This window comes from Paroedura picta, chromosome 5 (genome assembly GCF_049243985.1).
Source record: "Paroedura picta isolate Pp20150507F chromosome 5, Ppicta_v3.0, whole genome shotgun sequence".
In the NCBI taxonomy this organism is placed as follows: Eukaryota; Metazoa; Chordata; class Lepidosauria; order Squamata; family Gekkonidae; genus Paroedura; species Paroedura picta.
In genome coordinates, this window is record NC_135373.1 from 67,281,732 (window position 1) to 67,425,910 (window position 144,179).

A 144,179-nucleotide genomic window follows, 5' to 3' on the forward strand; every position below is an offset into this window, starting at 1 on the left:
ACAGCACAGTGATCACAACCATCTTGATATAGCAGCCACTGACACAAAAAACACTCTCTACTTGAAGAACATGATGTTTACACGGGATCCTTTGATTCTCTAAAATGAATTGGAAGTAGACAGACTAAGGGGCAATAGTATTCAAAATGTCATCCATGTACAAAGGTTCACTCCTTCCATTAAGAACAAGATACTTTAAACTTAGAGGTCAGATCTACTATAAATATTAAGAAAAGCTTTCTGTTACAAGATTATAGCAATAGGAAAACCTGCCCAAGAAAGTAATGAATCTAATTCTTTGAGAACTTTCATTAAAAAGTTGCATAGACATCAAATTGACATGCCTTATGTAAAGAAATCTCTTCTTAGTGAATAGAGTTCTGAGTGGTTAGGGGGAATTTGAAGGCTTAGAAAACAAATGTAATCCCCATTCCCACCAGAAGGTGGAGTGTCAATAACGCCTCTTATTGCAACTGACTGACTGCACTTGCCTGTTTTTTTTACAAACATTTGTAATCTTGCTAGCCCATGTTTCTGTCTCTCAGATCTAAAACAACAAACTGTTATTCTGACAGCTAGGGGCTTTCTTCTGCCATAGAAGTCCATATAGGAGAGTATTAACCATTTTTGTGTGTGCGAACTATCTCCTGACAGTCACCCCAAACATGCAGATGGCATTAAAATGAGTAAAATGTAACAATTAGTATGGTGAAGAACTAGCAATTTTCTGTTTCCTTAAAAATATCAACTTCAAAAGTATATTCTTCCCAGCTATGTTTCTTAGCACCAAAAACAAAAGAGGAATCCTGCAGGAGGGAGAAGAAAGATTGTAGTCCTCTTATCTCACTGTAGGACAGGGTAGGAAGAACTGAGATACATATAGCTGTTTAGGGGATTAATGGTTCAATCAAATTTTCAGTTTTTGAATCCTGAAATTTCCTGTGGGTAGCCCTTCTGTGCACAAGATCCAGTTTAGAAATGGTTGGAGAAATGGTTTGTGGCTTGTGCTGTGAATATGTTCAGCAGGCAAACATCCTTTCTGGCAGCTGTAATCATTCTTGATCCAGCCCTTCAAGCTCCTTGCCGCACAAGTATCATCTGATGCAGACGGCTGTCAAACAGCTTTGTGGCTGTGCAGTAGCTGTGGTGGAAGAGTCTCGTTTCTCAAGCTGTTTTTGCATCTGCCCAGCAGGTGAAATTGGTTCTCCAACAGAGGCACGGATGGCGGTTAAGAGTAATTAAATCATGTGTGGGAGGCTACTATGTCTTCCTTGAAGCTAAGTGACAAAGCTCCTCTATGAGATAACCTCAGTGATAACATGGACCTCAGCACCAAACAATTTAAAAATCTGGAGCATTTATTTATAAGCACTGACTGATTGGCTTGCACAATTTAACTAATTTAACTGATAGGCTGCTAAACAGAGTTGTATGACATTGGGTGTAGGGGAGAGCTAGACCCCCATTGTTTTGTGCATATCTGAATACTGTCAAATATCCTGTACAGTTTGAATACCCCATCAAGCTGGCTCCAGCTGCAAAAAAAAAAAAAAAGCCTTGCCTCCCACAGGCAAGCAGAACATAAGCCAAAGTAGCAGGTGTCTGTACATCCCTCTTTGAAACAATGTGAGTGGCAGCTCATAGTTGGTAAAGCTCAAAATGTTCTAAAAATATTTATTTTATTTAAAACATCTCTATGCCAATACAGTCCCCCAAGGTGGCAAACAGTCCCCAACACTTAAAAGGTATAAGAAGGTAGAACTTTGCAAAGTCTGTGAAAGAAAATGAGAAAAGTCACAATGCAGCCAATGTTAGCCATTTTAAAATAACATTTAAACCAACAAGGGACAATGTTACAGGCATTTTAAACTCTCCCGTCTGAATGCTCTGCCAAAACATACTTACTCAGTATATCCTACCAGGCAAGGATGCACAGAATTGTAGCTTTAGAGGTGATCTCGTCCTCACTGTTAATTACTGCATTGCTTTTATAGCTGTTACTCCACTAATGCAACACTTCTAAGATATATTTTCATAATCTGTATGACCATTTTTCAACAAGCTGAGTCTTGCTACATTGCGTGAAAAACATGTGGCCTTACTGTAGTATGCTGCATGCCTTTTGCCCTCATTATAATGCACTAAAGTACCAATGGGACTTATTTCTGCATAGTGGGTTTACAATAAAATTCAAGTTCAGTAGCCCTTTAAAGACCAACAAAAATGTCCAGGACATAAAATTTCATGAATCAAAGCTCTCTTAATTAGATAAAAATATGAATGGAGATCCATCAGCCCTTATATCCAGGTCAGAAGATAGGAGAGGTGGTACTAATAAATTGTAGTCAGGATTCAGAGGTACAATGCCAAAGTACAACCAGCTAGATTAGAGCTGGGAGATATTCATAGAGGAAGCAAATGTAGAAAACTGGCTGACTAATTTGATAGGAATCCTATGTCTGTGTTCAGCTCTGGGATGATCCATTGCGTTGAGAATTGGGTGTATATTTCCATGGTAATAATTAGCTTTTTGTGGAAATGACTCCACTTGTCTGTTTCTAACTTTGACTTCTCTTTCAAACTTCTTCTCAAGAGTTAGATTGTGGAATTTATTGAGAATTAATGGGAAGTAAGATCAATGATGATCTCAGGCACCTTTTAAAAGTCATTCTTGACCTTTAGTCACATTAGAAAATTCTTGACACAGGATAAGCTCTGTGAATTTTGAGATATTTTTTTTTTCATTTGCTCACTGGATTTACAGTGGAGAATTTGATTTTTAAAATACAGTTTGAAAGCTTGCCTTTTATTCCCAAATTAAAAAAAAAATCCTAGTAGTTCTTTTGAGGTCTTGTGTCTCATTCACTGTGACAAAAGAGGAAACAAAGCAGTTTGTTGTTGAATCCATCAACAGTCTTCCTTCAGAACCAAAGCAGAAAGTATCATTGCATTTCAGCTCCCTGAATGACTGCTAATAATGATACCACCTCTATCTGAACAGCCCTTCAGAGCTCACATAGGGTTAGTGATGCCTGCTGACCTGAGAATGCCCTGTAAGTTTTCAGTAGGTGGTGAAATGACCATCTGATTGCTTCACTGCACCTCAGGATTCCCATGCGTGAGAAGCTCTGTGTGAAATGTCACCGAGCTCATCACTATGTCCTTGCCAAGGATCTGGGCACATTGCAGAATTGCGGACTAAAAGTTCAGACCTGTGATCTATGAATCATCCCTCAAACAACAGCCTCAGCAGGAAGCAGATTCTGGAGGCCCATACAGCTTTCTGGAGAGCAGCTGACACTTTAGAAGAAATCAGAACAAGTATCATTGTGTGACCTGCAAACCTAAACATACTTTAAGGAAATAGTCTCACTGCTTCTGAACATCAGATTGGAGCCCTAAGTGATCTCTGCCCAACAAACCAAAGGGCACGTTGAACACAAACAGCCCTTTCCCATGGTGTGTGTGTGTGGGGGGGGGTGAGTTCCAGGATGTCTGGAGCAACACTGCAATGATGTACCTGCAGGAGCCAAAGCTATCTGTTAGGAACCTGAGCAAAGAATTGCCATTCCATTAGAAGGCAGCATCAGTTCTAAAAGACCCGTATCCTCAGCCTCTGTTGATGTGGCTGGATAGTACCTGGAAGCTTCTCATGTACAAGTCCAGTAGCACCTTCAGTGTTTAAAGGCCCACTCAGTTATAAGATATCTAAGAACTACTCAAAATAGGCCAGTGCATAGCTCCGATTCCAGTTTCCTTTCATTGTCCTGACACTTTTTTGTCCTATGGTTACTAGAGTTCATTGTCGATAACATACTATTACCTGTTATGAAAGCAACAGCATGAATGAAAGCCCTACTTGTTCAGAGCTCTGCAAGTCTTAAAAGAGGAAAAGAAAATGAAGTGACAATTTGCCAAGAGGTGGTTCCCTGCTGCCTCCTTCTGTGTCCCAGCCACACCTCTCATTTTAGCACATGTGAGCCATGCTCTTTAATCTCACATCCTATGTGGTGGAGATTTGTTTCAGAGGCAGCCCAGACAGAAGTTTCTGCTCTTGACTTAGCAGTCAACACCAGATCTACTCCTTATGGGGATTTTCCTGCTGGTTGGCCAAAATAGTCCATAAAACTACCTCTTTGAATTGCTACTCTTTGAACTCCAGACTGGATGGACTCCTCCGTGACTGGTGGTATGTTGTTTTACTCTCTCTTTCTCTCTAGCAAAGTGAATTTAATCCGAGTTCCAGTATCTCTCCTAGCTGTGATTTTTTTATTATATGTATAAGATATAGCAAAATTATTATCTGCCCACATGGGAGCCACCAGGAAAAGGGCAGATCCTACTTGAGTTAATGCAATTCAAGCACTGCTTCAGAGTATTATGTTCTCAGTCACTCTTTGTGACCTTTATGGGATGCTTCCATTCAAAAACTATTGTGTGTGAACATGAAGAGCTGCAGATGCTGGTAGAAGATGTAAGAAGCAGCAGTCCTTTTTTTTGGTACAGAAAAGAAGTGCCCATACTTGTATACAAGGTAGCTCCAATTTCCATCAATTTATCCGCTCCCTCTAGATCTCTCAGAGGCTGTTCCTCTTTTTCTTTGGCTGCCTGGGGCAGGCTGGTACATGGCGGTCAGAACATTGGAGAGCGCCAGTGACTACCATCGACAAAAACACCCTGGTTAAAAATGTGTAATTTTTCCTTAAGTAGTTCAGTACGACCATGCAAAAATGGATCTAGCAAATGGGAAATACAGGATGGGAAAAGATGGAGCAAACTCAGTCTTTCAAACTGCAAGCTTCTCAAACTGAAACAAGTCTGTATTTCTAGTTCAGGTAGAGTGGGCACAGTCAGTATGAACCAAGGTTTTTCCAGTATTGCATATGCTGACACTTGTCATCCATTCCTTATAAGATTCTCCCCATCAGAGGCCAGGGCAGTTTAAAAGAAGCTTTAGTATGCAAGTGAGGAAACTAGAATGCAATTTGATATTGCAGTCCCTAGCATATATAATATGAATTAAGCTATGAAATCAATATGTCTTAATTCCAGATAGTTGGTAAGCATTGAAGTACTCTTGTCAGTCTTCTCAGTTATACGTCAGGGCCAAAATACACATTATGTGTGACACAAGCCAGGTCATGGGATCCAGATCTAACTCGCCACCACTGGGACTAACATTTAAAACAGATGCATGCAGCTCCAGGGGCTACAAGTGAGAAAGAAGGGCTTCAGGTTTCCTTCCAACAAAATGTTCCCCATGTTAATAGCTGCAGAGTCAGCCTGTTAACCTTTCTTCAGACTCCGTGTGCCCTGGGATGGACTACTGAGAAAGGGGCAAACAGGCCTCCCTACTGCCCACAACTGTTGCTGCTGGCAAAAACAGCCCAGCAGGGAAGCCTGAACCACTCCTTCTCCATTGAAGCAACTGAAGCCCATTGAGTGAGAGGCTTTTAAAGGTTAGTTTTGGCATGAGCATGTGACTAAGAGTTGGGTTGGATGCCCATGACATGACTCATTAATGCATAATTGGTATTTTGGCCCTTACACCATCTTAACACAGCTAGAGATAGTTTAAGAAGTAGGAAATATCCATTTTCTTCCTCATATGGATTCTACTCAATGGCATAGTTAGAGTATGCCAACCAGCTCACATCTTGTGTGCTGTACATGGTAGGATGCATTAAGCCCCCGTGGGAGATAGGAGCTGTGCACCCTGACCAAGCGTTACTTAGTGACACCAGCCCCACCCCTTGTACCTTCACAGAATCCCTAAGATTCCATTAAACATTAAATGAACAGTATCCCCAATATCAACAATTATAAAGATGGCGGTATAGACTCAACAATCTTTCCCCCAATCCAATTTAGCTAATCCCAAGTAGGACCAATACCATTGCCCCACTTTATAACAACTGTTATTCCTGCTCATTATACTTACATTGTCTGTTCTTCCAAATCCCTTTTAATTCTGCTTATCTTTTTGCCACAGAAGCCCATATAGAAGAGTGTGAACTTTCTTGTGTGGGCAGAGTATCTTCTGAATGTAATATGTGATGGTTTTCAACCCTAAAGGAGCAAATACCAAATGTAAAGTTGTATCCATACAAATACAATACTTTGTTGTTGTTGTTATGTGCGAAGTCGTGTCCAACCCATCGCGACCCCATGGACAATGATCCTCCAGGCCTTCCTGTCCTCTACCATTCCCCGGAGTCCATTTAAGTTTGCACCTACTGCTTCAGTGACTCCATCCATCCACCTCATTCTCTGTCGTCCCCTTCTTCTTTTGCCCTCGATCGCTCCCAGCATTAGGCTCTTCTCCAGGGAGTCCTTCCTTCTCATGAGGTGGCCAAAGTATTTGAGTTTCATCTTCAGGATCTGGCCTTCTAAAGAGCAGTCAGGGCTGATCTCCTCTAGGACTGACCGGTTTGTTCGCCTTGCAGTCCAAGGCAGTGGTCCCCAACCTTTCCGAGGCTGGGGACCGGCAGGGCATCGGGCCGCGCCCCCGGGGACCGCGCCCGCGCGGGCCATGCCCGCGGATCGGGCCGCACCCGAGCCGCGCCCACGGGCCGCGCCCGCGCCGCGCCCGTGGATCGGGCCGCGCCCGATCCGCGGGCCGCGCCCGCGCCGCGCCTGCTGATCGGGCCGCACCCGAGCCGCGCCCGCGGATCGGGCCGCGCCCACGTGCCGCGCCCGCGGATCGGGCCGAGCGGGCATGGCCCGCACGGGAGCGGCCTGCACGGGCGCGGCGCGGCCCTGATTCCCTCTCCCCGCCTCCCGCAGTAAGAAGATTTCCGGGCCGCAAGCTTGCGGCCTGGGAAGTTTTTTACTGCGGGGGCGGGGCGGGGCGGGGAGAGGGAGCCGCGGCCCGGCGCCATGGCCTTTGCGGCCCGTCACCGGGCCGCGGCCCGCAGGTTGGGGACCACTGGTCCAAGGGACTCGCAAGAGTCTTCTCCAGCACCAAAGTTCAAAACCCTCAATTCTTTGACGCTCGGCCTTTCTTATGTTCCAACTTTCGCAGCCATACATTGCAACTGGGAATACCATAGCCTTAACTAAATGCACTTTTGTTGGCAGGGTGATGTCTCTGCTTTTTAGGATGCTGTCTAGATTTGCCATAGCTTTCCTCCCCAGGAGCAAGCGTCTTTTAATTTCTTTGCTGCAGTCCCCATCTGCAGTGATCTTGGAGCCCAGGAAAATAAAATCTGTCACTATCTCAATTTCTTCCCCATCTATTTGCCAGGAATTGAGAGGGCCAGATGCCATGATCTTTGTTTTCTTGATGTTGAGTTTCAAGCCAACTTTTGTACTCTCCTCCTTCACCCGCAACAATACTACAGGGATCAAGAAATAGGGCTTCTTTCAAATGTTATGCTGAAATCCAAAATGTTATTCAAAAGTCGGATGGCATTTGGGTTTCACAGCAGTGGATTTCACAGCAGTGGCATGGAAGCTTACCCATGATTCTGTATCCTTAGTTTCAATGTCACGTTGAGTTTAAACTTGGTGTAGTGGTTAGATTAGCCATCTGGCAGAACAAGGTACAAATCTCCACTCTACTGTGAAAGTCACAGAATGACCTATGGCCAAATCATGCTCTCAGTAAACTTACTTGAAAAAGGATTTGTAAAGGAAGAATGAGATATCTTCCTCGGAAAATAGCTGGGACAGAAATTAACTTTCTTAGTTTTTCCTGGTTAACTTAAGGTGACTGCTGCAACATTTGTAGTATATTGTCACATAAGTGTAGACAATTCTATGGATTCTTATCACCCTTTTTTTAACATGCAGTTCCAGATGATCAGTGATTGGGTAGTAAGAACTTCTGCAATTGGCTCCATGCTACAGAGACAGCCCTTAAAAGCCAGCTTGGTGTAGACATTAAGAAAAGTGGCCTTTCATCTGGACAATTAGGTTTGATTTCTCAGTACCCCCACATGCAGCCAGCTGGGTGATTTGGGGTCAGTCGCAGTTCTCAGAGCTCTCTCAGCCTCACCTAATTCATGGGTTTCTGTTGTGAGGAGAAGAAGGGGAGATAATTGTAAGAGACTTTGAGGCTCCTTCAGGTAGTAGAAGTGGGTATAAGAAAACAATTCTTGTTTAAATCTTAAAGCACTGTCATAGAATTTCATCCATACCATGGTAGTTATATTAAAAAGGCACCTATTTTCCTCAGATAGATGTTCATTACAAGCAACGCATTTAGAATATCTTGTTTGAGCCACTATCTGGCTCTTGGCTGTGGTACTACTGAAAGTACACTTCACCTAGCTAATCCCTAAACCCCAGTAAAATTGCCACTCTTTGATCCTGAATCCTTGGTCCCCTATGCATTGATGTCATATTGAAGTGAATGCGAATTGACCTCCTCAAATGAAAACAGGAATTTGCTAGAAATGAAAATATAATCAATTATGCTAATAGTACTTCAGCTTCAGCGGGGGTCTGTCCTTCCCCTTTTTGCTCACTGTAGAGCTTAGAGTCTATTGCTCAGAAATCAACAAGGGATACAGAACAGGTCAGAGACATGCATAAGTACCTTTTATGCTTCTTCGCCCAGGGAAAAGCTGTTTATTTGTTTGGAAAATAAAGGTCATAAGGTTTAAATTGTGGTATTTCAATCATCCCCACAGCAACAGACTCTAACATGCAAGACCTGAATGCAGACTCAAAGCAATATTCTTTTAAAAATAAGTATTAAGAACATTTCATTATGGTATTATGCAGTTCCTCTTTCTAAACCTGCTTATTGCTGTAACTCTTAGCTGCCAGATCTGGGCTCCAGTCCCAAACTCCTGTAGCCAATGGAGCTTAGAGAAGAGATCAACGTGTTTTGACAATTGTGGCCCAAACTAGCATTGTGCAGCATAATGCTGACATATTTGGGACTATATGTGTGAATATTACTAGGATCCTGCAATTGCTATAGAAAGGGACTGCACATTTCTTCTAGGGCAGGGGTGGTCAACCTGTGGTCCTCCAGATGTTCATGGACTACAATTCCCACAAGCCCCTGCCAGCAAATACTTTCAGGGGCTCATGGGAATAGTAGTCTATGAACATCTGGAGGACCACAGGTTGACTACCCCTGTTCTAGGGTACCAATTTAACTAGTAAGTTCAGCTTTTTTTTTCTATATGTGAAATATCAAACAGGAAGTACCACAAGTAGGTTATTAAAAAAACCCTTGGCTTTAAAGGGTATTACAGTTAGATAAAGTGAAAATTATAGTCCTAGAGGTTTCATAGTATGAAAGGCTTCTCCCCAGCTGATGAGAAGGAACACGATCAAACGTTGATGCTTACAGATGCATAGGCGCCTTAATTACTACACCTAATGGTAAAGGGATAGTCCCTATGACAATCGTGAAAGTAGCAAAAACTAGGCTAACCATAATAAATGCATGGAGGTAATACACTACAGAGAGAACAAAGTCCACACATTGTGGCCGCACTATCCCAGATTATCAGCCAACACAGGCTCTCTGCTGGGTTGCCAAGGTGCAGCTACATGTGATCAAGTTAAGCATGGTTCCGTCCCCTGCTGGGACAGGGCATCTTTCCAGGGTGAGATGGCCCACCCCCCATATTCCCATGTGTAGGTGGCATGGCTGCCACAATATCTGGTGGTTAGAAGGGCAATTGCCAACAAAACTGGACTGATACTGAGAAGGCCCTGCCATATAGGCTGGCGGTGAAGAATATGAATGTTGCTCTTGCCACTGCTACCTCCTGTTGCCATGCCTTTTCCCCCGTGGCCATGAAATGGATGTCTACCCTGGGGCATGCCATTTAGACTCTGCAACACTGGAATGATTGCTATGGTCCTGCTTCAAAGTATATCCAAGCCCTCCTGGCCAATGGTTCTCCTTATGAGAGAGTAGTGGAAGTAGATCTCCCAGGAGCAGAGGCTGTCATGCAGACAGTGGCTGGTGGTCACCACACTGAGGTCCTATCTGATGACTGTCAGATCACTGCTACCACCTGGCTGCAGCTGTAGAGGTGAAGTCTTGCCTCCCACTGCTCTAACTGCTCCCATTGTTCAGACCGGTGTCCCTCCACCCAGTAGGCAACTTGCAGGGTGGTTGTACTACCATGGGCCTGTTCTCCATGGTTGGTGAGGAGGTCTAAGGAGGCAGTAGCAGCCATAGCAGTTGGATCCTGATCCTTACCCACATGGAGAAGGGTGACTCTACCATAGTTATGTCTCCATCTCCGCATCTTGGGTGCTCCTATGATTTCCCTGCGACCTCTTGCCAAGTATTTTGCCTTTTTGTGTCTAGTGAGGAGAATATGGAGCTGAACAATGGGGAAGTAGACCATGGTGGCCAGGCTCCCAGATCGGGATCCAAGGGAGGTGAGGTGCCCCCTGGGGTGTATGTGCAAGGATTTGGCACCATCCTGGGAGTTGCCATGAATAACTGTTGTATTTCCCCTCATGCTTTGCTGTACACTAGAGCAGACAATGAGCAAGGCACACTCTCATTTTCACATTTTTGACCATCACCCTCTGGGGCCCTGCATGCTCTGTGTGCAGAGTGTTACTATAGGGTGCCTGAAGGGCTAACCCCTCCCCATTGAAAGATGACTTGGGCTTGTAACTCCTCGACTTACGACCCTCATTGGTCCTGCCACTCTGCCTCTCGGCAATGCCAGAATGGGTCACCAGAGAAACTGCAGCAGCAGTGCCCAGCAACACTGTGGGTTCCCATTTGGCCACTGCATAAGTACCCCCTTGGGGAGCACAGCACAGTCACAACACACAATTACTATGACTGCTTCTTAACTTTTCCTCAGAAGGTGTTGCCCATCCTCCTTTGTCTATTTGTTGCCTTAGACACAAATTAGGTATTGATCTAGCTACAGCTATTGTCACTAGGAAGTAATCTAATCTCTATAACTGCCAAAAACAAATGTGACTACACTTCAAGGCCTGCAGACAGGTTGGCTAATAATTACAACCTATTAGCCAACTTCTTGACACAATATCTATAAGAGCTGAGGAATGGAGTTCGGGCTGACAGTACTTTTGTCATCTGACTGACTTTCAACCAGTCTAACAGAATTTCCCGTCAATTTTTAAAGATTTATCTGAAAACTAGACCTAAAAGATCACATCCCGAGGTCTACACATTAAAATACATGCCTATGGGAAGAACAAAAACTACAGGAATAAAGACCAAAATTCTAAAAATTTAGAGCTAAACTGGCCAAATGAACAAAAGCAAGTGGATCCCAAGATGCTAAAATGTCACCCTCACCTGAGGTCTTAAATCTTTTGCTTCATCAGAAGCATTACCAGGATTGTTCCCATACCTATAGGATGGAGAAAGAGATGTGGACATGTAATTTCCCATTTATTTATTTATTTATTTATTTATTTATTTATTTATTTATTTATTTATTTATTTATTTATTTATTTATTTATTTATTTATTTATTTATTTATTTATTTATTTAGTAAGCACCTGAGGGACCAAATGTCCCTTTCCCATAACATCTTTGCAGCATCCCAAAAACAGTATTCCAATCTGAGCTCTTAATGGTCATGAGAGTGGCCTTCTTTCAGAGTTGCAGATATATCTGTGAGGCAATCAGCCATACATTCTGGGCTTTCAGTGCAGATTTTCCAGTCTGGAATCAAGAAAGGTATGCCTGTAAAGTAGGGGTTCCCAAAGTGGGTGGTGTGCTCCCTCTGGAGCAGTGAAAGGATCAAGGGAGGCGGTGAGAAATTTGGGAGCAGTAGGGAGGCAGCAGGCTGTCACTTCCTGCTTTGGCTGCGTTTTCCTAGCAAGAGATGTTCCAAGGTGGTTTGCCATTGCCTGGGTAGTAGCAACACTGGACTTCATTGCTGGTCTCCCATCCCATTTCTGACCAGGGCTAAAACTGCTTAGCTTCCTGAAAAAAAAAACTACTTCAGAAGGTGGGCTAGATGGGACCATATTCCTGCTGAGTGCATTCCCCTCCTCAGACTCTTGTCCTTCCCAGGCTCTGCCCCAGATCTCCAGGAATATCTGAACCCAGCATTGGCAATCCTTCCCCCAAAGTCTCCACCTTTGGGAGGCTGGAAAAGCCTTCTCCTGCTTGCTCCTGGCCATGGGATTTTCTATTGCATGCTTCTCTCTCTTTCCCTGCCTTTCATTCTCCACAGTGAGGACCCAAAGTGTTATTGCAAAGAATTTATATATTTTCCAGACTAAAAAATAACCACTGCACAACAACCAAAATTGGCAATATGGTGTGTTTTGAATTTGCAGTAGACCTAACACCAGGAAAGGTGTATGTGTTCATATGGGGGGGGGGGTGAACTGGGGATGTGGCCCGGGAGCCAAGAGGGTGGAAGCCTGAAAAGATTTGGGTACCACTGCTGTAAAGCATGTTGACAAACAAGTCAAGGGTGTTCCTTCAGATGGATGGGACATGATTCTGCATCGTTGGGGAACAGGCAGTGTCACTTCTCACATTTCAGGGGTATCTGGGATTTCTTCTTCCCAGGATTTAACAGCAGAGAGATACACTTGCTCCCTCAGTCCATTCATATCCCTACCATATAGGTAGAGTGCTAATATCCTTAATTTGTTAGGCCTCTGGTTCTTCCCCCACTTGAGCTTGCCAAAATTATAGCTTCTAGCAGTATCATTGAATGATCAGTTCCAGGTTCTAAGTCTTGCTAAGCCTTTTCCTCGTTGTGTCTTGTCAAGCTGCTGGTCATCTTCAGTCATTCTTCACTTGTTCCTCTCTCTCAGCCAGGTCAGGTCAGACATTTACAAAGGCCCGCATGACTTTCCCCAGAGGAGTTCTTGTACCTAACATTCCTGGGGAGGAGACCACAAACATGCTTTAAAAATGGGCCTGGCCTGGGAACATTTGTTGACTGCTTAGAAGTTAAAGCTGCTGTCTTGCACCTGTAGGGACAGCCTAGACAGTCCTTGTTGATTGACCAGTGTTAACATCAACTGTTTCTGAACCTTGGATCCTCAGTCTGGGAGTAGAACTAAGAACTTGAAAGAAACCATTTATTCAAAGATGGAGAGTGTACCTGATTATACTCTCCTCCGCAAACTCTACCCTTCCCAAGCTCCACCTCCAAATCTTCAGGAATTTCCCAACCTGAAGTTGGCAACCTTATCTGCACCTTTTCCAGCTAAGCAATATTTTTGAGATACAATCTTATCTTTTCATATGTGTTTTTTCTCTTTAATTTGCTTCCTCATATGTGATGAGCAAAGGAAAACAAAAAACAAAAAAAACCCTGGTTCACCAGTTTCCAAGTACTGTAAATTCAGCCAAATCCATGTTTCTATGCAGATTTAAAATAATCAGGTAGGCAGAAAATATGGTTGCATATAATTTCATATATGGAAAGCACAAAAATACTAAAATAAAGAGATGCTTTGAGTTCCCATTGTCCTTCCGTACATTTTTAGGTCTCTTGAAAATGCCATTTATGTGCCACGTATCTTATTGTCTCTTTCTTTTCCCTGCAGGGTCCTCTTCTCTTTTTCCTTTGCACACTAGACATTGCCTATTCCAGCATGTATATCTTACCCATTCACTCCAAGACAAACAAACAGTGGGAAGGAAATCATGAGTCACTCATGTCTCCCTTCTTGCCACTCTTTGTGTGACAGCGTCTTGAGAACTGGAGAGGTGATCCCTGAAGTCATTTACATCTTTGTTTTGTAGGTTCAAAAGATAAATCAAAGACTGTGCAGCTTCTAGGAATATTATAAGATTCCAAGTGATCTTTTTCATCATAGGATAACGAGAAGCAGGATATTTATATCTGGTGGATAGAGCTCACAATCAATGTAGGCCAGAACCAGATTTAATGCTCTATTTATTTACTTATTACTTGTTTCCCCCTGGTTTCTTCAGGGCCCTCAGAGTGGCATACATCAGTCTTTGTGTTTTCCTGCTTTATTTACTTCCTTCCTTGACTCAGCCTACTGTAGTTTTTCCAAGTATTCAAGTCTTTAAGCTTGACCTCAAATTTTGTGCCTTCTTTACATACCATTTTTGTCCCTCTAGTGCAGGGGTAGTCAAACTGCGGCCCTCCAGATGTATGGTGTACATACATCCTGCTCTAGTGTATGGATTCTGCGGCTACAACAACAAAAAAGTATTTTTCTTAATTGGGGTGGGAACATCCCTCATGACGTGAGAGAGGTGGTGTCCAATTTTTAAAAATGTATGCTGTTGCCTATCGCAGCTGTGCAGTAGCAATGAACAAGCACCTTCCATTCAAATCCTTATGGTTCAGTCTTTGTGCATACATTTTAGTATTAGTCCATTGAATGGAAGGGAATATAAACAAACAAAGGCAAAGGGGGTGGGTGAGAAATCATCTTGAAACTGATCAGACTATTTTTTTTTTACCACTGACAAGAGCAGCTGTGAAGCCCCCTTTTCTATATTGTCAAGCACTGGGGGATTTTCTGGAGATCAGTTATAATTCTAGATTCCACCTTCTGGTTGTAGGGATTCCAGACCACATCCCACCCCGGTTAAGGCAGGGGTCCCCAGCTTTCAGTCTGCACTGCACCAAATTACCTCCTCCCCCAAAAGAGGAATGCCAGAAATTAAAGCAACATGCCTATGTTACCCAGAAGTGATGTAGGCGTGTTGTGGAGGTTGGGGTTGGGCAAAATGCTATGGTAGAAGAGACTCAAGACACCTTTATTGGCATAACGCTGTGGTAGAAGCTAGAGCACCATCCCCAACATCCCCAACTTGCCTACATTACTTCTGGGTCATATGGGCACATTGCATTAATTTCTGGCATTCCTCTGCGCTCCTGGTAAGTGAGCTCCCCATCCCCTGCCGACAGTTCCAAGTCACCTGGCAACAGATCTGGTTGGTAACCTTAGGGATGCTGACTCTGAGTTGGAAAATTCCTGGAGGCTTGTGAGCCGGAGCCTGGGGAAGCTGGGATTTGGAGAGAGACACAACATCAGTTGGATGTCATACCATAAGGTCCACTAGCCTCTGTTGTCTGGAGATCAGTTGTAATTCACAGATATCACCCTGTATCACCTGGAGGTTGGCTGCCCTTGCCATCATGTTGGGAAATAATACAAGATGCTGCTAATCGGGAATGTCCTAAGGGTATTCTTAGGTAAACAGAGTATGATTTTATTCTGAATCTAAACAGAGTGAAACAAAGAAAAGAGGCCTTCCAGATTCCTTGATGGCAGATCCAGCTTATCTAAAGTAAAAGTAAAGCAAAAGATGGCTTGGAACTCCTTCAGTTTCTGGTACCTTCAAATATGTTTAACATACGATGAGCTTCTGTGGATTACAAACATGACTTGCCCAGTACAGCCTTTTAAGATAACCAGCAAGAGGTTGTGGTTGTAGATGTGGAGCTGTAACTACACACCAACAGAATTCAAGCACTGTATCAATCCTGAAGGGCAAAATTCTGATTCCTGATTATGCAAATAAGTGTTTAAATGTGCAAGGAGGCAACATATTAACCACTGCACCATTTAGGCATATATTGTTAGAAAATGAGAGCAAACTGGATGAATAGTTATTTCCTTCCCCCAGTTCCAAAGATCTCTGGAAATTGTCATCATTTTTAGCAGTCATCCTAGTCATCTTAAAGAATAGGGATTCTCTTTATTTTTTGATAATTTCAAAATGAACTTCCCTAATTATAATTACCTATAAGGCTGCTTTATTCCTATTTATTGCTTTGAGCTGCAGTTCTGTCTCATTGGATTTCTTTTCTCATGGCCAGTCACTGAAACACATAACCATGGGGTGCATAACTGCCTCCAACGCCATAGGCTGTAGGGATGTGGGGATCATCTGGCTCTTCCTCTTGTAGCAATTGTGATACAAGGTTTATGAAGGGAGGTGCTTCAGGAGAGAGAGATGCCATGCTAGATGCCATATGAAAACAGTAGAAGTGTGGGTCTCTCATTTCTTTTGAAGGCATTAAACAAAACTGAAAGGACTTTCATCCTATGGAGAGGCAGGAGACATTTGAGCCCTGTGTGCAATTGATGGGTGATAAAATCATTCTCATGACTTGGCAGGATAATACAGTAAGCTGCAATTCTCATCAACCCTAGCAGGAAGTCTGAGTAATTTACTGAAAATAGAGATCCTGGTTATTTACATAGTATGTTTGTACCCAGCCTTTCTTCCAAGAAACTCAGGGTGCCACAAAGATTCACTCTGCTCAATCCCCAGGGGTTAAGCAGGAGATGGCTGTGTGCTAGCACAGCTGGGAGGTTGACTTTAGAATACAGTCCACACAAGGCTTGTTGGTTTAAGAAATGAATGGATGTTCTTTGTTATTAAAGTAACCCATACTGTGAGAGGCTAGGCAATAATATAAGCAGCTAGGTAGCTATGGAAATAGATTCAGGTGGGTAGCCATGTTGGGTCCGAAGCAATAGAACAAAGCTTGAGTCCGGTGGCACCTTTGAGACCAACAAAGCTTGGTATAAACTTTGTTTCATACAATGGAAACAGATTCTGAGAGCACATGTTGCTCTTATGAAGATAAAAGAGAAAGAGAAGCATAAAGGAAGAGAAGGAGGCAGCTGGAAGAAAGGAAAACTCCGAGGGGCTTTTCGCACGCCTTCAAAATCGCACAATGGTTGCTAATTGAAAACGCTACTGATTTGCCGTTATGCACAACGTCGTTGACAATCTGCCACACACCTGAAACCGATCTGCAAAAAGCGCTTCCTTGTAGCGCTTTCAGGGAAATCCCCAAAAGTGGATTCACCCTCCGGAAAGCGATACACTCCTGCAACCAATCTGCAACACTAGCGAAAAAGACCTGTGTGTTAACATTGTTGCGGTTTCTACGAAGTCCCTCCCCCTGGCTCTCTCCTCTGATCTTCCGGCGAAGCAATCGCCATTTTTTTTTTCTCAGAGCGAGCGGGGATAAACGCACCAGCGAGCCTCTTTCTGTTTAGAGGCTTCCCTGGCTTCAGTCCCTCCACAGAGTCACTAAGCACAAACAACAGAAAAGCCCGTTTGCTGATGTATTTTCCCTTTATTTTTTACACATTCATTCAGCCGAAAATCGGGCCCGTGAGAGGGGGGGGGGATTTTTTTTTTTCTCTCGGAGGGAGCGTGGCAACGATCAAACGACAGCTCAAACACACCAGGCAGCTGGATGGGTCTCTCCGTTGCAACGAATCAACACAGATTTGTTGCAATGGGTCTGGTTTTTTTTTTTTTTAAACCTTTCTTAAAGGGAAAGGGGCTGTTTGGGAGCATGCTAACGGCTGCCCATTGGCTGCTTGATGGCCAAGGGCAGGACGAGCTCGGCAATAGCGCTTCCTTTCTAGCGATTTTTGCCGAGACCGGAAGCCTGTGGGAAACGCTACAAAACGCAACTGGATTCCACTACAAAGGCAGGTATGCATAACGACGAATTGCACTATTTTAAATGGCGATTTTTCATTCAGCAACCAATTTGCTACAAAGATCCCGGTGCGGAAAGCCCCTGAGATTAGCATTCTGGTTGAACACAGAGGATGGCTATGCCTGGCCACTGGAAAGAGCTTTGGGGGAAGAGGCATGGGAAGAGCTCACAGCATCTGTGCAATGACCTCACTTCTGGGAAAAGTGATGTCATAGAAGTCCCAGCGATTCCCAGAGATATCAGGCATCACTTCCAGATTTTCCTTTGAAGTGGTGCGGTGGTGCAGATGACACCAATACTTCCTCCCCTTCCTGCCCCTCCTGTTCTTGCTTGGAGCATCAGTGGACAATGAGGGTTCCTGGTGGGAGGCTGGCAGGCCTAGCAATAGTGCAGCAGACAAAAGGACGGATACAGAAGCATCTAACCTTTTCACCGTAGCAGCTTTGCGGACCCCTCTGGAGTTATTAGTGTGCTTGGTACAAAGAAATACTGCATGGCCCTTCACTTCAACACACAGCTGGTTCCTTCCCCACTTCATGAAAGTTAGATTTGTGATTTACAGGAGAACTGGCTGGAAGAGGCTCAGGCATCTGTGTGTATGCACAAGCATGTATTTTGCATGTTCCCCATTGAATGCCAATTAAACATTTTCAAGTGTTTGATGGGGGTGTTTGCAAAAATACACCAAGGGGAGCATTTCTTGCCACCTGTAAGGACTCATTCTTTTCTATACAAGAATATATTACATTTTTAAAAATGCAAATGGGGCCATTTAGTATTGTTGTTTATGTTTATTATTGCTGGGGGAAACATCCAGATATAATATGGTCTTTCCTTGGGCAAACACTCTTCTTTGCTAACCCAGAAGCAGTTCTGGGTAATTGCTACTGACACAGTCTGAATGACAAATTTGGGTTGAGCAGTATGCAAACAGACTTGCATAGTTTAAGTGTCTAGTGTTAGGCAACAAATACCTGAAGTTCAGTAGCCACAACAGTAGCCACAAAATGTGATCCTGACATTTGTGAATCATGAAATATTAGTATGTCTAATATCTGATTCACTTCAATGATCATGGCCAAATCTGCAACTTGCATACCACCCCTCAAGTAGAAGTATTGCAAATAATTTAACCACTGTCCAGTGGCAATAAATATATTTCTATTTAAAAGTCACATATATAGCAAACATTTTGCTCTCTGCTTCCAAGCATTTGTGGCAAGTGAGATGTCAATAACAATAATATTTGTAACCTGCCCTTCCAACACTGAGGGTGGGTAAAAAGGTAAAGGTATCCCCTGTGCAAGCACATGTCTGACCCTTGGGGTGACACCCTCTAGCATTTTCATGGCAGACTCAATACGGGGTGGTTTGCCAGTGCCTTCCCCAGTCATTACTGTTTACCCCCCAGCAAGCTGGGTACTCATTTTACCGACCCCGGAAGGATGGAAGGCTGAGTCAACCTTGAGCAGGCTGCTGGGATTGAATTCCCAGCCTCACGGGCAAAGTTTTCAGATGGCTGCCTTACCACTCTGTGCCACAAGAGGCTCTTGAGGGTGGGTACCATCAGTGAAAACAACATACTGTATAAAAACTGTAAGCAGTTAGAACACCCAGTCACCCCCTCTAAAAATACCCAGACAGGGGATCTCTAGAAGGGAGCCAATCTTCTAGTTTCTCCTTCTTCTAGTAGTGAGGCTAGCTATTCAGTGGATGTTATTATTATAGGCCTCAACAATAAGCCTAGTGGAACAGCTCCATCTTGCAGGCCCTTTGGAATTGATTAAAGTCCTGCAGGGCCTTGATTTGCCCCTGAGCTCGTTCCACCAGACTGGGGCCAGGGCTGAAATGGCCTTGGCCATGGTTGAGGCTAATTTCACCTCTCTTGGGCCAGGGACTCTGAGCAGGTCCTGATCTGAAGATCGTAGTGCTCATGGGGGATTATAAAGAAAAAGGCATTCCCACAGATATTCAGGTCCTGGAGCATATAGGGCTATAAAGGTCAATACCAATACCAAATGCAACTACCACATTTTGTGAGTAAACCATATCTGGAACATTATGTCTTGGTGCAGCTTCTGTATTTCTGTCATACTAGAAGAGAGTAAACACCTCAAAAAGTTTGTTTATTTTGATCAACATGCAGATAGCCCTGCAGGGACGGATCTATTCCCCTAACTGTAGGCAAGAATTTAAGAATGACAACTTCAGAATGATTTTGCTGATTTATAAATCAGTTGTCATTCCAGATTTCTAGGCCCCAACATGAAGTTGGCAGCCCTAGGGATTTAGACCTTAACATAGCTATTTTGAGTAGGATTAAATTTGCTGAGAGTTCTCTCAAGAAATAATAATCTTGATTTCATTTAGCTGCAGTTAACTTTGCTGTTTTGCATTAACATAACTTTTATTTGGAAGGCTTCTTTCTTCCTCTGTTATGGCTGCCATAAAATCCAGGAAAACTCCTTGACTAACAACACAGATCTCTACCAGAGCCATTAACACATCATTGATTAATCTACAAGTGCTTTAGAGTTAATTTAAGAGTCCTAATGTGCACCGAAATGCATTTTCATTGGAAACAGGTGGGCCTATGGTTTTCTTTCTCTGCTTTGCAAAAAAGGCTCTGGTATGGCATCCCAGTTTTGACTGCTCTAAAATGAGCACATACACTGTGTGTTTTATCCAGTTTGCCATTTTAATTAACACTTCAGTTGCAATCATTAGTGCAATAAGACTCACCTTCTGTTGTAATGTTATGGCATCAATGCCGCTTCATATCTGAAACATTTCATTTGAACAGACATTGATATGGCCTAATCTAAACACTTGTACACTGGACTATTAACTTTAGAATTTTGTTCAATCATTCTGTTTCCCATCCAATGTTCCGGTGAACTCCACAGGTAAAATCATTATATTTTTAATTAGCTGTATTATGAAGCACATTATGATAAAATCATAGAATAATGGAAGGTACCTCCTGGGACATCTAGTCCAACCCACTGCACTTTGCAAGACACTCACAACCCTATCGCTCATCCACTGTAACCTGCCACCACCTTGAACCTTCACAGAATCAACTTCTCTGTCTGATGGTTATCCAGCCTCAGTTTAAGAATTTCCAAAGATGGAGAACGCACCACCTCCCGAGGAAGCCTGTTCCACTGAGAAACCGCTCTGTCAAGAACTTCTTCTGGGTGTTTAGAGAGAATTTCTTTTGCATTTATTTCAGTCCATTGGTTCTGGTCCATCCCTCCGGAACAAGAGAGATCAACTCTGATCTATCCTCTACATGGCAGCCTTTTAAATACTTGAAGATGGTTATCAGATCCCCTCAGTTGTCTCCTGGCTAAACAGACCAAGCTCCCCCTAAACTTTCCTCATATGTCTTCGTCTCCAAACCCCTCACCATCTTAGTTGCCCTCCTATAGACACACTCCAGTTTGTGTACATCCTTCTTCAACTGTGGTGCCCAAAACTGAACACAGTAATCCATGTGAGGCCAAACCAGAGAAGAGTAAAGCAGTACCATCAGCTCCTATGATCTGGACGCAACCTTCCTCACAGGGTGTCTGTTGTGAGGAAAGGAAGGCAAGGCAATTGTAAGCTGCTTTTTCATTCCTTTGGGTAGTGATAAATGGGATATTTTCCTGGGCTCCAAGATCACTGCAGATGGGGACTGCAGCAAAGAAATTAAAAGACGCTTGCTCCTGGGGAGAAAAGCTATGGCAAATCTAGACAGCATCCTAAAAAGCAGAGACATCACCCTGCCAACAAAAGTGCATTTAGTCAAGGCTATGGTATTCCCAGTTGCCATGTATGGCTGCAAAAGTTGGACCATAAGGAAGGCCGAGCGTCAAAGAATTGAGGCTTTTGAACTCTGGTGCTGGAGAAGACTCTTGCGAGTCCCTTGGACTGCAAGGCGAACAAACCGGTCAGTCCTAGAGGAGATCAACCCTGACTGCTCTTTAGAAGGCCAGATCCTGAAGATGAAACTCAAATACTTTGGCCACCTCATGAGAAGGAAGGACTCCCTGGAGAAGAGCCTAATGCTGGGAGCGATCGAGGGCAAAACAAGAAGGGGACGACAGAGAATGAGGTGGATGGATGGAGTCACTGAAGCAGTAGGTGCAAACTTAAATGGACTCCGGGGAATGGTAGAGGACAGGAAGGCCTGGAGGATCATTGTCCATGGGGTCACAATGGGTCGGACACGACTTCGCATATAACAACAACAACATCTTATTGCATGGTACCAGTTTTTTTTTTATATAACACCTTTCCAAAAACTTATTGTTTTATTAAAATTACTTTGTATTTAGAGTTGTCAAATGGTGATTTAGACAGATGTGTATGTGCCATATTGTCCATGGGGTCGCGATGGGTCGGACACGACTTCGCACATAACAACAACAAATGGGATATAAAAAAGCAGCTCTTCTAATCTAATATACCACATTTGTTTTATCTCTTTTCCCCTTATTAATGGATAGCTGGCATTGTAAAGGCATTTAATGTCTTTGAGACATGGGGCTGCAGAGACTGATGTTCACTCCACCAACTGGATGAACTGGATAAACTGCAGGGTTGGCAACATTAGGCTGGGAAGTCATATTTGGCCAAGGCTTACCCTGCTGGCTGCATATGACACAGTGTGTGCAAGTGTTTCTGAGGGAAAACTAAATGAGCTGGCTATTGCTATGTACCCCTAGTCTAGACAGTCTTTCGGAGATTTATGAATGTCACATCTAGAATTATTGCCTGAAGATGAAATCTCAAATAGTAGAGCCAAAGAGCCATGGTTCATCAGATGTGATTTGGCACATCTTGAGCTTGCAATTTTTTCTGCATGTGGGACCATGAAATATTCAAATTTGCTGAGGAGAACTAGCTGTGGTTGCCATCTGGCCTGTTTTAAACCAGCTTTAAACTGGCCCAACTGTCTATTTTCTTATAACTGCAACTTAAAAAATATATATGCAAATAACAAAAGGCCGTTACAATTTGTCTCTGGGAGAAGAAAAAGCCACATCTGTACCCCACCCCTTTACAATATGAAAAAAAATTACTTCAGGAATTGGGAAGAGGAATAAAATCCTCTCAGATCTTCTGTCTTAAGGCTGCTGCTGAGCTGCCTTGATTAAAACTACACAATAAATCAACTGGATGCCTCTGACTATATAGGGACAATTTCAAACCAGGCAGATAAAGTTTAGAGTACCTTTATATAGCAATATCATAATTAGGTGAGTTCAGAAGAAAGGTATTTCTAGTCTATCCCTCTGGTTCCAAAAGCAGCTTTTCAGGTTTGCCTGGGTAGGTTCACAGTTGGAGTTGGAAGAACAATTCAGTGTTTGGTCATTGTAGGAGCCAGTTAGAGAAATTGGGAACCACATGTTTAAATCTCAGACCAGCCATGAAGCCTACTGGGTGACTTTGACCCAGCTACTTTTTCTCAACCCACCTCACAAAATTGTTGAGAGGACAAAATGTCAGGGATGAACCATGTCTGTTGACCTGAGTTCCTTGGAGAAAGGTGAAGATAAGAATTGATAGGTCAAAATATGGAGATTTTGTTTCCTGCTGTCACAGCTCCTCCCTGTCCCCATTAAGTTGTAGCTGACTTCAGATGACCCCATAGGAGTTTCAAGGCAAGATATGCTCATAATAGGATTGTGGCCTTCCATACTGCCTGATTTTATATAAAAAACACCACCCTACCTTATATGAAGACCAGATGGTTCAAAATATACATCTGGTTTCCTATATTGCAGCCATGGAACCCTACCCTAAACAAACCTTTGCATACAGAGACTGTAATGGCAACCTCTGTAATTAAATATACCAAGAGAATTCCTGATTAGATCACTTTATCATTACCTAAAACACACTTCAGTGAACCCTTCCAAGATTTAAGGGCGGCTCTACAGATACTTGCTCTGTTTGACCAAGCCCTATTATTAATTGAATCTCTACCACTTAAATATAATTTATACAGCAATAAAGATCAAGAGGGAAGATATGAAACCTGTATTTTCTAGCTGCTTCAATTTACTGCAGAGCCAGAAGAGGTCAGATTAACCATCAGAGCATTAAGTGATAAATTCTGTCAACTGCTGGAGGCACATGTATAACATTACTCTACCTCTAGGACCCAAAATGAAGCATTGCTCTGTCACATGTGAAGATCAGATAGTCTCCAGGATATGCACAGCAGAGCCAATATGCAAACTCTTTAAGCATCTCTGTTTTGTACATTTCTCCTTTAAGATGTTTTCCCCCTCTGTTTCTCCACAAATTATCTAATTACAAAGAGACCTTTCTGGGGTTCAAACAACCAAAGCACAGTACAAAACTCCTCCATTCATTTTCCTTTCCATTTTGACATTTATATTTATTTTATTTATAATTTAATTTACAACCCGCCACTCCCATTGACCGGCTTGTGGTGGCTAACAATAATATAAACCAGGGGTAGTCAAACTGCGGCCCTCCAGATGTCCATGGACTACAATTCCCAGGAGCCCCCTGCCAGCATTCGCTGGCAGGGGGCTCCTGGGAATTGTAGTCCATGGACATCTGGAGGGCCGCAGTTTGACTACCCCGATATAAACCAACACTAACCCCCCCCATAAAAACACAAGACCATAGAAAACCAGTACCACACATCAGCAATAGACTAAAACCCCACCCCTGCTCACAGAAGACACATAATGCCTAAATCAATAAAGCTGTATCAAAATTGAAGAGATGTACCATTAAATGTATACATGGCAACAGCAATTAAAACAACCCTGCAGGGTAAAACAAAGTGCTTAAAGGTGCTACTGGACTCTGATTTTATTATGCTACTTCAGACCAACACAGCTACTTGTTTGAATCTAGGGTAAAATAAGGACAGTGTGATTTAATCACAGTCCCTGATATGCATATGCAAGAATTTTGCCTCAATGCCACCTTGTTTGCCCAACAGCTTCAATTGGTACAGACAGGCCATTAGACGTTTCATATCCCCAGCCTAATAGGAATCTAACTTTAGAAACAAATCTTGGGAGTAGGGTGCGTGTTTAGTGCTGCAACGTAGGTTTTATTCTTGACAATTTCCACTCGCTAGAGACTAGTCATGATTTCTAAAAATTATTTTGACCTCAAGGGACTTTTTCTGGTCATATCTTCCCTGCCAGTGGTTCATAGCACGGACAGCTAGCATGAGAAAGGACACAGGACAGGAATGATGTGTTATAACTTAAGTGTCCCATGTCCCATGCTGGTCCACATCAGATGCTATATGCATGCTAGCTGGGAGCGCGCTTCCCTCATGTAACAAGAGCATGCTGTCCCTGCACACGTGCCATTTTGTGTGAATTTGACACATGTGGATTTTCCATGCATGTAAAGCTTTGCACATGTGAAATTTGCATGTGGTTGCTTCAATACTGACTGGATTACCATATCTCCACTCAGTTTTAACGTGAAATCCACATGGCATGATTGGCAACCCAGCCTAGTGTTCCGCCCTCTTCATCACTTTCTAGATCTAATTTGTGGCAATTTTAAAAAGCTTTTTAAATGTTTGAATCCAAACTTGCAACACTTTGTCAACAGCAGAGGGTCCTGAAATAAAGGAACAGGACTTAAAACACAGTCCCAGACTATACAGTGTATTGACTGAGCTTAATATACGTCCTATTGATATTTCTCGTGGCTAATGTTCTTTTAAATCTTCTCCTTTCGTTAATTAATTCTTGATATATCCACATGCAAGTTGTTCTACTTTTGAATAACTGTTTATTTAAAACACTTTAACGTTGTCTTTCCACCCAGTTTAGGGTGTGCGATAAGTTGTGAGAGCAGAATGAAAGCTAGGGTTTCACACAACATTTCATCATACTATTAAAGGTAAAGGTATCCCCTGTGCATGTCTGACCCTTGGGGTGATGCCCTCTAGCGTTTTCATGGCAGACTCAATACGGGGTGGTTTGCCAGTGTCTTCCCCAGTCATTACCGTTTACCCCCCAGCAAGCTGGGTACTTATTTTACCGACCTCGGAAGGATGGAAGGCTGAGTCAACCTTGAGCCAGCTGCTGGGATTGAACTCCCAGCCTCATGGGCAGACAGCTTCAGACAGCATGTCGCTGCCTTACCACTCTGCACCACAAGAGGCTCTTATCATACTATTACCTCCCATTAAAATGCATCCTGAAGGATGCAGCAAAACAAATCCAATTGTAAATTATTAGGTCTTTATTTGAGGTGGTGGAGTGCTTCTTACTTCCCCATCGGCGGAAGCTACTGCTTATTATTTTTCTAATGCTTATGATCACTGTTTCAGAATCTTCAAATTACAATCATAATGAAATTGTAAAGATGACCAGCAGCATCAGTTTAGAAACCGAGGCAGAAGCAGTACACTTCCAAACAGATAATCGACACTTTTTTATGAATGTTGACAGAGAGACAGTCAGTTGTGAGTGATCAGGAAGCAATTAATTAGGCTGACATCAAAGGATGGAAAGAAATTGCAGAGAGAAGCAGAACCTTTGCTGACTGTGGCTAATTTGGAGCAGTACCATACTAAGTGTCATACGGAACTCCATCTTCTGGAGAAGCTGGTTGCAGAATCCCTTGAAATCTTCATCAGTGCAAAACAACTTTGATGTGCATAGTCCCATGGTCAGAGGAAATCTTGAGGATTTTTCTAGTTTAATTTTTTAAACGTAGCTTTTAAAAAAAGAAGACGCTGTGTAATTATAAGGGAAGGCAGAACTGCAAAGCATCTCCAGACTAGATTGGCAGCTCACATCAGCCACCATTTACAAAGACTTGTCATTAAGTACATTCCTGAGCAGCTTGTAGGACAAGTATCCAACCTAAGACTGGGTTTCTGTTTCTATTACATAATGATTATAAGAATGGTGATTAAAGTATATTTCAAAATACAATGCTGAAACTGCTGAATCCACAAGCAAGAGTATGGGGCAGGAAGGAGGCATAACTATAGTTGCTACATCAGTATTGTAGTTCCATTACTGGTGGGGGCAGATCTGCTTCTTGCATCTCACCATTGCATCAGTTCCCACAGGACAATGGGATTAAGGAAAGTTTTTATGTTGCTTTGTTCTGTTAAAAATGGAGTTATAATATGGATTTGAATACATCTGGAGCGATATACATAATGTAAATGTTATGACTTCTGTCTGTGATAAATGTCTTCTTTGTTTTATTTTTAATGTGATATAAAATCTATAGTATTGCATGCAAAGCAATGTCACTTCTGCTAAGATAATAGCTCTAGGAATTTCCAAAACCTATGGTTTTATGATAGAGTTTACAGTGATTCCTAGAGGTACCTATATTATTTCTAGTCCTCCCCCCCCCCATGGAAGTGACATGGCGCAGCAACCAGCATCACAGCTTTCCATATCACCATCTACGGTTCTCCTGCCAGCTGTCAGGTACTTCCTAGCAACTAGTCAGGATATTTTTATTGAAATCGTCCTAATAAGGCATGATCAAAATCTTGTATCAGAAGTGAATACTCTGGTTTCTTATGGAGATGTTCAAAGGTTGCACAGTCTGATATGCTCAATGCATATTCATGAACACAGAGAATACAGTGTGAAAATATATTTTTACAGTCAAATCTTGTCATGTCTAAAGGACTCATCAGAAGTCACAGTCATATGCCAGGAGGCCAGAAATTGCATGGAAATTACCAGGCATGCATGGCTGCCATGTTGTTTGGGAGGGACAACAGTTCAGCTGGGATACTTGCAAACTAGAACCCCAAAGACCAAGAGTTCGGTGTAGCATGTACAGAGGCTATACGCACAAGCAAAATCCACATATTGTCTCCTACAGAAAATATATCAACTCATCAGGATGAACGGGAGCAGCATGCACTTCTGAGATATGTATTTAGCAAGCTTTACATATATCTGTAATGTCTCACAAGGGCTTTAAAACAGGAATCCCCAATATGACACAAGCTGAAACCTTTCCCAGAATCTACCTTGTGTTTTTGGGAAGTGGGTGGAACCAGATGGGATCTTGCCCAACAGGGCTTCCTACTTGTGTGCTTGCTTAATTTATACCCCGACTTTCTCCCCAGTGGGGACCCTAAGCAAGGGAAAGTTAAGGTTCCATCTGCATAGCTTTAAAATATGAAGAGTTGTTTTTATACCCCACTTTTCACTACATGAAGGAAACTCAAAGCAGCTTACAATTGCCTTTCCTTCCTCTCCCCACCACAAGCACCCTGTGAGGTATTATTATTATTATTATTATTATTATTATTATTATTATTATTATTATTATTATTAAAGCTGAGAGCTCTAACAGAACTGTTCTATGAGAACAGCCCTAAGAGAACTGCCAATTATCACCCGCTCTTAACCACTGCATCACACTCACTCTCATTCCTTGCAGAATTCCACAAACAGCTTTCTGGCTGACAGCAAGCAAGTTGTGTTATGCACAGTGGGCCAATCAGCACTCAGGCCTGTGTTAGAATCACTGGTGATCTGATCCCTGGTGATCTGATTCTGCAAATCATCCCCCCTACCATGCACTCTTGTTGTACACTAAAGGCAGGTACACTTTTGCATGATATGGTTCATTTGAAGTGCAGGGGGCCGTTTCAATTATTGCAAGAGGGAAGATTGGGAATAATAAAACCCCTTGACCCTCCCTGCATGGCCCAGATCCAAAACAGAGGTATGTGGAACTGTAATTAGCCATTGACAGACTTATGAAGATCTTTGGTTATATCATGTTTTCCTTACAGGGCAGGTATTGTGTGATGTTGGGCTTTACTCTTAGAAGTGAAGTGCCGATCCTTTTCATCTCGTATTTGTCAGCAAGAGTACAAGCTCTAGCAGAGTTAGCAAATGATTTTGTTGGCCATACCAACTGAACAGGCTTATTAATCGGATTAAATAACTTTTTAAACATTTCCTACAGCTTTGTACTCATAGCAGTCAGTTCTCTTCTTAAAGGTATGGACAGTGTTGTAAGTTCACCTGTACAAAAGAAAATTACATCAGCAGCTCTAACTGGCAAGGAGTCAGGCACCTGGGTCAGAGAGGTTGCAAGTTTCCTGTGTAATTAAAATCAGGATTAACTGGCAGGCTGCTCCAAACTTTGATGACTAAAGAAAAGTTGATTATGCAATGCATTGCATTGCATTGCAAAAGGAACAAAGCTGTTCCTAAGTAGATTATCAGGCCAAGGAATTTAGTTCCTCAGATAAGCCTATACACACAGTTTAATATAATTTCTGATTAACAGAAATAGTTTGAACAGGCAATTAAACAATTGTGTCACATTATTGCCTACGTAGATATGAATTGCATTTAGGAAATCTGTCAACATGAAGCAGTCCAAACTAAAAATATATAACTGCTGTTCCCATGCTTATGTAAAGTTCAGTCAATCTCAGAGTAAGACAAAAAAGTGTACTTGCAATCTAGGAATAACATTCAACTTTTAAAGTTCTTCATATACATTGAAAGAAATGGTACTTAGAAAATTGCAGCACACTCTGGATCTATTCTAACCTCCTGCTATTAAAAGTCAAGCTGGGGCTTTTATCTAACAGATACATGCACATCATGGGGAGATGTTGGCTGATGAAGCATGGATGCCCCTACAGTGTGCTTCATGCATAGCTGGCAAAACCCACTTAAGCTACAATCAAGTGCAGTAGCCTCTGACAAGCATATCTTGACATGAGAGGCAGCTAAAATTTAGTGTTGCTTCTTCTTCCTGTCTTTTTTTTTTATGGAAAAGGGAGAGACACTGTACCTATACAAGATGCGGAATCAGAATGCACTTTTTAATATGTTGTACGTGCTGTTCCATGTGTTGTGAGCAATTCCAGAGAGTGCACCGTGTGACTAATACATTCTATAAATAAATCAATAGGTGAAACTTTTCTCAGTGTGGAGATGCAATAATGGGGAAAGCTTCCTCAGTTGATTTGTTGCTTTCTAGGTAACTGTTCTAGGCAAGGAGTGTCATATTTGTAAAAAAAATATGACTCTACAGCTAGAGAATCCTAATTGCCTGTACCTGAAAGAAGTTTGTCACTTTGTGCTTGGACAGAAGAGAAGATCTTGTGGGAGGGGATGTGGCTCAGAGGGAGAGCATCTGCTCATCATGCAGACGGTCCCAGATTCAATCCCTGGTATCTCCAGGTGAAAGATCTGGCAGTAGGTGATGTGAAAGACCCCTGCCTGTGACCATGGAGACCTGATGCCATTTTGAGTAGACAATTCTGACTTTGATAGATCATGGGTCTGATTTAGCATAAGGCAGTTTCATACTTTCCCCCCTAGCTGTCTCTACTAACAGCAAATATCTGCAATCTTAGATTTCTGTTTCAGTTGCTATTTTTTATTTTGTTTTATTCTTGTATTCTGACCTTCCCCAGAGGCTCAGAATGGATTCCATATAATTAAAACACAATAAAATATATATATAAAAGAGATCTAAACATTATAAGTTGAAATTTTCATTCCCGGCCCTGGCCTAGTGGAATGAGCTCCCGGAAAGGCTTCCTGATGGAGCAATCAGTGAGTTCTGATGTTACAATTAAGTGTGTTCCACCAGGCCAGGGCTCTGGTTGAGTCCAGGTTAATCTCTTTAGGGCCAGCAATCCTCAACTGATTTTGGTCACTAGATCTCAGTGTCCTTTGTGGGACATAGTGGGACAGGTGGTTACAAAAAACAAAACATTGAACTTGTTTCTCTCCTCAATTTGGAGCCAGTGCAACTGGGAGACCAGAGTAACCACCATGCAGCTGCATTCCGGACCAGGTGAAGTTTCCAAAGCAACTCAAAGGCAGCCCTGGATGGAGAGAATTACACTAGTTTAGCCTGTAGATGACCTTTGCATGGATCACAGTGGCTAGGTTGAACAGGTAAAGTGCTAATTGTTATGCCTGGTGAAGATGGTAGAACACCTGGCAATTGACATTTGTGAGATGAACCTCCACTGATAGGGAGGTATCCAATGTCACACCCAGATTCTTGATGGTTGCTGAAGGTGTCATTTGGACCTCATGAAAGGTTGGGAGTTTCAGTGACTCACCTGGGCATATTGGCCCAGCCAGAGGACCTCCATCTTAGCTTGATTTAACTTCAGCTGACTCCAATCCACCAATTCACCACAGTCTCCAAATACCTGGCCAAGAATCTGGGAGTGCAGTTAGGTGATCATCCATCAACCAATATAGCTGGGTATCACCAGCATAGTTTTGGCACCCCAACTCCAAACTCTGGACCACCTGGGTGAGGGAACATGTATAGATGTTGGAAAGAATGGGACAGAAGCAGCAAAAAACATTAAAGAGGATGAGGGTGAAATTAGAAAGTACAAAAGGAGATGATAGGATACTGCATGGATGTGTGGCTTTTTTGTGAAATGTGGATTGTATTTTTGTTTTTCTGTGAAACATTCTTGATCTCTACTTGCCTGTCCTGGTATCAGCACTATATCTTTATTTGGTAGCAATAATCGCATGACCGCAGAAACACTGGGGTTACCTCAGAGGTCATTTTCAGCTCTTGACACAAGGTACAACGGATGATATCCGGCGCCAGCTGGATCGGGGCGGCTCCGCCATTCTCGTGCTTCTAGACCTGTCGGCCGCATTTGATGTGGTCGACCACGAGTTATTGGTACACCGCCTCGCCGGAGCTGGAATAAGGGGGACTGCGCTTCAATGGCTGGTCTCCTTCCTCCAGAACCGGACGCAGAGGGTTGCGATGGGGGAGAGTATGTCGAGCCCTTGTGAGCTCCCTTGTGGGGTTCCGCAGGGGGCGATACTCTCTCCCACACTTTTTAACATCTATATGCGCCCTCTAGCCCAGCTGGTCCGGGGCTATGGGCTGGGTTGCCACCAATATGCGGATGACACCCAGCTCTACTTCCTAATGGACGGCCGGCCAGACTCCACCCCGGATACATTTGCCAGCTGTTTGGAAGCGGTAGCTGGATAGCTCAGGCAGAGTCGCCTGAAACTCAACCCCTCCAAGACGGAGGTCCTGTGGCTGGGCAGAAGAGGGCAGGACCAGGAAGCGCGCCTCCCATGCCTGAACGGGGTGCAATTAACACCTGCACCAGTTGCCAGGAATTTGGGAGTGACATTTGATGCCTCCCTCTCTATGGAGGCTCAGGTCACCAATGTAGCTCGGACGGCATTTTTCCATCTTCGCCAAGCCCGGCTACTAGCGCCCTACCTGTCCTCGGAACACCTGGCCACAGTGATCCATGCAATGGTCACTTCCAGATTAGACTTCTGTAACTCGCTCTACGCGGGCCTTCCCTTGTCTTTGACTCGGAAGTTACAGCTGGTCCAAAATGCGGCTGCCAAGGTCCTCACTAGAACACCTTTGAGAGCCCACATTCAGCCGGTGCTTCGTCATCTGCACTGGTTACCAGTCTGTTTCCGAATCAGATTCAAGGTATTGGTATTGACCTTTAAGGCTATACGCGGCCTGCGGGACCGCTTGGTTGCTTATGCCCCCCGCAGGGCACTCTGCTCTGCGGGTATTAATTTACTGGTTGTCCCGGGCCCACGGGATGTTCGCCTGGCCTCGACCCGGGCCAGTGCCTTTTCAGTCCTGGCCCCAACCTGGTGGAACGAGCTCCCAGAAGAGCTAAGGGCCCTGCAGGATCTACCAGCTTTCCGCAGGGCCTGTAAGACGGAGCTCTTCCGCCAGGCATATGGTTGAGGCCAGGGCAGCTCTCCCACTAATCCATCAGAGGATCCCCTCCAATATTGAGATCTCTAACATCGAGATCATTGTTAGATCTATTGTATTGGTGCCACCCTCTTCTGAATATTATTCTCTCCACCAGGCTGAACTAAGATCAGAATTGTGACCACCGCCGCTATATGTTATGTGATATGTTATATGTAACTTTTAATTGGGGTTTTTATGGGGATTTTATTGTGTTTTAACTATTTATGTTGTAAACCGCCCCGAGACCTATTGGGAGAAGGGCGGTCTAAAAATTAAATAATAATAATAATAAAAAAATAATAATAACAGTGACCTCTGCAGACATTTGTGCTCAGGAATTAACACTTGCCTCTAGTACTACGAGACTAAAGCAGTTGTATTTTTTTCCTGCCCAGATTGAAAGTGCCCATAGGGGAGGGGATTTTCAGTTGGGTGTAGTGGATAGGAGTACAGACTTCTAATCTGGCATGCCAGGTTCGATTCTGCACTTCCCCACATGCAGCCAGCTGGCTCACGACAGCACTGATAAAGCTGTTCTGACCGAGCAGTGATATCAGGGCTCTCTCAGCCTCACCCACCTCACAGGGTGTCTGTTGTGGGGAGAGGATAGGGAAGGCGACTGTAAGCCGCTTTGAGCCTCCTTCGGGTAGAGAAAAGCGTCATATAAGAACCAACTCTACTTCTTCTTCTTCTTCTTCTTCTTCTTCTTCTTCTTCTTCTTCTTCTTCTTCTTCTTCTTCTTCTTCTTCTTCTTCTTCTTCTTCTTCTTCTTCATTAGAAAAGTTGTAGGGAAGTATTCCAAAGAGGTATCTGCCCCTTTGCCAGCCCTGTGGCCCCAGTCAGATTTTGTTTGACATGTGATTTATAGGACCAAGTCACATGCTTGGAATTCTAGACACAGAACTACAATATGAAAAGTGACTTCAGTAGTGGTATCATAAACTGCAAGAGAAAGCCTCAGACTTCATCAATAAAAGGATTCTCTAAGATGTGAAGAAAGTAATGGTGTATTTCATGACTATCGCTGTCAAGATTCTAAAGTTGCCTGTTATATGAGATTAGAAAACTTGAATGGAAAGATAATCTTTAAATTATGTTTTTATCAGCATGTTATCTGGGATTTTGGACTGTATCAAACGGAGTATCTTGTCCAGATCACAGGAGGTGATGGTACCTCTGTACTCTGCTGTGGTTCGGCTTCACTTGGAGTACTGTGTTCAGTTTTGGGAACCCCAATTGAAGAAGGATGTAGACAAACTGGAGGGTGTCCAAAGGAGAGCAACAAAGATGGTGGGTGGTTTGGAGACTAAGACATATGAAGAAAGGTTGTGGGAGCTTGGTCTGTTTAGCCTGGGGAGGAGACGACTGAGAGGGGATCTGATAACCATCTTCAAGTATTTAAAAGGGTGCCATAGAGGATGGAGCAGAGCTGTTCTCTCTTGCCCCAGAGAGATGGACCAGGACTAATGGGATGAAATTAATTCAAAAGAAATTTTTTCTAAACATCAAGAAGATGTTCTTGACAGTTAGTGTGGTTTCTCAGTGGAACAGGCTTCCTCAGGAGGTGGTGGGTTCTCCTTTGGAAATGTTTAAACAGAGGCTGGATAGCCATCTGACAGAGAGGCTGATTCTGTGAAGGCTTAAGGGGGTGGCAGGTTACAGTGGATGAGCGATAGGGTTGTCCTGCATAGTGCAGTGGGTTGGACTAGATGACCCATGAGGTCCTTTCCAACTCTATTATTATATGATTCTATTTTTCATTTTGCTTTGCTTTTTAGTGAAATCCGGACTTCTGAAACACAACATTGCATTCCTATGACATACATGCTTGGGTTTTCATTTACAATATTAGCAAAAGGACCTATATCAGTATTCAAAAATATCTTGGTAACTTTAGGGAAAAAGATGAAAACCAGGAACCATCATACATTTCCTTTGTTTACATGTCTATGTTGCCAGGAAATCATTTCAAGCACCAACATTTCAAAGTAAAAAGCCTTTATTAGTTAAATTAAAATTTCTATCTAGCCTGAGCCAGTTCTGTCTCTAAAACCGCCTCCTTTTCTTCCCTCATCCCAGCCCCTTGATAGCCTGTTCACAATGAATGCATGTACAATCCTTGTCGAGTTCTTAATCCATGTGTTGAATTTCCCATCCAAGGCATGGCAACTGTGACTGTCTATTGCTTTAAAAAAAATTATTTCATTGTTGCATTGCTAATATTGTTGTTAGCTGACTTAGGATCTGATGTATTCTCTGGAAAAGCAGGATATAATAATAATAATAATAATAATAATAATAATAATAATAATAATAATAATAATAATAATAATAATAATAATAATAATAATAATAATAATAATAATAGGAAGCTTGCTGGCTGTCCTTGGGCCAGTCACATGCTCTCAGCCTAACATGGACACCAGTCAGAGCCAGGTGGGATTCTCCTGGATCATCACTGACTGTTAGACCCTGTTGTGAGCTTGCTCTCTGATCAGTGTGCCTCGAAGAAAGGGAACTAAAATGCATCTTATTCATTGCAGATGTCTTTTCAGGGGACCTGGAGTGTCTGGAAATGGTTTTGTTTAAGCATCTAGGCTTGGAAGACATGTGCCACCCCAGCCCCCCCCCCCACACACACACACAAACACACACATAGAGCAGAAGGAAAGTGCAAGTGCATATCCGTGCAAAAAGTGCAGTTCAGATTCTGGGAGAGACAGGGAAACAGAAAACTACTTCTGTGCATTCACCAGAAATATCTTGGGAGTGCAGGATCTCTCTCTCCAGTTTGGGATCTGGTATAGGGTAGGAGATACATTGCTCTATAATAATATGCCTGTGTTCCTCCAACAGTGCTTTATCTGTATAGCTGTAATAAAGCAAATGCTACAAAAATACATAAGTTGCACTAGGGTTACCAACTACTTAGAAAAAATATCCTGTCCCTTTAATAGAAGATTAATTGGTTGTTATTTACCAAGTGATGTTATCTACCTGCATGCCTCATTACCATCCACTGAACCTCTGTTAAAGGGATACAGCATTTTATTCTCTATCTTATTCTGCCACTGCGGAATCACCCCAGGCTTGTTGACAGCTCTAGTGCTCTCTCTTCCACAGGGAAACAGCATGGGTAAGCACCATCACTGGAACTATTTGCTGCTCAGAGAACTATAGTCCTTTGCTTTTCTAGAATCTGCACAGGATGGGAATACTATAAAATATTGAATACACATGAATATGTGATGCTTCTTTTATTTAAAATAGAAACCATGTTAATTAGTTTTTGTTTTTTTACCACATCACAATTCCAATTTGTTGAAGACTTTGGGTTAAAATATTCATTTTCGCTATACAGAATCTACAGTCAATATCTAGCTAGCATCTTCCCCCACCCCCTTAGAAAGCAAGGGCAAGAATTGTGCAGAATGACTTGGTAGAAGACGCTTTGGATGTGGGTGAAGACACAGAAAAAGGCCCCAGCTCTAATCCCTGGCACCTCCTTACCTACCAAGCAGTAGGTAATGTGAAGGGCCTCTACCTGAAAACCTGGAGAGCTACTGCCAGTCTCAGTGGACAATACTGACCTTGATAGACCAATGGTCTGAGACAGTCTAAGGCAGCTTTATGTTTGACTTCACAAATAAGCCAGCTTCAGTCCTTGTGCCATATTCTAGCAAATAACTCCAACCTAACAAATCTCAGCAGAACATGACTACCAATTATGATATTTGATGATTCTTGGTTCAATGATATCATCCAAGGGACTCTTTCCTAAACTGCAGCTTTGAGAAGCTGTTAATTTCAGTTCATTTCCCCCTGTATTTTGAAATTACATGTGGTCTGTCTGATCCCAGCACAGAAGAAACAAAATCTTATATTCAGGCACAGATTGAGGCATTGTAAAGGACCAAATTAAGGGTTTTGTTTTACGGAACTTTTCCTGAACTCTGCCCTCATGTTGCTTTGCTCATGTTGCATGTTTTCTTGTCCCTTTCATTTCTGACATGCTACCCCCCCCCCCCACACACACACACACACTTCTTTTGGGACCAGTTTTACCCTGACATTTTTTGGAAATTATTTTGAGTCACTTTTTGTGTGTGTGTAAAGTTTCTTTTGGTTATGTTGGTTCCCCCCACTCCAACTGACCTCCAATCCACTTTTCAATTACTGGTCTTTTATCATTGCAGAGAAACCATGCCCCCTTTTTCTTCCCTGGAAATCAGTGGCTTCATTTTCTTTCTTTTTTCTTTTCTTTTGTTTTAAAAACCCTATCCTATTGCATCCCCCTTCAAGGATCGCTGCCTTGTTGTGGCAAGGGGGCTTGCGTAGTTCAGTGAAGCTATGAGCTATACCGTGCAGGGCCACCCAAGACGGACAGGTCATAGCTGAGAGCTCTGATCCACTGGAGAAGGAAATGGCAAACCACTCCAGTATCTTTGCCATGAAAACTCTATGGACAGTTCCAATAGGCATAACGATATGACGCCGGAAGATGAGCCCCTCAGGTTGGAAGGTGTCCAATATGCTACTGGGGATGAGCAGACGGCTAGTACGAGTAGCGCCAGAATGAATGAAGCGACTGGGCCAAAGCCGAAAGGACGCTCAGTTGTGGAAGTAACTGGTGGCGAAAAGATAGTCCGATGCTGTAAAGATTTTTATTCCATAGGAACCTGGAACGTCAGATCCATGAATCAAGGTAAGCTGGACGTGGTCAAACAAGAAATGACAAGACTGAACATCGACATTTTAGGAATCAGTGAACTAAAATGGACAGGAATGGGTGAATTTAATTCAGATGACCATCAGGTATACTACTGTGGACAAGAATCTCGCAGAAGAAATGGAGTAGCCTTCATAATCAATAAGAGAGTAGGAAAAGCAGTCTTGGGATACAATCCCCAAAATGACAGAATGATCTCAGTTCGAATCCAAGGCAAACCATTCAACATCACAGTGATCCAGGTCTATGCTCCAACCACTGCTGCTGAAGAGGATGAAGTTGATCAGTTCTATGAAGCCCTACAACACCTTCTAGAAGCAACGCCAAAAAATGATGTGCTTATCATCATGGGGGATTGGAATGCTAAAGTAGGAAGCCAAAAGATAACCGGGATAACAGGCAAGTTTGGCCTTGGAGTACAAAATGAAGCAGGGCACAGGCTGGTAGAATTTTGTCAAGAGAATACAATGGTCATAGCAAACACTCTTTTCCAACAACCCAAGAGACGACTCTACACATGGACATCACCAGACGGTCAACACAGAAATCAGATTGACTATGTGCTCTGCAGCCAAAGATGGAAAAGTTCTATACAGGCAATAAAAACAAGACCAGGAGCTGATTGTGGTTCAGATCATGAGCTTCTTGTTGCAAAATTTAGGCTTAAATTAAAGAAAGTAGGGAAAAGCACTAGGCCACTCAGGTATGAACTAAATCATATCCCCGACGAATACACAGTAGAGGTGACAAATAGATTTAAGGAATTAGATCTGATAGACAGAGTGCCTGAAGAACTATGGACTGAGGTTTGCAACATTGTACAAGAGGTAGCAACTAAAACCATCCCAAAGAAAAAGAAATGCAAGAAATCAAAATGGCTGTCTGAGGAAGCTTTACAAATAGCTAAGGAGAGAAGGGAAGTGAAAGGCAAGGGAGAAAGAGAAAGATACACCCAATTGAATGCAGAATTCCAGAGAAAAGCTAGAAGAGATAAGAATGCCTTCTTAAATGAACAGTGCAAACAAATAGAAGAAAACAATAGAATGGGGAGGACCAGAGATCTTTTCAAGAAAATTGGAGATATGAAGAGAACGTTTCATGCAAAGATGGGTATGATAAGGGACCAAAATGGTAGGGACCTCACAGAAGCAGAAGAGATTAAACAAAGGTGGCAAAATTATACAGAACAACTATACAAGAGCGAGCTTAACATCCCTGATGACCACAATGGGGTAGTTACTGACCTGGAGCCAGACATCCTGGAATGTGAAGTCAAATGGGCCTTAGGAAGTCTGAGCAACAATAAAGCTAGTGGTGGTGACAGCATTCCAGTTGAACTATTCAAAATCTTAAAGGATGATGCAGTAAAAGTGCTACACTCAATATGCCAGCAAATTTGGAAAACTCAACAATGGCCACAGGATTGGAAAAGGTCAGTTTACATTCCAATCCCAAAGAAGGGCAATGCCAAAGAATGTTCAAACTACCGCACCATTGCACTAATTTCTCATGCTAGCAAAGTTATGCTCAAAATCCTACAAGCTAGGCTCCAGCAATATGTGGACCGAGAACTTCCAGAAGTACAGGCAGGATTTCAAAGAGGCAGAGGAACTAGAGATCAAATTGCCAACATACGCTGGATCATGGAGAAAGCTAGGGAGTACCAGAAGAACGTCTACTTCTGCTTCATTGACTATGCTAAAGCCTTTGATTGTGTGGAGAACAACAAATTGTGGCAAGTTCTTAAAGAGATGGGAATACCAGAGCATCTTATTTGTCTCTTGAGAAATTTATATGCAGGTCAAGAAGCAACAGTGAGAACTGAACATGGAATCACTGACTGGTTCAAAATTGAGAAAGGAGTTCGGCAAGGCTGTATACTGTCGCCTTGCCTATTTAACTTGTATGCAGAGCACATCATGAGAAATGCGGGATTAGAGGAGTCACAAATTGGGATCAAGATTGCAGGGAAAAATATCAACAACCTCAGATATGCAGATGATACCACTCTAATGGCAGAAAGTGAAGAGGAACTAAAGAGCCTGTTGATGCAGGTGAAGGAGGAGAGTGCAAAAGTTGGCTTGAAACTCAACATCAAGAAAACAAAGATCATGGCATCCGGCCCTCTCAATTCCTGGCAAATAGATGGGGAAGAAATGGAGATAGTGACAGATTTTATTTTCCTGGGCTCCAAGATCACTGCAGATGGGGACTGCAGCAAAGAAATTAAAACACGCTTGCTCCTGGGGAGGAAAGCTAAGGCAAATCTAGACAGCATCCTAAAAAGCAGAGACATCACCTTGCCAACAAAAGTGCGTTTAGTCAAGGCTATGGTATTCCCAGTTGCAATGTATGGCTGCGAAAGTTGGACCATAAGGAAGGCCGAGCGTCAAAGAATTGAGGCTTTTGAACTCTGGTGCTGGAGAAGACTCTTGCGAGTCCCTTGGACTGCAAGGCGAACAAACTGGTCAGTCCTAGAGGAGATCAACCCTGACTGCTCTTTAGAAGGCCAGATCCTGAAGATGAAACTCAAATACTTTGGCCACCTCATGAGAAGGAAGGACTCCCTGGAGAAGAGCCTAATGCTGGGAGCGATCGAGGGCAAAAGAAGAAGGGGACGACAGAGAATGAGGTGGCTGGATGGAGTCACTGAAGCAGTAGGTGCAAACTTAAATGGACTCCGGGGAATGGTAGAGGACAGGAAGGCCTGGAGGATCATTGTCCATGTGGTCACAATGGGTCGGACACGACTTCGCACATAACAACAACAACATCCTATTGCATGGTACCAGTTTTTTTTAATATAACACCTTTCCAAAAACTTATTGTTTTATTAAAATTACTTTGTATTTAGAGTTGTCAAATGGTGATTTAGACAGATGTGTATGTGCCATATTGTTTTTGGAAACTTTGTGTAACTTTCTGTTTTGTGCAGTGGCAAATGGTGATTCTTGTACCTGCATGTTTATCTACAACTGATCCAAGAATCACTTCGTGGTAACCCTTCAGCTAATCACTGGCATGCATGAACTGTACTGTTCAATCAAGATACTTTACATTTTAGGCAGTATCTTCTCTCTTCAACAATGCTATTCTTTCAGAATATCCAGATGGCCCAGGGTTTCGAGAACTCATCCCAGTGTAAAAAACAAAATATAACTTTGAGTGATAAGCCAATGGGGTGAGAATATAAACCATTTTATCTTAAAAGGAGGGAAAGTGCAGATTATTCAGTTGCTAGTGAATGTCACTCTTATCTCTGGTGTTAAAGAAGACACTAAAACAATAAAGGACAAGATTTATTTTTAACTTAGCTTGACTGAAGCCTCTGTTGAAAAGGCTAAAGGTGATAGCTTAGAGAAATATTAATCAGACACATCTACTTAAGGTCCAGTCTAATTTTTATGTTTTCTATTTCTACAGACAAGCCGAGACACCAACCCATAATAATGAGGTTTCTGAGACTACTTTTAGCCTACCGTCGATTTCTGCTAATTCTTTTAACTCCCCTTCTACTACTTCCATTGCCTCTCATCATTAGAACCAAAGTAAGTGGATCTACTTGTTTACGTTCCCCTAACTCCCCCCTCCCCTCCAAAAACCCTGAAATGTTTCATCTGCCCAGTGTTTTACTTCAAGAAATTCTAAGAACTTGGATATGTGGATGGGCTGAAAGTTAAGGCAAGCTTTTTACGTTTTTCATTGTTTCCTTTATGGACAAAACTAATCAGCTGAGATCCATATTTTCTAAAAAATCTCACTGACGTACTGGATTTGGGTGACTTATTTACTACTTTCTTCAATTTAAGCCTAAATTTTGCAACAAGAAGCTGATGGTCTGAACCACAATCAGCTCCTGGTCTTGTTTTTATTGACTGTATAGAACTTATCCATCTTTGGCTGCAGAGCACATAGTCAATCTGATTTCTGTGTTGACCGTCTGGTGATGTCCATGTGTAGAGTCATCTCTTGGGTTGTTGGAAAAGAGTGTTTGCTATGACCATTGTGTTCTCTTGACAAAATTCTACCAGCCTGTGCCCTGCTTCATTTTGTACTCCAAGGCCAAACTTGCCTGTTATCCCGGTTATCTTTTGGCTTCCTACTTTAGCATTCCAGTCCCCATAATGATAAGCACATCATTTTTTGGCGTTGCTTCTAGAAGGTGTTGTAGGGCTTCATAGAACTGGTCAACTTCATCCTCTTCAGCAGCAGTGGTTGGGGCATAAACCTGGATTACTGTGATGTTGAATGGTTTGCCTTGGATTCAAACTGAGATCATTCTGTCATTTTGGGGATTGTATCCCAAGACTGCTTTTCCTACTCTCTTATTGATTATGAAGGCTACTCCATTTCTTCTGTGAGATTCTTGTCCACAGTAGTATACCTGATGGTCATCTGAATTAAATTCACCCTGAATATGTTACCAACAGGTCAAATCAATGCAAGTGTCAGCTGTCATACAGCTTGTAGTTTACGAAAACTGACTATAAGTCATCAGTATTTAGGAAAGGTTCTGACTGTAGCACATAAGTCCAATGTTTTACATTGAGGCCATCATGCTGACTAATTGCAAAATGCTAAAGTAAAGTAGGAAATAGTGACTTATTTACTATTAAAGAAATATGGCCTTTTATGCTGCTATCAGAGTAAGACATTTATCAGATATTAAGAGCATTAATGGTTGAAATACTAGCTCTAGTACAACAAGAACAAAACTCCTGTTGACTTCAGATAAAATGTAGGTTTTCAGCCTGCTCATAGATTCTTCAAATTTGTATTGCTATTAACTTTAATAGAATCATAGAGTTGGAAGGGACCTCCAGCATTATCTGGTCCAATCCCCTGAACAATGCAACTTCCTGCTCACCCACAGTAGCCCCAGTTTCATGCCCAAGTGATCCCTCCCACCAAAAATCTCCAGAATCCATCCTGGCCTGTAGGAAATTCACCTACCATCCCACAGTGGGGATCAGCAGTTCCCTGGGTTTGCAAGGAAGGGCCCCAAGAGACAAACAGTGGTGCATCCCTTCCTGCCCAACCACTTAAAATCAGCATTCCTGTCAGATAACTATCTAGCCTCTGGTTACAAACTTCCAAAGAAGGGTAACCCCCACCTCCAACTTTCTGGGACTTCCTCTTCCCATAAATATACAGCACAATATTGTCCCCTCCAGTTGGGAAAAGGAACACCACCATCCCTCCACCTTATCCTTATTTGGAGTAGAATGTTCTAGGCAGGCGTTCTGTGTGCCTTTTGAAAACACGGAATAACAGACTACCTATTGATTTCGACTTTCCATGTCCAAGATGCTTGTGTGTATCTGTGTCTGTGTGCGTGCATGCATTCTGACTAACACCAGGTTTTGATACATGGCCTCATGCATCATTTGGTGTAGTCAGGCACTGACTTGCACATTACTAAAAAGCAGTACCATTGCGACAGTCTTTAAAAACCTGTGGTTGGTGAAGTAGGCATGTAGGCTAATGTACCCAGAGAAGGAAGATATTTGAAGAAGTGAGCTTGTACACGAAAGCTTATATCTTAAATAAAAACTTTGATGGTCTTAAAGGTGCTACTGGGCTCACACTTTGTTCTTGGAACTAGCCTATCAGCAAAGAGGCTAGCATGCTACTCATTAGCAGGGACATGCCTTCGAAAAGCTACAACTGCTCATGGGCATTTTATTTATTGTTTACATATTATATATCAGTCTGTCATGTACTCCAAAAGCCAATAATGTAATTGCCTATGAAATGGGTTTGTTTTTCCTGTTGGTCTGAAATTTGGCAGGGAGGGTCTCTTAGGCAACAATCGTTTATTTAATTACTTTGGTTATAGCCTGCCTTTCTTGCAGAGATTTAAGATGAATTGCACAAAGACTGCACTAAGAACAGGATAAAATACACAACCAACAGTGAATAAACCTAGGCTGGAAATTAGAGAACAAGGCAGAAAAAATAGTATAATGCATACAAACAATGAAACAGAGCTGGAGTTCTAAACTTCAACACAAGGCACTAAAAACAGCATAATATATACAAGGAACAAAGCAATGCAAAATTTCTATGACATTGACTACAGCTGTATTCTTTATTTTAAGAATGCCCTGCAACTCTTGAGAATTTGTTCTGAATTGATTAGGGGGAAAATTGACAGCTGGGATTGTGTTTTTTCATTGAAATGAATGAAAACAAAACAAAAATTAACAAAATAAGCACAACTAATGAGCTGTATTCAACAGTTATAAGAGAGAAGAGTCCCTTTGCCACTGAAAAACCCATAACTTCGGGACTGTGGGATGAATGTGATCAAATGCCACATAGAATGGTGGCTAACATGAGGAAGGGACTGAGTGGAAATAAAGAATTCATCCAATATAGTTTGAATAACTTATTTAGTAAAAGTGAACCTCATTGTTAAGAGACAGAACACACAGAAAATAACACCTTTTGATTTGGAGATGACTATGAGGAATGATGAGAATAACTGATGTTATTATGAAGGATAATGGAGAGTGCCCATTAGAGACACTTTCCATACAAACAAGGCCCTGAACTAGATGGCCTCAGATGGCCCAGTCTCATCAGATCTCAGAAGCTAAGTAGGGCTGGACAGGAGGAGTTTAAGGGCTAGTGGGGCCCGTAGCACCAGAGCCAGTTTAAGGATTCATGGGGCCCTAGTAGAGTAAAATTTTGGGGGGAGCAGCCAGACTGGGGGTAGAAGGACCCTCTATAGTGGAAATGGGTGAGTGTCATTAAATACTGAAAAGGAGGGAGGAGAGAGGCTATAACCCTGATCCATGGGGGTGAAGGCACTGTGTGGGGTACCTGGAAGTGTGGGGCCCATAGCATGTGCTACATGGATAAACTGGCCCTGGGGCTGGGCCAGGTTAGTAGTTGTATGAGTGACAACCAAGGAAGATCTAGGTTGCTGTGTAGAGGCAGGCAGTGGCACCTCTGAACGTCTCTTGCCTTGAAAACCCTATGGGGTTGGCAAGAGTCAGCCTTTTTTCCACCACCACCACCACCACCACCACCACCACCAGAACTTTGTCTTTCTTGTTCATGGGTTCATGGGTCTGCTTACTCCACTATGTTGTGATTTGGCACAGGGTGCTTCAAATTATCCGAATGCATTGCATGGTATTTAGCAGATATACCTTTGACATTGTGCTCAGTTATGCTCATGGGTGATTGGAACCTTAGTCATACTAGATGCACTAACAGGTGAAACTTAGCAGCAGTGGACATCATTCTAAGAAACTAAGCCTTCTTTGATAACTATGCAGTTAGATGTGCATGATTACAGAAAAGGGGGAGTGGCTTGAAGGAGGCATTGAGATAGTGGTTGTAATTTCCTTTGGCTTTTGTAAGTTGTCATCACTTCCAGTTTTTGATTATTCTTTTGCTTCTTGTGCACTAATTACTATTCAAAACAGTTTTATGCATACATGTCCTTTGGTAATTTGCTCTGGTCTCTTCTTATGAATCATATATGAGATTCCATTGCAGCATCCTCCCATTCATGTGATAGCATTGTGGACTCAGATCAGAAGATGGGGTGGTACCTCCTCAGCAGTTTTCTCACTGGTACCCATACCAACCCATTTCAGCTGGTGCGGTAGGAGTTGCAGTGGCTAGAATGGCAGAGTAGGATTTGAAAGACCTAGGTTTGAATTTCTTCACTGGTTGACCTTGGGCCAGTCAAATACTCCCAGCCTAACCTTACCCCACATGGCTTTTGTGAGGATAAAATGGAGGTGAGAATAATGGGACACCATTGAGGAGAAAAGCAGGGAGGAGTTAAATGAAGTAAATAAGTTAACCCTTTGCATTGCTGGATTTGACTTTTCTTCTTTAAGGTGATATTTGAGAAATGTTCTCACATGGCCTTCTTATGCTTTCCTTTTCTTTCTCAGACAAAGTAATTGTGTAAAAATGACATCGTTGGTTTCTTTCTCTTTAAAGGATTACAAGCAATAAAACAGAGATGAATAAATCTTTCTTGTTTACAATCTTATTGAAATGTAGCCCTGCCTGAGAGATAGATAATATTGTTTCAGGCATAGAATTTAACTACGCTCAATCTGTTATTTTAATGACTAATCCTTCTAGTTAAGGTTCCCCTGATCATTTGAGGCATTGTTCAAATGGTGAAAAAGGGCTTACTTTAGAATCTTGAATATGTATATCATTTGTCTTTACTTCGATTTGCTTGAGAAGGAAATTTGTTTTGCAGCTGCATTGATAGCTGGCACTGAGAAGATCCTTCTTCACTGACTTGCAGGGTGGGAGTCCCGGGCTAATAAATATACTCACAACAGTGCTGGCATGAAAAGAGGTCACAACTTTATTAACAACAACCCTAAGAGGGTTGGCATGGCAGAGGGTTAGGAACTGGAACAGTCAGCCAGCTGCCCTAATATTCAATGGCAACAGCTTAAGCCCTTCCCACCCCAATTCCCATATGGGAATGCGGGTCCCCAAGCTGCTGCCCTTCCTATCCAGGAAAGTGTCCCAACCTGAATGCCAGAGGAGGACCTCTTCTGGACCCATCCAGTGCCAACTGGCTCTGTGAAATCCATGCCTCACTCACAGCCTGCCACCTCTTTAAAGAGGCCCGTTTCCTGAGGAGTAGGCCATGCAGGGCGTACTTCCCACCAAACCAGCACCATCCCCTGCCAACCCGCAATTGCGATGAATTAGCAATGAAACAGTAACCACAACATATGTGCCCCCTTAGCCAGTCACCCATGGCATACAACTGCCAACCATATAATTGCTAGGGAAGCAGGGTGGGAAGCTTGTCTGCATCCTGGCCAAAGAGGGCAGGCAGAGCACGAGGCATGTGACTGCACATGCACTTTCCCCCTTCAGTCAATCCCAGGGCTCCACATTGCCCTAGCAGCATGTGGCCCTGGGCCATACTCCTCCTCCCAGCATATTCCCCACCTGCCCCACCCACCACAGCAATGGCGTTCTTGGATTAATCTGGGCCACAAATTGTGAATATTACACCCTAGCAAAGTCTGTTCTAGAGAACACTGAACTTTTATTTTATTTTATTTATTTTTAGATTTCTATACCACCGCTTTCCAAGGTCTTGCAGTGGTTTACAACAATACTAAAAATACAATAAAATCCATAAAAACACAATGTAATAACAATTTCAAATTAATCACAATTAAACAGATGATGATTTAAATCTTATAACAGCCCTGACCCTCACTCCCCTCCATTCATTCCAAGGGTCAGTTCTCTTGCACTAGGAGTGAAGCCAGATCTAATCAACTTCAGGGGGGGATCCTCTGGTGAAAACACCCGGATACCACCCCAGCCCCAACCATATGCCTGGCACAAGAGTTCCGTCTTGCAGCTCATTCCACCAGGCTGGGGCCAGGGCCAAAAAGGCCCTGGCCCTGGTTGAGGCCAGACAAATGTTCCAGAGGCCTGGGACAACAAGCAGGTTCATACCCACAGAGCAAAGAGCCCTGCAGGGGGCATAAGCAACTAAGCGGTCCCACAGGTAAGTAGGATTCAGGCTACGTAAAGCCTTAAAGTTTAATACCAATACCTTGAACTTGACTCGGAAGCAGACTGGTAGACAGAATTCTTACCATAAACTACTACTCCTAAGTGTCTTTTGCTTTAACATGTTGCAGTCATGTGGAAGCCAGTATGCCCCCTTGTGCTATCCTACACAATTGGGTAGCAAGGCCCCACATGATCAGCTTGACTTCTGTGGTTGTACCAGTCACAAACATACAATCATCTTCAATCACAACTTAAGGAAACAAGTCAGATGTAATTGCAAATGTATGCAAAGAAGATGTAATAATAACCCTAAAGAAGAATGTACACAAGATTATTTACAACATACATTAGATTTTGAATTAGAGACACCATAACATGGGGAAATATTCTAGAACTTAGACTGTATCAGTATGTCTAAGTTCTAGGTTAACCTACGCTATATGTTTTGGAGCATGTTGAAACCAGGTTTACAGACTCATAGACGCATAGATACAAAATCTGCCTAATTAGGTAACCTCCAAACTTGATTACTTTAGAGACACTATAGGCCAATATATATTATCATATGGTGGTAATAAAGACGCAGGGGGGGGGATAAACTCCCAGCATTTCATTTTTTTTCAACTCAAACAACTAGTACATGCACTTTTAAGGAAATAAGCAGGATTAAGATTTAAAACGTCCTTTGAATTATTGTTCTCTGGTAATGTGAAAGGTCCATTGCTGCATTTTTGGCAAATTAATATGGAACGTAGCCCACTAAACTATACTAGAAAATGGGGAGAGGATGTGCAAATTACAATCACAGAAGAAGAATGGGGTTGGCTTTGAGAAAGAGCTGTTCCTAGACCACAGTCAATCAGTTTTAAATAAAACATATATAAGTTATTTCTCCAAAGGCACCTATGTAAACCACCCTGAGCCTTAGGGGAGGGCGGTATACAAATGTAATAAAATAAATAAGCAAATAAATAAATTAATTAATAAGTATTAATTATTATCACTTTTATATATAAGACAACAGAGGATAAGCGCTAGAAATGTTAGAGTTTCTCAGCAGTTGTGTTCCCTCTGTTTTTGGTCTTGCCCTAAGAGTCAAATATTTTTGGAAGACTATGGTGAATTCTGTTAATAAAATGCTAGGTTGGGAAATATATTTTGAACTAAAATTAATTCTTCTGTTGTTTTCTTTAGAGCTTTATGTAGATTTGGAATCAGTACTAAGTTTATTTACAACCTCAAGGGTAGTTATTGCAATGAATTAGAAAAAATTAGAATCACCAACTATCAGTGAGTGGTATAACAAGATTTGTTTTATTGCACTTTTATCTAAATAAATATACTATCCAAGGTCTAGTAGGAGTTAACCTTTGGAACCTGGTTTTAAATATTGGATATTACTCACTTTTGGAAAATGAAAAAAAAATATGATAAGATATACCCATTTACTTGTTATAACTTCTTGTACAAACACTGGGGAATTTGTTTTGCGTATGTATTTATATTTATATGACTCTTTGCACTGAGTGTATGTTTGTATTGAAATAATTAAAATACTTATTTTAATATTCCTGATACTTTTGCTGTTGTTTTTATGGCACTGTTTTTACTATGAGAGCTGCCTTAAGAAGGACTCTGGAGAAGTGGCACCTACATAGTCTAAATAAATAGATATACATAAATATCCAGAATACATGAACGTTGGAAGTAAACACAGTTTACCTTGGAGAATATTTTTCATTGGCATTCATGGAGGCTCACGTTATTGCTAAGAAAACCAGATGGCCATGGGAGGTAGTCACATTGCTAAGATTTTGATCACTGAAGCACAGTAGGGCTTTGAGGTTTGGGGTGTTAAAATAAAAATAAACCTGTCCAGAAGTTATCCCTACCATATATTTACCAGCTGGGTCTTGTAACTGAATCTTTCATTGTATCTTTGGGGTAGTGTGACAGGAAAACAAAGTGCATCTGATGGTTTTAGCACAACAATTTTGCTTTCATTTTTTTTCTTCTAAGCAGTTTTGGCAAGAAGCACCTGGGTCTTATGTTACCTTTGTAACATGGAAGGTCCTGCAACCCAGCTTCTTCATATTACATTTAGGCAATGTGAGAAGGTTTAGGTCACCTAGGAAAAGCTCCTGCTTAATCACTTCTCCCAGGGCTGTAATGCCCCCCTTTGGCTGTGGGTTCCCCGGTCAAAGTATTCACTGAGGTACTCATTTTCAGGCCCATTCAGCTAACATGCAAACATGAAGCGGAAAAGAACAGCTCCACGCAATAAGACCAAACTAAACCATACAAATATTAGGAGAGGAGCAGACTGTTCCATGACATACATACATTCACACAAGGGTCTCAGATAACTGGGGATCGATTCCACCCTTCTCTTCATTTCCCAGAATTAATCACTTATCTGTAGTGGCACACCAAAATTATTCCTCTTGGTTGACTGCTCTGGTCTGGTCAAAAGACACAAGAAAGAAGCATAGTCGGGAACTCGCAAGGAAACTTCAAGAGTCACCTGAGTGATCTCCTTAAAGCAATGCATCAATTGTTGCTTTATTAACATTGCTATTCATTGCCCCAGCCTGATTCAACTTTCTCACAGCTTGAGATGTAGCAATCGTCTTCAAGCAACACTCAGTACTACCTTGGTAATCTTTTCTTGCTCTCCATCTTGTGGCAATTCCTGTCTTGGCTTTCTTGACATCCCGTACAGTGTTTCCAGTGCAGGCAACTTTGCAGACACACGCTAACTTTCTTCCTGATGCATCAGCTCCCAATATGAAGTGGGATTTGAATCTGACAGCTCCCACATGTATTCTGAGGAAGGTCTAGCATTGTTCATAGACTCTTTGAGAGGTGGGTTGATTGTAATGGTTGTATAATGTAACCATCTTGTATGTTGTCAGATGGAAGAGAAAGTAGAAACTCCTCTTCCCTCACAACACTCCTTTGTACCATTGAGTGAACAAGTGTTTTCTAAGGTGAGTTTCCTTGATGCCCATGTGTCTGTGACTCTGGTAATCCATTCTTAACATGGCATGTGTTGGGCATATCATATTGCTTGGCCTGACACCATCATATTGAGGACAGCCAAATCCAAGGCTACGAATGATCTCATTCAAAGATCAAACATAAAGCATCTGGGGAAGAATAGTGCAAGACAAACACAGCATCATCAATCACTACTTTTTATTTGTTCTTTTTGAAAATATATATGTTGCGTCTCCAGACACTGGTTTGTGGTGGCCTACAGTTAAGACAATAATACAAAAAATACTTCTCAACAAAAAGGACTAGAACCATCAGAGCATTCTCCCCCATAAGCCTTTAAATGTGTCCAGAGAATTTGATGATTCAGTCTAGTAGGTGAGGTATAGAGTCTGGGCTGCTGATTGACAGGGACAGTGGCTGCAATGGATGTGTAAAAATTTCCCAGGCCAGATGGTGTGCACCCAAGGGTGCTCAAAGAAAATTTTAGAGAACTTGCAGTGCCTGTTTTCATTATCAAGACCTCTTGGAAGATGGCAGATGTGCCAAGAGACTGAAGGAGGATGAATGTTATCCCAGTCTTCCGAAAAGGGAGGAAGTGACCCTGGAAACTACAGGCCAGTCAATCTGCCTTCTGTTCCAGGGAAGATACTGCAACAGATTTTAAAGGAGACAATCTGCAAGCATCTGAAGGACAATCCAGGGCAGTCAACACATATTTGTCCCCAGAAGATCCTTTCAGACCAACATTGTTTCTTTCTTTGATCAAGTGATAGGCTTACAGGATTGTGAGAATGCTTGTTTATCTTGATTTCAGTAAAACCTTTGACAGAATACCCCATAATATCCTGATGTGTAAACTGAAGGTCTGTAGACTAGGCTCTAGGATAATTAGGAACTGGCAAGAGAACTGTACTCAAAGAGTAGTTATAAGTGATATTTCATCTGACTGGAGGGAGTGTAGGGTACCACAGGGCTCAGTTTGGGGCCTGGTACTTTTCAATAATTTCATGAAGAATCTGGGTGAGGTGATGGATGGACTATCCATTAAATTTGCAGATGATACCAGGAGGAGGAGTGAATTCACCAGAAGATAGAGATAGGATTCAGAGAAATCTGAACACACATTGAAGTGGGTGGATGTGTATAAGATGCAAGTCAACAAGGATAAGTGCAAAGTTTTGTATCTGGGTAACAAAAATGAGAAGCATGCATACATGAAGGGGGATGCACTTCTGCGTAGTAGTGTGTGTGAACAAGATCTTGGGGTATGGATGGACCATAAGCCAAATATGAGCAGTCAGTGTGCTGCAGCAGCAAAAAAGGATAATATAGTCTTGGGATGTATGAATAGAGGAATAACATCCAGATCACAAGATGTCATAGTCTGCTGTATACTGCATTGCTCCGGCCATACCTGGAGTACTGTACGCAGTTCTAGAGGCCTCACTTCCAGACAGATGTGGACAGAATGGAACAGATACATAGGAGAGTGATGAAGATGATCAGAAGAACAAGCCTTATGAAGACAGGCTGAGGCACTTGGAAATGTTCAGTCTACAGAAGGGTAGGTTGAAATGGGACATGATTGCTATCTTCAAGTATTTGAAAGGATTACTTAGAACAGGGCTGTTGGCAACAGGACAAGACTCGCAATACTGAGTTACATTACAGGCAGAAGGATACTGGGTAGATATTAGGGAAAAAATACAGTAAAAATAGTTCATCAGTGGAATCAGCTGAGCTCCATTGGCTTGTTTTCAAGTAGCAGCTGGACAAACAATTGTCAGGCTTGCTTTGGGCTGATCCTGCCTTGAGCAAGGGATTAGACTAGATGGTCTGTAGGGCCCCTTCCAACTCTATGATTGTAGTGTATCAAAAGCCACAAGAGAGAACCGCTAGCCTTCTCTAGCTGCAGCAGGAGAGAGTTTGCCAGAGTGATTAATGATGTCTAAATCCAAAAACCAGGCCCAAAGCTAGACTGGGATGGTTAAAGGGCAGATGGTTCATCAATGTAAAATACCTGTATTACGCATATTTTCAAGAGGCAAACTAAATTTCATTGGATTGAAATCTTTTTCAAAGCCAATAACACAGCCTGTTTTTTCAGGTTCCCAAATCAAGAACACCTTTTAAAGTTATTCGGGTCCTGGCAAAGGTTGTTATATTACACCACGAGCCAAAATATGCATGACTGGTCAATTTGAGGATGGTTCTAGGGCTGTCAACTCACGTGGGTTTTTCCTTTAAAATAAACAAGGTCATTTAAAGTTTAGTTGACATTACTGTGCAGCTTTGATATTAATGAACTGTATTTGTTAATGAAAAACCCACATCCAGCACAGGTTTTCTAGACATGTTCTTTTGGCCCAGAAGGAATTGGCACTGGAATTAATTCTGAGCTTGTGGAAGTCCCATTCAGACGTCCTTGTTCATTCATCATGGAAAATTCCTCCTTATAAAAGAGGAAAGGAAAATTATTATTATTGTTGTTGTTGTTGTTGTTGTTGTTGTTGTTGTTAGATTTATTTCCCGCCTCTCTCGACAGGCTCGAGGTGGGTCATAACAACTAACCCCATTAAAATTCCCATTAAAACATCAATCTACTAACATGACAGCTAAAAATCCCATCCCTCCCCCAATTATCAAAGAGGTGAAGTGGAAAGGATAGGGGAGTAGGAGAGTATCAGATAATTGATAGTATCACTGAAGACTGGAATTGTGCCGATAATTCTTCCTATTTTCATGAAATGTATACATTAGATGTAGATGTTTTCTGTTGGGTTTAAATAATGCTGTTTTGAAGTAACTGATAGCTGCCTGGCGTGGCCTGGTATGGCCTGGCATGGCCTGGCCTGGCCTGGCGTGGCCTGGCGTGGCCTGGCGTGGCCTGGCCTGGCCTGGCGTGGCCTGGCCTGGCCTGGCCTGGCCTGGCCAGCCCAGCCCAGCCCAGCCCAGCCCAGCCCAGGCTAGTCCCATCTCATTAGGTTTGCCTTTGGTCAGTATTTGGAAGGAATACCTGGGTCATGGTTCAGAGACAAACCACCTGTTTGACTCTTGCCCACAAAGATCACCACTAGACGGCTGTGACCTGAGGGCCAAAACAAACAAACAAACAAATAAATGGCTTACTACATATAATTCACCCATGAACATTATTGTTTTCTTTTGTTTTTGTCATACTCTAGATCAGGAATCAGAGCCAGGCAAAGGGTTTTGGGCACAAAGGAGAGTGCCCATCCTGTGAGGTAGGTTTCTCTGAGAGTGTGATTCTGTTAGAGTGAAAACTAAGAAGTCAAGAATCACACTCTCAGAGAAACCCACCTCACAGGATGGTTGTGAGGATAAAAAGGAGAATTATGTATGTTGGGTTTATTTATATGTTTGATTTAGAAGATTTATATCCCACCTTGCAGCCCAATCAAGATCACCAAGATAGTCAACAACAAAATATAGAGTAGTATAAAAAACATCACAAAACAAATTAAAAACCAGAACTAAAATACATAGTACAAGTGGAAATGTTGTGCTGGGTCCAGTCCATCGTGTACCCTCACACAGGGAGTACGAGCCATTCCAACTGGATCCAAGCCTGCTTTTTCCTACTCTTTCCAGCCAGTTGCCCAGTGTTTTGCTTCTGTCCAATCCCCATCCCAATTTACTTTACTGAGTACACACTACACTGGCAATTTAAATCCCAACTCACCTTCTGCCATGCTGCTGATCACCTGGTGCAAACAAACATGCTGCTCTGCATGCCTGTACTCCATTCTCAACTTTTAATGGAAGACCTCCACTTGCTTTTTAATTGTGCCCTTCCCCACTAGTTAGCAGCGCTTTTCACATCTTTTACTTTTCTACATGAATGCAATATTTAATAGAAACTTTTAAAAAGTACTGTGATGTTCAGGTGCCTCAGACTTGCTTGCAATCTGATGTAGCTTTATCTTCAAGATAAAAAAAAATATCACTTTGGAAAACAGGGGTGAGGGGAGAAGACTTTGGACTCAGGGGTGGCCAAACTGTGGATCTCCAGATGTCCATGGACTACAGTTGCCATGTGTCCCTGCCAGTTTGATGTAGTGATTAGGAGTGCAGACTTCTAATATGGCATGCTGGGTTCGATTCTGCACTCCTCCACATGCAGCCAGCTGGGTGACCTTGGGCTCACCACGGCACTGATAAAACTGTTCTGACCGAGCAGTGATATCAGGGCTCTCTCAGCCTCACCCACCCCACAGGGTGTCTGTTGTGGGGAGAGGAATGGGAAGGCCACTGTAAGGAGGCTTTGAGCCTAATTCGGGTAGAGAAAAGCGGCATATAAGAACCAACTCTTCTTCTTCTTCTTCTTCTTCTTCTTCTTCTTCTTCTTCTAGTCCATGGACATCTGGAGAGCCACAGTTTGGCCACCCCTAGATTAATAGCTCCCTAATATGGTGTCCCCACTCGTTCCAGGGTGAATAGGAATAGCTAGGAGGGAAGTGCAAGGGTTGAAGGAACCCACGCCTGTCTGTCTGTAATCCCATGAGAAGCCTGGGTAGAACTTCCCACACTTGCACTAGCTTCCATAAGAACTCATAAAACCTGAAATCTAAGTTTTAAAATTTGCCTGAAAGAGAAATTGTTTAGCTCTGCAGGTTATGCACTGGGCTTTTTATTTTAGAGTGATATTCATGGGGCATTCAAGATAAAATCTTAGGGTGTTTCCGCACAAGGACCAATGTTGCCAATTGGTTCCACAAAGCGGAAACGCTATTTTTAAAAGTGCAATCTCGGTGTTATACATACCTGCTTTTTTAGTGGAATCCAGTAGCATTTCATTCGTTTCCCACAGGTTTCCGGTCTCGCAAAAATCGCTAGACAGGAAGCAATTTTTTCTGTGCTTTGTCTCGGCCCTGGCCATCAATCAAACGAACAGACAATGGGCGGTTGTTATCATGCTCTGGGAAAGCCCCTTTCCCTTTAAGCACAGGTTTAAAAAAAAAACCACACCCACGTTGCAACGAATATGCGTTAATTCGTTGCAACGTTGAGACCCATCTAGCTGGCAGCTGGTGTGTGAGCTGGTAATTCATCATTACCACACTCCCCCCTGAGTGAAAAGAAAAATCCCCCCCCTGCACGGGTGCGATTTTCAGCCGAAAATAAAGGGGACTTGCAAACAGGGCCATACAGGCCATCTAGTCCAACCCCCTGCTCAACGCAGGATCAGCCCTAAGCATCATAAAGCAAATGCTTGAAGACTGCCAGTGAGGGGGAGCTCACCAGATACCTGGCCAGATTGTCTGGTGGGGTCGATGGATGATTGTCAATTAAGAGAAATAGTTATGTATCATCAGTGTACTGATGGCAACCCAGACCAAAACTCCAGGTAAGCGGTTACATATAGATATTAAATAGTATTCATAGAATCATAGAATCATAGAGTTGGAAGGGGCCATACAGGCCATCTAGTCCAACCCCCTGCTCAACGCAGGATCAGCCCTAAGCATCCAAGAAAAGCGTGTATCCAACCTTTGCTTGAAGACTGCCAGTGAGGGGGAGCTCACCACCTCCTTAGGCAGCCTATTCCCCTGCTGAACTACTCTGACTGTGAAAAATTTTTCCCCTGATATCTAGCCTATATCGTTGTACTTGTAGTTTAAACCCATTACTGCGTGTCTTTTCCTCTGCAGCCAACGGAAACAGCATCCTGCCCTCCTCCAAATGACAACCTTTCAAATACTTAAAGAGGGCTATCATGTCCCCTCTCAACATCCATTTCTCGAGGCTGAACATTCCCAAGTCCCTCAACCTATCTTCATAGGGCTTGGTCTCTTGGCCCCAGATCATCCTCGTCGTTCTCCTCTGTACCATTTCAATTTTATCTACGTCCTTCTTGAAGTGAGGCCTCCAGAACTGTACACAGTACTCCAAGTGTGGTCTGACCGGTGCCATATACAATGGGACTATGACATCTTGTGATTTTGATGTGATGTTCCTGTTGATACAGCCCAGAATGGCATTTGCCTTTTTTACCGCTGCATCGCACTGCCTGCTCATGTTTAGTTTACAATCCACAAGTACCCCAAGGTCTCGTTCACACACAGTGTTACCTAGAAGCGTATCCCCCATCCAGTAGGCATGCTTTTCATTTTTCTGACTCAGATGCAGAACTTTACACTTATCTTTATTAAATTGCATCTTGTTCTCATTTGCCCATTTTTCCATTGTGTTCAGATCTCATTGAACTCTGTCTCTATCTTCTGGAGTATTTGCCAGTCCTCCCAATTTGGTGTCGTTTGCAAACTTGATGAGTAGTCCCTCCACCACCTCATCTAGGTCATTAATAAATATGTTCAAAAGTACTGGACCGAGCACCGAGCCCTGAGGTACCCCGCTACTTACCTCTCTCCAGTCTGATGAAACACCATTGACAACAACTCTTTGAGTGCGGTTCTCTAACCAATTCCCTATCCACCTAACTATCTGAAAATCCAGATTGCAGTCCTTCAATTTATCCATCAGAAGTCGTGCGCCCTTAAATTTACTTGGGTTTCAAAGCAGTAATATAGATGTCTTTTTAAAATGTTCTTTCTTGTATAAAAGGCTGTGGAAGATGGACTCTATAACTTTACACCTCATTGAAGTCCTTTCTGTCCCCAAAACCTGCCTTCCACAAGCTGTTCCCCCCAAATATCCTGGTACTTCCCAACCTAGACCTGGCAACCCTAGGTATAAAAGCAAATCATCTGTATATCTTAGGATGCATCTTAAATAGCAGTTCATGGTGACCCCATATTCACTCTCTGCATTGGGCAATTAGGATTACATCCCTGACCTCTGTTCAGGAGTGGCAATTTGATTTAAATTATATAGTTGGATACTCTTGAGGTGGTAACATGCAAGTTTTTGAAAATAAATTAATCCTGCATTTCAGAACTGACAATAACTTATCTCAAGGCTATATCTTATCTATAGCTGTACAAGGTTTATATGAAGGGTTATGTATATGTAGCATGATTGCTGAAAATGGAACTATCCCAAGAGGAGTGAATGTAGAGTGATGTGTCAAAGTCTTGTCACATAGGGATGCCAGGCCCCGGGTGGGACCTCGGGATCCTCAGAATTATAGCTCATCTCCAGGCAACAGAGATCTGTTCCCCTAGAGAAAATGGCTGCTTTGGAGGGCGGACTCCATAGCATTATACTATACTGAGGTCCCTCCCCACTCCCCCAGATCCCACCCACTCCTGGCTCAGTCCCCAAAGTCTCCAGGTATTTCCCAAGCTACAGCTTGCAACCCCATTGTCATAAAATGGCAGGGCCAATTGCAAACCACTGTCATGTGGACAGAATTAGCTATTTGATTTGTGAATGAGATGTTGTTTACAATGAAAGGGAAATGGAATGTTGACATGGAAGAAGCCAAAAGAAGAGGATGGATAACTCAGAGAGATACAAAAGTTTGTTCTGATGGTGCATGGTTATGGTGCTGCTGCCCAGGCTATGCACAGTGCTTTGCTTGTCAGTTCTCTGATTTGGAGCAATCAAAAGCTCCCAGTTTCCAGCCACCCCCTTCCATTCCAGATTCATAGGATTCTATCTTCAAACTTCAAGAGACAGAGTGGGAAGAAACACATTGGCAGGTGCCATGGCATCCATGGATGCCACATTGAGGCTAAAATTGTGGCTCCTCCCACTGAATGCTATACTAGTACAATAAAAAATATTATATTGATTTGGAGTTTTTTCTTTTCTTTCTCTCTTGATTGCTAGTGTTCTTTTAAATATAAATCTAATGTGCTTTTAATTATCCTTGTGTTTTCTAGGAAGCAGAATGTGCATACACATTGTTTGTGGTGGCAATCTTTTGGCTCACTGAAGCATTGCCCCTGGCTGTTACAGCTCTACTCCCTGCCTTAATGTTTCCAATGTTTGGAATTATGGCTTCCAAAGAGGTAGGCTTCTTTTTTCTTTCCATTCAGCTATCCTATTTATTCATAGATTTGACATTCCAAGCATAGAACATTTTCTACACAATGCACAGTTTCTATAAATGCTGGTATTATAAGGCCTTTGTCATGAACATGGAGCTAGCAATGCCCTTTACCCACTGGGAGAAGTGGCCCGACAGTGCCCAGCTCAGGTTGTCTGCTGCCACTCTAGCAGTCCACAACATGGGGGGGGGGACTTGCCATTAATGCAGTGGCATTACATCACCTTCAAGGAATACCCAGAAGTGATGTCACTCTTTCCAGGAATCCTAGAATGGAATGACATGATTTGTGGTTTGTTTCTTGAAACAAAATAGTGCTACCATACCCACTATGCTTCCCAGATGCCCCCTGGTTGGCAACCTCTTTTAAGTTAGTCCATGAAAACATTCTTAAGGATAATAATGTCATTAGTAATTTTAAGGCCATATTATTGCCCTAGGAGGACTTCTGCCATTTTCATCTCCGAAATGAGATATCATGATGTCTTGGATGATTAGGCCTGTAATTATATGAGACTCTCAAAAGGTGAGCTGAATCTATGAATACGAGAGCTCCTTCATGAGTGAACACAGTGGCCACATTTCTGTGTGCCTTGCCACCTTACCATGGTGGATTTTTAATTGTCTTTTTATTATGAGAGGCCTTTAGTTTCCCTACAGAGGCAGCATACATAGGCACTAAATAAATACATTAAGCACACATTAGAAAGTACTATTCAGCCTTATGTTATTTATGCAGGCCCTGGATTGTAGGGTGTTTCTGTCTTTTGTTTCCTAACAGTGCAAACCTAAGCAAAGTTACACCTTTCTTAATGCATTGAAGTTAGTCAGCTTAGAAGGGTATATCTCTGCCCAGGATTGCCATTTTAGCCAGGAACAATATAGTTTATTAGTGATAAACTGGATGGCCCCAGGTTATGCAGGGACATGCAATGGCAAACCATTTCTCTCTTGCCTTGAAAACCCTACGGGGGTAATAAGTGGGCTGTGATCTGATGGTATCTGTCACCTTAGTCTAGGCATGATTGCAGGCCAGGGGCAGCCAAGCTTTACCTACTTGTTGAATAATATGCAATAACCTTGAATCACATATGGCAATCATGTTGTGAAGGCTTGAGATTCTTCCTAGAAGTTCTATTAGTATACATGGGACAGTTCCCACCTACTCTGCACACAGTTGCTTTACATGCTCTAGGGACTTGGGGTGTTATGGCTTTCTCTGGACTCCAGGACTCCTCTCCATATTCCCTCTTCTCTCTTTCAAGCACCAGCCTCTGTGTACACAGATGGTTCAGCTTAACTTATCCATCTGCCTGCCCTCATAAACCAGGGTTTTTGGCCCTGCCCCTCTATCTAGAGGTCTTACCCACTTGATGCCAGTCTTGTATTGTGGAGTAGAGGTGCTTCTTCCAGGTTGATCAGTTTGTGGCCATTTGCTGTGCTCACAACTGGTGCAGGCACCACAGAATTAATATTGGACAACCAGGGCAGCTTTGTGGTTAAAAATGTCAGAAGAAGATCTGGGAAATCCAAGTTCAAATCTCCACTCTGCCATGCTTGCTGGGTGACCTAGGGTCAGTTGCACCCTCAGCCTAATTTACCTCACAGAGTATTTCTGAAGGCAAAAGAAAGTAGAGGAGAATGCTGTAAGCAATTTAGTTCTCAGCTGGAGGGGGTGGAGTACCACTGAGGTAAATTAATTTGAGCCACAAGGCATACTAGACCATAATTCCTCCACAAACAGAAGTCTAACTGTAAAATAACCTCATGCAGCTCACAGATGACAGTTGGGTAACACCTAGGCTATTCCATATGTGGGGTAGCAAAGTATTCCATATTCCATCCCTGCTTGTTGCAGGAATGCCCAACTCTCTTGACAGTCATGCCACCTTGGGTATTTCTGGTGGCAACTCTTGTGCTGTCTTCATTCTTTGCTTAACTTCTGTAAGTCTTGTGTGGGTATCTGAAAGGCTCAGTAATCACTGGTGATTTTTTCCATTCATAACAGGTCTTGTAATGGGATTATTGTAATAATGGGATTGGATAATGGGATTTTATGTGATTTTACTTTGATTTTATATTTTATTGTGAACCGCCGTGAGACCTTTTGGCGAATGGCGGTATATAAATCCAATTATAAATAAATAAATAAACAAACAAACAAACAAACAAACAAACAAATGCACCCGGGGATGATAAACCAGCGTTTAACAACAAACCAGGGAAAGTTACTTCACAAAGCCATCATTACATTTTTCCTTACTCTCCACATTTATCATAAATTCAGTTGTATCTCATATAGACTATGCCTGATCCATGTGGTTTTTAAGAGCAAAAAGATTATAGCATTGGTTGCTTTTTATTTTGCTAATCCATTTTATACACTTAGTTTTCAAAAGGCTTTTCCTACACAAATTGCACAGTGTATTCTGTACCTTGGATTTCATAATTGTAGCTTAAAAGCAGATATCTAGCTAACAAAATGTCTTTCGATTTTTAGGTTGCATCTTCTTATTTCAAAGACTTTCATCTGCTATTAACGGGAGTAATTTGTTTGGCGACATCAATAGAAAAGTGGAATTTGCACAAGAGAATTGCCTTGAAAATGGTGATGCTGGTGGGTGTTAACCCTGCATGGTATGTAGAATACTGGCAAAAGATAACTTCAGGTGGGTAGCTGTGTTAGTCTGTAGTAGTAGAACAAAATCAGGCCTGGTAGAAGCTTGAAGACCAACACAATTTTCCATGGTTTAAGCTTTTGTCAGTAAACGCTCACTTCATTACATACAAATAGAATGTAGCCCATCTACCCCTATGTACAGGTAAGAAGGTGGGAGCAGTTTCAAAGGGAGATGATAATACAAAACTGCCAAACTAGAATTCATTAACAAATTCAGGCCTCTGGATCCCCTCAAGGTTGAGAAGGGACATTGAATTCTCATCTTGTTGCATTCCCCACCTCTGTTTATCTCTGTTTATCCAAACTCATTATATATTGTATTGTACCTCTGCATTCTGACTCCAATAGGCCCTTCTTCGCAAGTCCCAATTTCTCTGGATGTATGGAAAGAAGGACTTTTGCTCTGTTAGTATTTGATGAAGTGAGTGTTGGCTCATGAATGTTTATACCCTGGAAAATTTTGCTGGCAAAAGATAGCGCCACTGAAAATCTTTGGCCTCAAAGCTGGCTTTTCTGTACAGGTAAAATTTCTACCTCCTTTCCTAATGAAGTTTTCTGTATCATAAAGGGAAGAAATTCAGCAGGTGTTAATTTCTCCATCATTGCAGCTCCATGTCAACAGAAACTTCACCTGTTGGACTTTTCACTCTCACACCACTGTGATATCTCCTGGCATGATTTTGGCATTCTGTATTGGAAAGAATCAAAGAGTCTGTATTGGAAAGCGTCAAAGAATTGAGGCTTTTGAACTCTGGTGCTGGAGAAGACTCTTGCAGTCCCTTGGACTGCAAGGCGAACAAACCGGTCAGTCCTAGAGGAGATCAGCCCTGACTGCTCCTTAGAAGGCCAGATCCTGAAGATGAAACTCAAATACTTTGGCCACCTCATGAAAAGGAAGAACTCCCTGGAGAAGAGCCTAATGCTGGGAGCGATCGAGGGCAAAAGAAGAAGGGGGTGACAGAGAATGAGGTGGCTGGATGGAGTCACTGAAGCAGTAGGTGCAAACTTAAATGGGCTCCGGGGAATGGTAGAGGACAGGAAGGCCTGGAGGATCATTGTCCATGGGGTCGCGATGGGTCGGACACGACTTCGCACATAACAACAACAACAAATTGGAACGAGTGCACTATGCCTGATCCTCTTGCTACACGTGTTTATCATTTTGTGTGAACAGGGCCATGTGTGCATTTTCCAGCTATGACATACCTGGATGTATACCCTCCGTCATTTGGGTTTCTGACTGTGTGTCCTAAAGGCAGGAAAGAGGTGTGATGCTGTATTTATCCAAAATAGTAGTTGCACATACTGAGAGCATCACAGGTAGCACACTCTACTGGTACACAAAGTAGGAGCAATACATCATAACATGAGCTGAAGGTGCAAGAATTGATGTGGTAATTCGTGTGGCAATGTTATGGTGTGAAGTATTGCCAACTGACAAGCAAGCAAAAGAAAAGCTTGCTTTGGCAGCTGGAAAGATTTGCTAAGTCCTGAGTCTTTCCCCCCTGAACTTAATTATCCATATTGAGACAATGAGTCTTACATGCACCAGCTCTGTTATTTACAATAATGGCACAGGACTCAGAACAAAATAGCTGATGAATTTGTGAGCAACAGCAGCTTGTGTTTCTAAATGACTGTTATGAAGCAACTGGAAAGACCTTTTCATATATTGTGTGGTTATTATTCAATTTGGAGTTTAGATGGTCCTAGTAGTATTTCTAGTCACATAAGACAACCGTGCCTTTCCCCCAATTTGTTGTCAGTTTTTTTTACAAATGAGAAGGCAAGAGAATCAAAAATCAAGCTGTGCTCCTTTTTTATTGCTTGCAAAGGGTCAGATATCCCCAACTGTCTCCTGTCAATACAATCAGCAAGACAAAGGCAGCTTCCAAGCAGAACAGGTTTTTGGATTCTCAGCTGCCAGATGCTGCTGTGATGAAAAAGCAATGAGTTGTCACATATATTGATGGCAGTAACTGGGGACAGTTAGAAAAAGAAACTTTCCCTCCCCTGCACTTGGACTGCCTGACAAGGAAACCTGCAAAGGGGCTAAGGGATGCATCCTGTAGGGCTGGGTAGAAGGGCTGCAGCCTCAGTAGGCCTGCTCATAATTGTAAGGAGTTAAAGAGCTACACAAGTATCTATTTAGATATTTATATCCTGCTTTACTCCCTATTAGCAAACCAAAAGCAGCTGGCAACATTGTTTTCCTAACATTGTTACTAGTTGAATGGGAGACCACCAAGGAAGCCCAGGGCTGCAGTGCAAAGGCAGACAACGGCAAACCACGTCTCTCTGGCTCTTGCCTTGAAAACCCTACAAGGCTACATAATTTGGCTGCAAAATAGTAGTCGTAGTAGTACTTCTTGTTGTTGCTGCTGCTGTTGTTGCAGGGAGTAGAATATGATTGAACAGCATTAGTAACCAGGGAATACAATTCCTGATACAAGTAAGGTAACTAAGGAGTGTTCTCTTTTAAGCTTCAATGTCTTTGTTGCCATCTCTGCAGTACCTCCCCCCACCCCCATACACACACAGTTTAACTCGGTCCAATCATTTGTCCCTTCACTTGAACCTTGAAACTGATCCAGGCCAGCACAGGCAACTAATGCAGCTGCCTCTGCACAGGCTGGATATGGTCCTTCCAAGGTATACTAGTGCATTCTGCACCAGCTGCAGTTTCTGGGTCAAGGACAAGGGCAGGCCCGTGTAGAGTGAGTTACAGTAATCCAGCCTAGAGGTGACCATTGCATGGATCACTGTGGCTAGACAACCCAGGGGCAGATAGGGTGCTAATAGCCTCACCTGGCAGTGGTGGGCTGTGTGGGCTAACCTTGTGATCTGGGCCTCCATAGAGAGGGAGGTATCCAGCATCACTCCCGGATTCCTGGCTGAGGATGAGATGTTAAGTTGTACCCCAGCCACGGTGAGTATGTGCACTTCCTGGTCTGCCACCTTTCTGCCCAGCCACAGGACCTTCATCTTGGAGGGGCTGAATTTCAGGCTGTAACCATACAGCAACAGCTTCCAAACAACTGGCAAATGTATCTGGGGGGGGGGGGGAGTCCAGGTGGCCATCCACGAGGAGATAGAGGTGAGCATCATCCGCATACTCCAGCCCATAACTCCAGACCAGCTGTGCCAGAGGGCACATAAAGATGTTAAATAATGTAGGGGAGAGTACCGCTCCCTGTGGGACCCTGCAAGGGAATCGCTAAGGGCATGATAATCCCTCCCCAACTGCCATTCTCTGTGTCTGGTTCCAGAGAAAGGAGCTGTCCCATTGAAGGGCTGTCCCCCAGATCCAGGACCCAGCAAGGCAGTGGGCTACAGTTCGTGGTCGAGCATATCAAACGTGGCCGACAGGGACATTGGATGTAGAGTCCTGATAATGCATTACTGGGAATGGAAAAGCACAAGGATGGCTTAACCACCTGATCCAACCCTATTTCAGCTTTATAGTCATCCTGGGATCCCATTCTAATTAAATAAGATTTAGGTCAGGGGTAGGCAGCCTCCTATATAGGTACTAAATAGTGGCATATTGGACCATTTTGCCTGGCATAGAGATCCAGTTCTCTACCCAAGTAACCCAGGTGAGACTCTAAGGAGAAGACAGAGCTAGTGGGACTGGTGGTATGGTCATCAGGCATTCTTTGCACCTGTTCTGGCCTCCAAGTCCTGCAGTGAATAAGCTCCTCAGTGGTCAATAGTGCCACGAGGGCTCATCTGGCCAAGTACACCTTCATTCCTTTCCCCCTGTCTGTTTGCTGGTACAGGAACATCTTTCAGCACTCCTGTAACAAAGGTTGCTTCTCTCATTGGATGTGGTGGTGAAAAGCTCTGTCAAATAATAACTGAACTAAGGTGACCTAGTAGAGTTTTCAAGACAAGAGATAAACAGAGGTGGTTTGCCATTGCCTGCTTCTGTGTAGCCACTTCCTTGGTGGTCTCCCATGGATGTACTAACCAGGACCAGCCCTGCTTAGCCACTGAGATCTGATGAGGCTGGGTGAGCCTCAGGGCTTAGTCATTGCTCCAAGTTCTATAATGTAGAGTCCTGGCAATGCATTACTGGGAATGGAAAATAAGCACAACAGTGTTTGTGTGTGTGTGTGTGTGTGTGTTTTACAATTCTGTACAGATCAGCTCACTCATACTACCACTAATTCTTTCTCCCTCCCTCTGTTTTCCACTTTCAGCTTTATAATGCTGCTTGGTTCCCTTTTTGTGGACAATGAACATATGCTGATGATAGCATTCCTAAGCCCTTATCCAAATAATAATTTCCTGACATAATCCAATCCTCCCACCTGACATTTCCCACAAGGACCCATTTGTTTGCAGAATCACACCATATGTTAATACCTTCCATATCAAAGAGAAGGCCTCTCAGTTCAATAGAAATTGATGGCTTTAGAATGGAGTAATCCTGCACAGGATTGCACTTTAGGGTTTTTGTACAGGGTGCAGTATTTGCATGAGAACAAGTTAATCATGTAAACTCCATATGAGTTCTGTTGGTTACATGGGATGACTGTCAAGGCAGGATACTGAATATAAGGAGATGGATCCTGAGTCTCAGAATCTGATTTCACCATGAGTTGAAAATCTTGACCTGACTTTAGTTAGAAATGCAGTGCTGGGTTCAGAATGACAGGGGTTGAGGGCCAAACCAGTGTCATGTTGGCAGATCCATCAGCAGATTTTAAAGATAAATTGCAAAAGGGCCAGATTTTCATTTGGGAGTAAAGAGGAAAAGGAGGTTTTACTCCCCCCCCCCACATGGTCTCAAACACTGAAACCAAACTCCCTTCACCAAGGTCTCTTTGCTGGTATTTCTTTCTTGTAGAGATCAGTATCTTGAGGGGCTTATTTGAACAAGTGAAAACACTATGGAGTGTAGAGTGAAACACCCTCTTGCCCCAGGCTGAAATGTACTTTTACCAAAGTGCTGAAAAGTACCAATCACAGGTCTTGCAGTGTTTTTCCCACTTCTGTGCACAGCTAACACTGTATTGGCCTTGCTGAATGCCATCTTGCTGATATGGTGAGAACTAGGTCTGACTCAAATCCATACACAACCTGAGTGCTTGCTCAAGTGGGTATTTGGGAATATGTGGAGAGGTAGGAATTGGTGTGTAATGTGTTCTCTGTGTCCCAGATTTCCTTGCAGCATTGCAGCCATGTGCAGTCTAAGATTCACCCCTCATTTACACACAGTCATTGGGGTCTAATTACCATGGCCAACCTATCAGAAATCTATTGGAAGATAAAGAGAGACCATACAAAGAATTCCAGAAAGAAATCTTAAGAAAATGTTTTACTGTTGTGGCATATCCCCGTAGCAACACGGAAGGGTGGTTTTTTAAAATTAATTTTAGGATTCATGGGGGATGGAAGTTTGAGTCCCTGAAAAAAACTGCTGTGAAGGGATTTTGTCCAGATACCAGAGCATGCCCCCCCTGCTGCTTTTGATAATTCCCCAATCCCCTGCCAATTGCTGTTTGGGATCTGCCCGGTCATTTTCTTTTTTTAATCGAAAGAGATTATGAGTTCTCCTGAGATAGTTTCACTTTTTTTTTGTTCTCATTGTTTTAAACTCTTGACTGCTTCCCTGATCCTTTTATCTCTAATGGTGTCTGACTCAACTCTAAATGCAGAGCTTTCCTGCTTGATCCAGTTTGATTTCTATCACATATGGCTTTTGTCCCCATAGGTCTTCAAACATTTGGCCTTGTTGTTCCTCTTTTAGCACTTGACAACCCTCAGCCTACTAAACTGGGCTGCTAAGGTTTGCCAACTATGGGCTTGGGAATGCCAGGAGATTTGGGGGTGGAACCTGGGGTGAGTGGGGTTTGAGAATGGGAGAGAATGTCATGGAATAATTATAGAGTTTACCCTCCAAAGCTGCCGTTTGCTCCTGATCTCTGTAGTCTGGAGATCAGCTGAAATTCCAGGAGATCTTCAGGCCCTACCTGGAGGTTGGCAACCCTACTGGATGCCTAATTGCTCCTAATATTTAAAAAAGTCAGCCCAGATCAATTTACAACCTGCCTTTACCCTGTACATAAGTACTGCAAAATGCAGCAGTGTTAAATTTGTAAAGTTGGATTAAGGGATGAGGAATTTGGATCTGTCTGACAGGATATCTGCTCTACCCTTCATGAAATGTCATCTCATGCCTGAGTTTCTGCCCTGTACTGATGCTCCAAGTTAGATCCTCCCAACCAATTCTGCAGGAGGAATCTGCACCTGGACAGCCTCTGGTTCATAGCGGGTTTTAGTGCTGCTTCCACATGACGTCGTCAGCAACACAAGGCTGTCTGGCGACTGGGGACTGGGGACTGGGGACTGGGGACTGGGGACTGGCTCAAGTTTTGACCAGATTTGCCTCGAGATGAGGGAAATCTCAAAAACTGGATTTCCTACCTAGTATCATGCTTCACATCAGGGAGCAAAAAGGGGCAATCCTGTGTAGAGGGAGAAACATGTGACAGTCCCCTCAGCATTTCACCTGCCCTTGCACATGCTCTACCCTCTCCATTTCCTGCTCTGAGAATTTTTGTTTCAAAAAATGGCATGGTCCGCTTTGCTGCAGGACTGCAAAGCTACTTTGCATAAGTTATGATAAAATCATTAAAGTGTCCGTGGTCTTTTTGGTATCGGGCAGACAAAACACAGTCCCATTTGTGTTTTCTAAGTGTGTGGAATGAACAAGGAAGGGGTCGGGCGTGATGAAGCAGCCCTCTCCCGATCAGCTAGGCGTCCATGTTCTTTGTTTTTAAGCCTACTGTTTACACACAGTCACTCTTTGGGGTCCAGTTACCACGTCCAGCCTCTCACAAATCTACCAGAATATAAATAGAGACCAAAATAACACAAATTCCAAAAAGGGGGGGATGCTTTATTGTTGTGGTGTTGCTCCATAGCAATGCAGAATAACTCCATAGCAGTTATTAAAACTGCTTTAATGTTGTTGCATTATGGCATAGCAACCTGGAAGTGCACTTAAATTTTTTTTCAGGGTTCGGGGGGGGGGGTGTGGAAGTTTGATTCCACAAGACAACTCCAAACCTGTGGCTTGCTGTGGTTGACAAGCCAAGGAGCGGAGGGAGACGTTTGACTTGTTTTCCCTTGCTGCCTCATTGGGAGGCAAAAAGCCACAATGAGGCAGTGAGAAAATGTAGGAGGGGTCTCCCATCAGGAAGCTTGCAAATGCAAGGCTAACAACCATGTGTTTGCAAGTTGGAGGCAATGCGAGTTTTGCACCTCAGTGAGGAAACAGTCTTTTTGTTTGCTGTGTCCTTGTTTTGTCAAGTTCAGTAGTCAGTTTTCAGGTCATTCAGCTTATGGTCTTATGGATGGAATGGTACATAAGATGTCTTCCTTACTAACCTTTCAGACACTATGTAAAGCCGTGCCATTTCAGAAGGCACTCCTAGCTTGCTTTGGGGTTTGAAATGTATCTGTGAAAAAATAGGTGAGAGCAAGCATGGTGTAGTGGTTATAGCAGTGGACTAGAAGCTAAGAAACCCAGATTCAAATTGTCACTTTGTTATGGGAGCTTGCCTGATGACTTGGGGCCAGTCTCAGCTTAATGTTCTTCATTGGGTTCTTGTGGTCAGGTTAAAACGGACGGGGGGATGATGGTGCATGCCATTGGAGATAAAAACATGGAATAATGAATTATTGAATATATATACATTTTTAAAAGAAGCACTCCCGTAGAATCTCAATTCCAAACCAAAGTATATATTCTAGCAGGAGTTATGCCTATCAAACGAAGACTAATATTCTGTCTTTAATCTGACCCTCAAGATAAGTAAACTGGTTCAAATGGTCTCTTCTAGAGCTTTATGCAGTAATTACTGTAATCTGCTAATAACAGGTAGACAAAAAAAGTGAGACAGATAATATCTAGAATTAGAGCTTAATCTTTTGTACTCCTGTGGAAAGCACAAGCAAGCATATTAATTTCTGAATAGTTTAGATATCATTAGTCAGTTTGGGCTATCAAAAATAAGGGCTATCAAAATAATTTCAGATCACTTTCTTTACCTCTTCAATAGAGGCTACTCTTGCAAACTTGAGCAATCATTAACACTTATACAGGATTTTTTTTATCCTCATGGGTTCCAAAGGTCTTTGCGATCTTTGTAAAAATTATCCCTGGTATGATCATTTGATCTGAAATTAAGGGGGAAAGGGTACACTTTCTGTATTGTAGGTGTTTATTATGTAGGCAAGGTAGTGATTTCACAAGCTGAAGTTTGACCGGGCAATAAAAGCACCTTTCACTGCTTCCGGCATTATGTGAACAATTCTACTGGAGTGTTCAAGGTTACCCAAATGGAAAGACAGTAGGAAAGAAATTGCAGTGCTATCTACAGGGTGATTCAGCATATGTCCACGAAAAACTATTCTGTGTTCTTCCTTGCATATTCTTGCACATTCCTAATTTGCAAGAAACTGTGGTGGCTGTGGGAAGTGCAGTCAAGTCACAGCTGACTTATGAGGACTCATGGGGTTTTCAATGCAAGAAATGTTCAGACATGCTTTGCCATTACCAGCCTCCATGTCAGGACTCTGGTATTCCTTGGAGGTCTCCCATCTAAGTACTAGCCACGGCCAACCTGCTTAGCTTCCAAGATCTGATGAAAACAGACTAGCCTGGGATATCCCAGGAAACCAGACCTCTGCATAAAGTTAACATGCCAACAACACTTTTAGTTATTTACTTAATTTATACCTTACCTCTCTCCACAATGAGGACCCAAAGCAGCTTACAGCCTTCTTCTGTTCTCCATTTTCTCCTCACAGCAACTCTTGAATGAATATAAGGTTTATTGTTTGAAACTCTAGCCATAACATCCAAACAAGCTGATCCTGCGTTGAGCAGGGGGTTGGACTAGATGGCTTGTATGGCCCCTTCCAACTCTATGATTCTATGATTCTAAGCTAAAACATAGTAGTAGTAGAAGGAGAGTTGGTTCTTATATGTCACTTTTCCCTACCCAAAGGAGGCTCAAAGCGGTTTACAATCACCTTCCCCTTCCTCTCCCCACAACAGACATCCTGTAAGGTGGGGGAGGCTGAGAGAGCCTGATATCACTGCTCGGTCAGAACAGTTTTATCAGTGCTGTGGCGAGCCCAAGGTCACCCAGCTGGTTGCATGTGGGGGAGCACAGGATCGAACCCGGCATGCCAGATTAGAAGTTCGCACTCCTAACCACTACGGCGAACTGGCTCTCACACAGTAATACACATCACACAACAGCTCTAGTATTATACCTTGTTTTGTCCCCAGGGGGAAGCCGAACTGGCTTCCATGTCTCTCCTCATCTCCATTTTATCCTTACGAGCTCCCTGTGAGGTAAGTTAGACTGAGAGTGTGCCTGCCTCAAGGTCACCGAATGAGCTTCTACAGCAGAGTTGGAATTCAAACCTATGTCTCCCAGAAACCTGCTAATCAATATTATAGAATATTATAGAATCTGTGACATATTTTACAAACAATAAAAATATTTTAGAAGACAACATAGTTGCAGTGAATGAGTGTGAATCCAACCGTTTTCTGAGGTAGCCTTCTTCCAGCTTAAGTGGCTCTTGCATTGAGAACAGCCATTTAATTTGGATAAAGGTCCTTAGGCTGGAGGAAGTCTATAAACTTTGCTCAGTGCTGCAGGAATATACATTTTATTGCGTGTTATTGTGATTTTTCGAGTACTTAAGCAGAGATGACTAGTGACATTTTCCTGATTTCAGGCTTACCTTTGGTTTCATGACCAGCAGTGCCTTCCTGTCAATGTGGCTTAGCAACACCACAGCTGCTGCTATGGTGATGCCCATCGTCGAGGCCGTGGCTCAGCAAATCATCAGCGCTGAAGCCGAAGTCGATGCCTTAGAAATGACTTATGCAAATGGAGCCACCAATCTTGCCCTGGAACTTGATGGTATGCATCAATGTATATTGTCTTTCTTTTACATTCTTTCCTTCACTTTGGCAAGGACAAACCAACTAAATTGGAACTACTCATTAAGAAATGGTTGCTAATTTTCCTCCCCAGAAAATATTAATGATTGTGAAGCAGATGACTGGAAAGAAAAGGCAAAGCAAGCAAATGGGTAAAATACATGTATTCTATCATTCCTAATATTACACCAATTTCTTCAAGGAAAAGAGAATTTTATTAAAGCAAGTTTCTTTTCCCAGATACTGCAATGGTACTGCTAATGGTGCTCACAGGGTGTGCCAGATTGAAAAAGAAAAGGTATTTTAACATCATGTTTGAAACACGTCTCCTAAAATGTTCTCAGACGATTTACTCAGAGATTAAGCCACTACATTAATGTGTTTTGTTTCAATTTTGTATGCATAATACTTTGTTTGTATGTAGACTATTTCCTTACCATGAAAGGAAAGACACTTCAAGAGAACTTTTGCCATAAGATATATGGTCTAGATCAGCTAGATAGCTTAGTCCTGGGGGCATTAAACAAGTAAACAAGATACCACCATCACTATACTGCATGTGATGGGCTGTGTCAACTTTAACTGAACTAGTAGGCCTACTGTTTTCTCCCCCATACTATCAGGAATATATATGGAGGCTATGAGGTAGAAGAGGGGCCTTACCAAATTATGCCAGAATCTTCTGGTGCTAGCTGTGCAGTACTATATCTGAAAGGACTGCCAGGGGCTTTCCGCACCGGGATCCTTGTAGCAAATTGTTTGCTGAACGAAAAATCTCCATTTAAAATAGTGCAATTCGTCATTATGCATACCTGACTTTGTAGTGGAATCCAGTTGCGTTTCTATCGTTTCCCACAAGCTTCCGGTCTCAGCAAAAATCGCCAGAAAGGAAGCGCTATTGCCGAGCTCGTCCCGCCCCTGGCTGTCAAGCAGCCAATGGGCAGCCGTTAGCATGCTCCCAAACAGCCCCTTTCCCTTTAAGAAAGGTTTAAAAAAAAACACACACACCCATTGCAACGAATATGTGTTGATTCGTTGCAACGGAGAGACCCATCAGCTGGCAGGTGTGTTTGAGCTGTCGTTTCATCGTTGCCACGCTCCCCCCAAGTGAAAAAAAAATCCCCCCCCCACGGGCCCGATTTTCGGCCGAAAACAGTGTAAAAAATAAAGGGAAAATACATCAGCAAACGGGCTTGTCTGTTGTTTGTGCTTAGTGAATAAACAGCTCTGGGGAGGGACTGAAGCCGGGGAAGCCTCTAAACAGGCTTGCTGGTGGGTTGAACTTCGCTCGCTCGGAGAAAAAAAAATGGCGATCGCTTCGCCGGAAGATCAGAGGAGAGAGCCAGGGGGAGGGACTTTGTAGAAACCACAACAATGGTAACGCACAGAACTTTCCCGCTAGTGTTGCAGATTGGTTGCAGGAGTGTAGCGCTTTCCGGAGGGTGAATCCACTTTTTGGGATTTCCCTGAAAGCGCTACAAGGAAGCGCTTTTTGCGGATCGGTTTCAGGTGTGTGGCAGATTGTCAATGACGTTGTGCATAATGGCAAATCAGTAGCGTTTTCAATTGGCAACCATTGTGCGATTTTGAAGGTGTGCGAAAAGCCCCCCAGAGTAGCCCTGTTACTTCTAAAGTTATTGAAAGTAACTCTCTTTAAAAGAATATCCCAGAAGAAGTGACCCCATTAATAACAGTCATTCTTTCTAGCGGGACTTTGAACAGTCAAATGATTGTTATGGTTTGATATTTTCACATAGTTTTTACATGTGTTACTTGCTTTGTTTCTCTCTGAGATTCCTGACATTCCCTTGTTAGTATCCTTTTTTCATCTCTTGCTGGCATGTATTAAACCATAATCCCTTCCTGGAGAGCATCATAGAGTGAAACTATAGATTACAGCACCTATGGAGCCAGTCCATGGATGCCACCACCCTTTTGGAGGTGAACTAGAGCCACTTAAAAATGTGTTGAAGGACAGTTATTGATTGGGCCTACAGTGCAGTAGATTCAGGAGATCTTGGGTCCCCATCCCCCACCCCCATTCACTTTTCAAGTACTTTTTATTGTATGGCAGAATTACACACAGAAAGTATATAATAATAGGATGGCAGAGTTACACACAGGAAGTATATAATAATATGAAATATGTAGCCAAATAGATTCAACAGTTATGCAGACAAATTGGACAATCCCCCTTAATACTAATATCTAAGCTTTCGATTAGCTCAGTGGCAGCTGGGGAAATTACAAAGAGCTCCATCACATCTCCCTGGAAAGCACGATGCTCATGATCCTGCGACAGATGGAAGATAGTCTAGTGGACTGCAGCACGGTCACATTTGGACCTGGTATTTTGCCTCATTTAGACAACAGGTCCGTACAACTGCCAAAGCCTTTTCAAATACTGAAACTGCCTCAGGGAACCTTTTCAGCTCTTGAAAAAGTGACACAATCACCCTATTCTTCTGCTTTGGGTCCAGTTAAATGACCCAGCTTCACCTCTAAAATGGCATTGGTGCCTCATAGAAGAAAAGTGAGAACCTTGAATTTTAAGTTTTCCTTGGAGTTTAATGATAAATATAATTTCTTTTTGGTTCTTTGTTCAAGAAGTTTGCATCCCACAATTTAAAACAGCTTTCAAGACAGCATACTAAACAATGAAGCATTAAAAATAGCACAGAAAATCATACTGAAATGAAATAAAATAAACTGGAGCACTGGAGAAGCATTAAATGCAATCATCAGATCAAGTCCTTAGGAAACGAAAGAAGTCACTGTGACAGTTTTCTCGGGGGCAGGTGCACACAGGGAGATTTTGACAGTCACAGTTTCCTGCCTCCTACATCGCCCTGGGAATTCCCAGTGAGAGTTAAAAAGTTTCAGGGGGTTGGAATCTGGGTGTGAATATAAATCTAACAAAGCCTAGGTTGATAACGGAGGGGCAAAGAGGTAAATTGACACAAACAAGATGATTAACTTTTAAAAAATGAACAAGAACAACATTTGTTTAGAAAGAAAATTACCAGAAATAAATATTAACAACCAGTTGTACCTAGGTTGTTAGTTTCAGGCAGTGCACATTCAAGGCTCATTCAGGTAGGTTTATAGCAGGCAAATGCCATCAACTTGCTGCAACATTGGGACTTTGAACATACATAAAATGCGAGCTTTGTGCTTACCAGATGTACATAGCTATTTTCTGTTTGCGACCAAAACACGCAGAGAGAAGCAGCTCTCCCACATACTGTTATCACATCTGCAAACCACCCCATGGAGCTATTCCTGGCACTATTGGGAAACTTATGCGCATCCACAAAAGTAACATGATTTTACAGTAGCAGGTGACTTACAGATACAACAGAAGGTGGGAGATGCTAAACCTGCTTTGCCCTGCCTTCTTTGATTCCACAAAACTCCTACCTCATGTATGAGACAAAGTCCTCGTGTTGTTCTGTGAACAACACGAGGACTTGGTAATATGGATGGTTCCTGAGAGACAAAGTTTCAAGGTGTGTCAAGGTTTCAAGTGCCCTCTTTGAACCCTGCCTTTTATCCTCCAGTATTCTAGTTGGTGTGTCCTTTGCTTTGCAGGACGGGAACATTTTTGCACATTAATAAGGACACTGGAAACATTTATTTTGGGTGTAAACCTAGCCACAACTTCAATGCATAACAGAGTGTGACGTGGCATGGGGGAAGAGATCCTGCCCTCTTGAGGTCAACTAACCACTAGGCAGCCACTTTCTCTCAGCAGGTCTCTGCCACGGTTTCACCGGCAAGGCTGCCAGGATGTCTGGGCCCCAATGACCTGCTGATCCCCATGGGAGGTGGTTGTTGATGGGAACCCATTGGGTGTCAGCCACTGCTGGGTTCCCTGCCACCCAGAAATGTGAGTCAGCCACCCAAGCCCCCTGACTTTGCATCCACGTGGCCTCTTAATAAGCCCCCAAATATGGGATGCCAGCATGCAGGCTTGGCCTTTCCCATGCCCCAAACCTGTAAGTTGTGACAATATTTTAAAATAAACTGAACCGTAGCCATTTTAACATTCCATCGTCATAAACATTCTCCCAATAACCATAATAGAGGGAGGGTAGGGTGGGCAGCTTCCACGAGTGAGAAGGGGGAAAGAGGCCAGGGCAATAACACAGGTCCCTTATAAAGACTTGGCCCCAGCTCCCTCTCTCGCTGCTCCCTCTGCACAGCTACATCTTCCCACTGCACAATGAATGCTGGGACTTGGATTCCAAGGGCTCCATTCCCAGCCAGATCCTTCCTGCAGCATGAGTCTCCATGCCACAGCAAACTGCGACCTTGGGTCATGACTTTTTTCAGTACATGCCACCAATTTTACCTCATGAACTATCTTCTTATACTTGGTTTTCTTTATCTTTGTCTCACACTTTGACCTCCAGTTCCATCCTGTCCCTAGTCTGACAGCATTCTTGCTGGCATACCATTTAACAGAGATTGTACTGCCAAATCCAGCCCTGACTATGCTTTGTAATATTGACTCATGAATTGTTATCTAGAAATCTGGTTTAGTTCTATTAACTCTTGGCTCCCTGCCATTCTTCCATAACTGTAGTCCTGTCAGGTGCTTCATGGATTAGATGCCTTTTCCTATCGTGCTATAGTTTTAGCTGTGCAAGGGAAGGAGAAACACAAAGATCAGGGGAAGTGCTTAACACATTATCAGAAATCAGTATATATTTTATGTTGTTAGTCATTTCATTCAACCTAGGACATCTGTACATAGTCTGAGAATGTAGAAGGGAGTCTTAAAATGGGAACTTCTAATTTTCTTTTCTTCCTGTAGGCTGAGGTGGTCATGCTGCAAACCTGATTGAGCATAAATTATTCACCACCTGTTTGGGTTGAGAGTGTGATATACACTTCTAAATAAACAGCCATATATATGTTGAGAAACCGTAATACAAAATAACAGTGCTTTCCAGCCAAATCTCCACCACTCTCTGTATGCACATCTCTTTAATCTCCCTGTTTATCTTTTAGAAGCCCTTTATTCCTATTCATCTAGCAGAAACCCCCATATGCCTGCCTGTATTCATATGTTTAGAAGCATCTTCTTTCTGAATTTGCAGTCATAAACTTTTTAAAAAGAATATATATTACAATCTTTATTATTAATGAGGTGGGTTCATATAGTAAATTTACCCTAAGAATTTTCACAATTAGTTATACATTTAACCCTACTAATTCATTGGAATGAGCATATGCTATTTAAGCATATGAAGGGGAGCTGTACAATGAAGCATTTGAGACAGAACTAATTATTGTCAAAACTCATTGATAAAACATCTCTGGTACTGAGGTACTGAGGATTTTGAAGAAGATTCCCCATACCCTCTAAGTTTGGGTAACTTCTCCCAATTATTTGTTATTACAAAATCTGGACAAATCCCAAATATTTGGCCAGTTTTTTTCTCACCAGGGGTGGAGGGGGAGCCTCCCCTGCTAACTGTTTTTACAAGCTATTGATGTGTGTAGGGTTTGGCTTGGAGGCGACTTTTAGCACCCTGCCATTAGCTCCTTTTAGAATGATTTGTGATGCTAGGTTGATTCTGACCATACTGGTAGGTGTTCATGCTAATTATCATGAACACGTAGGGTTAGCATTGCCTCAGGCTGAGATAGTAGGAAGAAGCAGCCCTTTGGGTAGGAGCTGTTTTCTGATTTCTCCATGATGAATACAGATTGTCACATAATAGGCCAATGCAAAGATTCTAATTCAAAATGTTGGTCATTTCATTTTTAAGCAGAATCCAGCAGCAAGTGAAACAGGTAGAAAATACCGAAACCAAAGGGACCACATGATGTGCAAAGTCATGTGCCTGTGCATTGCATATGCATCCACTATTGGGGGACTGACTACCATCACTGGGACTTCAACTAACTTGATATTTTCTGAGCAATTCAACACGTAAGTGAAGAGAACCAATTACTTATTGTCTTCCTAAATCATTCCCTTTGATAGTGCAGTTTGTACTGTTTATGGCTCTACCCACAGAGCCTGCATAGCACAGTGGTTTGGAGTGGCAAGCTAGGACTGGGAAGATCCAAGGGCAAGTCCCCTCTTAACCATAAAGCTCACTTGATGTGGGCCAATCAGTCTAACTTACCTCACTGTGAGGACAGAATGGAACTGGAGCAAGCCATTTATGCCACCCTGATCTCTTTGGTGGCAGGGGCAGTATTAGGGCGGGAGACAGATACAGGCAAGATTGAGGCCCATTCCGCACAAGGATCATTGTGGCAAATTGCTTGTTGAAAGAAATAACGGAATTTAAAATAGTGGAATTCGGCGTAACGCATACCTGCTTTTGTAGTGGAATCCAGTAGCGTTTCAATCGTTTCCCACAGGTTTCCAGTCTCGCCAAAAATCGCTAGAAAGGAAGCGATTTTTCCCGCCCCTGTCCCGCCCCTGGGCCTTCAATCAAATGAGCAGCCAATGGGCGGTTGTTACCATGCTCCAGAAAAGCCCCTTTCCCTGTAAGAACAGGTTTTTAAAAAAAGAAAAACACACGTTGCAACGAATATGCCTTAATTCCTTGATTCCTTGCTTCCTCCTAATGTAGAGACCCTTCTGGCTGGCAGCTGGCCTGTGAGTTGTCAATTCATCATTGCCACGCTCCCCCAAGTGAAAAAAAATCCCCCCCCCATGCACAGGCGTGATTTTCAGCCGAAAATAAAGGGAACTTGCAAATGGGGCTGTGTTGTGCTTGGTGACGTAGGGGAGCTTTAAAGCAGCTCTGTGGAGGGACTGCAGCCGGAGAAGCCTCACTGGGTGAATGAAGGCTCGCCGGCTCGTTGCTCTCCACTCGCTCCGAGAAAAAAAAATGGCGATTGCTTCGCCGGAAGTTCACAGGAGAGAGCCAGGGAAAGGGACTTTGCTGGAACCGCAACAATGGGAACGCACAGGTCTTTTTCGCTAGTGTTGCAGATTGTTTGCAAGAGTGTAGCGCTTTTCGGAGGGTGAATCCACTTTTCTGGATTTCCCTTTAAGCGCTACAATGAATCGCTTTTTACGGATCGGTTTCAGGAGTGTGGCAGATTGTGTGCGACTTTGTGCATAACTGCACATTAGTAGCGTTTACAATTTGCCACACTCCTTCTACATTTAACTTGTGTGGAATGGGCCTGAAATTTCTGTATCTTCAAGAACTAACCACAATGCTTAAGACATTGAAAATTGAGGATAGCTGAGCGTCTGATAAAGAAAAAAAGAAAGGGGGAAGGGGAAATAAACAGTAGTCTGCTGACATCTTAAAGACTAAAATATTTTTGTTACAGCATAAACTTTTGGACTTTTTCAGAAACTATGAATGGGTCATCATCACTAGGAAAATATTTTATGTAGAGATTCTGAAAAATCAAACAACAGGGTCAAGGCATAAAGAGCACCACTGTGTATTTATACAAAATTCAAATCTAATCAGTCAAAATACAGTGTCCACTAAGCAGTCAGCAACTGTCAAGAGTCACACATTTTATTATAGTTGTGGCCACAAAACAAAAATGCTAGTTTGAGCAACATAATCACTGCCAAAATGTTTTACAGTTTCATCTTGTTTTCTTTGACATCAGCCCTCCATCACAGCACCACCAAGGGTGCCATCCTGTCAAAGTTAATCTTATTGAACTCCCATTGCTTTCAATGGGATAGTTAAATGTGATTAAGTTGTACAACTAAATGGAGTTTAAAAGGATTACCTAAATGAGAGCCAGCATGGAGTCATGTTTAGAGTATAAAGCTAGATTTCGGGAGTCCTAAATTCAAATCCCCATTCTGCCACAAAGCCTGTAAGTTCTCAGCTCTTGTGAGGCTAGGAGATGGTAGAATCAGTTATGCTTCTTTGAGTTCCTAAAATAAAACAATTTAAAATGCCCTAGATAGATGTTCCTATTTCATAAAAAATGAATTTGACCCCAAGGGAGAGTAAAGTAAGGCCTCAAGAATCCATGCCTATTGCCCTTTTTTAAAGTCATGGTGCAATTATGAATTCACAGAGATGCAATATGATAACTGGAGTGCATTATCCAGAACAAAACGGCCAAATAACAAAAGCAACATTATGGCTTAAACTATTTTTTCACAAGTGACACTCCCAGTGAAACCTCTCATGCAATTTTAGAAGTGTCTCATAAGTGATGGAAGTACACTTTGACTGTGAGAGATTTTGCTCTTTGCTGTGTGTTGAGAATTGCTTGGCTTTTTCCCTATTACATCCAAGGCAATTTTTGCCCTTGATTCTAACTGACAGCAATCACCGTATCAATAAGCATTCTGTCAGTTTTGTTGAGTCCCAAATATTTAATCTGCTGAAATGTTTTTCCCAGACCCAGTAATGTTATCTGTCTGTCACCTGTAATTTGTTAAAAGTTGGCATAAATAAAAATCAAATTTTACACACAGGAATTTATCATAGCTATACACTTTTTAAAAACCAAACCAAAAGCAGACAAACTATCAGATAAGAAAATGCAAGGTAAAGTTTTCAAGCATTTTGAAGGAAAAAGGCAAAGAAATAAATTTACCCTATCGGAGTAAATGTGCTTATTTCTTGAGCAAATGACATGTTTAGTCATGGCATTTTGTTGTGACCTGAAGTTTGGTAGCACCTCCTGCATCATGAAAATGAAACTCCAAGGTCACTGCCTCAGGAACTTTTAGTTCAGAAGTCACATAAAAAGAATCCTGAATAAGTAAAGAAATATGACACTGGCATACAACAACTTTGTTTTCACTGGTGGTATATTGAAGCTCATAAAAACTGCTGTTCCAGATCAGACCAGTGTCCCTTTAAGTTCTTTTTTCCCTTGCAACCAGTTTAGATGCCTTCTGAGAAGTCACTAGCAGGACATAAAAGGAATACCTCCCTATTCTATTTGTCCTCCTGCATCTGGTTGTCAGATATATTCTGCATCTGAACATGAAGGGTGACTGTACTCCTTTTCCCTTTGGTATTTTTTTCCAGGTGCCTATCAATACATGCCAAGAGCATAAGGACATAATATATATCTGACTCCACTTCTCTGGAAGCATATTGCAGAGTGGAAGGGATCTCAGGATTGAGATCATGGAAAGGGATACAACTGATTTTGGCTTGGCTTACTAGCCAGCCATAATTTATGCTTACCATCAGCATGCAAAGAATTCAGGTGAGGAAGGTTTCAGAGAAAGAAAAAAGTGAAATTCCCAGTCTTTGCTTTTGCATTATTTTATTTATTTATTTAAATCATATATTTGACACCTTTATACCCAAATACAGTGCCCAAGGCAGTAAACATCAGAACTTTAAAACATTCTCTAAAGCCCATCTTCTTTCCACCGACCTGCAAACTTCCCTGCATTTTCTAGAGAACTGAAGGATTTGTCTGGTGCCTGATGCAGTGAAAGCCACTGCATCAGCCATTGTCAGTGGACGGCAGATGGGTTTTGTTCTGGACACCTCTACCAGTGATTGTCTTAGATGGCCTGGTACCAGATTTGTGTACTGCAGATGATGACAAAATAATGTATGAGAAGAACTCCCCAAAGTCATCATTTCCCTCATTCCTCCAGTCTCTCCTGTACAAAATATGATGGCATAGATAGGAAGAGTGTCATGAAACATGGCTAATAGAAGAAGAGTTGGTTCTTATATGCCGCTTTTCTCTATCCGAAGGAGGCTCAAAGTGGCTTACAGTTACCTTCCCTTTCATCTCCCCACAACAGACACCTTGTGAGGTGGGTGAGGCTGAGAGAGCCCTGATATCACTGCTTGGTCAGCGCTTTATCAGCGCTGTGGGGAGGCCAAGGTCACCCAGCTGGCTCCATGTGGGGGAGTGCAGAATCGAACCCGGCTCGCCATATTAGAAGTCCGCACTCCTAACCACTGCACCAAACTGGCTCTCAATAGAACTGAACTCTCTGGGAATCTCACATCCATTTGTGGGAGGTTGAAAGAACTTACAGTTATAGTTAAGGGTTGCCAGATTGCAACCCCAAAAACATATGCTACCTTTAAATATACTAAAACAGAAGTCACTGTGACTAACCATCCAATCCTAACCAAAGTTACACTGTACACTGAAGTCACAGGGCTTAGGAGAATGCGGTGCTTTCTTATTTCACTCGTAACTCTTTTGACCATCCCCTGCCCCACAGCTGCAACAGTAAGGCAGGCTTCAATCTTTTTATCCTGCAGACCCAAAAGTCATGAAGACAACTGGATGAGAAACAGATGTGTTCTCTGGATATCAGTTGGCAACCTTAAATGTTACATATCAAAATATGCTAGAAGAAAGAAGTCAGTTAAAAAGTGATCTATGGAAAACAGCCAATTTGGATGACTTGCCAGCATAAGGGAGTCATGTCAGAAGAGCAATAAACTGAGAGCCAAACAGCATGGAGAGGAAATGACAATGCCCAGAATAGATATCTAAAAAGGAATGTCAGGGATTAATATCATAAGGGTCTGTGCTACTTTTGTTCCCCTCTCTTACATTTGGCTGTAAGTCAGTTTGATTCTTAATTTATTTAAAAGAGAAAAAAATCCATATCTTGAGAATGTTTTTAAGATTTTTTTAAAAACCCTATTGCAGAGTGATAATCTTATCCCATGGCTGCCTTGAAAACCCAGTTTTTGTCATTATCAACATTACAGGCATAAAGCACTTTGTTAGAGATTCATATTAATGCAAATAACACTGCCACTACCGTGACAGCAGGTGGAGAACAGATTTCCAGCCTGCCTCTGTGGTATCAAATCAGTATGACAGTCCAAATCTCAAAGGTCAAAGAAGGATCATTTTAACGTATGCATTATTGAAAAACCAAGTTGGGCAAGAAATGTGCCGGAGCAATTCACAATCCCCTTAACCATCCCGCCCTCCAGAGAGAACTGCAAAACAATCAAATTTCTTGGACAAGGAGCAGTTCTTGTGATTTCCAACAACGATAAAGATATCACTGACATGTCTACTGTAGTACAGGAATCAGAGAATCAACATAATTTTGCATCCTATAGTATTCCTAATTGGTTTCCAAGTCCTCCTAGGCTTTGACTAGTTATACTAAGATTTACAATTATATTTGCATAATAATGCTCTGTATTTTATGTTAATGCTAATTTCTAGTAACTGTCTCTATTGAGCAGCAGACACCTTGTACTCAGGTCCAGTTAGCTCTGATTTTTCAACCTTTAATATTGACATGATGCATTTAATACAATGTGACTTTTCTTTTCTTCCTGATAGATATTTCATCTGAATGGCAACACCATGCCCTAGAGAACTTTAGTTTTCTCAAGCTATCTCAAGGACATGATAAATCTCCGATCTAACATTGTAAAGGCACATTTCTTTATTTTCTTTATTTCTTTATTTAATTTATTTTCAAATTTGCATGTCACCACTCCCCAAAGGCTCAGGGTGGCTCACAACATTCTATAGGATTCATACATACAAAAATACGTTGAAATCACTTTAAAATCAGTCTAATTAATTTCAGTTAAAAACTATCAACAGTGCCACCTTCTCTCTGGTGGGAAAGGGAGGATTCTCTCCTCCTCACTAAGCGAGATCCTTCTCTTCCTGGAGAAAGGGAGAGTGGGCAGTGGGCCCCTTTAAACAAAGGGATCTCTCAGTCACATGCTTGGAAAACTCCATTCCTCATAGCCAAAATCCCATCAGTCACCATTTGGTGTCACTAATGAGCACATAGGTGCAGCTTAGCACTTTAACAGCTTAACATCAACCCTTCAGGGATGACTTCACCAAATTAATTGCTGATTGCAATTCCAACAGTCACTAAGATTGGTCTCCTTTCTAGGTGACTGAAAGGTAGTAAATTTAAAAATAGAACCCAGAGAAAATCCAGGAGACTACAACCAGTTATCCCAGTGTCTGTTCCAGATAAATAGGTAATAACAGTTGTTTAATATTAACCTCATAGAAGAACAAATCCTAATTAGGGAAATGTAACATGGCTTCCATACACAGAAATCCTGTCTCACCAGCAGTGAACTGTTGGAGTTCTTTGAAAGAATTAGCAAGCATGTGGGCATAAGTGATCGATATTATATTCCCATCTGTTGTATGCAATTCAACAAGGCTATCTTGTGAACTTTCTTTTTCTTAGGTCTGCTTATTTTCCTTTAATTCTGCTTATTTCTTCTCTCAGGCTGGATCACACATCTGACAGTTGATTTTTGGAAGACAAACAAAGGTTTAGGCATGCTTCATCACTGCAGCAAGAGTATTATAATATTTAGAGAGGGAGCGTCAGCTGAGGAAATAATGCAATGGCTATAGCTGAGTAGGAAGACGCCCCCTCACCCCAGTTATTTTCAGAGCATAGTCCAAAAAGGCCATCTGCCCCAGTAACATAGATATGTTCATTCTTTACTGGTCAGGTAGATGGTGAAAGAGTTGGATGGTAAACAAGAAGCAAATTCACTCTCTACTTTTCCATCTTCCCCTGTCTCTGACTGATGCTCACATAGTATCTCTGATAAGAAGGGGAAAAACCATCCGCATAATAAACATCACTTCATTGCTCAAATCAAATTCTGACACCTTTGTCCCAGAGAGAGCATAATAAAATCAAATAAACATTTTCCTCTGAATGAAACCTTTTCTCATTATAGAAGATCTCACTATTTGTTAAGCTGTTGATCTCTTTGGCTTTTCAAGCATGATGAGTTCAGGGCGGCTATTGGCATGCAGAGGGAATTGCAGCACTCAGGGGGAACTTGCCATGCATAACTCTTGTCAAAGCTTTAAACCTCCAACGGGGTCTTCATTTGTTCCCCCAAAACCTGTTCACACTAGAATCAACTGCATGTCCCTGCATCAGAAGGTCTTTTGTTAAATAGTGAGAAAGGATTGCATGAGACTACGTCTGCTTATGATCCACTTTACTATTATAGGCAGGTAGTGATCCTGAAGTTAATTTCTTGGCAATTCCCTATAGTGCTAACAAGGAAATAGTGCTAGGAAGTAATGGCTTTCTACAGAGTAATTTTTGTCATGTATTTTTTAATGATTTGACCAGTAGTAAAGTCCGTGTTCTCTAATACAGTGGTCCCCAACCTGCGATGCGCGGGCGTGGCCCGATGCGCGGGCGTGGTCCGCACGGGCGCGGCCCGATGCCCTGCCGGTCCCCAGCCTCAGAAAGGTTGGGGACCACTGCTCTAATACAACAGGTGCTAGCTCATGGTTTGGTGTGGGTTTAGTGCCTCACTTGGAATCTTGGCAACCCTAAGAGGAGGTGTCTCTGTGCACAGCAGTCTTGACCCTAGTCAAGGTTAAGGTAAAGGTAGAGGTAAAGCACTGTGCAAGCACTGAGTCATGTCTGACCCTTGGGGTGACGCCCTCCAGCGTTTTCATGGCAGACTCAATACGGGGTGGTTTGCCAGTGCCTTCCCCAAGTCAAGATTATGCACACCTAAATAGTGTGAAATTCCAGAACATGAACCTACACCAATCTGGCAAACTTACCTGCTCTCTGCAATGTCTTCTTGACCTGAAATAGGCCAGGGGGTGCTAGGTGGCTGCAGAGGCATTATAAACTTTTGAGCCCCCACTTCTAAACCTTCAGGAATATTTCTGACAAGGGATAGCCAACCTCCAGTTGCGGCCTGGAGATCTCCTGGAATTTCTGCTCATCTCCAGACTATAAAAATCAGCTCCCCAGGCAAAAATGGCTGCTTTGGAGGGGTGACTCTGTAGCATTGTATCCCACTGAGGTTTAGGAAGGCCAACCTCCTGGTGGGGTCTGAGGATTCCCTGGAAGTACACCTCATCTCCAGGCAGTTAGGCTGAAGAGGAAAGTGGCTCCTTTGGAGGCATTGTACCATTTTAAGGTGCTCTTCCAAACCTCCAAGAATATTTCCAACTCAGAGGTAGCCAACCTTCAGGTGGAGCCTGGAGAGATCCTGGAATAACAGATCTTCTCCAGACTATAAAGATCAGCTCCTCGGGAAGAAAGGGCTGCTTTGGAGGGTAGTCAGGGATATTGTGGAGAAGAAATATTTAAGGCCTCCCACACAGGTTGTTCTGGAGATGAAACAGGAGGCAAAAGAACCTCTGCAACATCATCCAGTTTCACCTTGCATTCAGAGAGGTCAGGCATTCAGAGAGGTGCAGAGAAGAGACATGCATGACTTAGCTGCATCTGCTCTCGAGCAGCAAGGCTGGCCATGGCCCCTTATGCACAGGCCATAATGCCTGTGTTGGTGGCAGCAGTGCTTCGGGAAAAGTCACCGATAATGCTCGCTGCCACCGCCAGTGCAGGCGCCTCCGCAAACGCGGGATTTTCCATAACTTCTTGGGTAACCCGGGGCTGTGGTGGGCCGGCACTATGCATAATTGCCAGGGCCAGGCCTGTCGGCCCACCCAGCCCTGACCCTACGGTGTCCCTTTAGGGACACCGCATGCCCCTGCGGGCTCTGCGGAGCCCCGGAGCTGGCAGGGGCAACCCCCTGCCCCCACTTGGGCATGCGAAGGGGGCCTGGGCCCCCCAACTCCCTCTGGGCCGTCCAAACCTCCCCCCAACTGCTTCGGCTTACCTCCTGGCCTCGACGTTCAGCGCACACATGTGCACTACACCGGGGCAGCCCAGCATGCCCCACCCCTGTGCATACATGGGAAATGGTGGGGCATCCTGCCCCACTGCAATGACACGGCAGCAGTGCGCAGTAGCTGCCGCCATGCATAAAAGGCCCATGTCAGTATTTTGAGAAGGGGATTTTCTGTGGCCTCCCTGTCAGGCAGTGGTCAGGCAGAAGTGGAAAGCTTTCCCTCCTCAAAAGGAAAGCACACACATGTTCTCAGACTTGTGCTCAGACTTACCACTGTCCTGTAATCAATGAGAGGTCTCCGCTTAGGATCAATAACTTTACTGGGCAGAGAGATCCTTTTGTTCTGCATGTGCATATAAATTGGGGCTGATGCTGGGTTTTCCTCAGTTCAGTCTTGCCTCTTATAACATCATGTTGAAATCACAATAACAAGCTGATTGAACTCCCATTGATCCTGGCTTCCTTCGAACACACGGATTTGACAGTCTACCTTCCAAAGCATCCATTTTCTCCAGGCCAAATGATCTCTGTAATCTGAGATTAGCAGTAATTCTGAGGGGTCTCCATGTTCTTCCTGAAATTTGTTCTTCCTAGACTCAGGGGTGCCCATCCTTGTTGAGTCTATGGGCACTTTTGGAATTCTGAGAGCAGTTGCTGTTTAGCAGTTCTAAGGCAAACATTATCAGCTGTCTTTGAGTGGGTGCCACTTGAAGGCACCACTGGCCCCTTCTGAAGTACATCCTGTTCCTCTGAACTGGAAGACAGTGAGGATTGGGTCTTTGCTTTGGGGAAGAAGAAAGTGGGCACTAGGAACCACATTGCCTGGCATTATGATGTTTATGGACTCTGTGTTGAGGACCACTCATCTGTGTGTGTATAGGTGTGGTTTGTGCCATCAAGTCACTCTTGACTCATGGCAGTCCTACAAATTAATGACCATCAACGCATCAGTAATCTAGCTGTACATCATAAATGACAACAGCCGCCTTATGTTAGCTCTTACAGACATTCACTTTATAGCAGCGCCATTTATGAGACAGCTCAATAGCTTTAAATAGAAAGTAGAAACAGAAATACTTACTTTCATGATAAAAAGTATTTCACATATCTTGATAGAAAGTATTACATTATCTCAATTCCCCCCCCCAAAAAAGTGTATGTTTTCTTAGAAAAAAAATCCCATGGCTTCAAAAGGCTGAGCAATTTTAGAACTCTGAAGATGAGGCGCTTATCGTAGGATTGGAAGAGCCATCTTTTAAAATATATTACATTATATCATATCTATCCAACTTTATAGTGATCAGCTAGCTGACATCAGTCAGTTTTAAGGAGAGAGGTGCAAATTAACCCATTATTTCAAACCCTTAGGGTATCTAGTCATCTAGCTGTCACTGGATAGTTTCAGCCATGAAAAGATTAATCACGTGACCATGATGTGTGTGGATATTTCTCCTGCTTCAGTTGACTTATGGCCAAATGGGTATTTAGAGGACTTCACAATGAGCTCTTTCCCAGTGGTGAGTGAGTATGGAGTTTCTGGAGAACTTCATATTTCATCTGGTTACCACTACTTGGTGATTCTAACATTAGTGCTTGTTAGGGAGAAATCCTGCTTGTCTGATTCCTTTTGTTACTGTAAGCTCTAGACAAGCATTGTGTTGAAAAAAGTGAAGGGAAAACATCTCTGAAACCTTTAATTTCCACGACCATAAAACTGAAGTTATTCCCACAGTAATAATTTGGAACATCCATAAAAGAGCCTTATTATTTAGCAGTATATGCTAATACTGAATGTTTTGTTGGATTCCAGTCACTAAATACAGGTAGTTTTGTTCTGGCAGTCTCAAAAGACATCAAAGTTCAATGAAGAAGTTCTTTTGATCTTGTCTTGAATAATTGCCTTGTCTTAAGTTGTGTCTCATTTTCATTTATATTCAGACGGTACCCAAGTTGCCAGTGCATCAATTTTGGATCCTGGTTTATTCTCTGCATTCCCATCACTATTATTATTCTGTTGCTTTCATGGGTTTGGCTTCAGTGGCTTTTCCTAGGTTTCAAGTAAGTAAATGTTTAATTTATCCTATAGAACTACATTGGAACTAATGCTCACAGTCCTTGCAGATTATGTGATGTATGTGCTACAATACAATACAAAAACAGCATGGACATGATTAAGTACTTATTATGACTTTTGGAATCTCAGGATAGTTATACATTGTCACATAACCTCACTAGCAAGACTATGTGCTTCCCCCAATGTACTTAATACAGTGCTTTGTGTGTATGTAAAGTGCTATCAGGTTATAGCCGAATTATGGCAACCCCAACAAGGGATTTTCAAGACAAGTAAGAAGCAGAGGTAGTCTGCCATTGCTGTCCTCTGCAGGGCCTTCCTGTGTGGTCCAAGTACTGACCCTGTTTAGTTCTGAGATCTGATGAGATCAGGCTATACTATAATACAGGGGTAGTCAACCTGTGGTCCTCCAGATGTTCATGGACTACAATTCCCATGAGCTCCTGCCAGCGTTTGCTTTCTTTTGACATGCTTAATATTTTCCTTCACAAAAGTGTTGTATGGTTCTTTAATTAATTATGAAAACCTTGTTGTTACACAATGTGCCAATAGTGGTGCAAGCTTTTAGTCTGCAAGAACTCATGTTATGCCATGAAAATATATCGCCTTAAAAATAGCAGTCCTCAGATGCTTTTGATGGGGTTCTTTAATCACTCTGTCTCTCTGGATGCAATTCTCGCTGCCCCCAAGGGAGAGGGCAGCTTGTTCTTTTTTATTCCTCATGCTGACATAGAACAGGCAATGATCATGAAGAGAAAAATCAGCTAAGTTATGGCACTCTAAAGGTTGGCAGATTGTTTGTTTGTTTGTTTATTTATTTAGATTTCTATACCACCCATTTCTTTGCAGCTCTGGGCAGTTTAGATTGATGGTTCCCTTCTAGGGTGTTAGCCCTGGTAGGAAGGCTAAGTGTTAAAAAAAAAATTCTAATTTCAAATGAGGATGGGCACAACCCGCATTTTTGTGGTTTGGTTTGTGGTTCATGACTGAACCACAAACTGAACCACAAACTAATATGTTGATTCACAAACCAAATTTGTTCATATTAGTTTGTGGCCCTGCTTTCTGGCCCCTGATGGTTTTCATGGGGAGCAGAAAGCGAGAAAGGGGGGGGGGGTTAAATGCCTCGGAGTCATTTCATCCCCCACTTTCTGCTCTCCTCTCCCAAATGTGGCAGGAAGCAGAAAAGAGAAAGTTAAATGACTCTGACCATTTCTGCCCTAGTGATATTGCTTGGATTTGCATTTTTAAAGGGCCAACTTTTCTGTCCACATTAAAACCTGCCCTTCCATGTGCAGACCCGAATCTCCCTGCCACTTACTATGCAGTTAAGAAATTTCCAATTACAGCAATTTCGTTTTTAAGGCAAAATTTAATTTGGGGTGGCCCAATGGAGAAATGCTTGCATTCGGGGTTTTTTCCTCATGGCCACTATTTTGAGTTGCTTGTGCATGCCCCTTTCCTCATCTAGTCAATATTTTATACACAAAACCCAGTTCAGTTTGTTACATTTTTGGTATTCTTACCCCTCACACTAAGACAGCTGCTACAGGCAATTCTGTGTTTGGTTGCCATTTTGCATCAATGTGACAATGCAGGTATTTTCAAGTTTAACATGCATATGCATACCAACAGCAAACTTGCATTTCTGACAACATGTATCAAAGCTGGGAAACACACAAATTGCTTTATTTCCACAAAATAGTAGCTGTGTGTATCAAGAGGAGTAATAGTTCTGAAAATATAAGGACTGAAAAAGGTTATACCTTATGGGAATTAGGAAGTGTTGATTATTTCTGTTAAAAAAAGAAAAGATTGTGACCTGAATCCAAAGATGTCTGTGGATCCTTCCACATAGCCAAGGGAGCTTGAACTGTGTTCGTCAAAACAAGAATCTCCAATATGATAAACCAGCTTTACAACTGAGAATGATTTCTGAAAGACATTCATGATTTGGAGGAAGAAGACAGAAGGATCTGCCGTTCAAAAAGGTTCATATTACATGGTCTGAGCTGAAGCCCTAGAGTAGCTTTCTGGATCCTAGCAATAAGGTGGCGTGTTGGGTGAGCGCATAAACTAACATATGGCTACTGTGATTGACCATTATTCTCACTGTCCTCTCAGTTTCAAGGAAATGTTCCAGTGTGGCAAGACAAAGACAGCCAGGGAAGTGGCTTCAGCACGAGTAATTGAAGAGGAATACAAGAAACTTGGACCCATCACGTAAGGCAGAAGGATAAACTGCAGGAGAGAATATTACAGCAGTGCCAAAGCAGCTAACATAAAAGGTGATGGTAACACACATGCTGTGCTTCTGTTGCAGCTACCAAGAAATCATCACCCTTATCCTGTTCTTTCTGATGGCCCTGTTATGGTTTACTAGAGATCCTGGCTTCATCCCTGGTTGGGCCTCGCTTTTCTCACAGTAAGTTAATATGTCTGTAAATGCCCAAGGGCTGTGTTTTGTGTTCTGAGGAGTTTACTTTATCCTTTGGCTTTCTGAGTCACTCCACATCAATGGCACTGTGAAAGACTTCCTTAGACACTATACAGAGTGTAGAAGAGCTGCTAATGCATTTTGTGTGTGTGTGTGTATGTGTACTTTCATTTTTAAGAAACAAAATAAAACAGACATTGCAAAGAACAGGGGTAGGCAATGACCAGCTTAGTTTTCCACCTAAGGATTGAGGTGTGAACCCCTGAGCTGCTGGAGGCCGTGCTGGGTATAACTCCTAGTGGTTCTGTCCAAGTTCAACTTCTGCCCATTTTGTTTGCCAGTACTCCAATATCTTCACAGGTAGATGCTGCAAAGGTATTTAGCCACTTGGTCTGGAAGGTTGCCTATTCCTGGTATGCCGTATAAGTGATCAAATTATATTTGTTCCTAACATTACTAGAAATTGATAAAAGAACTGTAAAAAGGAAGTGGCTAAGGAGTAGGTCATTCCATGATTTTCCATGGTAAATCTCTACTGATGGAAGTCATTTATATTGACAGAGCAGTTCTTGCCCCTCCCAGCAGCTGCAGCCCCAAATGAGCACAAAATGCAGCTCCTGGGGAACAGGATTCCCTCAGGTACAGCATGGAGGGAGTTCTGCAGTAGGAGGAAGTTGCCTCTTCTTCCACTGGAGGAGATTTCCATGGTATCCAACCCAAAGATATGATCAGTACCATTACTGAAAATAAAAACAATGGCATCTGTAAAAAAGTTCTAATACCTTAAAGGTTTTTGGGTTGTAAGTAGCTGAAATGTTGTAGCAGATTTCCATTGATAAACACCAGAACTCAGGCCTCACTGATCAAACTTTGAAACCTAAACTTGTACATTCAAGTATTTTGTTCCATAAATGTTGACACTGCAGTTTTTTGGACAAGCTGGTAGCATTGCTTTTTCAGTTTGTATTGCCTCACATGGAAGCTGGTCATAGTGGATAAATTCTTGAAGGACAGTGACCACAGCTCAAATACCCAAGCTTATTGCTACAGTAGCATGGACAACAAATGGTAAGAGCAGCGGCATAACCTCCCACCCAGCTGGGAAACGTCTACTTTGAAGCTGTTAGAGGAAACATTTTCCCCATCCCTTCACACCTGGGTTTGTGACCCTTCAACCACCCCTTGCCCTCCTTTCTCGCTTCCATCCCTCCTTCCCTCTTCTACCTTCCTTCCCTACATTCTTCCTCCCAATCTACTAGCGCCCGCTGTATTTTATCTACAGAGGGCTTAATTTCTAGTATTTTATATGTTGCCCTTATCTACCAATGCCCCCTTTTGATTCCAAGTTCATCCAGTGCAGACAACAAACTACTATTTACATTTATTCCTTGAAAGTGTGAGGTTGCTATAGCTACAGCTGTGACTGTTAGAACCTGAACAAGATAGTTCATCTGAGGCTGGCCAGATTCCGATTTCTCATGGTTATCAAATTAACTCATTGCCTGCAAAACATTTTGCAGCTATTTTATACTACAGTATCCCAAGTCCTACAGTTTTCAGCAATTACTTGAGACAGCAGCAGAGGCAGCAAAGATTTCTGGGATTCCTTCCTTCAAACCAGCCTCAAGGAAGCTTGTAGCCGTACCTGGGTGGAATCAGATCAATTTTTGTTGGGAAATCAATGGTTATATCAAGTGGGGAAGCTGCTTATTGTAGATAAATGTTCCAATTAAAGCAACAATAGTCCTTGTTAACTTTCCTTCAATCATGGAAATAATTTCTAATAGGATCTAATAACCTAGGGATAACAGGGATACTAGGCAAGATTCTGGTGTGTGTGGGGGGGGGGGAGCAAGAAATACAAAGCTTTGAGAACTGAAGCCTTTCCAAGACCGTTTAGGCACTGAAGGTTTCCTGCATGACCATTTATACACTGGGAACTTCACTGCCCCAGCTCCCATGCAAGAGCACAAATCGGGGGCAGATGAGGTGCACCGGGCCAAATGCTCCCCCATGTGGTTGCAGGAAGAGGTGAGGCAACCTGCCACAACTAAAACTCCAGCCTGCAGCCTGGCATGAAACCTTCAGTGTGTAAATGGTCCATGAGAGCTGGGGCAGTGAAATGCCCAGTGTATAAACGGTCCAAGTGATGAAACTCATGAAGAACTGCAGCTAAGGCTCAAGAGCCTGGGAGAAAGGTTGTTGTGCCATACTAGCCAAGGCAAGAACAGCAATTAACCATTGTCTCTCAGTGTACTTATTGAACCTGATAGACCAGAGGGACATGGTGTTTCCCTGCCCCACTTTTGTATTGTAAACTCTCATGTAGAATCTATAGTGAAGATCCAGCAGGAATGAACTTGGATTTTTGTGCCTGGTCCGAGTAGCTCTTTTGTGGTAGCACTCCTCCCCCATTCTGAAAATCCCAAATGTACTCACAAGCTGACACTGGGAACTCCTGCCTGCTGGACCACAGTCCAACCAAGAGATTTTCTCTTTTTCCAGCAAAATAGGGAGAGTTGGCCAATAACCATAATGTCACAAAAGTTCTGTAATAGTGTGGTTTTCCAAACGAGGCAATAGAAATATATTTTCTGGAACTGTAGGCCCTCCACCTGGCTCAGTGTATGGTTTGTACATGCAAAAATAAAGTGAGTATATCCATCATTCTATTCTTCCATGATGAAATCATGAAGAGTCCTATGCTGTTTTCCCTAGCAAGTAGAGGAGGTGCTGAGTGCGAGATTTCAAGGCAAGAGATGGACCTCAGCAAAACATTGTTCTGTAAGTCTTAGAAACCATTAATAAAAGCTTCCATCCTCCTTTAGGCTGTTGCAGAGCTCCTTCTGTGATAAACGAATCCAGCTAAGTGGTTGGTTGTCATTTCTTCAAGTGAAAACCTGCATATTGTAATCAATACATCTTGAAATAATTAGAGTTCGTTCTCATCACCCTGAAATAGCTCTCTAAACTGGCTGAAAACCTGAGAATAATTCATTTTCCTACTGCACTGATATTGTTGATGAAATATTCTTTAAATCATTCCTTAGATACCCAGGATTTGCTACAGACTCAACAGCCGCATTAATCATTGGCCTCCTCTTCTTCATCGTTCCAGCAAAAACATTGTCTAGAACTTCAAACGGAGAAAGTAGTTGAGTATACTTCCTTGGAAATGAAAAATCAGTCTATATGAAATCATTAAGACTCTTTCTGCATTGTGGCAGCTGAGCTGGCCCTCCGGCAGTTCCTTTCCAATGGAGCAAATCAGATGCAGCCTGCCCCAGATTGCTGCCTCCACATGAGGCAGCCAGGGTGAAAAGGTTCTGCCATGCTTTGGGGTGGTGGGGTTTTTTGTTTTAATTTTCACCAAGGGGAGATTGTGTGACAATGCAATCCCCCCTTAATGAAAATTTTTAAAAACCCTGTCAGCTCCGCACCACCATGAATCACCTGCTTACGATCACTGCCAGTGACTGTTATGAGGCTGCTCACTGAGAATAGTGACTGAATGGGAATTTGACCCTGGATGTCGCCAATACTAGTGAGACACTAGCCACTCGCCAATACTATCTGCAAGGCATCTAGGCACTCACACTGTTTGAAAGTGGGCTGTGTGTTGTAGGACCTTGCCAAATACAGTAAATTCTTCCAAATGAGCAACACTTGAAAAATTATTACAAACCTAGATATTATATGTTTGAAAATAAGCAAGAGTAATGGAAAGGTAATGTAATAGATCTTTTTTTTTTAGATCTTAATTTTGTTTTTCCCCTCTGCAGTTGCTTTTGATTACACTCCACTGATTACTTGGAAAGAATTTCAGGCCTGCATGCCTTGGGAAATTGCCATACTAGTTGGTGGAGGGTTCGCAGTGGCAGATGGCTGTGAGGTAATGCATTTTTAAAACAAGATACTCAGTCAATAATAATATTAATAAGAAGTAACTAGCTGAAAGAAAAATGTGGTGAAAGGGTTTATTTATTAATTTTATTCAGAACATTCTTATGCTACCTCTACAGGACCTTCTTCATGGCAGCTTATAATATAAAAGTAATTTTAAAATAAAACATTACACACTCCATCGATGAAAAAACTCCAGCCAAGCATTTAAACACAGATCAACAAAACACAGGTTGAAGTATTTCAAAGTTACCTACATTCATTACATTTAGTAGAACAAAAGCTAAGCAATATATTGAAAAGCATGACCATTCTGAAATAATGGTAAAACAGGCAGTTCAAATAGAATCATGTTTTCCAATACTAGCTTCATTAGAGGGTCTTCAGTCACAGAAGAGTGGTACTCAAAGACATGCAGTGCAATCCTAAACATGTTAACTACTTACTTAGTAGTCTACTTACTTAATAAGTATGTAAGTTTGCAACATGATATCATGAAGAATCTATTCTGCAATGACCTAAATATAGTCCAATAAAGGACTACTTCATATCCTGTAACAGTATTTTAAATACAAACAACAGATTTTTTTTCTGCTGTTCCATATGATCTGGTGATCAAAATTTTGTTGAACTTCCGAGCACTAAGCACCATTTTGATTGTTGATATTTTCACATATATAGGAGTGCATACTTCCAGTCTGGCGAGCCAAGTTTGATTCCCCGCTCCCCCACATGCAACCAGCTGGGTGACCTTGGGCTCGCCACAGCAATGATAAAGCTGTTCAGACTGAGCGGTAATGTCAGAGTTCTCTCAGCCTCACCTACCTCACAGGGTGTAGGTTGTGGGGAGAGGAAAGGTGGCTGTAAGCTGCTTTGAGACTCCTTTGGGTAGAGAAAAGCTGCATATAAGAACCAACTCTTCTTCTTCTTCTACTTCTACATGTGTAACTTGGTCAGAATTGATTGTTGCCTCATAACATACTACCAGACCTAAACCAAACTTCCCATACCACTGGATGCAGGACACTGGAGGCAGTGAGTGTGGTTGAGGTTTCTGTTCCACACTTTGAGATGGCTTTTTAAAGTCTCTACACTTCCCTCCCCCACATTGTTTAACATATTTATGGACCCTCTGGCTCAGCTGGTACAGAGTTTCGTGGCTGGGTTGTCACCAATATGCGGATGACACCCAGATCCGTCTCCTGATGGATGGCCGCCCGGATTCCCCCCCTCCCAGATACAGATGTTTGGAAGCCAAAGCTGGATGGTTAGAGCAGAGTCACCTGAAACTCAAACCATCCAAGATGGAGGCTGGGTAGGAAGCAATTGGATCAGGAAGTGTGATTGCCCGCCCTGGCCAAGGGTGCAACTTACCATCTCACCAGAGGCCAGGAACTTGTGTGTGATTCTGGATGCCTCCCTATCAATGGAGGTTCATGTCACGAGGGTAGATTGCCTGGCATTCTTCCATCTTTGCCAGGTGAGGCTACTAGCACCCTATCTGTCCTCAGATCACTTGGCCACAGTGATCCATGCAATGGTCACCTCCATGAATGACTTCTGTATCTCGCTCTATGCTGGTCTTCCCTTGGCCTTGACCTGGAAATTGCAGCTGCTAGGATCCTCACAGGTACACCATGGAGGGCCTATATCCAGCCAGTGTTGAGGCAGCTGCATGGGTTGCCAGTTGTGGCCCAGATCAGGTTCAAGGTTTTGGTATTGAACTTTAAGACCATTCGTGGTCTGGGCCCCACATATCTGTGGGACCACCTACTGTCCTATGTCCCCCGCAGGTCTCTTCGCTTTGTGGGTAAAAACTTGCTGGTGATCCCTGGCCCACGAGAGATATGCTGGGCCTCGACCCAGCCCAGGGTCTTTTCTATCCTGGCTCCAACCTGGTGGAATGAGCTTCTGGGTGAACTGAGGGCCCTGTTAGAGCTCTTCCACCAGGTTTTTGGGCAAGGCCAGGGTAATTAGACCAAGCCGCCTCCCCGACTGGCTAGAACAGCAGCCATTCCCAGATCACCATCTGTTACCATCTATCCCCTGAGGCAGTGGGTTAGGAAGTTGCTGAGTGGCATAGAGTATTTTACTAGATTTTATTGTGGGGTTTAAAATGTGTAACCCACCATGAGCCAGCTAGGCTGGGAGTGGCAGGCTATAAATCAAATAAATAATAATAGAATAATAATTCTTTATTGTTGAATGGTAGGAGTCATGGGGATGGATACAGCAGAAAATTCCACTAACAAAGTGGGGTTGATTTGCACCCATTTTCCCCTCTTGCCACAGACCTATGATTTCCTCCTCATAGTATTACTGGAAGCCTCTTCTCCCCTAAGAGCAGCATTCTGGGTGGCAGGGGGAGAGGTGAGGAAGTGATGATTTAACATAAGATGCAAGCAGAGGGTTGTACAAGCAATGATAGAAACCCCTTTTCAAAACAAAAAGAACCCTGTAATGTTCCTCCAGTGTTTTTTTTTTAATATTGTAGTTTCTTATGTCAGTGTTATGTCCATTAATTCTTTGTCAGTGGACTGGCCAGTTTACTGACGCATGACAGCATAAATATCATCACAGGATGAGCAAGAGTATGAACCAGAGATGGTATGGCTCTTTTTACTGTGTCCACTGATGGTGTTGCTAGGGTCTAAATGAAGAAGAAGAAGAAGAGTTGGTTCTTATATGCCACTTTTCCCTACCCGAAAGAGGCTCAAAGCGGCTTACAGTTGCCTTCCCATTCCTCTCCCCACAACAGACACCCTGTGGGGTGGGTGAGGCTGAGAGAGCCCTGATATCACTGCTCGGTCAGAACAGTTATATCAGTGCTGTGGCGAACCCAAGGTCACCCAGCTGGTTGCATGTGGGGGAGCGCAGAATTGAACCTGGCATGCCAGATTAGAAGTCCGCACTCCTAACCACTACACCAAACTGGCTCTGAGAGAAAAGTTAGCATCTTTTTGCAGGCCTTGGTACAGAATTACATGTTATTATTAAGTGGTTTATCGTTATGAGTGAGAAGTGGTTTATCGTTATGAGTTAGCAGGGTGACTGTAAGCAAGAAAAGTTTGCATACACATACACAGGGATGGTCACCTTTTTTTTTAGTGGTACGTATGGTGGGGGGGAGCTAGTCCTTTATATAGATAACTAATTTATGCAAATGTTCCTTCTCAGGTTTCACAACTCTCAGCCTGGATAGGAAGCAAATTAACTCCTTTGGGATCACTGCCTGTCTGGCTGATTATTCTGATTTCATCTTTGATTGTCACCTCAGTGACTGAAGTAGCCAGCAATCCTGCCACCATCACCATATTTCTGCCTATTCTATCCCCTTTGGTGAGTTTCTTTTCTACATCTGGCTTGTTTTTGAAGTGGTCAATTCAAGATAGATAAAGGATAGTATACGTTTGTGTAAACTCAACATCAAGAAAACAAAGATCATGGCATCCAGCCCTCTCAATTCCTGGCAAATAGAAGGGGAAGAAATGGAGATAGTGACAGATTTTATTTTCCTGGGCTCCAAGATCACTGCAGATGGGGACTGCAGCAAAGAAATTAAAAGACGCTTGCTCCTGGGGAGGAAAGCTATGGCAAATCTAGACAGCATCCTAAAAAGCAGAGACATCACCCTGCCAACAAAAGTGCGTTTAGTCAAGGCTATGGTCTTCCCAGTTGCAATGTATGGCTGCGAAAGTTGGACCATAAGGAAGGCCGAGCGTCAAAGAATTGAGGCTTTTGAACTCTGGTGCTGGAGAAGACTCTTGCGAGTCCCTTGGACTGCAAGGCGAACAAACCGGTCAGTCCTAGAGGAGATCAGCCCTGACTGCTCTTTAGAAGGCCAGATCCTGAAGATGAAACTCAAATATTTTGGCCACCTCATGAGAAGGAAGGACTCCCTGGAGAAGAGCCTAATGCTGGGAGCGATCGAGGGCAAAAGAAGAAGGGGACGACAGAGAATGAGGTGGCTGGATGGAGTCACTGAAGCAGTAGGTGCAAACTTAAATGGACTCCGGGGAATGGTAGAGGACAGGAAGGCCTGGAGGATCATTGTCCATGGGGTCGCGATGGGTCGGACACGACTTCGCACATAACAACAACATACGTTTGTGTTTTGCCACTCTTATACAGCAGTTGATGAAAATGACCACCCCAGTTGCAATTTCTTTTGGAAAAAAGCACAAAGATGTTGGGGAAAATTCTACCCTGGTTGAACTTCTTTTGTTGAATGCGCACAGATGTAGTTTTCTGTTAGGATATTGCGACCTGCATGTCTGCAAAAAAGTCCCTGAAGTACTGCCAATTCCTGAGTAGTTTTCTTTCTGTAAACAGAAAACAACCTGGAGCAGAAGACTACCCTGTTCCAATTAATTTTGTTTTTCACTGCGTTGCCAAAGGGTTTCAATGGGGATCTGAATGAGTAAATGTGACCAAGAATCAGAGGATGGCAATTGTGTAATATTGTGTGTAGCTGAGGATATAACATTTATTTTAGATACTTCTTTGTCCTGCCCACTCTCGCAGAAACTCCAGCCCACTCTACAATGACTGGACTGTCAACCTGTCATCTCATTCCCTGTCCTTTGCCCCCCCCCCCCACGATGATGAGTTGTTTCATTTTTTAAAGGCACTAAAATATCAATATACAGACATCCTGCTGTAATGTTTTCTGAATTCCCAGATTTCATTCTAACATGTAAGTATCTAGTCCCAACCCTTGTGGAGGCACAAGGAATGTTGGAATGTTTATTTTTGGTGTGACTGTGTCTATATTGCTATAGCAAATACAGGGAACTCAAACTAATCTTTGCTCTACCGATCTTAAAAGACCACTACACTAAAGCAGATTAAATCACTGCTGTGGCCCTTTCTGTATAGAATCGTGCAGAGCAGCTGCCTTTCATCCCAGTAAGGTGGCATACCAATATATCCATGGGAATGAAAGACCTTTGGTAACAATCTGTTCCATAGGCTATGGCACATTTAAACATTCTGAACGATTAATGCACCAGAATGGCCATGCTTATGCTTTATGATTCTGTTATACTGATGCTATGTTTGTGTCAGTTCTCCTTTGCATATTAGGCCCTTATCACATCAGATCTAAAATTCTTGTAATTAATATGTACAATGAATTACTGAAACCAGATCTCTCATGATGTTTTGCAGGCTGAAGCCATTCACGTGAACCCCCTTTATATTTTGATCCCCTCAACCCTCTGCACGTCATTTGCATTCCTGCTCCCCGTAGCAAATCCACCTAATGCCATCGTGTTTTCCTATGGACACTTGAGTGTTATTGATATGGTAGGTATTCAGCCAATCATGCACAGCTGACATGAATTTATTGCATATTTCTCTTATGCACTAATGATATATTTAAGTAGTATTCCTCCTAAATGCTGAAAATATTTCACTTATATACTAAATAATTCTTACAGGAACCTATTACACCTATTTCACCTACAAAATGTTTTTACTTTCAGAGTGTGTCAAATGCTTTCAAGGGCAATTTTTTTAATACTCAAAATATATGGAATGAAAAAAATGTAAAAAAACTAGGAAAATTAGGAGAGTGCCAAAAATAAACCAACCTTCTATGAAATGTTTTCTTTTTGAGTGAGAAAAGTCTTGTCTTACAAAACATTTCCCTTGCGTAGGTAGCCATGTTGGTCTGCAGCAATGGAACAAACTTTGAATACAGTGGCACTTATAACTTTGTGGGTCTTAAAGTTGCCACTGTACTCAAACTTTGTTCTAAAGCATTTCACTGAGAGCAAATATACAGCATGAAAAAGGTCTGTGGATTCAATGATAGAAAGTTATCATAATATCCAAATATTCTGGTGCTTCTGGTGCTACTTCCTATGATCCTAAGAAACTTTCTGTCCAAATAATACCTAATTTATTTTCAAGGTTTCTTCTCTCTCCGGTGGTAAAAAATAAAGATACATATAGCATGCAATGCAAATGTTTGCAGTCCCTTGTCAAAGGGTAAACCATACTTCTCATTTTTCATATAAAGAGCAAATATATTGATACTTTTACATTTCATGAATATGGTAGCTAATACAATTTTAACTGCTAAATAAGTTGTAAACAATATATTTTATGTTGCTTTTCATTTAAATTGATACAAAGAAAAAATATTACATATTATATACTACAAAACTACTATTTAGAAAAAGGATATACATAGGGCCATTCTGAAAATCCAAAAACATAGTGTCACGCCAGCGCAATTGTGTGACACTATAAAAAATAGCCCCCCACCATTTCTCACCTTCTTGCTCTCTCGCTTTCTTCTGCTGCTTTTTGGCACTTCCTGACACTCTCCATGGCTGCTTGCAATGGCAGAGGAGAGGCATGCACTATACATGCAACTCTCTCTCTGCTTGTCAGTCATGCCAGGCAGCCAATCACCTTTCTCCCTGTTTTAAAGTGACTGCGATGCAAGTGATTTTTTTTAAAGTAAAACTTCTCCATTTCTATGCCTATGCATCTGATCATAGATGCATAGTGTTTATTCTGATGTCACCCCTTTTGGAATAATGAGACATGAAGCTTAAGAAAAGTATTTTTTTCCTGATTATTTTTTTGGAGAGGCATGCTTTGTGCATCAACTGGTGGGGAATTTTTTTTTTTTTTTGCTTTGCCAGGATGAATCAATGTGTATTCCTTGCTCCAGGCAGTTTGCTATTTTAAAAAGCCCTATCCCCAGGAGAAGGTGGTGGGTGTGAGGGCAGGCACTGGAGGTGGAAGTAGTGCTGCTTTGTCTCCACACATGTCCTTAATGGATGGCTTGCTTGTTTCTCTCCTCTGGCTAGCGCTACATAGTTTGGGGAATCCACTTTATGCGATTCTCCAGCTAGTGCTTTAAAATGGAGGATATAGCTGCTGGTATGCTTTTGGGAGGCTGGATGCTGATGGCGTTGTTTAAAATGCCAAAAATATGGCATCTCAAAAGGTAAATATTTCACTATATTTTCCGTGTGCAGAATGGCCCATAGAGTTTGCATTTAACAATACATATGTTACATCACATAGTGCAGTTTCTCTATAATTAGCTTATACAGTCTAGAGATAGCTTATTTCTTTTCATCTCAGATTCTGCTGCTCAATATAGTCTAGTATTGGGCTCCATTTTCCTCTAAATTCCAATGTTGATTTGTTGTGTATCAAATATGTAAGTTTTGCCATTGTTCCATATTCCATCAGTTTATATAAACAATCTGTAATATCTGGTAATGATTCTTTCTTCTATCTTGATACATAAAGGTTCCTAGCAGCTGTTACCCTATATTTAACAAGCTGATTATACATTTTAATATTATTTGGTAACACATTTAATAACATACATTTATATTTTGACTTTTCCAACATCTGCCATTATAACTCTTAGTAATTCTTTCATTATCTTGTGGGGCAATACCATATAAAAAGATGTTATAGCAATTTTTATAATTTATATTTTATTTACCAAAATGTCTGGGTTGTTTTCCCTCAGCTTCAAAATTTCAAAATAAAAGAAAACACTAAATATTACTACTGCATATTTTTCTAATGGTATAGTATGAAGATGCCATCTTCTAGGTCGGAGCTGGGATTCCCCAAGAATTACTGCTCATCTCCAGATTATAAAGATCAGGTCCCCTGGAGAAAATTAATGCTTTGGATGGTAGTTTTTATGGCATTGTACTCTGCATTATTTCCCCCAGGCCCCATCTCCAAATCTCAAGGAGTTTCCCAACCTGGATCTGGCAACCCCACCATCTCCCACTGATGGCCAAGGGGATCGGCGGCTCTACTTGAACTTGACATGATTTAGGTCCTCACATGTATTAATCTGTCCCAGAATGTGACCTGCCTTAACCCAGCACAGGATCTTCCCACCTCAAGACCAGATTCCTATCAACTAAACAATACCAGCTTTTAAAGCATATCTTTAGTCTTGCAAAACAAAGTTTGAATCCAGTGGTATCTTTAGGACCAATTAAGTTTTATTCAAGGTATAAGCTTTCATTTGCATACATACCTCTTCAGATATCTGAGAAATGCTTTGAATAAAGCTTCATTGGTCTTAACGGTGCTACTAGACTCCAGCTGCTTCAGAACAACATGGCAACCCACCTGAATTTAGCCACCTGAATTTAGCCTTGCAAAATTGCTTTGAAAATTTTCCCTTTTGAACACATTTTTTTCCTCTCTTTCTAGGTGAAAGCTGGTTTGGGTGTCAATATCATTGGAGTTGCTGTGGTCATGCTTGCTGTCATGACGTGGGCTGTGCCTTTGTTCCATCTCGATGTTTATCCTGGATGGGCCCCCATTGCTGCTAACAACACTGGGCCTTAAAAACAAAGGAGCCAGTTCTTTCACTTGTTTCTCTCTCTTCCATGGTGTGAGCTGCTAGATGTGTTCAAAACAACACAACTGTACTCTAGGTTATTCTGTGCTTTTTACTTCCTTGCCCCGTGGACTGATCAATTAGTACTAAAGGTCAGAAAGTGAGAATGTGGCAGTATGAATACTTCACTGGCCAGTGAGCCTGTATGAGTTTCCCACTCATGCAGGTTTTGAAGGTAGCATCTGTAGCTATGCACATTCATTATGAATGGTAATTTGCCCCTGTTCTTAGGGTCATTAAGTAGTGTCATTTTAAACATTAAGATAGCAAGGTAGAAATACACAGTTTGTTCCTTGTTTGCACATTTTAAATATTAGACAGTGTGAATGCTGGAAGAACATACGGTATATATTTTAAAATATTACATAATGGTGACATCCCTATATAACACTTAAGAATGGGTTGTCTACATAGTTTCTTATTATGGGCCTGTCTGTAAACTTCCTTATGAAAGAGAAATCCAGGCCAAAAAAGAACAGCTTGTCTATAATTTTGCACTTTTCCTATTTGCGTATGGAGGCCATCCTTTGCCATCTTTAAAGGGAATATCGAGTGCCCCATGTATGAGAACAGAATTCTCAGGGGAGCTTTATAATCCTGTGCTATCCATGTTCCCAAGACCTGGTTTCAGATGGGAAAGTTTTGGAGACATGGCTTTTAGAAGCCAGTCTTTTATGGCCAGCATGTTTCCAGTATTTGTATTAAATATACCGGTAAGGAATTTGCACTCCTCACAACAGGGTCGTCCAGTAGTCCCCTCTGTCTCTTCACAACACAGTCTGACTTGGGTTGAGGTCTTTTCTGTTGGTCCCCGGCTGCTGTTTAACAGCATCCCAGAAGGAATGAGCCAGGCACCTATCCTTAGGATCTGACAGCAAGGCGGCAAATGGGCGCTATTTAAGAGACGGGTAGCTTGACGATTATAAGTGTTTGTACTAGACTTATGTGGGTAATAACATAACAATTTCAACAAATGATTATTTTTATATACTATTTGGTGTTGTTACCCACTTTAGGTCCTGACGATATTGGGAGAAAGATGGGGTATATAAATCCTTAAATAAACAAATAGTGGTGATGGTGGAAAGTACCATCATGTCACAACCAGCTTCTGATAACACCGTAGAATTTTCAAAGCAAGAGACCATCAGAGGTGATTGTTCATTGCCTGCTTCTGCAGAGCAACTTGGACCTTCCTTTGTGATCTCCCATTCGAGTACTAATCAGGGCTGACGAGATTGGACTAGCCTGGGTCATCCATGTCAGGGAATAAATCCATATCAATTATTCTCTATGTGGCTTAAAGCAAGCTACATTATTAGTTCACCTGGTAATTATCATGCCATAAGTTCACTTCTTGTGAACAACCTTCCCCAGGGATAATTCCCAGGCACTAATGGGAAGGGTTCCCGCCCTCTGTGAGAATAATGTGTGATAACAGTTTTTCAAAGGATCAGGGTTGCATATAGCCTGTGCAAACCTTAAAGAAAATTAGGTATATGGCTAACAAGAAGAATATTCTGCACTATAAGCTTCCTGCTATTCCCAGGCATGGCCATTAGCGGATATTTTTTTTAAACCCTCATTATCTGTTAATTAATGTAGTTGATCATTTTTAAAGCAAATATCTCACCAGATTATATTGATCCATAATTGATTATAAATTATAAATACACCCAGGTGAAATAAAATATAAGTTCTTGTTGTTGTACATTTTTAACTGAAAAAGAACTGCTTTCTGTAAGAATGAGAATTAGCACTTCTGTTTGTTGCTCTGTATGTCAACTACAACATTTAGATACATAAAATTATGCTTTGATCATCTTACAGGAAATCTATTTTGAAGCAAATTTCCATGGAAATTATAGAGTTAAAATATAGCTTCAACATTGTAAGAAAAAAGATCTTGTATTTCATAGGCAAAATGTAATCACACCATGTTAGGTATCTTTGATGTTTCTCTCTTTGTAGTTTCCACTGGCTCTTTGACCCAGCCGCTTCCAACCTTTGATGCCCCTAGACAAACAAACAAAAAATAATAACACATAAAAAACCAAAATGAGGCATAAAAAGAGTGAAACTTCTCAAAGGTCAAGAAATTAAGAAGTATCTAGATGTGAGGCCTCCTTTGAGCTTGAAGCCTACAACCAATAAGGATTGCCAAGTCTCAGAGCTGAATTCATGGCAATATGGTGGAATGTGGGGAGTGGATAGAGCTCAGCTGAAATGCAATGCCATTGTAATTCTGGGAGAATTCCATACCAGACCAGGAGGTTTGCAATCCAAGTGGGCCCCCTCTCTCCCATCAGTGGTTGGCCCTGAGTTTCCATAGAACCATCTTCAAAATCGATTTCCTACAAAATGGTTACAAGGTAAATTTTATATATTTATTGAATATTATATATCTAGTAATTCCAGTTTGCTATTTCATAAAGAATATATTCTCTAGTAATTAATAATGCTAATAGGAGCAGGTAAATGTTTAAACTCATTTGATGAGACAACACAACATTTTGTTTTAAAAATTTGGGGAACTGGAACATTATAATACTTTTGTAAAGCTGGGATGCTAATGCTACATTTGTTCGAATCTTTATGTAACATATAGAATTGTTACAATTAATATCAGAATTCTTATTATGGTATATAATTAACATCCTTCCCCTCCACTTCAACATCAATGTGGTAGCAATGCTGCAAACTTAGCAAAATAAAATTATGGATAGGTATATTTACCTTCTCCAAAATGCCCATTCTTTTGTCATCACATTTCTCTTGAATATTTGCTTGCAATACAGTGGGAGCATTCAGTATGGTGGTTGACTCAATAGCTGCTGATCACACATGGTTAATTACTAAGCTCTTGGAACTGTCTCTCTTCAAAGCAGCCACATTAGTCTGTCTGTGCTGCTTTTCCATCTGCAGGAATGGTAGCATTCTTCCATTCTCTTCCTCTTGCAGCCAAGATAATTTCCTTCCTTCCTTCCTTAGCATGCACACCTCTGCATCAAAACAAGCTCTGGGCATTTCATGTTGAAGCCGTGGTCCCAAGCAAACTAGTGCACTCCTGCTCTTTAGCCACTACAGCTGCTTGTACTAGCAGCCTACCAACCATATGTAAAGGGATCATCAATTACCCACAGTTTTCTCAGTATGTGTGGTTGCCATGCTGTTTGGAAGAGGCAACGTATAGATTTTATGCTTAAACCTCAGTGCCTGCTATGTCAATCTTGATTTTACGGATTCTGTTTTATTTGTACCACCACTGGAAATCCATGCAGTGCCCCTTGACAATGCATCATGGCAACCATGCATATAAGAATGATCTCTATGCATTAGATTAAAGCTTTCAACAGGCTAGGGAAAAACGCCCTGTATCATTTATATTTTCAATACACTGGGAGTGAAGCTTGTAAACTAGGAACCTGGAATAGAACGGACCAAGGCTTTCTTACCTCCAAAGCTGTGCACCTTCAGGAAATATCCGCTTTTTAAAAAAGTCCTTGAATGTGGATAGCTGATCTCTAAGTAAGAGGCAATCTAATTTTGCAAGTTTGGGTGGGGGTATTTTTCCTTGGGCAGAATTGTGCTTTGGGCATATGGGTATGGAGGGGAGGAGACAATCATGACAAAGTAGCACAAGCCCATGCATATGTAAAGTATTTGTACTGCAATTCTGGGGATCTTTTGAACATTCCAAAACTATCTTCATTTCCTATGACATTTCCATATGGTAAGTTGAGACACAGGAAATGCAGTTCCTTGGGCATGGAAAGTCTTTCACTTCCAAAATCAGGAATAGAAGAGTCAAATATCTGGGAGAGGTGTAGCAGAAGAAGCAAGCAAGAATAGGTATTTTCAGTGGAGTGAAGAGACTGGATTGAGCCAGTTGTGTAATTTAGCCTGTTTGAGGCTGCTGGACTGGAGACAGGATCAGGCCTTGCTTTTTGTGACCATGTGATACAAGGTTCTAAAGACTTCTGCTCTCGTTTTTTGACGCAACAAACGTGACAAGCATGGAATTAATGCATGTATGTTGTGCATATGCCTCTGGGAAACCTGGATCCCGCTTGTTGGAAAGCTATGCCACAGGTACATCACATTATAGCTCAGCAGGCAAACTGGAACCAGTAAAAGTGCTTTCTAACAATGAAGGCTTTCGGAGCCACACAACCCAGAAAACCTACAGCAGTCAACTGTTTGCTAATAATTTGGGTAATCTATTACTGGCATTTAGGGATACATCATAAATCCTGTTGCATTACTGGCTTTTGCAAGAGCATAAACTGAAGAGTTGCTGTGATTAGCGACGCTTGGCAGGCTTTGGTAAGATAAGAGTTTTTCAGAGTTCTTTCTGAACACGGTGCATCACAAGAGGACATGGAAATCTAGCAGAAAGACATCATTTTCAGTTTGCAGGATGCGGGGAAGAGTTACATCAAAATAATTTATTTGGACATTTTCTGTGCAGCCTCTCCAGTGTGCCTGTTCAAAGAAGATATTTTACATGTTTGGACAGCTACGCACATGACTTGCTCATGTTATAATAAATGTAGCTTGTTTCTTCTTAGTAATAGGAATTGTGACAGTCTGCTTCTATAAGCAAATTGTGAAATACCCTTTTCAACCAGAAGAGAGATTTGTATATTGGAATTTTCATTTCCCTATACAACTGGTCTACCTTGGAGGCTTCTTGAAAGCTGATTGACAGGAAAATAACATGTTCCAGAAGACCAGAGACATTAAAAATATTTCCATAAACAATGTACACTAGAGTGTACAGTCTCAGCAAAAAGCAGAGCTTTCACTTGGGTCTGGAGGCTTCTTAGCAACTACCTCGATTACTAGCCCATGCTGGATAAATAATTGAGTTACTGCTGCTATCTCATTTGAGAGGGACAATCTGAATTACCTTTTCTGGCACTTTATTATTTTTTTTTAAGTTACAATCCTTCAGCTAGTAAAACGTCCATTTCTTGCCCACCTCCAAAGTCAGCCACTTGAGCGAAAACTGTAATCATCATTATGATAACTAAAATCCATTTAAGAAAAGCGAAAAGGGAGTGCCTACTTGCAGATTTCACACAGACAATTTAAAGAGCTGCTGAGCCTCCCCTGCTGCTGTTGTGCATGTGAGTGAGAAAGAAGCACCACTCTGTGGGAGTCTGCATCAAGATTTTTAAATGGATTGTGGGGGATGAACGGCAAGCTAAACTCACAATTGCATTTCAGTCTTCCTGCGTTGTTTCTGTTCACCTGTGAACAGGTGCCTACCATCCAAAGTATGTTTTTAGTTGTCCCACTCAACAGATAACAGTGACAGTCAAATCCAGGAGGGGGGTGATTCCATAGGTGAGGAAACTCTACTGAAAAAGCCCTGTCTCTGGTTGCGACCAGCTTCATCTCCGAAGACAGTAAGAAAGGGAAGCTATTAAGGGCTTTAAGAATAAGAATAAAAATCAGCCATTGGATTTGTGCCTTGAAACAAATGGCTAGCTAGTGAGCAAATAAGATGCTACTTCAGCAGCTCAGACTACCTCCTGCCTCTCTCCTTCCTTATTGTCCTCACCAACAGTAAATACAAGTCCTCATCTTATAGAGACATTCTTACCCTTTAAACCAGGCTTATCCTCAATAAGACACCAATATTAAGGTTCCATATGAGTCCCTGATTGGTTAGTGGATCCATATGACTCTCTGGGCCAAACTTATTCTTCTTCTTTCAGGGGAGAAGGGAGTGGGAGAAAAAACTGAGCAATTTGGAACTATTTGAAATGAATAGGGTTGGATGGGGAGGGGTTGTTTGTTTTTGTAGCTTCTAAGACTCAAATGAGCTAGCATACCGCCTCTTTAAAATCACTACCACCCTCCTTCAGAATTAGGCCTATTCAAAGAATGAATCTCTCTGTGTGTTTTTACACATGACCATTTCATTCAAGTGGAGTTGCCAGGTCCCCCGGCTGCAAGCAAGGGGGAGTGGGTTGTAAACTCCAGGTTGGGGAACTCCTGGAAATTTGGGGGTAGGGCTTGGGGAGGACAGGTACCTCAGTGAGGTACAATGCCATAGAGTTTACCCTCCAAAGCAGCCAATTTTTCCAAGGGAACTGATCTCTGTAGTCTGGACATGAGTTCTAATTCCAGAGGATACCCTGGTCCCACCTGGAGGCTAACATCCCTATATCAGGGCATTTTACCATCCCCTTTCGAAGGATGCAACCATTTTCTGTTAGTACGTAAGAAAGGCCTGGGTAGGAGGACTTACCAGGTATGTGCCTCAGAATTACTTTTTTGCTACAGCAAAACAAAGGAACCCTAAACCCTCTTATTGTGAGAGCAAAGAAAAAAAGAAGCCAACCTTTCCCCTTGGCTTTAAGAAGGATGATGTAAAGTATGTCCTTCAGTAGTTCAGTTGTACATAAAGAGAGAGCTTCCCTTTAGGTAATTTTACTTCTTCAGAGAAAACCAAACCTTCAATCCCTAAAGTTCACCTTCCAAAGCTCACGGGGAACTGATCTCTATAGTTCTCTGAGAGAACTCCAGGTCTCACATGGAGCATGGCTGCCATAATGGGAAGGTGGGATCTATGGCATATCCCACTAAGGATCTTCCCTTCTCCAAACACCCAGCTTCACACAGAAATCTCCCAGAATTTCCCAATCTGGAGTTGGCAACCCTAAATAATTTATTTTAAGAATTAATCCTATGCCAAATATCCATGAATGGAATTGGCCCATTAGTGGCAAATTAAAGTCCCTTTGCATGTTCTTTCAAACACTTCATCATCAGAATTTCCAAGATAATGTTAACTCCTGAAAGCAAAGGTGCTGTGGTGCCTGAATATTTCTTTACACACCTGCAACTCTTAATCTAGTTTGGGCTGGTTATAGTGAGTTGCTTAGTGGTGAGTCTTTGACTCCTATCTGTGACCAAAGGTCTCCTTGCTTTGTGTTATTTTACAAAGTGAGAAATAAATTCAAATGGAGACTTCAGTGCTCATATCTGTCTCATAAACCTTACTGTTCTGTGTTCAGCAACTGGTTGTAGGAAGGAAAGACAGGATTCCCACCACCACCACCACCACATCGGTGGTGAACAGGTGAACTGTTACTGAACAATGAAAAAAGGAGAGCCTGCATTAGATTGGGTCTGACCGGTGCTGGCTAAGACTGTTTCAATTGACAATCCTGCCATTTACTCCACCATCCCCAGCCAATATCAATCACCACTGGATGAGACTTTAACATAACCTGAAACATCTTTTCTTCAACACTGCTCTTCAGCATATTTAGCGACTGGTGACAACAAGCCATGGGAGTGAATCACAGGAGGAACAAATCTATGTTTGCCAAGGGTGATCCTTGTAATTGCAGACCTGGCCTAACTTCCTATTAGGGAGTAAGGCATTCCATTTTCTCAAATTCAAGATTGAGGGGGGGGGGGTTCCAAGCATATCATAAAGAAGGGGTTATATTCATATAAGACATATGGTTATGTCCAATAGCAATTTGGTTGCATGTAGAACATTTTTGAGAGGGGTCATCTTAGATTCATTGTTGTCTTCTCTTCTAGTAAATAAAGAAACTGAGTGGCTTGTGGCAAAGCATTTCTAGGTAAAACATCTGGATAAAACATGTGGTTAATTGCAATTAAGTTCCAGTCTGGTTTTGGAACAGAGGCAATATTAGTAGCACATGCTGAATATCTTTGTATATGGACAGATATGGAAAATGTCTCTGCTCATTCTGTAGATTTAACAGCAGCTTTTGCTATTGTTCCATTGAACACTTTGGAGCATGAGATCACTCTGTGGGTGGTAGCAGACTAGAGATTTCAGTCGTTTCTTCTTTAACATCATCAGAGTGTGGCTATAAGAGGTACTTGGTCAGCTCCCTGGAAGTTCAAATGCCAGCAATTAATATATTATTTCATATATATGTCAACACTTTAAATGTCATTGTCCAGTGTTTTTAGGGGCAGGATATCATCATATACTGAACATTAATATACTGCTGGTACCCAGTTCTATATTTCTCTCAAGTATCTAGGGTCTATAACTTCTTTCCTTGTCTATAGCCTAGATCCCATGGTCAGCTGTTGAAAGAGGGACAAGATGAAGCTGAATCCAGACAGGGCTCCTCTGTACTCCAACACATCTCATTCAATGTCCCTAGTCAGTCATCATCAGTCCCTCGTGAAAACTGGAAAATGTTCATCCATTAGACTTCAGTGCACACTTAAATTGGCTATGCTTATTTACTTTATATTTATAGCCCTTTTTGTTCTCAATGGGAGCCCAGAGTAGCTTATCAAACCATTTCCCCTCCATCATATCCTCACAACAACCCTGTGAGGTAGGTTATGCTGAGCGACTGTGAAAGGTTGAAAGCCATTCCACATGGCTGAGCACTACTTTGAGCCTGGCCATCCTAGTTCAACTCTCCCAGCCCCATGTGCTTTTGGCATGAGCTGGCAGCAGAATTGCCATAGAGGTCCCATAAGCACAGGATCATGCTATATTCTTCTGTAAAATGTGGCAGTACTCGACAGCAAGGGCCTATTAGATGTCTTCTTAAGAAGACAAGATTTCATTCAGTAAAGCTCTCATGTTTTCCTTATGTTGCTTTTTAGCTTAATTTATTACTTTCTGGCAGTACTCTCAAATAATAGCTAATTATCACCCGAGGAAGAAGAGCTTTTTAAAATCTCAGTTACAAGCAAAATTACTGTCCATCATTTTTAAAAAATTAAGGCCAAAAATGGCTCTGCTGCAAGTTAGGACAGCAGTTCTTGAAACAACAGCAGCACCTCCAGCAAATGCTGGTGATCAGCCATTGATTCTCGTGAGACAAACTGCCATTGGGCAAGGACCAGGAAGTAACTAATTTGGCAAGAAGGAGAAGGATGAAGTTTAAAGGAGCACCAGCCATGGGAATCTCCAGTGGTGCTTGGATTCTCCATAGAAAGCCATGGTGTTTTGTTAAGGAAGGGCATGGGCTAGTGGCAGAATATCTGCTTTACATGCACAAGGTCCAGGTCTAAACACTGACCTCTCCAGTTAAAAGGATTCAGTGGCAGGTGTTGTGAAAACCTCCACCCAAGACCCAGTACCCCCCAGAGTAGATGCAATTAGCCCCCTTTCTCCATTTATCCTCATCGAGAGTCAGTGTAGTGTAGCAGTTAAGAGCAGTGGACTTTAATCTGGAGAACTGGGTTTGATTCCCCACTCCTCCACATGCAGCCAGCTGGGTGACCCTGGGCTATCCACAGTTCTCTTAGAGCTCTCTCAGCCCCACCTACCTCACAAGGTTCTGTTGTAGGGAGAAGACGGGAAAGGTGTTTGTAAGCAGCTTTGGGACTCCTTCAGGTAGTGAAAAGTGGGGTATAAAAACCAGCTATTCTTCTTCTTGATAGACCAAAGGGGTCTGAGCACCTTGTTTTAAAGCCAACCATTTACACAAAATGTCCTTTTGGGCCTCAGTTACCAGTCCAGCCTTCTAACAACTCAGGCAGGCAACACAGCCCCGTTTGCATATTCTGCAGGTGGGAGATGAGCTGGGGGGAGGGCAGGTGATCAAGCATCCTTCTTCCAGTCATACTGGGGTCTGAGCACTCTGTTTTATAGCCAACCATTATATAAAATGTCTTTTGCGGATCCAGGCACCATGATCAGTATGTCGGAAATCCAGCCAAGACAGAAATAAACTGCAAAATAACATGAATTCCGGGGGGGGGGGGGCATGCTGTATCATTCTGGCATTTCTCCATAGCAATGGGGCAGTGTTGATTTCCATTAAAAATGCATGTGTGTTGTGTCATTACTGCATAAAAACGTGGAAGTGCCTTAAAAAATTACTTTCAGGGCTGGAGGGGAAGAAAGTTTCAGTCCATGAGAAAACTGCTGTGCTGTTATTGGTGGCTTACTGTGATTGGCAAGCCAAGGAGCGGAAGGAGAAATCAGAAGGCAAAAAGCAATGATGGGGCAGAGGGTCTCCCCATGAGGAAGGCTGAAACACGAGATTTAACATCCCTCACTGGCAAGCAGTTAGCCATTCGCGTTTTACCAATCTGTGAGGAAATGGTCTAGCTATCCATTCATGTCCAAATAATGGATGCAAGTGAACTTCAAATGATGAATACAGACATACAGCATCTTTTCAACTGTGGCTAAGAAAACTGGGAATCTTACTCTTAAATATTTTTGAACTAGAAAAAAAAAACAAATTCAATAGCAGAAATTTCACAGCCCAAATAATTTTAAGAATTGCATCAGATATACATAGAATTTTTCATTCAGACAGTCACAGAATATTAACCTCTGCTGTCACAAATGAGACACACAGTACTGTAATGAAAGATTGGGGCAGGGTACACCAAAGACACCTTTACTATTTTTATCTGTTTGACTGGGCAGCCATATCATTAGGAACAGACAAATAAATGTCTGTATAGGAGATGGGTACTTTGGCCTTTCTATTTAAATAAGTGATCCACTAATAATTTGCTGTCTTTGGTCTCCTATGAAAAACAGAGATAGAGAACAGGCTCAGGAGGAGTGTCCTAAATGAAGAAATTTTGGACTCTGATGTTGAGATAAACTGAATGGATCACTGACTATAAGATCTCTGTAGATGTATTATTTGGGGTGACTTGAAGGATATACACCTGGAAATGCCCGATACCTATTTCTACAAACCCATATTATTGGGGTGGGGGGAAATAACTTTCACTCCCTACTAGTAAAACAAGGTTACAGATTTTGATTATCATGCACCAAACTTTTTCCAGCCAAGAGCTACTTCTTGAATGAAGTATAATGAAATATATTCTGAATTATACCCCCTCCCTCCTATCCCAACATGTTCCCAAATTTTATTACATCCTAGAAACAGAACATTTACTAGGAAGAGCAGTAGGAATAAAATTATCAGCTAAGGCAACACAGAAGAAAACCCTGTGAAATAAAAGATTACAGACAAATCGCTTAAGGCAGGTAGTCTTTTCCTGGGTCTTCTGTGAGATTCATGAGCTGACTGCAGATAGTAAGCTATGATCTGCTCACTGCTCACTGCTCATTACAGTGCTAGTTGGAGACCACAACTAGCACTGTAATCCTACACAGTTATTCTAGTACACATAGCAGTGCAGACTAAAACTACTTATTTTATGCAAACTAGAAAACAATATGAATATACTTTTGCCTTAATGGTTCATGTTTATGAAATGATAAATTCCAGGTCTATGCTACACTTCTGAGCACAAGCCGCAACACATCAGTGAAAGACATGTGCATTCTCAAAATAGCGGTGAAAGAATGTCCCTCCCTAGCTCTTACCCCAGTGCTTCCGGAGACGTGATCGTCATTTCCCCCCCCCTTAAACTGGAAAAAGCAGCTAATAAGCAAGACTTCTTCAGCTGTAGTCCCCCACGAGCAATTCAGTAAAACAGTAAATTCAGCTTAACAGTAAAACAAATCTCCCTTCTGCAATTGTCTTTAAAGTTTCCAAGCACAATACAGCCCCGTGTTTGACACTGCCCGTAATTTCGGTCAGAAATTGTACCTGGGGGGGGGGGGTTACTTGAAGAGCATGTAAACAATTAAGCACCAGCTAATATGCCAGTGAAAAATGTCTTTCTGAGACATTGAATGAACAAATATTCATTGCTACTGGTGTTTTCAGATTTAAAAAAAACAGTTTTTAAAGGGAAAGGGGCTTTTCCAGAGCACAAATACAACAGTTCATTGGCTGTTCTCTTTGACTGATGGCCAGGGGCAGGAAGAAGCGCGGAAAAATATTGCCTCCTTTGTTGCAATTCCTGCGAGACTGGAAACCTGTGGGGAATGAATAGACCGCTACTGGGACTTCAAACCTGTGCGGAATGATGAAATTCCACTATTAAATATAGCATTTCTGCATACTGCAAACATTTAGCAACATTGGTCATTGTGCAGAATGGCCTGCTGTTTTTCTGAACATTCAAATGTGTATACACTATTTAAAGACAACATCTAAGATTAAAATAATGGGAGGAGGGGGACAGCAGCAGTAATTATAACCGGCTCAAGAAATGCAAGACTTGTAGATCAATCCAGTCTTTTACACTTTATGGAAGAGATACAAAGTTGGCTAGGCAAACACCTAAAGTAGTGATCCATCAGACAGGGCTGGTTTCCTACTCCAGAGGTTGTGGCTTTTGCCCATCTCTATAGCCACCAGTGAGGGAGGGTCAAGGTGAGCCCCTAAGGCACTGGCAAGGCCGTTGTGCCTGTTTAAAAAAGGCCCATGTGATTTTGCGCCAGCTAATGCTCCAGAGTTGTCTTGAAGGGCAGCTTTATAAGAAGCATGTTACAGCACTCAAGCCTACAGAGGCAGCATGCACACAAGGCTTAAACCATTGATAGTGTAATCCTAAGGAGAGTTACTCCAGTTACTCCCATTGAATGAATGGGCTTAGACTGGAGTAACTCTCCTTAGGATTGCACTACCAGTCTCCTAACTGCTCTCTGAAGCTGTCTGAGTCTAGAAACAGAATCATTTTGCAGGTTTTCTGCACTTACCCAACTTCTCCCTGAAGTAGTGCTTTCCAGACTGGTGCTGCCAATTGTCCAAATAAAAAAATGTCAAACTCAACATTGACACTACTGGGAAAAATCAATAGTAGTAAATTATTTGGCTATCAAATAGTTAAAAATAACAATAGACGAGAGGGGATAAATTGCGATGGAAGTCCATGAAACTTAACAGCCTGGCTTCAATGATGATGAGATAGATATCAAAGTTTCTAGTGGTGCAGAATTCAAATGAGACAAGAGAACAAAATCTTGTTGCACATGGAAAGCCCCAAGAGATTCCGTTTCAGCAGTTTTGGGATAATTCAAGGCAATAAGATATTTTTTTTATTGAACTCAGCTGAAGACTTTCAGAGCAATTAGTGGCAGAATGAATAAGGCATTTGAGGGATGTTGTTAGTTACATTCTTAAAGTTGCCATTACAAAAGAAGACAGCTGAAATTAATCTGCTTTTCAGGCTAACAACATTTATCTTGGAAAAGCTGATATTATTACATGAACTAGTTATAGTACCAGTTCCACTTTTTGGAGGTCACCAGTAGTAGTGGGCTCCATCAGGACTCTTGGACCCCAGCAGCTGCCCCACCTCTGAGTATGGTAGCCTTGAATAGTAGATGAGTGTTTAGTATGTATCCTTACAATTAATATGGATTGACTTATAATAGTGTCACAGTGGTGTTAGAGACAGATACTCCATTATGAATATAGTGGCCCCAAGAGATCACACCTAAGTGAGGATTCTTTCTGACAGTGGGTAGACAGGTGCCCCAGTCCTGTTCTCAACATTTAGAAAACAGATATGAATGGAGATCCCATGGAGTTTTCCCTTGACAAAAAGTCATTGAGAGACCTGACTTCGGAATGCCTCTGCACTAAATTTACTTAGTATTCGATAAATGGCCAAAGAACTTATTTTCCCATACATATCAGGTGCTTCTTATAGAAGGCTTATCTTAGTAGGTGTTTTGTTTAGCATGTGGCTTAAAACAAAACAAATTTTAATTGAAATAGTTAACGGAAAAGATAATAAGGTAGCACACAAAGACAAGTGGAAATTGCATATTTGTAAGTGATAACTGACAGGCTATTAGATGCAAACATTTTAGTTCATTTTTCTCCTTTGTTTGGATTTTGAAATATATAATAGTCCATTTCACTGATTTTATTTAGTTCATTTGAATTACTGTTATGATCAGCTCTGTGAGCTTGAATAGTTTTATATTGCTGCTTTTTAAACATTAGGATCTTGCTGTTTGAGAAAAGTGCTCAGTGCTCATTCCTTTATTGCGAGTTTGTGTTGTTTTTTAGATTTGGCTCTCTTTTATGTGTATAGTATTGCTTTTGGAAAGACATTTTGTGACCCAAGTTTGGTTCAATGTGCCTGGTGTAAACCCTTCAGATAGCCATCCAACATATCTAACCAGACCTACTTCTGGCTTATTGCAAGGCAGGAATCCCTTGTGGAAGAGGGACCAAGATTCAAACATCCTTGGGACGTAAATAATGCCAAGATTGCAGTTGCCTGCTCTGACACTACTCACATTACCCTGTGTCATGCCCAGCTTTGAAGGTCAAGTAGGGGTTCCCAAAGGTCTAGGAAGAAGAACATAAGACATTCAAATTGCCAACAGATATAAGTTTCAAGCAAGGAGATAACCAGGGCCCATTCTGCCCATTTTGTACAATGCCCTTTCAATGTGCTTTCGAAGTAGATGTTCTTGCAATAAAGCCATGAAGATGTGTGCTCCACTTTGGTTGGAGGAAGGAGTGCCATGATCCCATAAGGACAGCTAACCGGGGCAGTAAGCATTAGGAGATCTAACCATCTGCTAACATTGTTCAAGCTGGACCAGGAACAAAGAAGGGAATAGACGGGCATCAGCCTCTAGTTCTGACGCTCCAGCAGCCTGTATCCATTTCACCTGGAGGAGTACTGAGGCAACAATTGTAACTCTAGACTGCTGAAAATGTGTTATTTTCTTTCCCAGTAGTCCTTTCCCCTGCCTATGCACCACAAAGAGCACTAAGATCTAGTAACCAAAATTTGCTCCGGGTTCCTGGTCCCAAAATTGGCTTCAACCAGGGCCAGGGAGATTTGGCCCTGGCCCTGGCCCCAGCCCCAGCCTGGTAGAAAACTCAGCCACATCTGGGCCCTGAGGGAATCCAGCACCCATTCAGTCACTAGCTCCAAGAAATTCAGCAGGGCTTCCGTTGGTCCACACGTTCAGTTCTCGGGATTGTTGAGGCCATATCTCAACTTTGTTTGAGATTGGTGAAGGTCAGAGAAACTGGGTGGGGTCAGATCTTTCAGGGTAACGGTTTTGTCTTCTTTCACCCAGGTTTCCATCAAGTATGCAACTTCCATCAAAGAAGTTCTGTAGAGTAGTGGTCTTATTATTGATGGACCAGGCATTACACAGCACCAGTGTTGGAGAAAAGCTATTTTTCCTAGCCCCTCCACGCTTGTATTTCAGGATGGGATGAAGGTAAGAAGGGTATGAACAGTACTGTATCTCTTACTCCTTCGTTTGAACCATCTTCTCCCACCATTGAACTAACACCCTTCAATGGTAGGGATCCCCAGCCCTTTGCTGGCTTCCCTACTGTCCATCATGGCACCTTCCCCTAATTCTGTTTCTTCTTATTTTATTTCACACTCTGTTGTTCCTCTTTCAACAGGTATCAATGACAGTATTGTGAGAGTTGTGCCATCTCTCATGAATCGTAATAATCCTGGGTGGGTTATACACTGATTTTGCTTCCATTTTTCTTCTTAAGGTGTCTTTTTCTGCAAGGCTAGTGTGTATTGATCTATTGCACTTAGAAAAAGAAATAACAATATATGTTCAAATTGCAGCATTAAAGCAATGTATGGAACATGTTACCATCTGAATGCTTTGTTGATCAGTACACTTGAGATTGTATACAAAATTCAGACCACTCTCCATGAAATAGATGCGAGAGGACATTCACAAGGTCCACTAACAACAAGAACCCCTGGTCTAATTCTTTGTTATTCCTAAAAAGGACACCCAGTTTTGTTCTTTATGGGGATAGAAAAGAGCTTACATTTCTTCCCTCCCCCCCCCCCCACCCCAATTTATCCTCACAATAATCCTTTGGGATGGGTTAGGCTGAGAGACAGTGACTGGAGACTGTCCACCAACTAAGTTTCCCTGGCAGAGTAGGGCTTCAAACCTAGTTCACATAGCTGGGTATGCAGGTGGAATATGTACCATTAAAAGCTGAAAGGGAATGCAGCCATCAATCATTTCTCTCACATTTCTTTGTCTGCTATACCAGTTTTACTTCAAAAAAGATGGAGGTGGCATGTGAGGAGATATTTAGGGGCTGGTTCCTCTCTGACCCTGAAACTTGGCGTCCTTAAGCGAGAGCAAAGCAGGATCAAAACTGTAGTTTGCCTCAGAATTATGAAAAGCGCAACTTGTGTGTTTTGGTCTAGTTTGTTAGCTTTCCCAAAGCCTTGACAAACTGCTTCTAGTCTGCAAGAATAACATTACATTATTTAAGAGCGCCTGGGCTGCATTATCAGGATACAAACCCATGTCTGAGAAGAAAGGTCAGCACATATATTAGGGTGTTTGTTTGCTGTCGCACTGACATTTTGCAGTATGTCTCTTCCTCTCTCTTTGCTTTTTTTAAAATCATACATTAAAACACAAACATTAATTTAACAGTCACCTTACACTCTGTCTCCACTTCTGATGTCATGTGGTGAGGATACCCAACAACCGCTTCTAATGAAGAGACATAATTGAACACTGTTAAGCAATGCAATTGCCAGTGCCTTAAATTATTTACTAGTGGCCATCTCACACCAAGCTGACTAATAACATATTGCTTTACAAGCATTTATTACTCTCTGTTTCCCCACTTCTCATCAATTCTCTTGATTCTCTTCCTTGGAATAAGGGGCCTGTCCTTCTTGGTGTTTCTGCAAGTTCCCATGATATTGAAGAGGCTTGGTAAATCCTAATGCAATGGCAGGCCAGTAGAATCTGAGGGAATGTTCTTCCTTCAGAAAAATATGATATGGAAATTCTTCTGACAAGTCATCACCTGTCCTAGTTTGCCAGTCTCCCCCTCCCCCTGTTTTGATTGGGTGACCATAATTGGAGTGCTCCTGAATTCTGATGGGATCACAAGAACAAGATCAAGTAGTATGTCTTGAGACTTTAAATGCCACTGTTATTAATCAAACTTACCAAAGACCAGACCAGCAACAAATAATTAATGTGCTTGTCAGCACAACTAGATGTTCCTATCAGAACCTTTTTATAGTCTAATTATTTAAATGGGGTTTGCACTGAAATTGTAGGTCTGTTTGTTTATTTCCACAGAAGAGACATGTATGGAAGTGAATGTACTACAAGTGCCTATTTAGAACAGGACAGCCAGATTTCTACCGATTACTTCCTTGTTATTGTGAAGAGTTGTCCCTCATTTTAGAATATTTCTTCTTCATTATATGTTGATTACTTATATGTTTTACTAGTCTGTTCCAGTTATGGGTGCCAAGGTTTCCATTACTACCTTCCCTGGTGCCCACCAAGTATTTTCAGAAAGTGGGACAGGTCAGGTGGGACTTTTGCCCAGCAAGGCTTCTGATTAGACACTGGAGATTTGGTTGGATTTGCAGATTTTTTTAAATGTTGTTTCCACAGTAGCTGTCTCAACCAACAGCTATAAGAATCTTCACTGTGTGACTGAAAGTAAGCTGTGGCAGCCATTTTGTGGCTGTGTCCACCATGCTGTGCCAAAATTCCAAAGGTGCCCACAGCCTCAAGAGGGGTGGGGACCACTAACAAGAACAAGCCAAGATGAGGCTCTGACATTGTCAGCTCTGCAGGGGCTACTTGACTTGGTCCTGGTTAATAGTAATGTTGGACACAATCTTGCCCTGTGCCCCTTGTGATGCCACCAACCAGATCCAAGTTTAAATTAACAGAAAGATAATCAAGTCAGGCAATTTTTTAAAAAGGGGGTGCTACAGAAAGGAAAGAGCCTCTTGTGGCGCAGAGTGTGAAGGACCTCCAGAAATGCTGTCTGAAGCTGTCAGTCCATGAAGTTGGGAGTTCGATCCCAGCAGCCGGCTCAAGGTTGACTCAGCTTTCCATCCTTCTGAGGTTGGTAAAATGAGTACCCAGCTTGCTGGGGGGTAAACAGTAATGACTGGGGAAGGCACTGGCAAACCGCCCCATTGAGTCCGCCACCCCTATGTGTCACCCCAAGGGTCAGACATGACCCAGTGCTTGCACAGGGGATACCTTTACCTTTAAAAAGGTAAAGGTATCCCCTCTGCAAGCACCGAGTCATGTCTGACCCTTGTGGTGACGCCCTCTAGTGTTTTCATGGCAGACTCAATACGGGGTGGTTTGCCAGTGCCTTCCCCAACCTTTACCTTTACCTGTACTGAAAGGAAATGAAAACATGTGTGAAGTACAACCGCAGTTTAACTCATTCCCCCAGCAAACTGCTTGCTCCTAAGGGAAAAATAAATGGGGGAAATCAAGGCCATACAAGCCTTCTTCCTGGGTAGCTCTGGAAAGAGCAACAGAAGAAATTACCAACCATACAGCTGAGATAGCAAATTGGATGGACTGAGTGACAAGGTTTTATACATTTTTAAATACAATGGAACAAAACAAATGGGCAGAGAGCAATGAAGGGCCAATTGCTAATCTGGTGGGTCCTGAGCTCAAACATCGGAAGTAGCAGCTAGTTTACCAAGGCCTCAGAATAGGTTGGTAGTGGCTTCTCAGACTGACAGTGGCTCTCCAGCATTCCAGGTGGAGGTCCTTCACACATGACCTACTACATGATCCTTTTAAATGCAGATGCCAAAGATTAAACCTAGGATCTGCTTGCATGCCAGGCTAATGCTTTCCCACTGAGCCACAGCCCCCCCCCCCCAATCAAGTGCTTATGTATGATCAAATCATACCTTAGAATTTTTTTTTGGGGGGGGGGGACAAATTTTACAGGTCTGGCAGGCACACAAAAATTGAATGCATTGGGTTAAATCAATGGTTCCCACAAATTTTCAGGTGGCTCCCAGGCCACATTCCTAGTGCCCACCTCACATATACATACACATACGAATATACACCTTTTCCCTGGTGTCACGTCTACTGCAAATTCAAAATTCACTATATTGCTTATACGTCTTTTTTGATTGCTGTCCAGTGGAAAAATATATAATTCCTTTGTAAAAGTCATTTGTAAAAACCACTTTGGTTCCTCTTTGGGAGGGAGGGAAGGAGGGAGGGAGGGAGGGAGGGAGGGAGGGAGAAGAGAGAGAGAGAGAGAGAGAGAGAGAGAGAGAGAGAGAGAGAGAGAGAGAGAGAGAGAGAGAGAGAGAGAGAGAGAGAGAGAGAGAAAGAAAGAAAGAAAGAAAGAAAGAAAGAAAGAAAGAAAGAAAGAAAGAAAGAAAGAAAGAAAGAAGCAAGCAATGGAAAATCTCATGGCTAGGAGCAAGCAGGAGAAGGCTTTTCCCAAAGATGGAAACTTTTGGGGAAGGGGTGCCAACCCTAGGTTAAGAAATTCCTGGAGATCTGGGGTAAGCCTGGAAAGGACAGAGTCTGACAAGGGGTAGGTGCTCAGCAGGAATATGAACTCATCCATCCCACCTTCTGAAGCTGTCATTTTCTTCAGGAAACTTGGTCTTGGTCAGCACTGGGATGGGAGATCACCAAGGAAGTCCAGGGTTGCTACAACCCAGAGGCAGGCAATCACAGGCAACCTTGGAACATCTCTTGCTAGGAAAACACAGATGCAGCAGGAAGAGTCAGCCTGTTGCCCCCAAATTCCTCACTGCCCCCCTGGATCCTTCCACTCCTACCCCCTCGGGTGTGAGTATAGTACCCACTTTGGTGACCTCTAAGTTAGATGAACTGCCTGCTGAATGAAGCAGTGGCACAGTAAGGTTGGGACAGGGAGCAGTAGGATTCCATGGGGCAGTGTGAGAATATGCATGCATGAGAACCTGACTTTGCTGTACTGTACTGTTAGGAAAAATTACATTCAAGCAGCCAACAGGCCCCAGTCGATTGATAACCAGATTAGTAGCCCATCAAGAAGTCAGCTACCAGATGATGAGAGGTGATTCAGGACATGAGCCAAACCAATGGTCTCTAGTGTTCATTCTCGGGTGATACCAGAAACCCAATCTGACCCAGACAGATATTCTGCTCATCCACAGCCAGGGCTTCCTATTGCTGAAGGAGGTTGCCAGACTATCATTCTTACACTGTATTGCCCTGTTTGTCCAAAGGCTATCTCAACAGGTTGTTCAGTCAGGTCCAGACTGACTGCCCTATACAGCAGCATCTTTTCTCATGTACACCTCAACTGACCCATGCATGAAGTTTCAAGACACACACAAGAATAGTGTGCATGGTTTACAACTCCTTCCCCCAGGCACATTGTATGTTTGTATAATTCATAGTTGAGTTGCCTCTCCCTGCAAAGGTTGCCAGTGCAGGGTGTGGGGGTCAGGGGTGCCAGATCGAGGTTGGGAAACTCTTAAAAATTCAGGGATGGACTGTAGGGAGGACAGGGACTTCTGTGGCATACAATGCCTTAGGGTCCACTCTCCAAAGCATCAATTTTATCCATGGGAACTGATTCCTGTTGTCTGGGAATGAGCTATAATCCTAAGGGATCCCCAGTTCCCACCTGAAGGCTGATAATCCTACCCCTCACTCAAAAGTATACAGATGAGTAGAAGAAACAGAAAGGTGCAGCAATAGTAAGTACATATGTACACTGGCAATCCTATGAAGGTGTGTTTTTTAAGTGCATAAACTTAAGTCAGAATGATGGTTGAAAGTAAATACATCAGTGCTTCTTTGTGACAAGATATATTTGAGCTGAAAAATTACAGAGGAAGGTAAAGCAATCCAAGTTCATAGACTTGCTAATGGTAGCTATCAACATTTCCCTTGCCCAAACAGAATACATCTTGAGCTATTGAAATCATGTACTCTGCAATTTGAACAAATCTACTAATCTTCTCAATGGTAGATGTCATAAAAGTAGAGTTCATAGAATGTGCCTATTGATAAGAGAACTACAAATAAGTCGGTGGAGGCTGAGTTATCTTACAGCTATACAGGAACTACAGTTGTGATACCATTTCAGAGATATCATTTCTTCCATCTTTATCACAGTACACTTTATAGTTCTCTTTTAGTGTAATAAGCCTGCACTATGTGGTGAATGTTATTCCTGGCCTTGTTCTGCTTCTTCTTTTCATTGTTTAGCTCAAGTTGTTCTCTGATCTGATATATTGTTCACCCCATCCTGCCACAACCTTGGGACCTTTTGCACTAAGCAATTATGAATGGCATTAGTTTTTTTGCAGTCCCAGATAATTGCAGCATGCCTGCTCTTAAGCATGACATTTGCAATCCTATTATGTGGCCTGCTGCCCTTTGCTCTTTATTTATTATTTAATATGCTGTCACTCTCTTCTCTCACAGAGTTCTCCACCTTTGTTGGCATTTATTGCACTCTGTAACTTTTTATCCAGAAGTCACAGAATAGAATTAGTGGGATATAACCCATGTTGTCAGGTATCTTTAAATTCTCATATGTCCCGTTTGTTGGAATGTGCAAAATCTGTAGTGTGCATGATTCAAAAGGATCATGCAAGAGTACTGGAGGAGATATGTCTTCCGCACAGTTAGATTAGGAATTTCCTGGTATTTTTCAAATAGACTTCTCCTATGTTCTGATTGACTCTCTGGAGACTTCCTGCTCCTTTGAGCATACTTCTCCCAGCTTGCCCCCAGAACAGACAGAATTAAGACAACAAAACAGTTAGACAGGTCTCTCTTCTCCTCTTTTTATACAAGTTGTTTCTCTTCTAAATAAAACTTTTAAACAGCTGAGTGCCTTGCCCTCTTTGCATATTTAAGCTCTGATGAGTTGCATGGTAGACCCCAAAGGGCAACCCCTAAAGGGCAGGGGAGGAGCAAGAAGTTCGATGCAGTGCCCCACTTGTGGAGGGGCTCAGACAACAAGGGAAGTGCAGATAAATCCTCTTTGGATTTGGGGGAGAGTGGGTGGCCTATTGTGGGTTACTGGAGTCCAACTGCACAGGTATCTGGCCTGCTAGCATGGGCTATCCAACGTAGGCCTGAAACAACACAAGCTACACGGATCCCAGACACTAAGATTAGGGAAAATATTCTGGATGGCTGCTAGATAAATGAATTTACCCAACTGAAGCCTGGTGGAGATGAGGGCTGGATGGTAAGGGCAAAAAGGATGAGACCAAGCACACATGCGACAATTGGCTCACAGTGTTCCAAGGGTATATGGGAGTAGTGATAGCAGCCTATCCCAACAGGGGGTGGCACTTAAATAACCACTGGGGAAGGGGATGAACTCTGTGATCATTTCTTATCTGCTTGTTGAGCCACTTAATTATGCACTTTGCTTTCTCATTTGAGCAAATGAGCAAAAATCAACAGTATTTTTAAATGTGCTTCTCTGTGGTGGTTTAAAACTCTAGAAGTATTTTGGACAAATCCAAGAAGTTGTACCTGAAAAGTGAAAATAAATTTGATCAATCATTAGCTAAACTGCTGTTTCCAGTGCACCTTCTTTCCTGATTTACAGCAAATGGGAAAAAGAACCCCGCTTTTTGCTTTCTGAAGGAATCTCAAAGCAATCACCTTCCTTGTCTCTCCCCACAACAGATACCCTGTGATATAGGTGAGGCTGAAAAAGCTCTAACAGAATTGCTCTGTGAGAACAGCCCTAAGAGACTAGCCCAAGGTCACCCAACTGGCTGCATATGGAGTAATGGGGAATAAAACCCAATTATCCAGATTAGAGACCACTGCTTTTTACTACTACACCAAACTGGAAAGGTGCAACAGAGATCAGAAACAATCTCTGCTAAAAGAACTTACAAATTTGCATCCCTGTTATGTTTTCACATTCAGAGAGGTAGCTGTCAAAGACAGGACCTATTCTCTCGTGTTTTTGCCTTCTGAAATTCTTTTCTGTGGCTGACCATTGATTGATAGCTTTTGATTTTTAAGCACCATAGAAAAGACTGCTGACCTACTTTATTTTAATATCCTACCTTTCTCTCCAATGAAAATGCAAAGCAGCTCCTCTCTTCCATTTTATCCTCACAACATCCCTGTGAGGTAAATTAGACTGAGAGAAGAAGAAGAAGACGAAGAAGAAGTTGGTTCTTATATGCTGCTTTTCTCTCCTGAAGGAGTCATAAAGCGGCTTACATTTGCCTTCCCTTTCCTCTGCCCACAACAGACACATTGTGAGGTAGGTGAGGCTGAGAAAGTCCTGATATTACTGCTCAGTCAGAACAGCTTTATCATCCCAGGATCATCCAGCTGGTTGCATGTGGGGAAACGTAGAATCAAACCTGGCTCGCCAGATTAGAAGTCCCCACTCCTAACCACTGCACCAAACAGACCTTGGCCAGTGCACTAACTACTACACCATGCCAGCTTAGGCTGCAGGTGGACAATATTTTATTTTAATAGTCACCTATGTTTAAAAAAACAACAACAACACCCTCCCTCCAAGTAGAATGCTAATATCACAGGAAGAAATGTTTTAAATCAACCTTCCTACCACCAGTTCTCTAAATAACATGGTGTTTTTATTTTAAGACAAACATTACAAAATGTAATATCCACTAACAATCTGAAGAGGTATGATCCTTTCTATAACCTATATTTGCTAATTTCCAGGTGGGGGCCAGGAGATCTCCCAGAATTACAGCTGATGTCTATACAACAGAGGTTAGTTCCCATGACGAAAACAACAGTTTTGGAAGGTGGACTCTATGACATTATACCCCAAGGAGGTCCCTCTCCTCTCCAAACTCTGCAGTCTCTGGGCTCCACTTCCAAATCTCCAGGAAATTCCCAAGTTGGACTTGGCAACCCTGCTGTCAGCTGATTCACACCTAATTCTGCTAATTCAGGCCTACTTTCCCTCTTAATTCAGTGTATCAGTATTCTAATGTGACAAAGTTCAAACCACTATAAATTTACATCTGCCTCAGAACTTTCAATGCGATTGGTATCACCACACAGTGGCACCCTTATCCTTGTATCTTTGGAAAATGTGTGCTTAAGTAGGCTTGAAAATGGAAGAATTCCTGCTTTGTAATACTGGCTTCTCCCTCTGATTTTGCAGGATCAGGTACTTCATTCAGCATCACTGTTATTTTCCTGTCATGGAGTTGGTTCCGTGCTCTAGATTTAGACTCTTAGACTAATAAAATATGCTGGCTTTCTCCCCCATTTTATCTTTTTGTGATTTAATCCCTTACTCTGCATTTTCTAGACTATCAAATTTTATTTCAGAGAAAGGAGCTGACATTTTCTTTAAAAAAAAAAAATCCCTGAACTGACAGAATGCAACAGTAGGAGGGAAGGCTTCATCTGGCAGTTTGCTTCCTGGCATGCAATTTTAATTAAGGAGTCAGCAGGCTCGCCACATAAGCCCACGGGGGTTTGTAGTGAAGAATGAAGGAGAGGCCACCTGTGGCTAGAAGTGGAAGAGAAAGGGACATGGGAGATGCTGTATTTCAGGTGCCTAATGGAATGTGCTCTTGTTGCTCTGGCCCAAATCAACCCCATTTCTGCTGGCAAATTGTGTGTGTGGGTGAATAGATATTGTGGTCAAGATTAATTGCTAGAGTTCAAAGGCTAAACAAATATACCTGATCATATAATAGAATCATAGAGTTTCATCTTGTCCAACCCCCTGCACTGTGCAGGACACTCACAACCCTATCATTCATCCACTGTAACCTTCCACCCCTTTGAACCTTCATAGAATCAGCCTCTCTGTCAGATGGCTATCGGGCCCCCATTTAAGATGGAAACCCCACCACATCCCAAGGAAGCCTGTTCCACTCAGAAACTGCTCTAATGATCAGGAACTTCTTCTGGATGTTTAGACAGAATTTCTTTTGCATTAATTTCATCCCATTGGTTCTGGTCTGTCCTCTCTGATATACATATATAAACAAACATACCTGATAGCACAAGCTACAGGCAGGAAGATCACTGTTTATCACACTGAGGGCAGCATCTGGCAGGTAAAACAAACAATATTTTGGGGGAGAGATTTAGGTAGGTAGTCTTGTTGGACTGAAGCAGCAAAACAGCGGCACCTTTAAGACCAACCAAGTTTTATTCAATTTAAAAGCGTTTGTGTGTGCACACACTTCTTCAGATTCATTGAAATGGAAGTTACCAATCCATATATAGCGGGTGAGCAGCAAATTACTGTATGCTAATTTGTTGGTCTTAAAGGTGCCACTGGACTCAAATTTTGTAATATTCAGGGGAGAGAGCTGTTATCAGGATCTTATTTATTTATTTATTTATTATATTTATAAAGTTATGCTTTAGCTTCTGAATTTAAAGCAAACTTAGGGGAGGATGGTTCAGATCAGGGACACCCGGGTGGGCAGGGAATGAATAAACGTATTTGTGATTTTAATACTTATTCTCCCAAACCTGTTGTTGGTTCCAGGGATGCAAATGTAGAGATAACCTGCATGAGGGGACCTCAAGATTCTTGGAATATGCAAGATCTGTAGTGTGCATGATTCAAAGGGATATGAGAAATATCTTACAGGGGCTAACACATTCAAGGTCCGAGGGGCGCACTCTGAAAGAATAAGCCTCCCAAACTAGTATTGCCACTACACCTCCTTGCTTTCCTAGGGATGAGCTGGAGGTTAGAAAGGTCCATATCTCATACTCCTTCTATTGTCTAGCTCCTCCCACCACCATATCTGCTATATTCTCAGATATTTCACTAAATTCATAAGTTTCAAAGGAATCCTAGAGCATCATCACAACATGATGACATAACTAATGGGTTCATGCCAGAAGAGACATTGGAGGGACTGTGATTTCCCTCACTGATTTTCCCCTACTGAGCCAGGAGGAGGGCCTGCTGAGCATGAGAGCTACCACCCAAGTGGAAGACCTAAGGCTCTGGGGAAGTTCAGCAGGAGCAAAACAAAAGCATCACACTGGTTACTGGGGGGAAAGGTGGTCTTTTCTTTTCTCTGCCTGAACCTGGTAGTAGCCAGGAAGCACCTGGGTTCTAATATTATGGGCAGGAAGGAAAAGTGTTTTCTCCTTTTTCCCATTCCATGTATAATTTTATAAACCTCTAGCATGTCCACCTCCTAGTTCTATGTTCTCTAAATTGAGAAATCCCAGACTCTTCAGTCATTCTTGATCTCTAAAGTGCTCTAGCCCCTTGCTCATTTTGTTTGTCCTTTCATACCCCTTCCCTGGGCCTGTGATATCCTTTGAAACAAACCTGCTTTCTAAAGTACTACATTACAGTACTATCTGTTTTTATTTCCAATCCTTTCCCTAATAATCAGTATTACAGAATCTTTTAAAACTTGCACACTGAGTTGACATTTTCATTGGGCTATTTGCCATGACCCAGTCTTTCCTGGTCAATCACTGTTCATACAAATCCAATCAGTATATATGTAAAGTTAGGATTTTTTTTTTCTTCAGTTGGGCATCACTGTATTTTTACATTAGGGACATAGTCCCACTCACCGAGCTTGGAGAGATTATTTTTTCGTGCTGTCTACCATTCTGAAACTTGGTGTCATTGGAAAACTTGGCCACTTCACAATATGTTATCTGCATGGAGTTTTTATTCTAATCTCAGATCAATTAAATCCCTGCCGTCTATACTGAATGCGATTTCCATTTTGATTATTGGCGATTTAAATTTTCCTTCTGCAACCAATCAGACTGAGCCGTGGTGACCCTACCTTTCCCTCACAATATCCAGGACAAGTCCTGTTTAATAGGCCAGCCATAAGATGACTTTAAATCATTTCCAGTCATTTTTCAGGGGGAAAAAACCCCGCACACACAAACAGACACACACCACCAGTATAATACATCTTTCTTCTTTACATAGAGGCAAACAGGGCAGAGAAAGAGGTGATTCATATCCTGAACTTTCAACATCCATTATTAATCATCTAAACAGCCCTTCTCTGAAGCATGCATGCCAAAGCACATATGCCAAAAGTCCTGCTTCAGGAACAACACTGTGTTGTATAACACCTGTTATATGTGTACACATTAGTCTCAAGGGTTTGCTACTAAAAATACTTTGTGAACAAAAAAGCAAATTAATCTGACAGGACTTAAAATGAGAGCTTTTGCACTCTAGAGGGAAACGAATCAGCAAAGTAATTTCTTTGCCATTGCATTCCCTTACAGTTATTAAGAGCTCTCCAACTATGAGCAGAATTGAGCTGAGAATTTATGTTAAACAAATGGAAAAGGAGTTGGAGTTTTACAGGGGGATCAAGGGTGGAATTCATCCCAAATCTGTTTTTGTTCAGCACAAACCTCTTAATGAGTTCCTTTAGGATCACAAATATTTTGAGGTCTCTATAAGTGGAGATGAAACATTGCTTTTCAAACATTTGTACAGGATAGAAAGGCTGATATAATCCTCTACATTCACTTATATACAGTTTATTGATGCACCGTGCTTTTAACATGTGGCAAAATGACTGATGACCTGTTCCACTGCATGTTCGGCTTCTTATGTCATGCAGAGTTTGAAGGAATGAGATGGCAGCTCTGTGGTGTCACTGTGCACCAGATGCACTGTCTTTGTATGCCAACTCACATACTCTCATGAGTACTGGATGCTGTGAATCATCTCTACATCTTCTCTGTCTTCTTACTTAAGTGGTGTGACTTTGATGTTAAATAATATGGTGACTTACTTGAACTCCAAGTAAAATGCTTTTTTCCTGAAAATTTTTGTATGCAACAGTGAAATAAAAGTACTCTGTCAGCTGTTTGCCTGATGTATGACTGAGTGGATTTCCCCCCACAAAAAGTGTATTAATTGTAATGATTTTAGAATCATAGAATCATAGAGTTGAAAGGGACCTCATGGGTCATCTAGTCTAACCCCTGCACTATTCAGGACACTCACAACTCTATCACTCATCCACTGTAACCTGCCACCCCCTTAAGCCTTCACAGAATCAGCCTCTCCATCAGATGGCTATCCAGTCTCTATTTAAAAATTTCCAGAGATGGAGAACCCACCACCTCCTGAGGAAGCCTGTTCCACTGAGAAACCGCCCTAACTGTCAGGAAATTCTTCCTGATGTTTATACGGAATTTCTTTTGAATTAATTTCATCCTATTGGTTCTGGTCCGTCCCTCTGGAGCAAGAAAGAACAATTCTGCTCCATCCTCTATATGGCAGCCTTTAAATATTTGAAGATGTTTATCAAATCCCCTCTCAGTCATCTCCTCCCCAGGCTAAACAGACCAAGCTCCCCCAAGTTTCTTCATACATCTTGGTCTTCAACCCGCTCACCATCTTTGTTTCCCTCCTGTGGACATGTTCCAGTTTGTCTAGATCCCTCTTCAATTATGGTGCCCAAAACTGAACACGGTACTCCAAGTAACTGAACACACTACTCCAAGTGAGGCTGAACCAGAGCAAAGTAAAGCGGTACCATCACCTCCCATGATCTGGACACGATACTCCGTTTGATACAGCCCAAAATCCCATTCGCCTTTTTAGCCACCAAGTCACAGGGCCATTTCGCACAGAGCTCAAAGTTGCTATTTGGTTGCCGTTTGTGAAAGCGCTACTTCAAGTAGCGAAATGTAACTAGCCGTGCCCGTAACGCACAGCTGCGGTTTTTGCGGAATTTGGCACTTTCACTTCTCGCCACTTTCGTAACCCACAGGCTTCCGGTTCTCCGTCTTATCGCTACAAAGGAGGTCCCTTTTTAGCGCTTCTGGCCTCCCGTGCCCGTCAATCAAACTGCAGGCACACCTTTGACCTCGACCCTAAAGCCGAACTTGTCGGGGTTCCCTTTTTTTTTAAAAAACCCAGGAAACCCCGTAGCAACGCGTTATCGTCCAATCATTGGCGCCCTTGGAACGTGTTTTCTATTGTTTTCTAGGAACCAGATGCATTGACATGTTTGATTGGTTAATCCCCGCCCACAGTACACGCCCACAGGTTACCTGCTTATATGCACCTGGGCAGACACGCGGTCGGCCTCACTCTTTTGTTTGCGTAGCCTACTGCCCGCAGCACAGGTCAACGTTGCAATGGAGAGGCTTATTTTTCAATTGCTGGCTTACATGCTCGCGGTGGTCCAGCGCATGAATACCGCCTTGTCGCGTCGGACGTATGCTATCGCGGAGTACCGAGAACGGGTGGCCGGAACGCTGACCAGCAGCAGAAGACGTTCTGTAAGGGTAACCATGGCGGCCAAGAAACGCTGGCAAGCTCTGGCAGAGGTCCGGTTCCCCCCCCGGTTCTGGGTGGACGAACGATCCTCTGACTGGTGGGAGAATTTTGTGTGGACTCGCTGGGATGATGACCACTGGATTGCCAACTTCAGGATGTCGAGGGGGACATTTTTTGAACTCGTGGAGGCTCTACGTGGACGCATGGAGAGGCAAGTCACTGGCATGCGGCGCCCCGTTCCAGTTGAAAAAAGGGTGGCTGCCGCATTGTGGTACTTGGCCACCCCTCAGTACTTCCGTACAGTAGCCCAGCAATTCGGACTCGGAGTCACTACGGTTGGCGATATCCTTAAGGAGTTCTGCCTCGCCATGGAGGCGGAATTGTTCAGCAAAGTCGTGTGCCTCGGAGACCGGCTTGGAGCGGTGAGTGTCATTCTATTCCCTTTTGCCCTTTAAATTTTTTTTCTTGTTTGACAGGTCAGCAACGAAGACGCGATACACCCCACGCTGACATGCAATGGCTTATATTCTTTTCTTTCCCTTATTCCAGAGTATGGACGGGTTTGCCAGGCTTGGATTCCCGCATTGTTTTGCGGCCGTCGATGGAAGCCACATCCCTATCCGTGCCCCCGGGGGAAGCATAAAAGAGTACGGGAACAGGAAGGACTTTTGCTCTGTTCTCCTGCAAGGAACAGTGGACTTCTCCGGCCGGTTTATCGATGCCGAGGTGGGGTGGAGTGGCAGGAGGCATGATGCCCTTGTTTTCAGGGAATCCAACCTCAGGAAAGCCATGGACGAAGGGGTCTTTGTTCCAGGAAACCCCACCGCCACCATTGAGGGCGTGCGTGTGCCGGCGTTGGTCCTCGGGGACGGAGCCTACCCATTACGACGCTGGCTCATGACTCCCTACAAGCGGCCAAGGACGGACGTGCAGAGCCACTACAACCTCAGTCACTCCCGGGCAAGGAATGTAGTGGAGCGTGCCTTTGGACGTTTGAAGTCACGGTTCCGTTGTTTAATGTCACGACTCCATGTACATATTGACAATGTGACTCCGCTGATAATCGCATGTGTGATTTTGCACAACATATGCGAGGACAAGGGACATAACATCCCCTTCCCTGAGGACGAACCTGAACCTGTAGTCCTTCAGGATACACAGGACATCCCTGAAGCAAGGAGAAAAAGGATATATGCTGAGGGGTGCAAGGTTCGGGACGCCATAGCCACCCACATCTACAGAAACAGGAGGCGTGTTTAATTGTTTTTCCTACTCTGTTGTTGAATAAAGTTTTGTGTTCTTTGTTTAACCTTGTCTTGTGCGGTTTGTGTACTTTGCCAGCAAAAAAACGGGGATTCTCTGGTCCAAAAGCACTTTGACAGCCCTAAATGCTAACTCCCCACTGAAATTGACAAACACAATACGGAAGCGCTGAATGGGGAAAGTTCGGGGAGGCGGGTAGCCAGGAAGTATTGGCGACCCCTGTCAAACCGGAGGATCAATCCACTTATGTTCCAAGGAATAATTTTATTGGTGGGCAGCTTTGATACATTTAAAAAACGGGGTGGTCGATCGGAGCAACGCACGTTCGTTCCCTAACCGTCATTCCGAAGATGCCGAAGCCACGGAAGGGCTCCTTCTGGCAGCGCGCCGAGGCTGAGGCACTTCTGGAGCTGGTGCTACAATCAAAAAGTGTTGGCCGCCTAATGGCCAGCACCCACTGCCACACCAAGGGTGCCTACCTGGTGTTGGCTTCAAAGCTGAGGGAGAGGGGCTATGTCCGGACCTGGGAGCAGGTCCGGACAAAATTCAAGCGCCTTAAGCTGGACTTCCTAAACAGTCTGGAACAGTGGGGGGGGATCCCGCAGCCAAGTGGGAGGACGGTCTTCCACGACCAGATGGTGAAAATATGGGAGAAGGCTGGGAAGCCCCCCCTGGACATGAGGAGGCATATGGGTGAGTGCTGCCCTCGTTGTGTTTTGCCCTTAAACATGCATGGAATGACTAGCTGCCTCTTTCCCCTACTGTCCCCAATGAAATTCGAGAAAGTATTTAGATGCTGTCAACCCCCTCAGACTTAGCCAGCCAGTACTGTAGAACCACTTTGGTTATGCGCTTAGACTCTAACTGTGGTGTGTCCACCAGCTGTGTTTCATCTCTGTTTTGTGTGCTTTTAATTATGATTTGTCTTTTTCTTTGCCCAGCCACACAATCACCATCCAAGCTGGCAACAGCACCTGAGCGTGAGGAGGGGGAGGAAGAGGGACCTTCCACCTCGGGACAGGCTGCAGGTGAGAGTTTTATGTCTGTGAGGGAGACCCATGTGTGTGTACCCACACGGAGCCATATGGGAGCCTGATGTGATGCTTCCTTTTGGAGTGTGATCAAATTCTTTGTTTGATTTCTATAGCTGAAACTGTGGAGGCAAGGCTGCGTGCCATGGAGGCCAGAGTTACTTCCCTGGAGGCTCAAGTGGCGGAGCTGAAAGGGGAGATTGAGCAGCACAGGCAACAGAGGGAGGCGGAAGAGCGTAGGTTATGTTCCCCACTGCCCAACTCTTCTCACACTGTGGCTAAGGCCACTTAAAAGTGTATGCATGTAAACTAAAGAAATTTGAAAATATGTGTGGTACTAATGTGTACTTTTTCTCCCTCCCCACAGTTAAGAAGAAGGAGGACGAAGAGCTCTTCCGGCGCAAAGTTAGGGGGACCGTGGGACGGCTGTGCAGGAGAGTTAGGGCGATGGAAGGGGCTGGGGAGGGGAGCGGTGGGACCTGAGTTTTGTTTCCTGTTTGTGTTTTGGGGTAGGGGTTGGGGGGGGGGGGCTCCAAGTTTCATTCCCCAATGTTTTTCCCCTGTTAAATGTATACTTTTGTTAAAAAAAATTGGTTTTCCAGGGGGGTGGGGGGTGGTGGTGCTGGTGGGGCTCCAAGTTTCACTCCCTAATGTTTTTCCCCTGTTAAAATGTTTTTTAAAATAAAATGTTATTGCAAATTTTATAACAAGACTCCAGTGTGACTTCTTAAACTCGCACATATTTAACCCCACACCACACTCCTAAAACTCCTAGAACTAACACCCCTCCAACCTCCAACCCACACAGCAGTACCACAATATACACAATCACTAGAGAGGCCGCTTTCAGCCTTGCAGATTCTACAGTAGGGTACACAGAGACAGAGTCAAAAATATAAACTTTATTCAACAAACAACAAAACACAGATAACATGAAATAGAAAAAGTGGGCAAAACTAGGAGGGGGAGTACTTGTCTGCTGGTTTAATTTTTCTCTTTCCGAGAATAGTCCTCCTTCTTGTTTGGGTGGAGGCATTCTGAGAGGGAGTCGGTGGGGTGGGTGCTGGAAGTGGTGGTGTTGGTGTGGGTGGTGGTGGGGGGGCGATTTGTGGAGGGTAGGCCCTTTCCATGACCGCTACAGCCCTCTCCATGAGTCTCCTTATCAGACGCACCTCCTCCACGCCTTCGCGTAGGATTTGGTTTGTCTCTCTAAGGACTGCCCTCAATTTTCTCCCCTCCTGGGCAATGAGAGTGAGCATGGCTTGGTCAGCGGCCGCGGCACGCCGTGACTCCTCATAGCAGTGCTCAAGGAGCCTCTCTCCCACGCTTGTCAAGACGGAGACGCGCCTCAGCCTGCCGCGTTCCCTCGTAAGCCTCTCCTCTGCTGGGAGCGCACCTCTAGGTGGTGGGCTGCCTTGAGCCAGGGGTGGTTCCTCCTCCTCATCTGAAAGAACCTCTGTTGGCAAAAAATGAGAAACAAAACTGTTAGTAACATCCAAAAAGTCAAAACACACCATGGTGGACATGGTGTTCTTTTTTGTCCCCGTGTTTTCCTGCCAAGAATTTAAACAATCCCCGGCGAGCACATGGCTATTGTTTGTTTGCCCATGGTGTGCTTTTACTTTTGCCTACTTTCACAGCAGGACTCTCAACAATTAAAAGGGAGCACATGGTTAGTGCCTAGCGACATTGTCCTGCAGCTATGGCTCGAAAGGAACAGGTCATGCACGCTCACCATCTTGAATCTGTATCCGCCTGCGCCGGGCAGGAGGTCCAAGCACCCTAGGCTGTTCCTCCTCCTGTGTTCCGGGTATGAAATCTGCAAAAAAAGGAAAAAAAACAGATCTAGGACCAAAGGGTGGCAAAGCCAGCTTCAAAGCCTACACCAGCAACGCAGAGGGACTCTCTTCTTTCTCTTAGCAGTGCTGCTGCCCTGCACAAACAGAAAAGCACAAAGCAGTTAAAACAGCCCCCCCCCCTATTTTTACTAATACCTACCAATGTTAGTTGATGCCCCCGAATCACTATCCACGTCAGGTGCTGCTGGAGACTCTAGGGGCCCCGTCCCTGGCAACTGTGTCTCTGTGGACAAGAGCAGAAAATAGTGAAAAACGAGCAAGCATACACCATGAACCACAAAGCAAGCTCCCAAAGTTGTGAGCCAAAGTACTGCAGAAGGCCTATGGGCGAGGCATGCTGCAAATATTTTGGGGCTGTTGGTTAAACATGACCGTTTCAAATACTAACCACATCAAGCACTCCACAGCCAACCATCTTAATAAATCTTTTAAAAATTAAAATTAAATTATAAAATTAAAACCGTTTCAAATAGTAACCACAGCAAGCACTCCACAGCCTACCTTCTTTTAAAATCTTTTAAAAATTAAATTATAAAATTATAAAATTAAAACCGTTTCAAATAGTAACCACAGCAAGCACTCCACAGCCTACCTTCTTTTAAAATCTTTTAAAAATTAAATTATAAAATTATAAAATTAAAACCGTTTCAAATAGTAACCACAGCAAGCACTCCACAGCCTACCGTATTATGCGTTGCAACGAACACACGAGAAAACGATGCCCAAACGTCAGAACACACATTTGCTTAAAAGGAAAAATAAAATAAAAAGAAAATCACTTACCGGAGGCAAGGGGCGTTTGCTCAGGAGCCTCCTCTGGCTCCCCAGGAACGATGGCGATCAGGTCCAGCGTTACCGATTCCGCGGCTCGTTGCTGGACGGGGGGTGGAGGGCGAAAGCTGGAGGAGGTTCCCTCGCCGGGATCCTCCTCAGCGGGTGGTTCCTCGACCGGGGCAGCCGGCTTCCGAACCACCTTAAGGCTCCGGCCGACGCGCTTCGGCCTGCCGGATCCTTCCCCGTCCCCGTACAGCTGGCGCTGCTCCTCGAAGTAGGGGCAGGTCACCTTTTCGTTGCCGGAACCCTTGTTATGGTTCACGGCTCTCATGTACTCTGCCCTCATTGTCTTGGTCTTCGACCGGCATTCAAGGCCGGTCCTGTTGTGGCCCAGGGCGCGCATCTTAATAGCCACTTGTTCAAAAACCTCCCTATTCCTGTGGGAGGACTGGAACGCGTCCTGGATTTTCTCCTCCGAGAAAATCCCGATCAGGTCCCTGATCTCCGCGTCCCTCCAAGTTGGGCCACGGCCGGTTGCAGGGACGGACGAGGCTTGAGAAGACGATTCCATGTTGCTTTTGCTAGTAGCTGAGCAAAATGGTGGTGGGAGGTGCAGGGTGCAACGGATCATATACCTTCCCGCACACAAAGACAAAGGGACTAGCCGGCTCCTGATTGGTGGAGGGCAGCAGGGGACACGCACATTGGCCACATCAGGTCACATGTCGCGTTCAAAACTCCTCGCGCGGGAACAGGATCTGCTCCTAATGGCCAGATTGGCGCCCTTGTTGTTTGACTTAACGCATGCGCGTATTCGTTTACACGCGAGAAGAGCAGTTTGAACATGCAGCGGGAGCCATTTTAGGAAAATGTCCGCCATTACACAAACGCATGCCGGTGTTCAACCGAGAGCAAGTGCGGCAGTACTCGGCAGTTCCCCAATAATATTCACCAGCCACAGCATAAATCAACCAAACATGACATGTAACTGGCGTACGTTCGTTGGCACGCTCAGAGGAATGTTTTTTAAAATGAACGGGGGACGGCGACTCCGCTTGCCGGAGGTCTAGCCGCCAATGGAAGGGGTTGTCCGCACCCAAGCACAAGCACGCACCGGGAACCACACAAAGACCCACTACACATAAGCCGCCCCTCATTATATCACCTCGAATCATGTCTATTGAACCCCTGTAAGCTAAGCAGGAGACTGCGAGCGGCGACCGTTCGTTGGCACGCTCAGAGGAAAATTTTTTAAAATGAACGGGGGACGGCAACTCCGCTTGCCGGAGGTCTAGCCGCCAATGGAAGGGGTTGTCCGCACCCAAGCACAAGCACGCACTGGGAACCACACAAAGACCCACTACACATAAGCCGCCCCTCATGAAATCACCACGAATCACGTCTATTGAACCCCTCTAAGCTAAGCAGGAGACTGCGAGCGGCGAATGTTCGTTGGCACGCTCAGAGGAAAATTTTTTAAAATGCTCCCTGTACGTTGACTCCGCTAGGACTGGCCGATGGTAGACGGGGTTTTAAGCTTTGGGCAAATTTTGGGAACGTGACGGTGTGTGCCACTGTGCTTGTGAAAAACTCTTGTGGTGTCCGGGCAGAATTTCCGAAAGTGATCGTGCTTGAAAGCCAGTCGCTGTCCCGTTGCCTCGTAGATCCCCGCTCGCTCGGAGAAAAAAAAAATGGCGAACAGTTCGCCGGAAGTTTGGAGGACAGGCTCGGGAGGAGGGACTTTGAAGAACCCGCAACAATGGTAACGCACAGGTCTTTAGCGCTACTGTTGCAGATTGGTTGCAGGAGTGTATCGCTATCCGGAGGGTGAATCCAGTTTTCTGGATTCCCCTAGAAGCGCTACAACGAAGCGCTTTTTGCGGGTCGGTTTCAGGATTGTTGCAGATTGTTTACGACGTCGTGCGTTATGGCAAATTAGTAGCGTTTTCAATCAGCAACCATTGTGCTATTTTTAAGCCGTGGGAAATGCCCCACACTGTTGACTCACGTTCAATGTATGGTCGACTAAGACTCCCAGATCTTTTTCACACAGGCTACTGCCAAAACAAGTCTCCCCCATCCTACATTGGTGTATTTGGTTTTTCCTATCTAAACGCAGAACTTTACACTTGTCTCTATTGAACTTCATCTTATTCAGTTTAGCCCACTTCTCGAGCCTATCAAGATCACCCTGTATTCTGATTTTGTCTTCGGCTGTGTTTGCTACCCCTCCCATTTTAGTATCACCTGCAAATTTAATAAGTATCCCTTCTAAACCCCCATCCAAATCTGTACACCGCCCGTGGCGCCGCGGGCGCCACGGACTAAATAAATGGTTAAGGGGCCTTGAGGAGGGCTCTGTCCGTGATGAGGAAGGGTCCGAATTGGACCCTTCCTCACGACAGACAATCGGAGGGACCAATTGGCAGGCGCGAAGCGCCTGCCGATTGGTCCCTCCGATTCCCAGCCCCAGCAACTGCGAGCCGCGCTCAGCGCAGCTCGCAGTTGCTCCCGGCCTGACGTGGTGAGAGGCGCGAAGCGTCTCTCACCGCGTCAGGCCGGCCCCAAGGAAGCCCCCGCCGCAAACACAACACAAGACTCCAGCCGCCGAGAAGCTGCAGAAAAAAAAGAAACACCCCCGGAGGAGCCTTTCGCCGCTAGCGCGACGAGAGGCAGCAGAAAAAAAAAACCCTGTAGGAGCTCCAAGCCGCCGCGCCGACGAGAGGCAGCAGAAAAAAAAAAACCCTGTAGGAGCCTTTCGCAGATCCAAGCCGCAGAAAAAAAAACCCTGAAGGAGCCTTTCCCAGCTCCAAGCAGCAGGAAAAAAACCCCTGTAGGAGCTCCAAGCCGGCACGCCCACGAGAGCTAGCAGGAAAAAAAAACCCTGAAGGAGCCTTTCCCACCTCCAAGCAGCAGGAAAAAAAAAACCCTGTAGGAGCTCCAAGCCGGCACGCCCACGAGAGCTAGCAGGAAAAAAAAACCCTGAAGGAGCCTTTCCCAGCTCCAAGCAGCAGGAAAAAAAACCCCTGTAGGAGCTCCAAGCCGGCACGCCCACGAGAGCTAGCAGAAAAAAAAACCCTGCAGGAGCCTTTCACAGCTCCAAGCAGCAGAAAAAAAAACCCTGTAGGAGCCTTTCGCAGATCCAAGCAGCAGAAAACAAAACCCTGTAGGAGCCTTTCCCAGCTCCAAGCAGCAGAAAAAAAAAACCCTGTAGGAGCCTTTCACAGCTCCACGCAGCAGAAAAAAAAAGCACCTCCTGGTGTCCCCTGGGTCCTAGCGCCCATTGCATTCCTGGTTGCAATGGGCTTTCTTGCTAGTCATTTATAAATATGTTGAAGAACACAGGCCCCAGGACAGATCCTTGGGGTACTCCACTTGTCACACTTCTCCAAGAGGATGCTGGACTATTAATAAGTACCCATTGGGTACGATCTGTCAACTAGTTATCGATCAACCTGACAGAATTAGGATACATACCACATTTTACCAACTTGTCAACAAGAATATCTCATGTGGAACTTTATCAAATCCAGATAAACTGAAATCCAGATAAACTATGTCCACAGCATTCCCCTGATCCAGCAAGGTAGTCACTTGCTCAAAAAAAGAGATAAGGTTGGTCTGACATGACTTGTTCTTGCAAAACCCATGCTGAGTCTTGGAAATCACAGCTCTCAGTTCCAGCTGCTCAAGGACCGAGTATTTAATTATCGGTTCCAGGATTTTGCCAGCTACTGATGTCAAGCTGAGAAGTTGATAGTTACCTGGATCCTCTTTTTTCCCTTTCTTGAAGATGGGGACAACATTTGTCTGCCTCAAATCGTCTGGCACCTCACCTGTTCTCCAAGAAGTGTCTAAAATAATGGACAGAGGTTCAGAGATTACATCTGCAAGTTCTTTTAGTATATTGTATGCAATTCATCTGGCGCAGAAGACTTTGTTTCATTTAAAGAAATTAGGTGTTTGTGGACTGCCCCCACAGTGATCCTAAGCCACCATTCCCATCTTCCCTATTATATTACATTTTTTCCACATTGAGCACTATTTATTTCACAAGAGAAGACTGAGAAGTAGGAGCTAAGCAGTTCAGCCCTCTCTTCATCATCTGTTGTAATTTCACTTTCTTGTCCTCGCAGTGGTCCTACTATGTCCCTACTCTTTTTCTTACTTGAAATATAACTAAAGAAGCCTTTTAAAGCTATGTTTAGCACTTCTTGCTAGCCTAAGCTCACATTGAGCTTTAGCTTTTCTAACACTGTCCCTACAATTATTGGTTTTTTGTTTATACTCATCCTTGGTAATAAGGTCTTCCTTCCATTTCTTAAATGCTTCTTTTTTATTCCTCGAAACATTTGACAGCTGTTTGTGGTGCCACCTTGGCTTCCTTAGGCTCCTTCCATTTTTTTCTCTCAAGGGAATGGTTTGTGATTGAGCCTTCAGTTTTAATAAATTCCCAGCCCTCTGGGACTCCCATCTCTTTAAGTCTTTCTAACCACGGGATTCTACCCAACATACATTTAAGTCTGTTAAAATCAGCTTTCCTGAAGTCCAGTCTATACATCCTACTAACTAAAGGTTTTCTCCTTCCCACAATTGAAAACTCCAAAAGCACAAATTCCAAATTCACTCCCACCAAGTGTACCCACTACTTCCACCTCATCTACCAGTTCTTCCCTATGGATGAGAATCAAGTCTAAAATAGCAGAGTCCCTGGTTCCCTTCTCTACTTTCTGGGAAATGAAGCTGTTGGTAAGACAAGTTAAGTCTTTCTTAATATGTTCCATACTCCGTTGGGCAGTATTATTTGTTCCTACATGGATGAGAAGGAAGAGATAATGATCTGTGGGCTTGATGAGCCTGTCCAGCCGTTCTGTAACATCCTTTATCCGTGCACCCAGTAGGTAGCAGACCTCTTGAGACAGCAAGTCTGATCTATACAGTTCGGCCTCTACGCCTCTCAGCAGGGAATCCCCAATTACCAGTACCCGTTTCTTTGTACTCTTGGGATCAGATCTAGAACTCTCACCTGTGGGGACCGGTGAAGTCTTTGCTGGGCTTCATGGGGTCGTTGGGGGAGAAAACATAGAACTCTCACCTGTGGGGGCCTGTGACTTTTTTGCTTTTCTTCATTGGGGCTTGCTCTTCATGGGGAATTGCATATGCTCCTGTGTTCCTGAATCAACCTCCTCAGGCAGATACTAGAACCGATTACTGAGCAACAGTGGGGCAGATCTTCGAGTCATTGTTCTACTCCTATGTGTAACATACTTCCATTTATTACCCTCCTGTGTTAGGTGCTCCTGATTTTGATTTGATAGATTTCCCACCTCCTGCAGTGTATTCAAATTTTCTCTATTCCCGGACTTTCTCCTCTAGCAGAGCCACTAATTTATACTGGCTGCATTTGTAAAATGCATTTTATGATGCTTTTATTATTTGTTCATATCTTACTTTGATGATTTGCTTCAAAGAGGTATCTGGAGAGATTACATAAAATTTTCTAAAGAAATAAAAATAAATATACCAGTGATCCAAATGTTTTAGAACACTTATGAATAAGAATATTCGAGACCAAGACATATGAAGAAAGGTTGGGGGAGCTTGGTCTGTTTAGCCTGGAGAGGAGGCGACTGAGAGCGGATTTGATGGGTTCTCCATCTTTGGAAATTTTTAAACAGAGGCTGGATAGCCAACTGACAGAGAGGCTGATTCTGTGAAGGCAAAGGGGTGGCAGGTTACAGTGGATGAGCAATAGGGTTGTGAGTATCCTGCATAGTGCAGGGGGTTGGACTAGATGACCCATGAGGTCCCTTCCAACTCTATTATTCTATGATTCTATGATTGTACTTGACAGCTATATGCCGCAAGTAGAGATGTGCCCCTGAAATTAGATTTGCGGGAGAGCATAAATGCCAATATTCTGGGTTATTTATGTACCAAATTTGGTCCTTATGTGTGTGTGTTTAATTTCAAAATTTGAAGAGGGCATTATTCCTTATGGGGAATTTTTCTGGAAAGCTGTTTGTATTTTGAATGGACACTGTATCTGAAGAAGTGTGTGTGCACATGAAAATTCATCACTAATAATTGTAAAGTTGAAGTTGCATGCAGCCAACTCACTCCATATCTGATTGGCCCTCCCTGGGGGTGTTCAGCCAATAGAGGGAGAACACTCTGCCAATGAGAGCTAATCTGTATAAATTGCATGCAGACAACTGAATCCTTACCTGATTGGCTGCTGAAAGTCGCACTCTGTCCAAGCTGGGCAAGCACAGTTTCTTGCTTGGTTCCCTATAATCCAGCCGTAAGACCTCCATCTTTGAAGGGTTGAGCTTCAGACAACTCTACTTGAGCCACTCTGTCACTGCTTCCAAGCATCTGGCTAAGGATCCTGAGCGAGAGTCAGGGCAGCCATCCATCAGGAGGAAGAGCTGGGTGTCGTCCGCATATTGGTAGCAACTCAGACCAAACTTCCGCACCAGCTGAGCAATAGGGCACATGAAGATGTTAAACAAGGCAAGAGAGAAAGGACTACTCCATGGGGGACTCCACATTTTATAGTTCTGTAAACTGTCTCAAGTCAGCTAGCCTGACAACTCGAGTCAAAGAAGGATAGCTGACCACTTTCCTCAAACACCAGTAAAGAAATGAAGAAAGTGGTATAGGCAAAAAGACAGTTTATTAACTAATAAAGTTGAATATGTTGAATCCAAAATGAGTAGTTTCTTTCTCTATTCTGTAATGTTCACCAGAGCTGGAAAAATGGCATTCCGGATCTAAATGCATGTAGATGCGAAAGACAAAACTATTGTGCAGCCAGGTTGAAGGAAGTTTGTACTACAAAGCAGGCATTAAGTAACTGAGCTTTCTGTTCTACAGAAATGAATGCATCTAAGGCATAGTAGAGACGATAATGCTGTCATCAGCCTTCTGTCAAAATCTGCCTTGCAGTTAAATAGAAAAATGTTACCCATCTCTCACTCAGAAAGAATTATTACTCAGCAAAGCTGTCTGCTGATTGTTGACAGGAAATCCAGGACGTTAACGCCATAGAATGTAATAAAATCATTTGGCTGGGAGTCCATCCTTACTAATTTTCATTAGAAAATTTGCAGTGCTATCAAGCTGGGTTATTCAGCTTTTGGATACAATAAGAATTTATCTCACAAAGGCTTCAAAGTGACTGTGTGCAACCTTTCTTTCTTCTGTCAGGCTGGTATGGGGCCTGACTGGGAAAGAAAAAGATGCTCGCAGCTGCTTTGAAGGAAAGCCTTTAAAAAAAAAATTCTAAACTGTACCTCTTGCATATAGAAGATATTTACCATTCTGATACATTTGAAGCAATTTAGGACTATGAATTTTGCATGACACAAATGTCTGTGTTCTTTTCAAAAAAGGCTCTTCTTCTCCTTTCACAATTCATATGTGACAATTCAGTATACCTGATTGAATTTTAAAGAAGGATTTTTGAAATGGGGCCTTTCTGGTCAGTTCAAGATGAAAATTGAGTATGTTCATTTTTCCTTTCACGATGATGTGCCATATTGAAGGTGTGGGAGTTCTCAGACTTCTATGCATGCCGGCTTGTGATGACTTGTGATGATGTTCTGTACGTGTACATTGGATATGGGAGGCAACAATAGGCACTAAAGCTCAGTGACACTTTATAATTTGTGCATAGTTAATGTTCATGTTTTAACCTTATAAATAACCCTGCATTTCAAAGTCACAATAATTATTTCTATTTAAAAGCAGCTTCACTATGTCCCACCCCACGGGATCACAGGAGCCTAGCAATCTTTCCTACCCAATATACTAGTGCCCCCTCAGCACAAAATTCCCATAAGTTTTGGTCCAAACCATTTAGTTCTTTAAGAGAACAGCAGAAGCACCTTGAACAGAGCCTAGAAATGCACTGGAATCCAATGAAGTTGATATAGCAGTAGCATGATGTGCTCGGGTATCAGAATTCTTGTTGTAGCAATGTATGACATTTTTCCTTCCTTTCCATTTCAGAAGTGTCTGTGGCTCTGTGTTTACCAACTGACATGTAGACAGAGATCTTAAGGGAGGCAATCTAGTTCTCCCCTTTGAAATGGAGCCCATGTAGTCTGTAGGTGTGGTACATGAGGCTAAAGACATAGGCTGCGTGTTCTCTAGATTTGTGTTGTCAGAATCCTCTACTGCTTCAGTTGCTCTTTCTGCCAGGCCACTAAACTGATGAAATAATCCCATTATTGTGCAAACAGTCTGAAGTCTGTGAGCATTCTCTGCAAGATATGAGGGCACTGAGGTAATTATTCAGTATTAGATAACTAATAATGAATGAATGAGAAAAATTCAATGTACCGATGAAGAAACTGTGCAGGTTTTATTCTGTGCCTTCCAGTGCAAATATATCTTAGCCTTGAGTTTGTCTTTCTCTGATTTAGCACAGTGGTCACATTTGTCACATTTTCTGCATTGTTTTCCATGTGCTGGACTGGAATCTGTTCTAGTTGAGGCTACCCTTACAGCAGGTCTTAACAACCGCCACAACAGCTTTTCTAAAGGGAAAGGTTGTTACTGTTAGATTTTCCTTTGCTGTCTTTTTGCATGGTAAAAGTCATTCTGCACTGTGGGGCATCCATTTACTTCTCTCCTATCCACACACCTCTCAAGGACTTGATAATGCACAGCATGCATTGTCTGCACAGGATTAACTCCTTTGTTTTTCATTGTCTGGATTCCACTCAGACATGATGGCCACAATCCCAGGAACAGTTCATTTCATTTCCTTTCATCCATTCATTTATTTGGATTCTCTAGGAAATAAGCCCAATTGACTAAAATGGAACTTACCTCTGAGTTTACATGCTTAAGATTGCCTCACAAAGTTATCTTTATTGAGTGATTATCCAGGTTTTTGCTCTAGT

The 144,179-nt window shown here is 42.8% G+C and overlaps 3 protein-coding genes across 4 annotated transcripts; 2 read left to right on the forward strand and 1 right to left on the reverse strand.

Moving 5' to 3' along the window:
- Positions 1 to 4,152: 4,152 nt before the first annotated feature.
- On the forward strand, positions 4,153 to 104,185 carry SLC13A1 (solute carrier family 13 member 1). 2 transcript variants are annotated; one of them, XM_077338366.1, is made up of 16 exons: positions 4,153 to 4,189; positions 40,304 to 40,428; positions 57,223 to 57,351; positions 59,890 to 60,026; positions 69,841 to 70,028; positions 70,143 to 70,200; positions 70,289 to 70,346; positions 75,829 to 75,992; positions 86,575 to 86,694; positions 88,835 to 88,933; positions 89,034 to 89,135; positions 92,198 to 92,301; positions 92,930 to 93,039; positions 96,228 to 96,389; positions 98,220 to 98,357; positions 101,265 to 104,185. In XM_077338366.1, the coding sequence occupies exons 1-16, from the start codon at positions 4,168 to 4,170 to the stop codon at positions 101,400 to 101,402; spliced, it is 1,854 nt and encodes a 617-aa protein (XP_077194481.1). In that variant the 5' UTR covers positions 4,153 to 4,167; the 3' UTR covers positions 101,403 to 104,185. The 2 variants fall into 2 exon arrangements, with proteins under 2 accessions (XP_077194481.1, XP_077194482.1); XM_077338367.1 differs by lacking the exon at positions 4,153 to 4,189 and having other exon boundaries at positions 40,285 to 40,428.
- A 27,263-nt stretch (positions 104,186 to 131,448) lies between these two features.
- On the forward strand, positions 131,449 to 133,074 carry LOC143838878 (zinc finger and SCAN domain-containing protein 32-like). The gene is made up of 4 exons (XM_077340787.1): positions 131,449 to 132,293; positions 132,542 to 132,628; positions 132,999 to 133,036; positions 133,069 to 133,074. Exons 1-4 carry the CDS (start codon positions 131,951 to 131,953, stop codon positions 133,072 to 133,074), a joined length of 474 nt encoding a protein of 157 aa, XP_077196902.1. The 5' UTR covers positions 131,449 to 131,950.
- A 100-nt stretch (positions 133,075 to 133,174) lies between these two features.
- On the reverse strand, positions 133,175 to 137,170 carry LOC143837905 (uncharacterized). The gene is made up of 4 exons (XM_077338368.1): positions 135,274 to 137,170; positions 134,630 to 134,713; positions 134,367 to 134,450; positions 133,175 to 134,087 (listed from the first exon to the last, which is right to left on the reverse strand). The coding sequence occupies exons 1-4, from the start codon at positions 135,893 to 135,895 to the stop codon at positions 133,588 to 133,590; spliced, it is 1,290 nt and encodes a 429-aa protein (XP_077194483.1). The 5' UTR covers positions 135,896 to 137,170; the 3' UTR covers positions 133,175 to 133,587.
- Between the last annotated feature and the right edge of the window lie 7,009 nt (positions 137,171 to 144,179).

Bases quoted from the DNA above. Each gene is read 5' to 3' on its own strand.
- LOC143838878 (XM_077340787.1), top strand. From the start codon at position 131,951: ATGCCGAAGCCACGGAAGGGCTCCTTCTGGCAGCGCGCCGAGGCTGAG. The intron at 132,294-132,541 runs GTGAGTGCTGCC...TTCTTTGCCCAG, and splicing joins GGACATGAGGAGGCATATGG to CCACACAATCACCATCCAAG. The intron at 132,629-132,998 runs GTGAGAGTTTTA...CCCTCCCCACAG, and splicing joins CACCTCGGGACAGGCTGCAG to TTAAGAAGAAGGAGGACGAA.
- LOC143837905 (XM_077338368.1), bottom strand. From the start codon at position 135,895: ATGATCCGTTGCACCCTGCACCTCCCACCACCATTTTGCTCAGCTACT. The intron at 134,451-134,629 runs GTAGGTATTAGT...CTTTTTTTGCAG, and splicing joins GGGGGCATCAACTAACATTG to ATTTCATACCCGGAACACAG. The intron at 134,088-134,366 runs GTGAGCGTGCAT...TTTTGCCAACAG, and splicing joins GCGGATACAGATTCAAGATG to AGGTTCTTTCAGATGAGGAG.
- SLC13A1 (XM_077338366.1), top strand. From the start codon at position 4,168: ATGGACTCCTCCGTGACTGGTG. The intron at 75,993-86,574 runs GTAAGTGAAGAG...ATTTATATTCAG, and splicing joins TTTTCTGAGCAATTCAACAC to ACGGTACCCAAGTTGCCAGT. The intron at 96,390-98,219 runs GTGAGTTTCTTT...GATGTTTTGCAG, and splicing joins TGCCTATTCTATCCCCTTTG to GCTGAAGCCATTCACGTGAA.